At 44.3% G+C, this 121,794-nt stretch overlaps 1 protein-coding gene across 1 annotated transcript; it reads right to left on the reverse strand.

The window, feature by feature from the left end:
- Positions 1 to 60,340: 60,340 nt before the first annotated feature.
- Positions 60,341 to 101,917, reverse strand: LOC115158616 (desmocollin-2). The gene is made up of 16 exons (XM_029707780.1): positions 101,649 to 101,917; positions 98,111 to 98,201; positions 82,063 to 82,256; positions 81,623 to 81,787; positions 81,188 to 81,343; positions 80,883 to 81,027; positions 80,600 to 80,754; positions 80,053 to 80,187; positions 78,673 to 78,858; positions 72,083 to 72,330; positions 71,449 to 71,591; positions 68,460 to 68,687; positions 62,370 to 62,591; positions 62,001 to 62,110; positions 61,482 to 61,835; positions 60,341 to 61,228 (listed from the first exon to the last, which is right to left on the reverse strand). Exons 1-16 carry the CDS (start codon positions 101,685 to 101,687, stop codon positions 61,028 to 61,030), a joined length of 2,772 nt encoding a protein of 923 aa, XP_029563640.1. The 5' UTR covers positions 101,688 to 101,917; the 3' UTR covers positions 60,341 to 61,027.
- Between the last annotated feature and the right edge of the window lie 19,877 nt (positions 101,918 to 121,794).

Here is a 121,794-nt window from a genome sequence, read left to right on the forward strand (position 1 = left end):
TGAAATTCCCCTTTAAAACCTAACCATAAAAATTCGGAGTTAATGCCTAAACTTAACCTTAAACACTTTGAAATTTGACGTGTGAAAAAACATGGATGAAAATCGAATTCTGAAGTGAGACTGTGAGAGCTGGTAGAAATAGCACCATACTCTGTATATAGTGCACTACTTTTTACCAGAGCTTTATGGATCCTGTTCAAAAGTAGTGCACTATCTAAGGAATAGGGTGCCATTTGGGACTCACATACATAGAATGAGAGAATTGTACGCAGCATGTCACCTTTAAAGTGACCCCCCCCACACACACACACACAACCACACACATACACACCTCTCCGCCAAACTAGAGTTGGTGTTCTGACACCCCATTCATCAACCAAGTCTATATATAGTTATTTAATTAGCAGCAGCACACTTAAACCAGAGATAATCAGGCTCCACCCCGAAGACTACACACACGCGCACACAGACACACACGCACACACGCAAAGACACACACACACATACACACACACACTCACACACGCACGCACACACAAACAGCACAGACACAGATATATAGCTGTGTGTATGTGTGTCTCTCTCTGTTTCTCTCTCTCTCTTACTGAGGAGACGGAGACTCTCTGTCTCTGTCTTCCACTCTCTCTCTCTCTCTCTCTCTCGCTTTCTCTCTTTCTCGCGCTCTCTCTCTCTCTGTCTCTCTTTCTAAAACACACATACTCCTTCTCCCTTTTTCTCTCTCTCCCTCTCTCTCACACACACACACACACACACACACACACACACACACACACACACACACACACACCTCGGTCTAATCATATCCCATTCATACAAAACATACATTTGTGTCCCATTCTCCTTTAGATTAAGGATTGCTTCCCATTATAAGGGAAAGATTGTTCCTATTCTCCATCAGCGGCAGCTGAGAATTGGACATGAACGGACTGTGATTATTTCCGCTGTAGAAGCGACAGGGAAACCCACGGATCATGCAGCGGGGCTGCATTTGTGACATCAACTGTCATTGTACTCAGTCTGCGTCATTCTGACAAAAGATTTAACACGGATGCATTCACACACACAAAGTTGGTGTGCATACACATGCACACACACAAAAAAACATGCACAATAGGTTGACTGTCTACTAAGGGGAGAAAAATACTCTCATTATATGTGATATATAATATATTCTGTATTCTGTATCAATTGCTCTGAAGGGTAATTGTATCTTGGTTAAATGTTGTGTGATTGATTAAAATGTTTCCCCTGTCCTCGCTACTCCAGTTCTCATGGCAACCCCCCGCTGGGTCCTCTCTCTGTGGAGGGGAGGTCCCTCTCAGCACCTGATCAAAATTGAGCAAGACAAAATAAATAGAAAAATACATCCCCTGTCAGGGAGAAGTGTGTTTGAGAATGATGTGTGTTTGTGTGTGTGTGTGTGTGTGTGTGTGTGTGTGTGTGTGTGTGTGTGTGTGTGTGTGTGTGTGTGTGTGTGTGTGTGTGTGTGTGTGTGTGTGTGTGTGTGTGTGTGTGTGTGTGTTCGGATTTTTCGTTATTTAGCCCTCCGAAAAGGCTCACCAGGAAGCACACAATGTCATGACTCGTGTTTTGTCCTTAATTTTATTTTAAATCAAATGACCACAGGTCATAAACCTGAAATACAACAAACAAATAATGACAATATATTATTCAGATATATTATATAATATATTATTCAAGTAATATAATAATAATGTAAATAATGAAAATCAAACAGCCTGCATCACCATCAAAGATGTGGCAAATCTGGCTTAAAACAGCACCGACTACATCACCCAGAATGCCCAGCGCCAGAGGAGCATGCGCACAGTGACTCTGCCGTCACAGGTTGTTATGGACGTTGTCACAGGACACAGAACCCATGCCACCACATGCCTCGTCCAAAGGATTTACACACGCACAAACGCAACATAATGCGGCACTACACCATGGATCACCGAACCAAACCACCGCTATCACCACCGCCACCAGAAACCAGCAGAGTGCTCCAAACAATCAGCATAATGCAAATGGCTGATAATAATAGCCTAATGCTATATAGCATCTGGGTCGCTGAGCTACCGCACCCGGCGAGCTACAAGTTACTCCCGGCCAACTAACACGGACACAGTGAGGTAAACGTTCAGTGCACAAACATATAAGTGACTTAAACATCAATGCTAGACTGAGTAGTTCGCAGTTACATACCAACGGGCTGTGTGCTCCTGATGATTGTCTGCGGTGAAGTGATTACCAGGTGCTGTAATTTAAGTCTCTAGTGAAGCTGCGCATGCGCACATAACGTAACATATCTAAGAAACTTGAAGAAATCACTCGTTCCCCATTTAATTGAACACATCAGACCCATTTGCTTCTCTTTTATCTATTTATATATATACATTTTTTTTTTCCTGAGTGAGCTAGAAGTCTCAACACCTCCCACTTGGCCGACTGATCGAAGATCCAAGGAGGGCACAGTCTCTTGAGTCTCTCAGTGAGAATTTCAAACTAAAGTCCAGTCTTTGTAGGCATTTACAAACAAACATGTATTAACTAAGGAGGTAGGCTCCACCACCTTTCCTCCTACTGAGTGTAGGTTTGCCCTCGAAGCACTCAGTTGCCTCCCTGGGTTACCCGCTAGCTAAGCAAAGAACTCAGAGTCACAGTCTTTGGGTACCCATGGCGAGGACTTATCTTACCTCCTCTTGGTCTTCAGCAGGAATCAAGATCACCAACCTGCGCACATCCCTGCGAATTTTTGTGTGCATGGTAGAGTCCTTTCTCCGGGCCCTGGGAACCATGGGAGCAGGAAGACCCATGCAGTTTGTTATGTCCGCATCCCGGACAACCCCCTTCTCGTCTGGATATGTTGTAGCAACCCGGCCGAGCCGGAACTGCCCCCTCAGAGCGTTCTGGTCCGCAATCCAGACTACGTCTCCAACCTTGATACTTCTCTCTGCTCGGTGCCACTTGTGTCGTATGAACAATTTAGGTCCTGCCAGTTCGCTCCATTTCTTCCAGAACCTGTCGACTCCAGCCTGGACAGCCCTCAGCCTGCGCCAAGAGCGGGTTTCCGTGTATGTCACCTCCCTGTCCAGTGCGCCCCAGGATAAGGGAGTTGGGGGTCAAGTACTCCACTGAGTCCTCTTGTTCCTGTGCCCTGGCGTCGATGGGTCACTCATTAGTCAAGTTGGCTGCAGAGTAGAGAAGGGTCTGGAACTCCCCCCAGGTGTAGCAGCCAGTTGTTCCACCAAGACTGTTAAGAGCTCTTTTAAGGAGCTTGACAGCTGCCTCTGCTGCTCCATTCCTGTGTGGCGAGTCTGCAGGATGAAAGTCCCATTGCCACTCTGTGCTATTTATGGCAGCCGTGTCTCCAACGGATGCCTTCTGCAAACAGGCCAGGTGCTTGTGTAGCTCTCTCAGAGCAGGCCTGGCTCCCAAGAAGTTTGTGCCTCTGTCTGACCATAGCTTTTTGGGATGCCCCCTCAGAGCAGTGAACCGGGAGTAGGCTGGAAGAAAGCTCTCAGAAGACTGGTCGTCGATGAGATCAGCATGGACGGCTCTGGAAGTCATGCAGCAATACACGACTCCCCAGACCTTTTTCTTGGTTCTTTTCTTAACCTCTTGACGGTCGCCTAGGATAGGGGGCGCTACAGCAATTTTTGAAAAAAATGTGTGCCCATTTTAAACGGCCTCCTACTCAAACTCAGAAGCTAGGATATGCATATAATATGCATATACTTGTGGATAGAAAACACCCTAAAGTTCTAAAACTGTTTGAATGGTGTTTGTGAGTATAACAGAACTCATATGGCAGTCAAAACCCCGAGACAGATCGTAACAGGATGTGGAATTCTGAATTGCAGACTCAACTTCATCACTTTGCCTATAAATCACACCGTGAGCTATGGTTCATTGAGCACTTCCTATTGCTTCCACTAGATGTCCCCAGTCTTTACAAAGTGGTTTGAGTCTCCTACTGTGAAAACTGACAGAATGAGAGTCTGTGGAAAGTGGTCACATGGAGAGGGCCATCACCATTATGATGCCGGCGTCCCTGGCTACCCTCCCATTTCGAAACGTTTAGAAAGACAATGCAACCGTCCCCTTTGAATATTAATTGAGCTCTGGTTGAAAAAGGCCCTAAAGATTTATGTTATACAACGTTTGACATGTTTGAACGAACTTAACTTCTTGGGGCTATGTGGGACGCTAGCGTGCCACCCGTGGCTCACCCTATCAACAGCAGGTGCATTTCAAGAGCGGCAAATTTGAAACCAAATAAATGTCAAAATTCACATTTCTCAAACATACAACTATCTTACACCCTTTGAAAGATAAACATCTCCTTAATCTAACCACGTTGTCCGATTTCAAAAAGGTTTTACGGCGAAAGCATAAAGTTAGGTTATGTTAGGAGAGTACATTGACAATAGCTGTGTGTAATGTGTTGTCAATTCAAAGACAGGCGTCACCAAAACCATAAAATCAGCAAAAACTATGCACTAACCTTTTACAATCTCCATCAGATGACACTCCTAGGACATTATGTTAGACAATGCATGCATTTTTAGTTCTATCAAGTTCATATTTATATCCAAAAACAGCGTTTTACTATGGCGTTGATGTTCAGGAAATCGTTTCCCTCCAATAACCGGCAGTCAAGTCATCACAACAAAATAATTAATTAATATTAGAAAGCATTGGTAAAATATTATATTGTCATTCAAAGAATTATAGATTTACATCTCTTGAACGCAATCGACTTGCCAGATTTAAAAATAACCTTACTGGGAAATCACACTTTGCAATAATCTGAGCACTGCGCCCAGAAAAATACGCTTTGCGATACAGACTAACCGCCATGTTGGAGAGATCTAAAATCGAAAATACTATGTAAATAATCCATTACCTTTTGATTGTCTTCATCAGATGTCACTTCCAGGAATCCCAGGTCCATAACGAATGTAGTTTTGTTCAAAAAAGCTCATCATTTATGTCCAAAAAGCTCCGTGTTGTTAGCACATGATCTAAGCCAGCCGGACTTCACTTCACTTCACGAACGGAAAAAATATATTTACGTTCGTTCAAACATGTCAAACGTTGTATCGCATAAATCATTAGTGCCTTTTTTAACCAGAACATGAATAAAATTCAAGGCGGACGATTGGGTTCTCTTTTAAAACGTATTGGAACGAGAGTACCCAACATCAACTCGCGCGCCAGGTGTCTAATGGGCCATCACCGTTCCAAGGCTCTTGTTCGGTCAGATCTCACAGTATAAGACTCAAAACACTTTGTAAAGGCTGGTGACATCTAGTGGAAGCAATAGGAAGTGCCAAAACATTCCTCAGCCCCTTTGTTTTTCAATGGCATAGGCTTAAAGTCAATTCAACACATCAGGTATCCACTTCCTGTCAGAATCTGTCTCAGGGTTTTGCCTGCCAAATGAGTTCTGTTATACTCACAGACACCATTCAAACAGTTTTAGAAACTTTAGGGTGTTTTCTATCCATATATAATAAGTATATGCATATTCTAGTTACTGGGTAGGATTAGTAACCAGATTAAATCGGGTACATTTTTTTATCCAGCCGTGAAAATACTGCCCCCTATACCATAACAGGTTAAATAAAATAAAAAACATTTTATTGAGAGAGAAATCCCGCGGCCGACGGTACTTTTGGAGCAGCCTTCAGAACGCGCTAACAACAACAAGCTATTGGGACATAAAGTATTAACTTTTTCGAACAAAAATACATTTGTTGTGGACCTGGGATACCTGGAAGTGCCTTCTGATGAAGATAATCAAAGGTAAGGGATTATTGACAATAGTATACAAGAGTAGATTTGATATGCGATTGTTCCAAGATGGCGCTGACCTGTAACGGTAACCTATTTTTCTGAGTATCGCATCCCCTTTTATCGCAAAGTGTGATTACCCAGTAAAGTTATTTTTAAATCTGGCATTACAGGTGCTTTCAAGAGATGTTAATCTATAAATCTTAGAATGACAATATTACATTTTAAAAATGTTTTCGAATAGTAATTTAATAAATGGTAGCACTATTTCACCGGATGCATTTGAGGGAAAATAGTTAGTCAACGTCACGCGCCGATGTAAAATGCTGTTTTTATATATAAATATGAACTTTATCGAACAAAAGACTGCATGTATTGTGTAACATGATGTTATAGGAGTGTCATCTGATGAAGATTGTCAAAGGTTAGTGCTGCATTTAGCTGTTTTTTGGTTATTTGTGATGCATGTGGTTGGTCGGAAAATGGCTATGTGGCTACTTTTACGACATACTCCTATAACATAATCTAATGTTTTGCTTTTGCTGTAAAGCCTTTTTGAAATCGGACAATGTGGTTCGATTCAGGAGAGGTGTATCTATAAAACGATATACAATAGTCCTATATTTGAAAAAAAATATATATGTAAAATTTTGTAAAGAAAATGGCGATAGGATTTTTCGCTGGATGTTGATCCCGCATATGGGACGGAGCCCGTCCAGAGGTTAACAGTGTCCCTCACTTCAAATGATCCAAAGAGGTCTAGTGTAGCATACTCGAATGGGTTCGCTCTACTGGTACGTTCCTGAGGAAGAGCGCTCATCACTTGCTGGCACAGCCGGGCTCTTTGCTTCTTGCAAGTGATGCACCTGTTGACCACCTTCTTCACTGTCCTCCGACCTTGCACAACCCAGGCCTTTCTTTTAGTGTGCAGCAGTGTGGCAGCCACCCCTTCATGATTCGCTTCGTGAGCTTCCCTCGCAAGCAAGGCCCCCAGCCACGACCGGAACGGGATTAAAGGTACAGCGGTTCCGTCTTCATTCCAAGACTGGACTCTACCACCACAAAGTAAGAGTCCATTGTTGTCATCTTTCATCACAACAGGGCGGTCTTACATCTAGATGTTCCGCTAGCGGAACGTCTGCTCCAATATCCAATGATGGGCGGGGCGCGAAATACAAACTCCTCTAAAATCCGAAAACTTCCACTTTTCAAACATATGACTATTTTACAGCTATTTAAAGACAAGACTCTCCTTTATCTAACCACACTGTCCGATTTCAAAAAGGCTTTACAGCGAAAGCAAAACATTAGATTATGTCAGCAGAGTACCCAGTCAGATATAATCAGACACCCATTTTTCAAGCTAGCATATAATGTCACAAAAAACAAAACCACAGCTAAATACAGCACTAACCTTTTATGATCTTCATCAGATGACACACCTAGGACATTATGTTATACAATACATGCATGTCTGTTCAATCAAGTTCATATTTATATCAAAAACCAGCTTTTTACATTAGCATGTGACGTTCAGAACTAGCATTCCCACCGAACACTTCCGGTGAATTTACTAAATTACTCACGATAAACGTTCACAAAAAGCATAACAATTATTTTAAGAATTATAGATACAGAACTCCTCTATGCACTCGATATGTCCGATTTTAAAATAGCTTTTCGGATGAAGCACATTTTGCAATATTCTAAGTACATAGCCCGGCATCACAGGGCTAGCTATTTAGACACCCAACCAGTTTAGCCTTCACCAAAATCACATTTCCTATAAGAAAAATGGTCTTACCTTTCTTGTTCTTCGTCAGAATGCACTCCCAGGACTTCTACTTCAATAACAAATGTAGGTTTGGTCCCAAATAATCCATCGTTATATTCCATCAACGACGTTTTGTTCTTGCGTTCTAGACACTATCAGAATGCTAAATTACGGTCGTGCGCATGGCGCAGAATGTGACAAAAAATTTATAAATATTCCATTACCGTACTTCGAAGCATGTCAACCGCTGTTTAAAACCAATTTTTATGCAATTTATCTCGTAGAAAAGCGATAATATTCCGACCGGGAATCTGCATGCCTGTAGACTGAGGGAAAAACCGAAAGCCGAGGGCGGGGCGGGTCGCGAGCGTAAGCATTTCCCCACTGAGAGACCACTTAGCTTTTGCTCTCCTTTGTTTCAGCAAGGGCTTTGAATTACGTCATTCCTGTTTTTCCCGGGCTCTGAGACCCCATTAGAGCCTTGGGAAGTGTCACGTAACAGCAGAGATCCTTAGTTTTTGGAAGCGATGTCAAAGAAAGCAAATAAATGGTCAGACAGGGTACTTCCTGAACAGAACCTTCTCAGGTTTTTGCCTGCCATAGGAGTTCTGTTATACTCACAGACACCATTCAAACAGTTTTAGAAACTTTGGAGTGTTTTCTCTCCAAAGCTAATAATTATATGCATATTCTAGTTTCTGGGCAGGACTAATAATCAGATTAAATCGGGTACGTTTTTTATCCAGCCGTGAAAATACTGCCCCCTAGCCATAAGAGGTTTTAAGGTCATATCCTGAAAGTTCACGCCGTCTTGGGCTGCAAGGGCTAGGTCTTGGAAAGCCGCTGTTCTCTCTCCCACAGACAGCCTGGGGCCCCTCACCTCCCAGTTTGCTGAGCTCGAGGCTTGGTAGCTTGTCCTCAGCCAGGATTCTGCCGCTCTTCGAACCCAGGCGATTGTTCCACACAATTTAGACAAGCTACTGAATCGTTCGGGCCCGACAAGGCGCACTAGAGCTACCCCTAGGGCTTCCTCTTTGACCTCTCTACTGCTGGAGTTGGACCTTGGTCTTTCATCTGCGGTCGCGGTGCGGAGTCTTGCAAGTCTGCCCCAACATCAGTATTGCTGGGGCCTGAGAACTTTTCTGCCTGAGACCTGGTGACTACAGCTGAGAACGCTCTTCTCTGCAACCTTTTAACGTCATCAGCCACCCTGGTCACTATCTCACTGGCCGTCTTCACAGGCCAATCAGCCTCAGGCCAACTCAGGAACTCTGGGCCTTGTTGCCACTCTGACCCTTCATCGAGTTCCTCAGGAGTTGCTCCCCTTGTGATGATGTCTGCTATGTTCAGGTTGCCCTCAATCCACCTCCAGTCTTCCACTGGTCCAGCCTTGTGGATCTCTCCGATGCGGTTAGCGAAGAAAGTTTGCTAGCCATAGCTATCCTTGTGAATTGCTCCCAGGATTGTTTGGCTATCCACGAAGTGGACCCAGCGTGCGACTTTGATGCGGCAGTGCTTTACAAGGTATTTTCTCAGGCGGATCGAAAAGGCAGCACCACATACCTCTGCCTTAATCACGTCTCCTTTCTGGTTGAGAGGGGTAAGCTTTGCTTTTGACTCAACCAGCCTCCCTACGACCCCATTCTGCGTCTCCCAACGGAGATAGAGCACCACGCCGTAGGAAGCCTCACTCCCATCTGAAAACGTGACTCCCATTGGATGGCCTATGGCTCCAGTTGATGTGAGGCTTCTTTCGAACCTGATCTGGGCAAGTCTCACATATTCTTCGAGGAGTCTTATGGAAGCCTCCTGTAGTTTTGGTGAGAGTGGGTCATCCCAAGTGTCCTTAACTGGACTGCTTATACTCGCTTCTTGGTAAGCTTCTCTCACAAGCATAACCCCTTTCTGCTTTGCGGGTGTGGCAAGACCAATGGGGTCGTAGAATCCAGCGATCTGGCTTAGCAGCATCCGACGGGTCAATGGGTTTGGAGTTTTACCTCTGACTTCCTCTTCGCGCAAATCGACTCCTGTTCTCATCTTTCCTCTCTTCTTTGAGAAATTTACAGAGGTCATCACACGAAGTTTGTCGGTCTCTGGTTCATAGCCGACTCCAAGTGCTTTGCTCTCTTCGTCCCACATCTGGTTGGGTAACACCAGCGTTTTGGGCACACTCACAGTTGTCTTACTGATACTGGCATCAGTTGTGGTTGCGGACCTCCCACTTTGGCCTGATAAGACCCATGGCTTAAGGGAGAAGCCTCCAGCCTTTAAAATCTTTTCCACTCCTTTGGTGATTTTCTCCAGTATCTGCAAGTCATTGTGGGACGTCAAGATGTCATCCACATAACTATCTTCTACCACAACTCTGCGCTCCTCAACCATGGCTGCAAACTGGGGCAGGTTGGCTGTTTCTCTCATTGCCACCTGGGCGATACAACCAGCAGGTTTATCGCCAATGTTGACCCTGATGACAGCAAAGACTTCGATCACCTCCTCAGGATTGTCTCTCCAGAGGAATCGATGGAGGTGTACTTCTTTGTCTTCTAGCCAGACAGAGTTGTACATTTTTTTCACATCGCCCAGGGCGGCGTACAACCCAGTCCTGAATCTCAGAAGCACGCCCCTTATCTGATTTAGGACATGAGGACCCTTGTACAGTAGGTCATTTAAACTTATTCCCATGAATTCTTGGCTACTGTTTCAGACAATTCTTACAGGGGTAGTGGTTGAGTGAGGATTAGGAGCAACTAAATGACTGATATACCACTTAGGTCCCTTCCAGCTATGCATTTCCTCCTGGGTGACTTAACGGCAGCCCCTCTTGAGACCATATCGTGGATTTGCTCTCTGTACGCAGCCTTCCATTCCGGCTCCCTCTCCAGTCGTTTCTCAGTGTTTAAAAAGGTTGCTTCCACTGCACGTCGATTGTCAGGCAGCGTTGTGGGGTCTCCTTTCCACGGGTAAGCTGCGTCCCAGTGAGGGGATTTGCTGTGCTTGTCAGCTTGCACATAGGTGAGACATTCCTTTATTTTCTCCAAGTCTCTTTCCTCTCCTAGGGTCATTTCCTTGCCTCCAGGGGGGCACCTACCGCATCTGCAGCCACCACACTGAGGATCACAGGCGGCGCCAATACTGTCCCACTTGAACCATTCAAAAACTTCTTTGTTGGTAGTTGCAGTGTTTCGGAGGATTGCGTCTTCTTCCACCGAAACTCCACTGGGTCCTCCCGTCTTCACGAGAATCTCTTTGTACGCCCTTGAAGCTGTTCTCATTGACCTAGCGAAATGTGTTTCAGACCTGTGCACTGCTAGGTCTATCCCTTCAAAGAGGTCAGGATGCGTTCCACCAACAGTCTTCCCAAGGGGACCATCCCAGAGGACGAGGTCTCCAACTACTCTGACTGGCTGTGGGACCAGGCAAATCTCCCTGTGGCTAATCAACAGGTCGATCTTTTCGGGCCGGACCAAGTCCTTGAGTTGAACATTTGGAAAGAACTTCTGCAGTTGCTGTGGCGTGACAGCTTGGTTCACCTTCGCAACATCTTCCAAGCCGTAACAGAGGAGTTTGTGCTCTGCTATTGTACCTCTGGGAGTTTTTACTCTCAGCCTCAGGGTATACTTCATGGTAGTAATGGTTTTCTCCATCCCTCCAACACCTTGGACAATCAACTTAATGTTCTCACCATTTAGCTTGAGACGCTCTGCTGCTTTATTAGAGATATAATTAGTATCTGAAGCGAGATCAATCAACGTACCGACTAGCTGGCCAGAGTTTGTCGTCACGTCCAACAGCATCATTATGACAGGGCACTCTTTTGGCTCACAACCAATGCTAGCACACACTTTTGTCGTGATCTTATTTGAAAAGGCTTCTTTGAACTCTGCTCGCAGCTCTGGAGAAAGTTTGGCAAGGAGCTCCTCCTGTTTGTTGGTTAGTCCAAGCCCCCTTTTCCCCAATTTTGCATCGCTCTGCTCTCCCCTCTTTTCCTCTTTCTTCTTGATCTGTGACTTTGGACAGAGCAAGTAATTGTGGTCTGAAGAGCCCTCTTTCTGACAGTCATCCTTTGAGCATAGATACTTTTGTGTGCAGCCGCCATCGTCATCACCATGAAGGCGCAAGCACTTAAAGCATGCTCCTGCTCTCCTAAGCTGAGCCTTCTTGCCTGTCAGATTGAGCTTCTTGAAGACCTTGCAGGCGAACAGCCTACCTCCGTGCTCGTTGTCTCCACATGTGATGCATGAGCTTGGTTGAGCGCCCTTTAGGGTGTTTCCTGATGTGGCTCTGGTGAATGCCCTCCTTTCTTTCTTCAAGTATTGCAGTAGACAGTCAAAGTGGTTGCGTGGTGAAAACCTGCTTCCAGGGTCATTTTTGTGTGTTAACCATTTTTCTTTCAGGGAGTCAGGAAGCTTACTTTCAATCGACTGCACAACCACTCGGTTCTTCACAGCATCTTCCTCCCCTAAGACTTGTAGGTCACGAAGAGCTCTCTCCACGGCTTGAATCAGTTCGATTGTCTTCCTCGGATGGTTTCCTTTGATGGGGCAAAGTCCTTGCACTTCTTGTGCAATCAGCAGCACTATTTTTGGCTTATTTCCGTACTTGTTGTCCAGGAGCTTGAACACGTCGTTGGCTTATCCACAGCTGGACAATATGAGGTCCCTCTTGACTTTTTCATCTAGGCTTCCCAAGAGATGGAATTTTCTCACATTTTCCAATCCATGAGGGTTTCCCAGACGTTGCAAGTCCTCCCATTCAGCTTTCCAGCGGTAGTAATCCCTCATATTACCAGCAAACATGGGCAAGCGTGCACGTTCTAGGCTGATCTGGGGCCTGTAGTTGTAAGTCCCAACTGGCTCCTCCTGCTCCACAAATTTCACTTTTCCCAGTTTCCCTTCGTCGTCGGATTGAGAACCGCCTTTCCATGCCCACTTATCCCACAGTTTTTCACGCCTTTTCTTCAACTTCCGGATCTGGTCCTTTGACTCAGTTGCCTTGGACCGAGGGATCAAATCTTTCCACTCATCCAATCCTCGTTCGAAGTTGTAGACCTCCCGTTCCAGGTTCCTATGAATCAATTCACATTCGCTCCTGGTCATATGGTGGTGATCGGTGTCCTCGGCCTGGTCCATGGCTGATCCAGCCTCTTCAGTGAGGGTGGTAATTTCTGCCTCAGCGAACCTTGTCCAGAAGCTGATCAGGATGATTTGTTCAGTTTCATCAAACTTACAGTCACATTCTGCTGTTTTTCCGTCAATGTTTTCCGCCTTCTTTTTGGCTTCATCATCGTCCACTTCTCTCAGGGCAGTGGCATACTCAAACCCTGCATCTCTGACTCTGGAGTGATCCACTTTAAAGTTCCTCCACTCACTTCTCATTTCACTTTTCCCCAGTGCACTAGCTCTGGAGGTGAGGTAATTGGCTCTTCTAGTGAACGCAGTCTGGGCTGCTGACCACTTCTGTTTTAGCCTCTCCAGCTCCTCCTCTGATGCCATCTTGCCAACTTTTCTAGCGTTTAACTCAAGCTCAAGTGTTTTCTGCCAACTGTGTTTTATGTAGTCCTTTAACTGTAGACTCTATCCTCTTCTTGGCTTTCACTCATTAATGATTTGCCTAGTAAGTTAACAGATGAGCAGACAGCTTTATGGGTGGACTGTTTGCTTATCAGAAGTTAGTCTCGTGACGAATGTTCTAGGCCTTGCATTATCCATGTAAAGGAGAACCGTGGTTTATGACTGTTCGGATTTTTCGTTATTTAGCCCTCCGAAAAGGCTCACCAGGAAGCACACAATGTCATGACTCGTGTTGTCCTTAATTTTATTTTAAATCAAATGACCACAGGTCATAAACCTGAAATACAACAAACAAATAATGACAATATATTATTCAGATATATTATATAATATATTATTCAAGTAATATAATAATAATGTAAATAATGAAAATCAAACAGCCTGCAACACCATCAAAGATGTGGCAAATCTGGCTTAAAACAGCACCGACCACATCACCCAGCGCCAGAGGAGCATGCTCACAGTGACTCTGCCGTCACAGGTTGTTATGGACGCTGTCACAGGACACAGAACCCATGCCACCACATGCCTCGTCCAAAGGATTTACACACGCACAAACGCAACATAATGCGGCACTCCACCATGGATCACCGAACCAAACCACCGCTATCACCACCGCCACCAGAAACCAGCAGAGTGCTCCGTACAATCAGCACAATGCAAATGGCTGATAATAATAGCCTAATGCTATATAGCATCTGGGTCGCTGAGCTACCGCACCCGGCGAGCTACAAGTTACTCCCGGCCAACTAACACCGACACAGTGAGGTGAACGTTCAGTGCACAAACATATAAGTGACTTAAACATCAATGCTAGACTGAGTAGTTCGCAGTTACATACCAACGGGCTGTGTGCTCCTGATGATTGTCTACGGTGAAGTGATTACCAGGTGCTGTAATTTAAGTCTCTAGTGAAGCTGCGCATGCGCACATAACGTAACATATCTGAGCATCTAAGAAACTTAAAGAAATCACTCGTTCCCCATTTAATTGAACACATCAGACCCATTTGCTTCTCTTTTATCTATTTCTCTCTTTTTTTTCTTTTCCTGAGTGAGCTAGAAGTCTCAACAGTGTGTGTGTGTGTGTGTGTGTGTGCAACATTCAAAGTTGTTCAAAGTGACAAATGTCGAAGTGTTTGGTTACTTCTCTGTTTCATTCCAAGCTTAAGTTTAGGCATTCACTCCGAATTATTATGGTTAGGCATTAACTCCGAATGGATAAGGAAAGTGTTAAGATTTGGGATAAGCTAAAAACAAAAATTTAAAAAACAACTTTCTATCATTTGATTCAAACATGGAGGCAGGTGCTTACGCCCACCCGTCATCCCCGTCCACAATGCCATAGCAAAACCAAATCCCAAGTGGCCGGTTTCCACGTCCTCTCCCAACATCCTCAGACATGGATGGACGTTTAAGTGTGTCAGTCATATTCAGCCTCCTGAGCTCAGAAGGACGATTGGTGTTTCAGAGGTAGAGCCAAGATGAAACAGAGGTTGTTTTGATAACCGCAACAGTTCTGAGGGCGATTTCTAATGGTTATACAGTATTATGGTGAGTTATTCCTTAGTTAGATAGACAGGCAGCGAGCCAAAGAGTTAAATAAAGGCAGAGAGAGAGAGAAAGAGTGTGAATTAGATACAATCCAAGAGACAAAGAGATTAAGATAAGGAGCGTTAAAGCCGAGAGACAGAGAACATTTTCCCTTTTGTACTTAAACTATTTGCACATCGTTACAACACTGTACATAACCATAATATGACATTTGTGTCACGACTTCCGCCGAAGTCGGTTCCTCTCCTTGTTCGGGCGGCGTTCGGCGGTCGACGTCACCGGTCTTCTAGTCTTCGCCGATCCACCTATCATTTTCCATTTGTTTTGTCTTGTTTTCCCACACACCTGGTTTACATTTCCCTCATTACTTGTTGTGTATTTAACCCTCTGTTCCCCCCATGTCTGTGTGTGAAATTGTTTATTGTTGAGGTTGACACACTTCCGGCTGGTTTGCGCCAGGTTTTGTTTTATACCCATGCTCTGTGGCAGCCGGTACTTTGTACTTGGGTTTTTGTACTTTGTGCTGCCTTACTTGTTAGTTGGGCATTTGTTTTGTGACTCGGTTGCGTTCTGTGGCAATGATTGCCTAAGTAAAGTGCTTTCTCCACTCATCTCTCCTCTCCTGTGCTTGACTTCCATGCACCAGCTACACTCACCCTTTGACAGAATTTCACACCCACAATATGGAGTCAGCAGGAGCAGGTGCCCCTGATATAGGGGTCGAGGTGCGCGTCCAGGAGCACGCGGCAATGCTCCACCATCTCGGCGTCGCCATAGACCGCGTTGTCCAAACCATGGACCGCTGGGAGAGACAGGGAGTTCCTCCAGCGCCTCCACTAGCACAACCAGGGTCTCCACTACTCGCCCCCCCTTCACCCGGTCCCAGTGGGATTTTTCTCGCCCTTCCCCGGGAGTACGACGGGATGGCTGCACGCTGCCAGGGTTTCCTGTTGCAGCTGGATCTCTACCTGGCAACCGTCCACCGGGCCGTGAGAAAGTGTCCGCCCTTGTCTAGTACCTCTCGGGGAAAGCCATGGAGTGGACCAACGCCGTGTGGGGAGAAGGAGATGCGGCGCTGGACCATTTCGAGGATTTCACCCGTCGCTTCCGGGCAGTCTTCGACCACCCGCCCGAGGGTAGAGCGGTGGGTGAACGCCTTCTTCATCTGAGGCAGGGGACGAGGAGCACCCAGGAGTTTGCAATGAACTTTCGGACCCGGGCCGCCGGCGCGGGATGGAACGACAGGGCCCTGATCGACCACTATCGCTGCAGTTTGCGCGAGGTTGTCCGTCAAGAGTTGACCTGCAGGGACACCACCCTCACCTTCGACCAGCTGGTGGACCTGTCCATTCAGCTGGATAACCTGCTGGCTACCCGCGGACGTCCAGAGCGGGGTCTGTTGGTTCCATCCCCCAGCACCACCACTCCGATGCCCATGGAGCTGGGAGGTGCTGCGCTCAGGGAGACCGGAGGAGGTTCCATCTCGTGCACCATCTGTGGCCGCAGAGGTCACACTGCCGGTCGGTGCCGGGTTGGTACCTCTGTGGGTCAAGGCAGCAGGCAGGGCACTCTGGCGTCACCCCAGGTGAGAAGGCACCATTCTCAGCCAGAGCCCTCTGTTGCACACATGTTTTTGTTTTTTACTTTTCCTGAGTTTTCCCCGCATTCCCAGCATAAGGCGCTCGTCGATTCAGGCGCGGCTGGGAATTTTATAGACAGATCATTCGCCCATAGTTTAGGGATCCCCATCGTTCCCAGTTCACGCCTTAGACAGTCGACCATTAGGGTCAGGGTTGATTAGGGAGGCCACCGCTCCTCTGGGCATGGTGACACAAGGGGGTCATAAGGAGAGAATCAGTCTCTTCCTTATTGACTCTCCTGCGTTTCCCGTGGTGCTAGGCCTACCCTGGTTAGCTTGTCATGACCCCACTGTTTCATGGCAATGGAGGGCTCTCATGGGGTGGTTGCGAGAGTGCTCGGGGAGGTGTTTAGGGGTTTCCGTTGCTACTACGTGGCGCTACTACGGTGGAAAGTCCAGACCAAGTCTCCACCGTGCGCATTCCCCCCGAATATGCCGATTTGGCTCTCGCCTTCTCCAAAAAGAAGGCGACTCAATTACCAGCCCATCGACGGGGGATTGTGCGATAAATCTCCTTGTAGACGCCACACTTCCCAGGAGTCACGTGTATCCCCTGTCACAGGCGAAGACGGAGGCTATGGAAACATATGTCTCTAAATCCCTGTGGCAGGTGGCAGCATCATGTTGTGGGGGTGCTTTGCTGCAGGAGGGACTGGTGCCCTTCACATAATAGATGGCATCACGAGGAAGGAAAATGATGTGGATATATTTAAGCAACATCACAAGACATCAGTCAGGAAGTTAAAGCTTGGTCGCAAATGGGTCTTCCAAATGGACAATGACCCCAAGCATACTTCCAAAGTTGTGGCAAAATGTCTTAAGGACAACGAAGTCAAGGTATTGGAGTGGCCATCACAAAGCCCTGACCTCAATCCTATAGAAAATGTGTGGGCAGAACTGAAAAAGCGTGTGTCAAGCAAGGATGCCTTACAAATCTGACTCAGTTACACCAGCTCTGTCAGGAGGAACGGGCCAAAATTCGCCCAACTTATTGTGGGAAGCTTGTGGAAGGCTACCCGAACAGTTTGACCCAAGTTAAACAATTTAAAGGCAATGCTACCAAATACTAATTGAGTGTATGTAAAAATCTGACCCACTGGGAATGTGATGAAATAAATAAAAGCGGACATAAATCATTCTCTCTACTATTATTCTGACATTTCACATTCTTAAAATAAAGTGGTGATCCTAACTGACCTAAGACAGGGAGCTTCTGCTATACTTTTACTATATTAAATGTCAGGAATTTAGAAAAACTGAGTTTTAATGTATTTTGCTAAGGTGTATGTAAACTTCCGAATTCAATTGTTTGTTTCCCATGCCAATAAAGCCCTTTGAACTGAGAGAGAGAAAGAGAGAGTGAGAAGGAGTGAGAGAGAGTGAAAGAAATTAGCTGGTGATGTTGGAGATGCCACATACATACGCACCTCTCTCTCATTCAATGCCAATGGGACAAGAGAGAATGAGAGTAAATCATTAACTCGTTAGCTAGCTGAATTGTTCCAAAGATAATTTGCATCCCAAATGGCACCCTTTTCCCTATGTTGTGCACTACTTTTGACCAGGGCCCATAGGGAATAGGGTGCCATTTGGAACACATGGGCTGTTATTCTCCCCCAGAACAGAGGCTGATTTCAGACTCCTTGCCTCTGTAAAGGTTTGGGAAAACAGAATCCCCTTATGGCCTGTAGTATCGTGCACTACTTTTGACCACAACCTCTTAAGTGTTGTGGTCAAAAGCAGTGCACTACCATGGAAATAGGGTGCCATTTGGAACACATTTGAATGCTGACAATGCTTTTTTCGCTCCCTTTGTTGAAGTAGTTTTTGGCGACGTCAAAATTAGGTGTCGATGGGGACTTTGAGTAAGTCATGTTAGACTGATATTGGGGAGGTATTCTCCCGAGTGGCGCAGCGGTCTAAGGCACTGCATCTCAGTGCAAGAGGCGTCCCTGCAGTCCCTGGTTTGGATCCAGGCCGCATCACATCCGGCCGCAATTGGGAGTCCCATAGGGCGGTACACAATTGGAACAGTTTTGTCCGGGTTTGCCCTGGGTAGGCCGTCATTGTAAATAAGAATTTGTTTTTAACGGACTTGCCTAATTAAATAAAGGTTAATTAAATAAAATGTAAAAAATAAAAAGTACTTATCTCCACAGAAACGAATAAAATATAAAGAAAATAAATGGTGTCGAACTTTATTAATTGTGTGTGTGTGTGTGTGTGTGTGTGTGGGGGTGTGTGTGTGTGTGTGTGTGTGTGTGTGTGTGTGTGTGTGTGTGTGTGTATACGTGTGTGTGTGTATACGTGTGTGTGTGTATACGTGTGTGTGTGTGTATTTATACGTGTGTGTGTGTATTTATACGTGTGTGTGTGTATACGTGTGTGTTAAAGATGCAGGGGTTGACCCACAACCTGGCCTCAGAGCATTTCGTATTATTCTCTATATAAATACGAGACACTCCATTTGGTGTGATATGTTACATTTTGTATGTGTCACACCCTGATCTGTTTCACCTGTCCTTGTGCTTATCTCCACCCCCCTCCAGTTGTCACCCATCTTCCCCATTATCCCCTGTGTATTTATACCTGTGTTCTCTGTGTGTCTATTGCCAGTTTGTTTTGTTTCGTGAAACCTACCAGCGTCTGTTCTTGCTCCTGTTTTCTAGTCCTTCCCGGTTTTGTCCGTTCTGCCTGCCCTGACCCTGCCTGCCATTCTATACCTTGCCCCACCCTGACCCTGAGACTGCCCACCGTTCTGGACCTTTTGCACCCTCTCTGGATTACTGACATCTGCCTGCCTTTGACCTGTCGTTTGCCTGCCCCTGTACTAGAAATACAAACCTGATAGTATGGATGTATTAATTTGTGGATTTCCATCACCCATTTCACACGATATGTTACGAATTTGAAAACGTACAATATGTTACGAATTTACAAAACATATGATATGTTATGAATTCTAGCTAGGTAGCTAATGTTAGCTAGCTGGCTAACGTTAGCTCGGCTAAGGGTTAGGGTTAAGTTCGGGAGTTAGGTAAAAGGGTTAAGGTTAGGGTTAGCTAAAAGGGTTAAGGTTGGGGTTAAGGGAAGGGTTAGCTAACATGCTACATAATTGCAAAGTAGCTAAACAGTTGTAAGTAGTTGAAAGGTTGCTCTTTAGCTAAATTGCTAAAGTTGTCCATGATGAGTCTTAAGTGTCCCGGATTTACCTTTACTATGTTACATCTAGTTTATGAGACCAAGTGGTTATATCTGCAGGGCAGCCAGGTTTAGGGTCATTAAATATTGTGTGGATGAAGCAGGTTGAATAAAGAGAAAAACAATACATAAAATGCACAATACATAAATCCCTAAACCTATCATTTTTGTGCAATTTATGTCAATAGGCTACATTAATGTTTTTCTTTCATTATTTTAGGCTATCTGGCATTAGTGCATAAGCCTAAGCTTTAGGGCCTAACTTTACACTGCAAAATAGCCTACACCCAAGTGCCAAATGCTTTTCTGAACTGTCTGAAAAAGTTTATGTCGATCCACTGATTTTAATTCATTAAGAGAAAAGCTGCGAAATGGAGAGTTGAAAATAAATAGAAGGTAATGTTTGAGAAAGATTTGGTGAAGTGATAAAAGAGGATGACAGCAGTGCCTGTGTAATGTGCGATGCTTGTGGCCCACTGGGCACACACTGGTTAAATCAATGTTGTTTCCACGTAATTTCAATTAAGTTGCATTGAACCAATGTGGAATAGGCGTTGAATTGATGTCTGTGCTCAGTGGGGAGGCGCTATATAAATTTGACAGTCACAATATGGGGACTTCAAATAGGCCTATGGCAACTCAAGAGAACTGTAGCCTACTGTTCAGATGGGTTCATTGGAAACTGAAATCTGGACACTGACTGTAGGTCTGTAACCTCTCACATAGCCCTAATATTATGCTACACCAATAAAATGATAGGCTACACCAAATGTAGGCTACATTTTGACTCAGGAACAGGAGTGGAGAAATAGGATTTCTTTATTTCGGCATCTTGAGAGAATGTGAATGCGCCATCTGTAGGTGCTATCTTTATCAGCATCCGAAAATCTGATAGTATTTCAACCACATAAAGTATGCTTCCAAGCTGAACTGAAATCTTATCAGAAACATATTGGGTCGTTTTCACAACTTTATTATTTCCTTACAACCGGTCAAACTGAAGTCAATTGGAAATGTTGCAAAAGAAAATCTTTCCCTTTTTTTGTTTTTGTGATTGCATTTTCTCCCGGTCCCTAAAGGTATTTGCTCTACGAAAGAAGCATAGATGACAGAGAACGAGATTGAAGCATTCATTCTATCATTTATGACATTATTCTGGTGAATAAGGGTTTTATTTTGTATTCTAGTGCAACATAATGTATAATGACAAAAGAGAAGCTGCGTGTTTCTAATTACAGATAAGTTCACTAACAAAATGTCAGAAATAATAAGCAGAAACAAAAAATCCAGCACCCCCTGTCAACAACAAAAAAATCGGCCTTCTCTGACTGTACCCTACAGCGCATTTTCTATACTTGCGGGTTAGGGTTGGATGAGGGCCTCAGATTTTCACTTTATCACATATAGTGGGGCGGTTGCAGATGGGTTATTAGCGATTGCGGGCGGGTGCGGTTGAACAAACATCTAAGCGGCGCACCACTAGTGCGTGTGGTGATGCAAAAATCGATGGTGTACATTATCTTGGTACCAGTCTGGGCTGAATGTCTCTTGCTCAGCTCTGTCTGAAGAAAAACATGCTGACAGGAATAAAAAGGAGAGGGACGAAATGAAACAGTAACAGAGACTCTAAACTCAGTGTGTGTGTGCACCTGTGTGTGTGTGCGCACATGCATGTGTGCGTGTGTGCATTATACGGTAGGTGAATAAGTAGGAAACACTCATCTCAGTCAGAGATCAAAAGGTCTCTCTTCCTCTTTCTATCTGTATCGTTATTGATCTCTGCTGTATTCTCCTGGGGCTCCATTAATGGGGGATGAGTGGTTGTTCCCTGCTCCTACTGCTGTTGCTGCTGTTAGATCTCCTCTACCTAGCTCAGTGTTAGTGTGTGTGTGGGGGGGGATTGTTTGTTTTTTGTTTAGATCAGCTCAGGGGTGGATTGGCCATCTGGCAATTTTGGCAAATGTCAGATGGGCTGGACAATTTTGGGCTGGGTGAGCTGCAGGCGCCTCAGTCAAAGGCTCACAGGATTTGTTGTTTGTTTTAATTGCACAATTTCTCTCACAATTTATAATTGTAACACCCTGGCCATAGAGATGGGGGTTTTTGTTCTTTATTTTGGTTAGACCAGGGTGTTACATTGGGTGGGCGTTCTATGTTATTTTTTCTATGTTTTTGTATTTCTTTGTTTTGGGCCGTGTGTGGCTCCCAATCAGGCACAGCTGAAGCTCGTTGTTGCTGATTGGGAGTCACACATAAGGAGCATGTTTTTCCTTTGGGTTTTGTGGGTAATTGTTTCTGTTCAGTGTGTTCGCTGTCAGTACTGGTTGGCTGTCGGTTTTTCTTGTTTTGTTTGTATAGTGTTCTTTCTTAATTAAATATTCATGATGAACACTAACTCCGCTGCACCTTGGTCTACTCTCTCTTCAGACAGCCGTTACAATAATGAGCCTTTGACTGATCAGTGGGCAACAGTCCACCCCCCCTACCAAAAAGGGCCGGCCCGGTTTCCTGGCTGAGCTGAGGTCACACAAGCTCACATTCAAAGTCAAATTGCGGAATCAGCAAAGAGACCTGCTTCGACTCTGTCATCAGTTCGATATCCAAAATCATGGATCGTAAAAAAAGAGCACATTCTACATTGTCACCTCCCTCAAAACATCCTATTTTTTGGGACGGCTAAAACCATGATTTGGTCAAACAGTACAGTGCATTAGCATCATGATTCCTGTAATGAAAGTGCCTGCTCTGCCCCTGTACCTGGCATCCTAAATGTGGCAGCGGATATGCTCTCGAAGAAGGGCTCGCCACCTTGGGACTGGAGCCTACATCCCCAGGTGGTGCAGCACCTGTGGGACAAGTTCGGGAGGGTGTGTCGTGGAAATATTCAGTCAATAATATTTCTCAAATACCGGAGCCTGTGAGTTGAAATAGACTTTTATTACAATATAATAACATCCGAGCTGGTTCATAAAAACAACTACCTTTCCAGTCTTGGCACACACACTCTTTATACAGGTTTCATCCTTACGTCACACACATAGTAACTCCTCTTTATGATTCATCCCTTCTGGCATTTAGCTACCGTTATCTTTTTGCCTTGCACTAATTTTTGTTTGGTTTCATATTCGGGCATAGAAACTTTAGAGCCACAGCAATAGTTCCTAAGACAGGGTTATATATATAGGTCATAGACATAACCATAGCAACAGTAAATATTAGGCCATACCACTGTTACAGAAATAAACAGTCATGTCCACTCCCCAGACAGGTGCATGTCTAATGGTGTCTAATGACCCAGACGCACATACTGGCCCAAAGGCGGACTCAACTAGGGGCACGTCAGCTGACATTTCCATTGTTGTCACAAGAGGGGCAGTAAGTGGAAAAAAGTTGGCATATGTTTCTGAGACGCGGAGAAGGTCCATGTCAGGCATGTATCCATTGAGTGCTTTGTGGAGAGAACTTCTGCAAAACATTTTAAAACCTTAACATCAGGTTGGAGAGATTACTATGATAGACTCATGTAACTTTTCCAGAAACAGCACAAGCCAGAAAGTTCAAATAAAATGGATTAAGATATACAGATTATATATTTCCCCCCAGTCTTTGTCCCAAACATTTGTCATTACATCGTAAAGACGCCACTGTTTAGGCTTATCATCTGGACACACAAAAAAAATCACAAGAAAATGTTTTCTAAAATGTTTCCATTCTAGGAACCTCCAACTTACCTTATTCCATCAGCACACGAGTTAGTAGGTTTACGGAACTCTATCCCATCAACCAGACCTGGCTTCACACCCTAATTAACAAGGATTTAATGTTACATTGGCTGAATACTTTTCAGGTGCATTTTTTAATGGATATTGATGGACTCACAAGTGTTCTTGGCTTGTGCCAATTCTGTTCTGTGTCTGTGCAGCTGTGAACTGGTGGTGCAGCAGGAATGTTTAGTTGAGAGTAGTGCGCTGTCTGGTAAAGAAGGGCCACCAGATAATTGCACATAGCACTTCCTGCAACACAGGAGCAGTGGCTTTGAACCACTATCAATGGTACGGAGTGCTTTAACACCATCTGTGAAGATACGTGTGATGAAAGACTGAAATGAGAAACAAGAATGATGCGGCCCACAAATAACAATAAACATAGTAGTGTCTAGTCTTCTTAACTAGGGGATCATTTAACTATACAGGAATACATTGTGTCTCAGTAACACAATTACCAAACACTGCATCAACAGATCTTTACCAAATAACCTGTTAAGTGGGCAATGAATAACATGAATAACAATTATTTTTAGCTAGCAAATATAGCTAGCAAGCATAACTTAACCAAGCTAACGAAAATACACACATTCTCCGGTAGATTCTGTCAACGTTACATCATTTTACGAAGTAACTAGCTAGCTACAGTTAATAGTTAAATTAGCTAGCTAATATGATTGTAGCTAGCTAACGTTATATCTGTCACTGACTTGGTACTCACCTTCATAGTTGTCTATGTAGCTTCCTATATACATCTTGAACCCCTTTTCATTCTTGCTAGCTGGAGTCTCAGAGGATGATTTAACAATTCGATGTACATCATTAATATTCATTTGAGGGAAGTCCTGAAGATACCTTGTTAAAAAACTGCGACATAGTGGTAGTAACGTTATATCGTCGATAACAACTAGACTGACTTCCGTTCTATAGTAGGTGCCACCGGAAATTGCCACGCCGGGAGGGAGTGTGTTCAGAATGTTTGATCATGGAATGTGCTTAAGGGCTATTGTGATTAGGTCTGGACTTTGACTAGGCCATTTCAAAACTTCAATAGTTTAGCTTTTTAGCCATTTTCATGTAGACTTGATTGTGTGTTTTTGGGCATTGTCTTGTTCCATGACCCAGCTGCGCTTCAGCTCACAGATGGATGCCCTGACATTCTCCTGTAGAATTCTCTGATTCAGAGCAGAATTCATGCTTCCTTCTATTAAGGCAAGTTATCCAGGTCCTGAGGTAGGAAAGCATCCCCAAACCATCACACTACCACCAACATGATTGACCGTTGTTATGAGGTTCTTAATGTGAAATGCAGTGTTTGGTTTTCGCTCCAACTGACTCCGACAGTTGAACTTGAGGTGAGGAAGAATGTTTTAGGCCTACCAGAGTTACTCCTATACTCTAATACAGAATCCTTGAAGGGACATGTGAAAATAAAGAAGATCATTATTTTGCAATCCTTGGCAAAACAAAGTTGGGTTCCCTCGCAAAATGTTGAGCGTTCTCTTGCAAAATGTTTTGCGTTCCCTTGCAAAAAGTTAGCTAGCTAGTAACGTCATCCCCAGAATATTGTGCACAGCGCGTTTGGGCAGAAGTCTCTTGTGGAAGGCTACCCGAAACATTTGACCCAAGTTAAACAATTTAAAGGCAATGCTACCAAATACTAATTGAGTGTATGTAAACTTCTGACCCACTGGGAATGTGATGAAAGAAATAAAAGCTGAAATAAATCATTTTCTCTACTATTATTCTGACATTTCACATTGTTAAAATAAAGTGGTGATCCTGACTGACCTAAGACAGGGGATTTTTATTAGAATTAAATGTCAGGAGTTGTGAAAAACTGAGTTTAAATGTATTTAGCTAAGGTGTATGTAAACTTACGACTTCAACTGTATCTTTAAAAGTATTGACTCAAGCAACAACTTTATTGTTCAAGTAAATATGATGTAACCAGTACTGGAGGGGCAGAGCAAGCAGGTGGACTTCCTCCATATTTGGGGATCTTTTTAATTTTACCTTTATTTAACTAGGCAAGTCAGTTAAGAACAAATTCTTATTTACAATGACAGCCTACCCCAGTCAAACACTAACCCGGATTACACTGGGCCAATTGTGCACCACCCTATGGGACTCCCAATCATGGCCAGTTGTGATACAGCATGGAATCGAACCAGGGTCTGTAGTGACACCTCTAGCACTGAGATGCAGTGCCTTAGACCTCTGCGCCACTCGGGAACCAAAGACGCACTGAGGGTGGAGTTTCAGAGTCCCCGGCTGGGCCAGGGTGATGGTGGATAAATGAATATAGTTCATTCACAACATTTACCATTGTATACTTAAGGGGGTGGCTCTCCCATAGACACCAATGTGATAGCAGCTGGGTCTGGTCTACTTAGTTCATTGACTTTAAATTAAAGAAAAAAAATGATGGAGAGGAATGTTTCACTTCCTCTGCCGTCTCTGGTGAAGCTCTTGATTCACCTGGCTAGAAGTTATGTGGTGGGGTACAGCTGACCAAGAAGTTATGCAATGGGGTCCAGTTGAGGCTACTATGAAGGAGATGGAAGATTACCTGGCACCTAGGGTGGAAATGAGGGGTGGGAAAACAAGAGGGGTGTATATGTGAGTATAGTCAATATAAGGTCAAGTCAAATGTGTGTGTGTGTGTGTGTGTGTGTGTGTGTGTGTGTGTGTGTGTGTGTGTGTCTCTGCCGGCCTGCCTGACTGTCAGTTAGTTGCTACTCAAAGCATAGTCTACCTCGGTCAGTAGAGCGTTGCATGGCAATGAACTTGGCTCCTACTTCGACTGGCAGACTTTTCCTGGCCTCAGCTATGGTCAGCAGACTGCACTGAGGGGTGAAGGACAGTAGGGGGAACTGATAGGTACTCACCTCTCCTGCAATAGAATTGTTGAATGCAGAATAAAGCATCTTTAATGGTGATTGAATGTGAGATAAATCCTTGCCAATAGTTGAGAAGAGCTTCTGTTGCTAGGCTAATCCCAGATCTGTATGTCCACTCACCCTCATCTACTAGAAAGGATGAGGAAGATTTAGGATCAGATTTAGGATCAGATTTAGGATCAGGTCCACTCTGTCCATTTAATAGTATTCATGATGATCTTACCTTTTGTTTTTTTTCCTCATCAATCTACACACAATACTCCATAATGACAAAGCAAAAAGTGGTTTTCAGACAATTTAGCATATTTCCAAAAAATAAAAAAATTAAATATCACATTTACATATGTATTCATACCCTTTACTCGCTGCGCAGCTATTTTCAGGTCTCTACAGAGATGTTTGATTGGTTTCAAGTCCGGGCTCTGGCTGGGCCACTCAAGGACATTCAGAGACTTGTTCCAAAGCCACTCCTGCGTTGTCTTGGCTGTGTACTTACGGTCGTTGTCCTGTTGGAAGGTGAAGCTTCGCCCCATTCTGAGGTCCTGAGAGCTCTGGAGCAGGTTTCCATCAAGGATCTCTCTGTACTTTACTCCGTTCATCTTTCCCTCGATCCTGACTAGTCTCCCAGTCCCTGCTGCTGAGGAGTGGTTTCCGTCTGGCCCCTCTACCATAAAGGCCTGATTGGTGGAGTGTTGCAGAGATTGTTGTCCTTCTGGAAGGTTCAACTATCTCCACAGAGGAACTCCGTAGCTCTGACAGAGTGACCATCGGGTTCTTGGTCACCTCCCTGACCAAGGCCCTTCTCCCCCGATTGCTCAGTTTGGCCGGGCGGCCAGCTAGAGGAAGAGTTTTGGTGGTTCCAAACTTCTTCCATTTAAGAATGATGGAGGCCACTGTGTTCTTGGGGACCTTCAATGCTGCAGAATTTTTTGGGTAACCTTCCCCAGCTCTATACCTTGGCACAATCCTGTCTCGGAGCTCTACGGACAATTCCTTCGACCTCGTGGCTTGGTTTTTGCTATGACAAGCACTGTCAACTGTAGGACCTTATATAGACAGGTGTGTGCCTTTCCAAATCATGTCCAATCAATTGAATTTACCATAGATAGACTCCAATCAAGTTGTAGAAAAATCTCATGGATGATCAATGAAAACAGGTTGTACCGGAGCTAAATTTCGAGTCTTATAGCAAAGGGTCTGAATACTTATGTAAATAAGGCATTTCTGTTTTATTAGTTTATACATTTGCAAAACATTCTATCAACCTGTTTTCACTTTGTCATTATGGGGTATTGTGTATAGATTGATGAGGAAATGTAATCAATTTTAGAATAAGGCTGTAATGTAACAAAATGTGGGAAGAGGGAAGGGGTCTGAATACTTTCCGAATGCACTGTATTTCCTCTGATTCATATGATATTGTACAAGTCCTATTTCACTGATAATGTAACCTAACATAATATATCATACTAAATGGAGGGAACAAATGTACATATCATTTCCTACGAATTGCCCTGAGAACATGTTGGGGTGTTTGGTAAGCTGGAAGGTCTAGGTTAAGTATGTTACAGGTATCAAATAAATTTTTATTTGTCACATGTGGCGAATACGACAGGTGTAGACTTGACCGTGAAATGCTCACTTTACAAGCCCTTATGGTATCTTATGGGTAGGAATGTCTTTACAGAAATTTTTGGTGTATATATGTCTTGGTGTAGCTCTTTTGGTATTGTTGTGTAAACTTTGACTGTTTTGGTATTGGGGATTTGATGCAACTGTCTTGCCATTATTAAAACCTGTTATGACACCAATCCCGTTAGCGGGATTGAGTTTGACAATAGCCAGTGAAAAATCAGAGCGCCATATTCAAAACCACAAATCGAATAATTTCTATTTCTCAAACATAGGACTATTTTACACCATTTTATAGATACACTTCTCCTGAATCGAACCACGATTCCGATTTCAAAAAGGCTTTACAGCGAAAGCAAAACATTAGATTATGTTAGGAGAGTACATGGACACAAATAACCACACAGCCATTTTCAAAGCAACTACATGCATCACATATACCCAAAACACAGCTAAATGAAGCACTAACCTTAGACGATCTTCATCAGATGACACTTCTAGGACATAATGTTACACAATACATGCATTTTTTGTTCGATAAAGTTAATATTTATATATAAAAACAGCATTTTGCATTGGCGCGTGACGTGAATCACTGCCGGTGAATCAGCACCACAATTTACAAAAATACTTGTCATAAACGTTGATAAAATATTAAACTGTCATTCAAAGAATTATTGATGAACATCTCCTTTATGCTAACGCTGTGAAAGATTTCAAAAAAGCTTCACGAGGAAAGCACTCTTTGCAATAATCTGAGTACTGAGCTCAGAAAAATACACTAGACAATACAGATAGCCGCCATTTTGGGGTCATCTAAAATCATAAATTGCATTAGAAATATTCCCTTACCTTTGATGATCTTCATCAGAAGGCACTTCCAGGAATCCTAGGTCCGCAACAAATGTTGTTTTGTTCGATAAACTCCATAATTTATGTCCAAATAAGTCCTTGTTGTTCGCACGTTCAGTTCACCTACTCCAAACGTAGGAAGCGTGTGGAAAATGTGACGACGAAAAGTTTTAAAAAATCTATTTACGTTCGTTCAAACATGTCAAACATTGTAAAACATCAATTTTTAGGGCCTTTAGAATGTGAAGATTCAGTAATATTCCAACCGGACCATTCCAGTGTCTTGAAAAACGTTTTGGAACAGAGCTACCTCTCGCGTGAAGCGCACCAATGAAGTGATGTCCTTCCCTGGGTTACCAAATTCCCAGCCTTCTTGTTCGGTCTCTGTTCATCGTAGACGCCTCAAACAACTTTCTAAAGACTGTTGACATCTAGTGGAAGCCTTAGGAAGTGCACAATGATTACCACGTTACTGTGTGTTCAATAGGCAATGACTTGAAGAGAGCGCACGCATCCAGATTTCCACTTCCTGGTAGGATTTCTCTCAGGTTTTTGCTTGCCATATGAGTTATGTTATACTCACAGACATCATTCAAACAGTTTTAGAAACGTCAGAGTTTTTCCTATCCAAATCTACTAATAATATGCATATCCTAGCTTCTGAGTTTGAGTAGGAGGCAGTTTAATATGGGCACATGTTTTTTTTTTAAATTGACAATACTGCCCCCTATCCCTAAAGGGCTGTAAAACCTACCTGTTCCTCCAAGGTCCAATAGAGTTATACTGTACCGTAGTGTAGGCTTCCCTACCGTCTATGGCCTGCTCTCTACATAACGGGGCCATGACTCATATTCACATAAATCCTGCAACAATCGATGGCTGTCACATTTGTCTTAATGTGCGTCGCTTTTCCCCTGTGGAATGCTTACCGGAATATTAAACTGCATTATTTATTTATGACGTATTTGGTGGGCCCTTCATCATGGTGACTTATGTTACAGAATATTTCACTTTAATTCTAATGCTGTGTTTATGGTTACAGAGTTGGACACTGGCATATTGACTGAAGTAATCAGGTTTAGGGTCCCAAGAACAGAGACCCATGGATTACACCCCAAATGGCACCCAATTTCCTATATATTTCACTACTTTTGACCAGGGACAATAGCCCCATAGCATATACCTATGGGGTGTTGGACCAGGGGGACAGGAAGACAGTATGAACTCAGATAACAAAGTGTCTGCATCCCAAATGGCACCATATTCCCTACATAGTGCATTACTTTTGACCAGAGGGTTCTGGTCAAAAGTAGTGCGTTATGTGGATAATAGGGTGCCATTTGGGACACTACCAAGGTAACTCAGCAGGGTCTTTACTGTCATGCAGGGGAAGAGATTTGAATCGTGTGTTCCTCATCCTGATGTTGACACCAGAGCTTCTTTGTGATCTATAACACTAGTTCCTCCTTTGCTGTAATTTTTGTTTATACTGAAAGTATTGCTTTTATTTAAAGTTTTCTATGTGTGTGTGCTTTTCTGTAGACACAGGGCTTTATGCAGAACTGCGTTTCAGTTTGATGTGTTTTGTCAGACAAGGTTTTAAGGACACTGGAGCCATTGAACTTCCTCTTTGGAAACAGAGAAACTTGAATCAATTATTGCTGTTTCCTGAACTGAGAAGAGAAGGATGTTGGCAGACTAGAGAGAGAGAGAAAATGTTAAGACTAAAGTAGAAAAACAGGTGGGGGGAAGAGAAAGGGGATAGACACACAGCTACGCAGCGAGAGACAGACCAATATTGCAAAATAAAATATCTAGTAAGCTCACACATACATGTGTTATATGAACTGAACACTGTCCTGGTTACTTATGGTTACTTATGTATGTTCATGTTGCATTTTACCAAAGGAAACACATAAAACTGGTACATAACTGTAACAAAACGTAATCACAGGTTACCGCAGGAAACCCATTTGTAAAGTCTATACTTTACCCCAGGATACCCATTACAGGCGGTAACTATAGAAACAAGGTAGCTTTATTCATCTCCGCGGGGAATTTAGTGAAACAAGGTTGCCATGTTCACGTCAGGGGAATTTAGCTAATAATGTCAGCCTATTTGCAAAACACCTTGTTATTGCATTTCCATTTTTGTTTGTGTGTGTTGCACACAGTAGCATATATGAATCACATGATTATGAAAGCATAAATGTTTGAAAGTGTGTATTCTTTTTTTAAATGTTTGTAGTTCTGTCCTCGTGATGTACTTGTCTAGTAATGTTATGTTTCATGTTTTGTGTGGACCCCAGGAAGAGTAGCTGCTGCTTTAGCACTAGCTAATGGGGATCCTAATAAAATACTAAATACACACACACAGTCCATTCAGACTCTATTTCTTTGTGTCTGGTCAGTGCTTCAGGCTCACATCCTAGTCCTTCTTTGGGTGCCAAAATATAGAAAGAGAGGGTGATGAAAGAATAAAGGGGCGGAGAAGAACAACAAAAGACTGAGCCCTAAAGAAAGAAATGAGTCTGGGTGTCAGTGCCACAATGTGTCCCACTGTTTGATTCTCAGATTAAACAGAACAGAAAGAATACTATGACCAGCCATCCGTTCTTTCTGTGTTTGTATGTGTTTGACAGATGAAACATGTTGAACTAAAGCAGGACAGTCCGGCTCTATGGCTGATTCAGTTGACTGACACTCAGACTGAGCCAGTTTGTTAATGCAGACAGAGGTCTGGCCAAAGACCATAGCGCTACAGAGCCTCTCTCTGTCAGCTCTCAGCTCTGATCAGATGGGTTAGAACCCCGAAGAACAAGGTTTGACTGGACAAATCCAGACCTCTTCTCTCCCTCTGCTCCTATAGGTCAGAACTGTGGCGGCAGTATGATTGGACCAATCCAGAGCCCTTCTCTTCCCACCCTCTCCTCCTATAGGTCAGAACCCCTGAAGCAGAATCTGACTGGACCAATCCAGACCTCCTCTCACTCTGTCTAGATAGTTTGTTTGTACTTTGGCTTCTTGGCTTAGAGCTTGGAGTACCTTACAGTAGGCTACTCTCAGTTCCGCAGTGCAGTACTTTCTACAGTTTAATTTAATTTCCATTTCACTCCTTTATCTGTAATATTTTTCTAATGCTGACAAGGTTTTATCATCGCTCTCTCTCTGTCTCTGTCTCTCTTTCTCTTGTTCACCTTCTCTCTCTTGCTCACGTTATTGCTCTCTCTCTCTCTCTCTCTCTCTCTCTCTCTCTCTCTAATATTACAAATGTTTATTCTCTCTTCCATTGGAGAAATAGGTTTTTGCACCACATGTCCCTGTCACCTCTGTCGCTAAGCAGTGACTCATCCCCTCGGCCATTGTTAACATGGTTTCCACAGGTATTTTTCCTGGGAGAAGACAGGGCCCTGGATCTCTTAGCTGTGGGCAGCTTGACCCTGTGACCTGGCATGCAAATCAACTGGCGTGGAGTGTTCTATAACACTGGTGGTGTGTGGGTGGAACTGATGCCCTCAGAGCTCTGAGGCTGAACTCCTTAACCTCTCTAGGGTAGGTGGCACCAAACCGTCCCACCTACGTAACAGCCAGTGGAATCCTGTGGCGCGTTATTCAAATACCTTAGAAATGCTATTACTTCAATTTCTCAAACATATGACTATTTTACAGCATTTTAAAGACAAGACTCTCGTTAATCTAACCACACTGTCCGATTTCAAAAAGGCTTTACAACGAAAGCAAAACATTAGATTATGTCAGCAGAGTACCCAGCCAGAAATAATCAGACACCCATTTTTCAAGCTAGCATATAATGTCACAAAAACCCAGAAGACAGCTAAATGCAGCACTAACCTTTGATGATCTTCATCAGATGACACACCTAGGACATGATGTTATACAATACATGCATATTTTGTTCAATCAAGTTCATATTTATATCAAAAACCAGCTTTTTACATTAGCATGTGACGTTTAGAACTAGCATACCCCCCGCAAACTTCCGGCGAATTTACTAACAATTTACTAAATTACTCACGATAAACGTTCACAAAAAGCATAACAATTATTTTAAAGAATTATAGATACAGAACTCCTCTATGCACTCGATATGTCCGGTTCGGTGAAAGCACATTTTGCAATATTCTAAGTAGATAGCCCGGCATCACAGGGCTAGCTATTTATACACCCAGCAAGTTTAGCCTTCACCAAACTCCGATTTACTATTAGAAAAGTTTGATTACCTTTGGTGTTCTTCGTCAGAATGCACTCCCAGGACTTCTACTTCAATAACAAATGTTGGTTTGGTCCCAAATAATCCATAGTTATGTTCAAACAGCGGCGTTTTGTTCATGCGTTCAAGACACTATCCGAATGGTAAATAAGGGTTACGAGCACGGCGCATTTCGTGACAAAAAAATTCTAAATATTCCATTACCGTACTTCGAAGCATGTCAACCGCTGTTTAAAATCAATTTTTATGCCATTTTTCTCATAAAAAAGCGATAATATTCCGACCGGGAATCTGCGTTTAGGTAAATAGACGAAAGAAAATAAAGCACAGGATCGACTCGTGCACGCGCCTAAGCCCATTATCCTCTTATCGGCCACTTGCCAAAAGCGCAAATGTGTTTCAGCCTGGGGCTGGAATGACATCATTGAGCTTTTTCCCGGGCTCTGAGAGCCTATGGGAGCCATAGGAAGTGTCACGTTACAGCAAAGATCCTCAGTCTTCAATAAACAGAGACAAAAAGAACAAGATCTTGTCAGAGAGGGCACTTCCTTTAAGGAATCTTCTCAGGTTTTTGCCTGCCATATGAGTTCTGTTATACTCACAGACACCATTCAAACAATTTTAGAAACTTTAGGGTGTTTTCTATCCAAAGCCAATAATTATTTGCATATTCTCGTTACTGGGTAGGAGTAGTAACCAGATTAAATCGGGTACGTTTTTTATCCGGCCGTGTAAATACTGCCCCCTAGCCCTAACAGGTTAACTTCTTATGGATCCCTTCGTGCGCCAATCCCGTTAACCTCTCTAGGGTAGGTGGGACGAAATCGTCCCGCACTATTCAACAGCCAGTGACACATCAGAGCGCCAAATGTAAAACCACAAAATCTCATAATTCTAAGTTCTCAAACATAGGACTATTTTACACCATTTGAAAGACAAGACTCTCGATAATCTAACCACATTGTCCGATTTCAAAAAGGCTTTACAACGAAAGCAAAACATTAGATTATGTTAGGAGAGTACATAGCCAGAAATAACCACACAGCCATTTTTCAAGCAAGCATATATGTCACAAAAACCAAAAACACAGCTAAATGCAGCACTACCCTTTGATGATCTTCATCAGATGACACTCCTAGGACATTATGTTATACAATACATGCATGTTTTGTTCAATCAAGTTCATATTTATATCAAAAGACAGCTTTTTACATTAGCATGTGATGTTCAGAATTAGCAACTAGCATACACACCGCAAGCTTCCGGTGAATTTACTTAATTACTTAGCATAAAACGTTCACAAAATACATAACAATTATTTTAAGAATTATAGATACAGAACACCTTTATGCAATCGCGGTGTCAGATTTTAAAATAGCTTTTCGTCGAAAGCACATTTTGCAATATTCTGAGTAGATAGCCCGGCCATCACGGCTAGCTAATTTGACACCCACCAAGTTTGGCCCTCACCAAACTCAGATTTACTATAAGAAAAATTGGATTACCTTTGCTGTTCTTCGTCAGAATGCACTCCCAGGACTTCTACAACAAATGTTGTTTTGGTTCGAAATAATCCATAGTTATATTGAAATAGCTCCATTTTGTTCGTGCGTTCAGGTCACAATCTGAAGGGTGATGCGCGGGCACATTTCGTGACAAAAAAATTCAAAATATTCCATTACCGTACTTCGAAGCATGTCAAATGCTGTTTAAAATCAATTTTTATGCGATTTTTCTCATAAAATAGAGATAATATTCCAACCGTGCGACGTTGTATTCATTCAAAGACTGAAAGAACAAAATGGAGAATTCACATGAACGCAGGTTAACATACATCACAGTCTTCTCAACTCTCAGCTGACGAAAACAACTCGGCTCCCATCCAGCATTGTCTCTCTCATCAATTGAGAAACTCAACTCTCAACAGACACAAACCAGCTGTTAACAAACATTTCACCAACAAACATCAACTGGTCTAAACATAGGCTACACTATTAGGCTACAACATAGGCTACAACATTCCTAAACCTACAGTATATCTGGGAATGTCTCCAATAGTACTCACAGTACTCTAACTTTCTCTGATGATAAACAACACTGATGAAGTTAGTGATCCTCTCTGATTCTGACCTTATGTTTCATCTCTGTTTGTCTACTTATTTGAAGAAAACCGATATGTTGCATCTGTTTAGCAGACAGACTTATAGCAAACATTTTGAGCTGATATGACTAATAATGGCCCCGTTTGGTCTTTAGTTGAGTTGAAGCTATTTTCCTGGAAACAGATTGTGAGTAAGTTTGCTCAGACAAACGGGCTCCTGAGTGGCACAGCGGTCTAAGGCACTGCATCTCAGTGCTAGAGGCATCACTACAGACACCCTGGTTTGAATCAAGGCTGTATCACAACCAGCTGTATTTTGGAGTCCCATAGGGTGGCACACAATTGGCCCAGCGTCGTCTGGGTTTGGCCGGTGTAGGCCGTAATTGTAAATAAGAATTTGTTCTTAACTGACTTTCCAAGTTAAATAAAATTGAAAAAATAAAAAGACAAGTATCAATCGGATGGATTTCAGTTTGCCCAGGATCATGACTCATAAATCGTTAGTCAGTTCATGAGTATGAGTTGATTTCCAGAGAACTCCCTGTATGATGGGGAATCAATGAGTTGATTATTAGATGCTTCCCTGTATTAAAGAGGAATCAATGAGTTGTTTTCCATATGATTCCCTGTAAAATGGGGAATCTGTGAGTTGATTCCCAGATTTATTTTTTGATGACTCCCTGTATAATAGTGTAAGCTCTGGTGGAGCCTGCAATGCCTCACAGAGGCCTGTACCAGGGGGTCTGTTACGGGAGCACCATATTTCTATTATCCCCCAGTCATAATGCAATCATCTCTGCTGTAATGGGGAATATTGCCTTGCATAACTCACTCATAACTCATTTGCAGAATGAATTGCAATATTAGGCACTACGCGTCCCCAGCGGCGAGTGCAGCTCTTGCGATAACCGATTTCATTAAGTTCACTTGTTTACAACCCATTCCATCTGAGACACCATTGTTATGCAAGAGAAGGAGGCAGCCACAAAGACAGGCATGCAGAGTCTTTCACAGTACAGGGCTCGGTTCAGGAACTCTACAAACATGGGCGAGAAAGATATCTGTATAGAATATGGCCTTAGTCACTAAAATAAAGTTGATTATCCTTATGTTTGTCCTAGAGTCATCGCTCAGGAACTGTACAGGTCTGGGTGAAAGAGAGATATACAGTGCCCCTCGGAAAGTATTCAGTCACGTTGACTTTTTCCACATTTTGTTACAATACAGCCTTATTCTAAAATGGATTCAATAAAAATAACAAACAGCAATCTACACACACTAACCCATAATGAGAAAGTGAAAATAGTTTTTTAGAAATGTTGGCAAACATATTAAAAATAAAAAACAGAAATACTTAATTTACATAAGTAGTCAGACCCTTTGGTATGAGACTTGAAAATGAGCTCAGGTGCATCCTGTTTCCATTGATCATCCTTGAGATGTTTCTACAACTTGAGTCCACCTGTGGTAAATTCAGTTGATTGGACATTATTTGGAAAGGCACACACCTGTCTATATAAGGTTCCACAGCCGACAATGCATGTCAGAGCAAAACCCAAGCCATGAGGTTGAAGGAATTGTCCGTAGAGCTCAGAGACAGGATTGTGTCGAGGTACAGATCTGGGGAAGGGTACCAAAAAATGTCTGCATCATTGAATGTACCCAAGAACACAGTGGCCTCTATCATTCTTACATGGAAGAAGTTTGGAACCACCAAGACTTTTCCTAGAGCTGGCCGCCCTACCAAACTGAGCAAAAAAGCGGAGGAGGAGGGCCTTGGTCAAGGAGGTGACTCAGGGAGGTCACTCTGACAGAGCTCTAGAGTTCCTCTGTGGAGATGGGAGAAATTTCCAGAAGGACAACCATCTCTGCAGCACTCCACCAATTTAAGCCTTTATGGTAGATTGGCTAGACGGAAGCCACTCTTCAGTAAAAGGGACATGACAGCCCACTTGCAGTTTGCCAAAAGGCACCTCAAGACTCTCAGACCACGAGAAACAATATTCTCTGGTCTGATGAAACCAAGATGGAAATCTTTGCCCTGTATGCCAAGCATCACATCTGGAGGAAACCTGTCACCATCCCTTCGGTGAAGCATGGTGGTGGCAGCATCATGCTGTGGGAATGTTTTTCAGCGGAAGGGACTGGGAGACTAGTCAGGATCGAGGCAAAGAGGAACAGATCAAAGTACACAGAGATTCTTGATGAAAACCTACTCCAGAGTGCTCAGGACCTCAGACTGGGGCGAAGGTTCACCTTCTAACAGGACAACGACCCTAAACACACAGCCAAGACAACGCAAGAGTGGCTTTGGGACAAGTCTCTGAATGTCCTTGAGTGGACCAGCAAGAGTCCAGACTTAAACCCGACCGAACATCTACCTGACAGAACTTGAGAGGATCTGGTAAGAAAAATGGGAGAAACTCCCCAAATGCATGTATGCCAAGCTTGTAGCGTCATACCCAAGAAGAGTAAATGCTGTAACCACTGCCAAAGGTGCTTCACCAAAGTACTGTGTAAATGGTCTGAATATTTATGTAAATCTGATATTCAGTATTTTTATTTGTAATACATTTGCAAAAATGTGGGGAAAAAACAGTTTTTGTTTTGTTATTAGGGGGTATTGTGTGTAGATTGATGAGGGAAAAAACCTATTTATAACATTTTAGGCTGTAATGTTACAACATGTGGAAAAAGGCATCTATATATATATATATATATATACTGCTCAAAAAAATAAAGGGAACACTTAAACAACACAATGTAACTCCAAGTCAATCACACTGCTGTGAAATCAAACTGTCCACTTAGGAAGCAACACTGATTGACAATAAAATTCACATGCTGTTGTGCAAATGGAATAGACAACAGGTGGAAATTATAGGCAATTAGCAAGACACCCCCAATAAAGGAGTGGTTCTGCAGGTGGTGACCACAGACCACTTCTCAGTTCCAATGCTTCCTGGCTGATGTTTTGGTCACTTTTGAATGCTTGCGGTGCTTTCACTCTAGTGGTAGCATGAGACGGAGTCTACAACCCACACAAGTGGCTCAGGTAGTGCAGCTCATCCAGGATGGCACATCAATGCGAGCTGTGGCAAGAAGGTTTGCTGTGTCTGTCAGCGTAGTGTCCAGAGCATGTAGGCGCTACCAGGAGACAGGCCAGTACATCAGGAGACGTGGAGGAGGCCGTAGGAGGGCAACAACCCAGCAGCAGGACCGCTACCTGCGCCTTTGTGCAAGGAGGAGCAGGAGGAGCACTGCCAGAGCCTTGCAAAATGACCTCCAGCAGGCCACAAATGTGCATGTGTCTGCTCAAACGGTCAGAAACAGACTCCATGAGGGTGGTAGGAGGGCCCAACGTCCACAGGTGGGGGTTGTGCTTACAGCCCAACACCGTGCAGGACATTTGGCATTTGCCAGAGAACACCAAGATTGACAAATTCGCCACTGGCGCCCTGTGCTCTTCACAGATGAAAGCAGGTTCACACTGAGCACATGTGACAGACGTGACAGTCTGGAGATGCCGTGGAGAACGTTCTGCTGCCTGCAACATCCTCCAGCATGACCGGTTTGGCGGTGGGTCAGTCATGGTGTGGGGTGGCATTTCTTTGGGGGGCCTCCATGTGCTCGCCAGAGGTAGCCTGACTGCCATTAGGTACCGAGATGAGATCCTCAGACCCAGGAAACGGGTACAAAATTATCTATATCCACAGTAAAACGAGTCCTATATTGACATAACCTGAAAGGCCACCCAGCAAGGAAGAAGCCACTGCTCCAAAACCGCCATAAAAATGCCAGACTACGGTTTGCAACTGCACATGGGGACAAAGATCGTACTTTTGGAGAAATGTCCTCTGGTCTAATGAAACAAAAATAGAATTGTTTGGCCATAATGACCATCGTTATGTTTGGAGGAGAAAGGGGGAGGCTTGCAAGCTGAAGAACACCATCCCAATCATGAAGCACGGGGGTGGCAGCATCATGTTGTGGGGGTGCTTTGCTGCAGGGGGGACTGGTGTACTTCACAAAATAGATGGCATCATGAGGGAGGAAAATGATGTGGATATATTGAAGCAACATCTCAAGACATCAGTCAGGAAGTTAAAGCTTGGTCGGAAATGGGTCTTCAAAATGGACATTGACCCCAAGCATATTTCCAAAGTTGTGGCAAAATGTCTTAAGGACAGCAAGTCAAGGTATTGGAGTGGCCATCACAAAGCCCTGACCTCAATCCTATAGAAAATGTGTGGCCAGAACTGAAAAAGTGTATGTGAGCAAGGAGGCATTGAAACCTGACTCAGTTACACCAGCTCTGTCAAGAGGAATGGGCCAAAATTCACCCAACTTATTGTGGGAAGCTTGTGGAAGGCTATGAGAAATATTTGACCCAAGTTAAACAATTTAAAGGCAATGCTACCAAATACTAATTGAGTGTATGTAAACTTCTGACCCACTGGGAATGTGATGATAGAAATAAAAGCTGAAATAAATAATGCTCTCTACTATTCTTCTGAAATTTCACAATTTTAAAATAAAGTGGTGATCCTAATTGACCTAAGACAGGGAATGTTTTGGCTAAGGTGTATGTAAACTTCCGACTTCAACTGTGTATATATATACATAAACTCAGCAACACAAAAAAAGTTATCTTTGTCAACTGCATTTATTTTCATCAAACTTAACATGTGTAAATATTTGTATGAACATAACAAGATTCAACAACTGAGACATAAACTGAAGTTCCTCAGCCATGTGACTAACAGAAATTGAATAATGTGTCTCTGAACAAAGGGGGGGGGGGTCAACAGTCAGTATCTGGTGTAGCCACCAGCTTCATTAAGTACTGCAGTGCATCTCCTCCTCATGGACTGCACAAGATTTTCCAGTTCTTGCTGTGAGATGTTACTCCACTCTTCCACCAAGGCACCTGCAAGTTCCCGGACATTTCTGGTGGGAATGGCCCTAGCCCTCACCCTCCGATCAAACAGGTCCCAGACGTGCTCAATGGGATTGACATTCGGGCTTTTCGCTGGCCGTGGCAGAACACTGACATTCCTGTCTTGCAGGAAATCACGCACAGAACGAGCAGTATGGCTGGTGGCATTATCATGCTGGAGGGTCATATCAGGATGAGCCTTCAGGAAGGGTACCACATGAGGGAGGATGATGTCTTCCCTGTAACGCACAGCGTTGAGATTGCCTGCAATGAAAACAAGCTCAGTCCGATGATGCTGTGACACACCGCCCCAGACCATGACGGACCCTCCACCTCCAAATCAATCCCGCTCCAGAGTACAGGCCTCGGTGTAATGCTCATTCCCTCGACGATAAACGCGAATTCGACCATCACCTGTGGTGAGACAAAACCGCGACTCGTCAGTGAAGAGCACTTTTTGCCAGTCCTGTCTGGTCCAGCGACGGTGGGTTTGTGCCCATAGGCAACGTTGTTGCCGGTGATGTCTGGTGAGGACCTGCCTTTACAACAGGCCTACAAGCCCTCAGTCCTGCCTCTCTCAGCTTATTGCGGACAGTCTGAGCACTGATGGAGGGATTGTGCAGTTGTTGTTGCCATCCTGTACCTGTCCCTCAGGTGTGATTTTCGGATGTACCGATCCTGTGCAGATGTTGTTACACGTGGTCTGCCACTGCGAGGACGATCAGTTGTCTGTCCTGTCTCCCTGTTGCGCTGTCTTAGGCCTCTCACAGTTTGGACATTGCAATTTATTGCCCTGGCCACATCTGCAGTCCTCATGCCTCTTTGCAGCATGTCTAAGGCACATTCACACAGATGAGCAGGGACCCTGGGCGTCTTTCTTTTGGTGTTTTTCAGTCAGTAGAAAGGCCTCTTTAGTGTCCAAAGTTTTCATAACTGTGACCTTAATTGCCTACCATCTGTAAGCTGTTAGTGTCTTAACGACCGTTCCACAGGTGCATGTTCATTAATTGTTTATGGTTCATTGGTTCATTGGTTTATAGTTCATCTTCAGTGTTTAAACCCTTTACAATGAAGATCTGTGAAGGTATTTGGATTTTTATGAATTATCTTTGAAAGACAGGGTCCTGAATAGGGACGTTTCTTTTTTTGCTGAGTTTATATATATATATATATATACTGCTCAAAAAAATAAAGGGAACACTTAAATAACACATTCTAGATCTCAATGAAAGAAATAATCTTATTAAATACTTTTTTCTTTACATAGTTGAATGTGCTGACAACAAAATCACACAAAAATAATCAATGGAAATCCAATTTATCAACCCATGGAGGTCTGGATTTGGAGTCACACTCAAAATTAAAGTGCAAAACCACACTACAGGCTGATCCAACTTTGATGTAATGACCTTAAAACAAGTCAAAATGAGGCCCAGTAGTGTGTGTGGCCTCCATGTGCCTGTATGACCTCCCTACAACGCCTGGGCATGCTCCTGATGAGGTGGCGGATGGTCTCCTGAGGGATCATTGGATTCAGGTCTGGGGAACGGGCGGGCCAGTCCATAGCATCAATGCCTTCCTCTTGCAGGAACTGCTGACACACTCCAGCCACATGAGGTCTAGCATTGTCTTGCATTAGGAGGAACCCAGGGCCAACCGCACCAGCATATGGTCTCACAAGGGGTCTGAGGATCTCATCTCGGTACCTAATGGCAGTCAGGCTACCTCTGGCGAGCACATGTAGGGCTGTGCTGGCCCCAAAGAAATGCCACCCCACACCATGACTGACCCACCGCCAAACCGGTCATGCTGGAGGATGTTGCAGGCAGCAGAACGTTCTCCACGGCGTCTCCAGACTCTGTCACGTGCTCAGTGTGAACCTGCTTTTATCTGTGAAGAGCACAGGGCGCCAGTGGCGAATTTGCCAATCTTGGTGTTCTCTGGCAAATGCCAAACGTCCTGCACGGTGTTGGGCTGTAAGCACAAGCCCCACCTGTGGACGTCGGGCCCTCATACCACCCTCATGGAGTCTGTTTCTGACCATTTGAGCAGACACATGCACATTTGTGGCCTGCTGGAGGTCCTTTTGCAGGGCTCTGGCAGTGCTTCTCCTGCTCCTCCTTGCACAAAGGCGGAGGTAGCAGTCCTGCTGCTGGGTTGTTGCCCTCCTACGGCCTCCTCCACGTCTCCTGATGTACTGGCCTGTCTCCTGGTAGCGCCTACATGCTCTGGACACTACGCTGACAGACACAGCAAACCTTCTTGCCACAGCTCGCATTGATGTGCCATCCTGGATGAGCTACACTACCTGAGCCACTTGTGTGGGTTGTAGACTCCGTCTCATGCTACCACTAGAGTGAAAGCACCACCAGCTTTCAAAAGTGACCAAGACATCAGCCAGGAAGCATAGGAACTGAGAAGTGGTCTGTGGTCCCCACCTGCAGAATCACTCCTTTATTGGGGGTGTCTTGCTAATTGCCTATAATTTTCACCTGTTGTCTTTTCCATTTGCACAACAACATGTGAAATGTATTGTCAATCAGTGTTGCTTCCTAAGTGGACAGTTTGATTTCACAGAAGTGTGATTGACTTGGAGTTACATTGTGTTGTTTAAGTGTTCCCTTTATTTTTTTGAGCAGTGTATATATATATATATATATATATATATATATAAACTCAGCAAAAAAACAAACGTGTGTGTGTATATATATATATATATATATATATATATATATATATATATATATATATATATATATATATACACACATACAGTATGTTTATACGATGCTTACAGTAAGATACCTTTGATTATCCTTTTTCTTTTTGTGTTAGTAAGGAAATAGATCAGAAACCCTACAAAGTAGGCTGTACTTGCGTTATACAGTGTCTTTGAGGACAGGGTTTTCTAATGGATTTTAATGTAAACAAACACACACACACACACACAGAGAAAATACACCTTGCATTTTATGACAAAGTCTCCTGAGAATGATAATGTCACACACTGCCAAACACGTTCTAATACTTTCATAATGATTCTAAAACCTGTAATATCTTTATTCTCCCATCCCTGCAACCCATGTGAAACCAAACAGCCCATTCCAGGTTTTGAAAAGACAAATGCCCTTTACTTTGATAGGAAAGCCTGTCTCCATTTTGAAACGGGACCCTTGACAACTGGTCCAAATGGTAGCTGATGTACCCTGGAGTAAAGTCCCACCAGTTGTTGACTTTAGTGAGAAACCCCCTTTGCCTCACAACTCTCCTCTGACAACCAGGCCTGGAACACATACAGTTAACTTTCCCATTCACTGATGGAGGATAAGGACAGTGAGACGCTTTAGAGAAGTTGGTCCGATAGAGCTCATCTCAGTCATGGAGAGATGGTTCATGTGTGTTGCTTGTTCCAATTGAACACTGTCAGAAAGAACTCCAGAGCAGACTGAGAGGTACAGAAAAGAAAAAGAGTGAAATGTTTCGCTGTTGAGTCTGTTGTGGAGGTCTCTCTCTTTCTCTCACTCTCGCGCTCCCTTTTTGTCTCTCGCACTCATGCACTCTCTCACTCTTGATCAACAGTGACACAGAGTCAGAGATGCTGTGCAGAGCGCACTGCAAGGTACCAGTCTACAATGCTATCAGTGACACAGTGTCAGAGATATGAAAAGTGTCTGGTACTGCAAGGTATAGTTCCTTTATGCCATATGACTGCATCTATGGCCTCAAATGAGTCAAACACGTGGGGGGTTATACACTAAGGAAGTTAGGAATTAAATGGTGGCACAATATGTCTCATGTACTGTAGTTCCATACAGCATGTGGCACATCAGGGTCCTTATTAGGATTATTGTCTTCTTATGTGTACTGATGCAGTGTATGCACTACGTACCTCATGTAAACCCACGCCCACATAAACATATTTTCCCTCTGTCCGATCTTCCTAAAGCTGCGTCCTCTTGGAAGAGTTCCATCTCTACGGAGGTATTTCATTCTGTCTGATCTGAAAGTAGTCAGAAGAGGACACAGTGCCATCTAGTGGTGATACTGGGTCCTACACTCATGAGAGAAAAAAAAGAAAAAACATTTTATTTGTCACATGCTTAGTAAAAAACAGGTGTAGGCTAACAGTGAAATGCTTACTTTGGGCCCTTCCCAACAACTCAGAGAGAAGAAAAAAAAGAAATAGTATAAACTGTTGAAAGATAATAACACAAGGAATAAATAGAAAAATAATAACATAAGGAATAAATAGAAAAATAATAACACAAGGAATAAATACACAATGAGTAATGATAACTTGACTATATACACTGTTTACCAGCACCAAGTCGATGTGCGGGGGTAAAAGGAAATTGAGGTAGATACTGTATGTACATATAAGTAGGGATAAAGTGACTAGGCAACGGGATAGATGGTAAACAGTAGCAGTAGCGTATGTGATGAGTCAAAAGAAATTAGTACGAGTGGTGGAAAAAGTACCCAATTGTCATACTTGAGTAAAAGTTAAGATAACTTAATAGGAAATGTCTTAAGTAAAAGTGAAAGTCACCCAGTAAAATACAACTTGAGTAAAAGTCTAAAAGTATTTGGTTTTACATATACTTATTTGGTTTCAAATTCCTTATATTTTTCTTTATCCCCCCCCCCACACCCCCACTCCAACTCACTGACATCATTTACAAATGAAGCATGTGTGTATGACCAGGGATGTTCTCTTGATAAGTGTGTGAATTGGACCCTTTTCCTGTCCTGCTAAGCATTGAAAATGGAACGAAATGTACTGTATGGAGTAAAAAGTACATTATTTTCTTTAGGAATGTAGTGAAGTAAAAGTCTAAGTTGTCAAAAATATAAATATAAAAGTAAAGTACAGATACCCCAAAAAAACTACTTAAGTAGTACTTCAAAGTATTTTTACTTAAGTACTTTACACCACTGATTGGTGCGAAAAGGGTCAATGCAGACATTCTGGGTAGCTATTCGTTAACTATTTAACTAACTATTTAGCAGTCTTATAGCTTGGGGGTAGAAGCTGAGCGGGGAAGATACCTGCATTCTCCACCAGTTGCAAATGCGCAGCACAACGAGATGTAACCCTTTCTTGTAGTCAAATGACCTAGTGGCCTCATGGGTGGAATGCTATTAATATTTTTCATAATTTCATAATTAATCAACACAACAACAACAAAAATGTACGCAGAAAATCCACTTTAGTTGTATTTCAGTCTTCTGTGATGTGGTGGATAAAGTGTTATATTGGGATGCAAACTCTAAATGTAATACATTTCAACATGGTACAGGTGTCTTCTTTTTTTAAGCCTATAACCCTGTGTGTGAGGTGCATACTTTTGTTTCAAAGTAGCTTTGTTGGGGGAATTGGAACCGATTTCTGTTCACACCACAATCCCACCATCTAAAAATCCAAATTAAATCCTGAGTACCTAATAAATGTGTCTGTGACCATCTCTAGTAATGCTGTTAGAAGTGCAGAAGTAAATAATATCAGTGATCTTACATTTTGTACAAACACATGTTCAGTAGTGTTGATTCAACAAAGCAGCACACATTAGAACAGCCCACAGGCATATTTTCCACATGTACATGTGAAATGAATAAATAATGGAGGCCTATGGAGAAATAAGATGAGAAGTAGAGCCTAGTCCCCCAACAAATCAGGCTCCACACGACAACGGAGAGCATCACAAGTTTTGATAACTTTATGATTAATGATTATTCCCCCCTCCCCCCCTTCTAGGCATTTAAAGACACATTTCTTTGATGAGCCTACACAACACAAACACACAGTCTGCTTTGCTAGTGCGCCGAGTCCCTTAATCCAACTCATTACTTAATGGTAATGATAATGGTGATTGAATTAAGATTGTGCTGTATTGTATTAAGCGGAAAGCACAAAATACAATTGCTGCATTTCAGTCAATCTTATCTGCTATGCACAACACAGACAGCTACATAGTTATCTCCTCCCTGTACACAGACAACACACACACATACAGTCACACACACATACAGTCACACACACACACACAGCCGCATGGCGTGATTATCTCCTCCCAGTACATAGTCAGGGGAGGCGCTGTGTTGTGGCGTCTGTGAGGCGCCTCTTCTCTTCGAGAGAGAGAGAACAGAGAGGGAGAGATGGGGAGAGGGAGAGAGGGAGAGAGAGAGCGAGAGAAAGAGAGGCAGCGACTGTAGAGAGAGCTCTGACTCACTCTGATAAGAACTGGAGCCATGGCGGGGGAGGGAGGAATATAGGGAGTTAGGGGGGATGAAAATTAAATTCATGATCACCATGGTTCACTTAGGGTTACGATAGCATCCTGCTGAGGATGGCAGTTAGCTAACTGCCTGCATACTGAACAAACCACCTCTCCACCCTCAGCAAAACAAACACACACACACACACACTGCATCTACCCCAGCCTATTCATCTTGTCAATTTAAAGCCTGTGTGTAACCGTTTAACAACATTCAACTTGTGACAGGTGGACTATAACTTTACAGTTATGTATGGATCTAACATACAGTATACAGGTGGACTATAACTTTACAGTTATGTATGGATCTAACATACAGTATACAGGTGGACTATAACTTTACAGTGATGGTATGGATCTAATATACAGGTGGACTATAACTCTACAGTGATGGTATGGATCTAACATACAGTATACAGGTGGACTATAACTCCACAGTGATGTATGGATCTAATATACAGGTGGACTATAACTCTACAGTGATGTATGGATCTAATATACAGGTGGACTATAACTCTACAGTGATGGTATGGATCTAATATACAGTATACAGGTGGACTATAACTCTACAGTGATGGTATGGATCTAACATACAGTATACAGGTGGACTATAACTCTACAGTGATGGTATGGATCTAACATACAGTATACAGGTGGACTATAACTCTACAGTGATGTATGGATCTAATATACAGGTGGACTATAACTCTACAGTGATGGTATGGATCTAATATACAGGTGGACTATAACTCTACAGTGATGGTATGAATCTAATATACAGTATACAGGTGGACTATAACTCTACAGTGATGTATGGATCTAATATACAGGTGGACTATAACTCTACAGTGATGGTATGGATCTAATATATAGGTGGACTATAACTCTACAGTGATGGTATGGATCTAATATACAGGTGGACTATAACTCTACAGTGATGTATGGATCTAATATACAGGTGGACTATAACTCTACAGTGATGGTATGGATCTAATATACAGGTGGACTATAACTCTACAGTGATGGTATGGATCTAACATACAGTATACAGGTGGACTATAACTCTACAGTGATGTATGGATCTAATATACAGGTGGACTATAACTCTACAGTGATGTATGGATCTAATATACAGGTGGACTATAACTCTACAGTGATGTATGGATCTAATATACAGGTGGACTATAACTCTACAGTGATGGTATGGATCTAATATACAGGTGGACTATAACTCTACAGTGATGTATGGATCTAATATACAGTATACAGGTGGACTATAACTCTACAGTGATGGTATGGATCTAATATACAGGTGGACTATAACTCTACAGTAATGTATGGATCTAATATACAGTATACAGGTGGACTATAACTCTACAGTGATGTATGGATCTAATATACAGTATACAGGTGGACTAACTCTACAGTGATGGTATGGATCTAACATACAGTATACAGGTGGACTATAACTCCACAGTGATGGTATGGATCTAATATACAGGTGGACTATAACTCTACAGTGATGTATGGATCTAATATACAGTATACAGGTGGACTATAACTCTACAGTGATGGTATGGATCTAATATACAGGTGGACTATAACTCTACAGTGATGTATGGATCTAATATACAGTATACAGGTGGACTATAACTCTACAGTGATGTATGGATCTAATATACATTATACAGGTGGACTATAACTCTACAGTGGTGTATGGATCTAATATACAGTATACAGGTGGACTATAACTCTACAGTGATGTATGGATCTAATATACAGTATACAGGTGGACTATAACTCTACAGTGATGGTATGGATCTAATATACAGGTGGACTATAACTCTACAGTAATGTATGGATCTAACATACAGTATACAGGTGGACTATAACTCTATAGTGATGGTATGGATCTATAGCTTGTGCGTACAGCAGGTCAGCCACCAGGGGGAGACTCGTCGAGGCCTGGTGACAGACAGAGTATACATCATGAGGCGATGGCTCTTTCTACTGGATGTGCCAGGTCTCAACGGGCTCCCCGGCCAGGACTAATTGGGGCTGATTGGGTGTTGGTGAGTAATCAAGGGCTGATTGCTCACCAGCTGTACAAGTCCCATGAAGCTGCCAGAAGGGCAGCACACAGGGGAGAGAGTGGGGGAAGAAAAGACTCCCGTATTGTTGGGGACGGTTGCAGAGGTAACAGAAGTGAGTTCAGTTTTTGATCCCCACAGGATACAGCAAGACCCAGAGCCAAGAAGACAGTATCCTGGAGAGGGTCTCATGGGGGAGACCTATTCTTTTCTTTTGAACTATTATTTTAATAAACACCTTTTGAAACTGAGCTAATCCTACTCTGCCCGTGTCTGATCTGTGTAAACATTTTGACCCAACCCCCTGGTCTGCCACAAGCTCTACAGTGATGTATGGATCTAATATACAGGTGGACTATAACTCTACAGTGATGGTATGGATCTAATATACAGGTGGACTATAACTCTACAGTGATGGTATGGATCTAATATACAGTATACAGGTGGACTATAACTCTACAGTGATGGTATGGATCTAATATACAGGTGGACTATAACTCTACAGTAATGTATGGATCTAACATACAGTATACAGGTGGACTATAACTCTACAGTGATGGTATGGATCTAATATACAGTATACAGGTGGACTATAACTCTATAAGTGATGATATGGATCTATAGCTTGTGGCGTACAGCAGGTCAGCCAACAGGGGGAGACTCGTCGAGGCCTGGTGACAGACGGAGTAGACATCACAAGGCGATGGCTCTATCTGCTGGACGTGCCAGGTCTCAACAGGCTCTCTGGCCAGGACTAATTGGGTCTGATTGGGAGTTTGTGAGTAATCAAGGGCTGAATGCTCACCAGCTGTACAAGTCCCATAAAGCTGCCAGAAGGGCAGCACACAGGGGAGAGAGTGGGGGAAGAAAGGACTCCCGTATAGTTGGGGACGGTTGCAGAGGTAACAGGAGTGAGTTCAGTTTTTGATCCATCATTAGAGAAGCGGAGGCTACCGTCCGGCTTGGGCACCAACACGATGGGGCTGCACCATGTACTGTGGGACTCTTCAATGACCCCCATCCTCAGCATAGCCCCCACTTCCTTTTTCACGGCCTTCCTTCCGGCCTCCGGAATCCAATATGGCCTCTTTCGTACCGTTTCCCCAGGCCGGGTACGGATGTGGTGTTCAATGAGGGTCGTGCGGCCCGGCTTCTCGGAGAACACCGCCCTGTTCCGATCGACGAACTCCTTGAGCTCTTGCTTCTGGGCCGGGTCAAGGTCCTCATTGCTTGGGACCACCACTGGTACAGTTGGCGTCCTGGGTCCCGACCATAACACGGCCAAGGCTGTCCTCTCATGCCACTTCTTCAACAGGCTCACGTGGTAAATCTGTTGGGGTTTCCATCTCCCCGGTTGGCGTACGCGTTAATTGACAGGTCCCAGCTTCTCGATCATCTCGTATGGCCCGTGCCATGTTGCCAGGAACTTACTTTTGGCCGTGGGGAATAAGACCAACACCCTGTCTCCCACCTGGAATTCTCGGGGCTGGGCTCCCCGATTCTAGACCTGGGCTTCGGCGCGTTGGGCCTTCTCCATATGTTCCCTCACGACTGGCCATATGGCTGTCATCCGCTCCCTCATCGTCTCCACATGCTCTACCACGCTGCATAAGGGGGTCGGTTGGGCTTCCCACACCTCCTTAGCGAGGTCCAGTAGGCCGCGTGGCCTCCTCCCGTAGAGGAGTTAGAAAGGGGAAAACCCAGTGGAGGACTGGGGTACTTCTCACATTGAGAACATTAGGTGGGGTAGTAGCTGGTCCCAGTTCTTCCCGTCCTGCTTGATGACCTTCCACAGCATTTGTTTCAGCGTTTTATTGAAGCGTTCGACGAGCCCATCCGTCTGCGGGTGAAAGACAGAGGTACGGATCTGCTTGATCTGCAGGAGAGCAGACAACTCTTTCATTTGGCAGGACATAAACTCAGTACCTTGGTCTGTCAGGATCTCGTTCGGGATGCCCACCCGGCTAAAGAGGTGGAACAGCTCCCGGGCGATTCCCTTGGATACCACTGGCCGTAGGGGAATGACCTCTGATTACCGGGTGGCTTAATCTACTATCATCAGGATGTACCGGTGTCCTCGCGCTGTTTTTACCAGGGGTCCCACTATATCCATGGCGATGCGTTCAAAGGGCACCTCGATGATTGGTAGGGGGACCAGTGGGTTTTGGAAGCTGTGGGCTGTGAGTTGACACTCCGGGCAGCTGCGACTGTAGTCTTCCATGGCCCTCCTCATCCCGGGCCAGTAGAGCTGGGCGGCGATCCATTCCCGTGGTTCCCACGTACCGTCGGGGCAGCAACAATACCCCTCGAAGTTCCCCCTGTTGGCGCGACACCTGATACAAAAGGTTATTCTTGATTGGAAATGGGGGTATCGCCAGTCACACCCCCGGAAGTAGCTGTCCATCCACCGCTATCACTTGGGCTGCGGTGGCTTTCAAGTTCGGATCCTCCCACTGGGCTGTCTCGAATTATCCCCTCAGTTGGCCCCCAGCGAGTGTCTCGACTGGCCCCTCGAAATCGAGGAGGGGAAGGCCGGGCTCCTCCTCCAGTGGTTCCCCTGGGGGGGGGGGTCAGGTTCCGGCGCCCCCTCTGACTCCGACTCCGGACCCGTAAATACAGGTTGGTCAACCAGTTGCTTCCGGGCTGCACAGGCGATGGGTCGTCCCCGCTCTCTTCTTCCGCTGGCTGATAGCTTTTTTTTCAGGTCGTGACCCCATGGGGCCGCGAACAGCAGACAATCCCATCCCACTAGGAGAGGTACCAGCAACTCTGGTACTGCACCCACCATTATCTGGCAGCTCCCTTGTGGTGTCACAATGTTGGTCCATACTTTTGGATACCGCTTTGTGTCACCGTGAACACAGGAAATGGACATCTCCCTACCACGTTCGGTCTCCTGGTTCAGCAGGCTTGTGGTTACGAGCGTAACCATACTTCCAGAGTCTAACAGAGCTTCCGTGTCGTATCCGTCAACCTTCACCAGGACCATGGGTGCAGTTGATTTGTGATGCGCCGAACAGGAGGTGACATAGTTCACGGCGCAACCCACCTCGCCTCCGGGGCTTGCTGATGGCATTGACTCCTCTCGAGCCAGGACATTCCAGGCAATGTGCCCCCGGACGCCACACTCAAAACACCTCCTTTGGTCTCCATCTACCTGGGGTCGTCGGTGGCGGTCGGTCCTACCCCAGCCGTCTCTACATGGGTTTGCTGTCCTTTGGCCCTGCCGACTGTCGGTTTGGAGTACACAGCGGTGGGGCTGTCCTTCCGTCCCCTCAAACAGGTCGCCGACTCGGCCCGGCTCCCACTCAGCAGGGCCTGAGTGTTCTGATGCATCTCCACTGCTTCCAGGAGGCGCTTCAAGGTCTGGGGCACACATAGACTCGCTGCCCTCTTCATGTCGTGGGGTAGCGCCCGTAAAAAGCGATCCAGGATCACTTTGTTGAGGGTGGATACGTTGGTTAGGAGCCATGCACTGGTGAAGTGCAGTTGGACGCTCATCTGGGCTCGGGGGGATGCATCGGGTACGAACCTCGTTGAACAGTTGAGCCCGATGGGCCAGGCTGTACCTGTAGCGGCTGAGTATCTCCAGTTTGAGTCCGTCGTAGTTAGCCGCCTGTTTGTTGTTCAGGTCCCAATACACCTTTTGGGCATTCCCAGAGAGGAACGGGGCCAGCAGATTTGCCCACTTCGGCCTTGGCCATCCTTCCCGTAGCGCTGTCCGTTCAAACGTATAGAGGTATGTTTCGATGTCATCGTTTTCCTTTAGCTTGATTAATAACTGGTTGGGATGTGATTCAGGAGACGGTCCTCCTTGCAGCTTCCTGATGTCCTCAACGAGGCGGATGTTTTGTAGTCGCTGTTCCTCCAGCATTTGTTCCTGAACCGCCTGTTGTGCTTGTTGGGCCCGGACGAACTGAGCAATCAACTCTTCCATGCTGATGCTGTGTAAACGTCAACCCTGATCTGACCACGTTATCAGACTGCCCGCATTCTCCACCACTTGTGGCAGACCAGGGGGTTGGGTCAAAACGTTTACACAGATCAGACACGGACAGAGTAAGATTAATTCAGTTTCAAAGGTGTTTATTAAAATAATAGTTCAAAAGAAAAGAATAGATCTCCCCCATGAGACCCTCTCCAGGATACTGTCTTCTTAGCTCGACATAAGCTTATTCGACGCATACCCCATGCAAGGGTGGACGAGCTCATCAACCGACTGGGAAAGGCCGGTACATCAGCACTCTTGACCTGACCAAGGGATATTGGCAGATACCGTTGGCAGCCTTCTCCCGGGAGAAGATGGCGTTCTCGACATCAGGCGGTTTGTATCAGTGCCGGGTGCTCCCGTTCGGTCTCCACGGAGCCGCGCCCACATTCCAGCGACTGATGAACAGAGTGCTTCGACCCCACCAGCAGTACGCAGCGGCCTATCTGGATGATATCATCATCCACAGCCAAGGTTGGGAAGAGCACCTGACGTGCCTCCAGGCGGTGCTGGATGCGCTCAGACAAGCCAGGTTGACCGCGAACCCCAAGAAATTTGATCGGACGGGGGAACGTCAAGCCCCAGGAGAGGAAGGTTCACGAGGTACGTGACTGGCCCATTCCACGCACCAAGACACCGGTCAAGTCCTTCCTGGGACTGGCAGGATACTGTAGCCAGTTTATCCCCAACTTTGCAGCTATAGCTTCCCCCCTCACCGATCTAACCAGGGCCCGCCTCCCGAAAACAGTGAAATGGACGGACGAGACAGAAGCGGCGTTCAGCCATCTGAAGGAAGCGCTGTGCTCCCATCCGATTCTCGTAACGCCCGATTTCCAGGTGCCGATGGTGGTCCAGACGGATGCATGTGAAACGGGACTAGGGGCCGTTCTGTCCCAGATACACGATGGGGAGGAGCACCCCATCATGTACATCAGCTGAAAACAAGTACTCTATTGTTGAGAAAGAGTGTCTAGCGGTGAAGTGGGCGCTAGACACTCTCAAGTATTACCTGTTAGGTACCCACTTCACCCTGATCACGGACCATGCTCCCCTGGTCTGGATGGCCAGGGGAAAGGACACAAACGATCAAGTCACCAGGTGGTTCTTGTCCCTTCAACGCTTCTCTTTTGCTGTTGTGCACAGGTCGAGCGAAGCATGGAAATGCGGATGCCCTATCGAGAAGGGAGACATACGTCGCACTGATGCCCTCCCCGACAGAGCTAGGGAGGAGGGGGGCGTACAGCAGGTCAGCCAACAGGGGGAGACTCGTCGAGGCCTGGTGACAGAGTATACATCATGAGGCGATGGCTCTATCTGCTGGACGTGCCAGGTCTCAACGGGCACTCCAGCCAGGACTAATTGGGGCTGATTGGGAGTTTGTGAGTAATCAAGGGCTGATTGCTCACCAGCTGTACAAGTCCCATAAAGCTGCCAGAAGGGCAGCACACAGGGGAGAGAGTGGGGGAAGAAAGGACTCCCGTATAGTTGGGGACGGTTGCAGAGGTAACAGGAGTGAGTTCATTTTTTGATCCCCACAGGATACAGGATATGTTTTGACCCAACCCCCTGATCTGCCACAAGCTCTACAGGGATGTATGGATCTAATATACAGGTGGACTATAACTCTACAGTATGTGTGGATGTAACATACAGTATACAAGTGAACTAATACTCTACAGTGATGTATGGATCTAATATACAAGTGGACTAATACTCTACAGTGATGTATGGATCTAATATACAGGTGGACTATAACTCTACAGTGATGGTGTGGATCTCATATACAGGTGGACCATAACTCTACAGTGATGTATGGATCTAATATACAGGTGGACTATAACTCTACAGTGATGTATGGATCTAATATACAGGTGGACTATAACTCTACAGTGATGGTATGGATCTAATATACAGGTGGACTATAACTCTACAGTGATGTATGGATCTAATATACAGGTGGACTATAACTCTACAGTGATGGTATGGATCTAATATACAGGTGGACTATAACTCTACAGTGATGGTATGGATCTAATATACAGTATACAGGTGGACTATAACTCTACAGTGATGTATGAATCTAATATACAGTATACAGGTGGACTATAACTCTACAGTGATGGTATGGATCTAATATACAGTATACAGGTGGACTATAACTCTACAGTGATGTATGGATCTAATATACAGTATACAGGTGGACTATAACTCTACAGTGATGTATGGATCTAATATACAGTATACAGGTGGTCTATAACTCTACAGTGATGTATGAATCTAATATACAGTATACAGGTGGACTATAACTCTACAGTGATGTATGAATCTAATATACAGTATACAGGTGGACTATAACTCTACAGTGATGGTATGGATCTAATATACAGTATACAGGTGGACTATAACTCTACAGTGATGGTATGGATCTAATATACAGTATACAGGTGGACTATAACTCTACAGTGATGGTATGGATCTAACATACAGTATACAGGTGGACTATAACTCTACAGTGATGGTATGGATCTAATAATATACAAACTGTATCATGTCACTCTGTTATCCTGTCATACTGAGTCAGTCAACCCCATCCACAGACACACACACACATGCACACACACACACAACCGCATGCACGCACACACAAAATCACACACACGGACACATACCGCCCTGAACCTTACCCACCATAACCCCCAACATAGCCCTCCTCTGACACCTCATCAGCATATGGAATAATTGCACCTGGAAGCAGAATCTCCCTGCCCCCCAAGTCTTCAGCGGTGTCTCAAATGTCTGCCTATTCCATTTATAGTGCACTACTTTTGACCACAGGGCTTTGGTCAAAAGTAGTGCGCCATGTATGGAATATAGTGCCATTTGGGACACACCTGTCTTCTCAAGGCCCTGAGATAATTCATACAGCCTGTGTGTGACGTTCTACAACAGCAGGAGGGAGTAGCATGGAGGAGACAGGTGATGACTATTCTATGACTGGGTTATAAACGAGCCAACACCCAATAACAACCCCAGTAAAACTGACAGTAAGGAGAGCAACACCAGGCCAAGTCACCCCTATATCAAATCCAACACCCTCAACTCAGCCCAACTGCCCTGTTCCACTAGATCTTTCCACTAGACCTGAATTCCACTAGATCTTTCCACGAGACCTGAATTCCACTAGATCTGAATCCTGTTGTTAGGCAGCCCAGATAGGCTCAGTCCAGTCCAGCCTAACCCAGCCCAAACCAGTCCAGTGCAGCCCAACCAAACCTAATCCAGCCCAGAAGGCTGACACTCCAAGGCTTATTATAGATCAGTGGTGCCGGAAGAGAGCAAAACTGTCTGATTAGTGATGCAACAATAACCACTGGACAGAAGCCCCTTGCCCAGCCCCTATACCCTGGCCAACCATCCTCTCTCCTCTGTACTGATGTAGACCCAGCCCTGGCCTTGCCAACCACACACAGACACACACACACCAAAGAACATCCACAACGTGTTATATTTTACAGCAAAGGCTGCCGCATAAGCGAACTCCTTTTTCGCCGATTTGTGTGTCTGTGATAGGCTTTGGAACGACGGCTGGCTGGTGGCTCCGTGAGGAAACTCGTTTAAACCTGTCTGAAGGCTCTCATACCTTCCACAAAAAGTTTTACTCAACAAAAATACACGTAACTCACACACACACACACACACACACACACACACACACACACACACACACACACACACACACACACACACACACACACTCCCCCTCTGCACTATAGAGGAGCCGTCCAGCGCCTGTATCCCGCCCCTGGCCACTGCCTACTTGAAACCCAAAATGAGTGCTCAGGGCCAGTGTTACAGTCTCAGGCAAGATGCTCCAGTGAATTTAGAGAGGCGTTTGAGCTCTTCAAAACTTCCTAATTGCACCCGCTGGGAATGATCTGAAATAATCCTTGAAGGCTTTCTTGTTTCATGACTTTGCAGTGAGTGAAGAACAGTTTGTGAGCAGTTTACGTTCATTTTCCTACATAATACATAATGGCTAATGGTGGAAGTGTCTTTAAATGCATATTTTTAACATTAAAGAAACGCATTTCTGTATGGCTATACTATGTCTGTGTTCCTTATTGTGCCTTGTGTTTGTATACATATCACATTCTGAGTATTGTAATAGCTTTCTTCCTCCACTCGGTTCCCCAGTGGCAGAGCAGCTGAATGAATAACGGGTGGCTATGAAGGAATGACTCCCTAATCCTGCTGACTCACATCAGCTGGTACCTGATGAACAACTCTCTTGAGTCAACATCTCTTTGTTTCTATTTCTCTCTTTCTCTCGCCCTCTCTATCGCTGCATCTCACTGTATGTGGGTCTCTCTCTCACGCACACACACACACACACACACATTCCCCCCTCTACACTATAGAGGAGACGTCCACTGCCTGTATCCCGCCCCTGGCCACTGCCTACTCGGACCCAAAATGAGTGCTCAGGGCCAGTGTTAGCCAAGAAGCTCTGGTGAATTTAGAGAGGTGTTTGAGCTCTTAAAAACGTCCTAATTGCACCCACTGGGAATGACCTGAAATAATCCTTCAAGGCTTTCTTCTTTCATAATTTTGCAGCGTGCTATCTCCATCTTGAGTCAACATCTCTTTCGCACACACACACACACACACACACACAAGTTCAAAATGAGAGATAAAGCATGAGCAGAATAACATCAACATGCCTATGAGAGCTATCATGCTCTTGGGTGGTTTATTAAGCCTAACGACAGAGTATATTTTAAGTGTGCATTTGGTTTGATTGTGGTAAGAAATATCTATCCCCTCTACTGTCATTAACATATTTTCAAAGGCAGCATTTGCATAACGGTAGTGATCTTTCCCACTGGGCACAGACATCTATTCCACGTTGGTTCAACATCATTTCATTGAAATGACATGGAAACAACGTTGATTCAATCAGTGTGTGCCCAGTGGGTTAGGTCATTAACATTTAAGCATGTCTTAGTGTGATAGTCGAACATGACAGTACTGAGTTTCAGTCTGATAGGAACAGTCACATTTGCTCTGAGATGTCGGTGCCTGTCTGCCTCCATCTCCTCTGCTATCTAATAGTAATGAATGTTTATCTGGTAAGTGAAACACTTAGAACACAAATTAACATTTCAACAACTCTCCTGACACCATTACCACAGTGTTTACTGCAAAACTAAATAATCACCCACAAAAAGCACAACTTATGCAGTATATATATAAAAAATATATATTTTAAACAAGATCTTTTATATGTTGTCAAAATTGGCTTGCTTCCAATTACTGGTAGCTGAATTCATCAACACAATATTTTCTATGGAAAAATCTAATCTAAAAATGTTCAACATTATCCATGAGATGGGAGTTTATATCTCCAAAATATCCCAAGTACTCCATCCCAGAGGAACTAAGACACAGACACACACACCAGTGTTTCGCTTACATTCATTTGTTGCCGCCACTCCCAAAAATATGATTGAATGACTTTTCAACAACAACAAAAAATCAGGTTGGTAAAACGTTTTCAGTGTAAACTTAACTGACTAAAACTAGATATGAAGTATGTAGAAAAGATAATGGAGCTATAAACAGTACCAGTCAAAAGTTTGGACACACCTACTCATTCAAGGGTTTTTCTTTATTTTTACTATGTTCTACATTGTAGAATAATAGTGAAGACATCAAAACTATGAATAACACATATGGAATCATGTAGTAACCAATAAAGTATATTTTAGATTTTAGATTCTTCAAAGTAGACACCCTTTGCCTTGATGACAGCTTTGCACACTCTTGGCATGCTCTCAACCAGCTTCATGAGGATTGCTTTCCCAACATATGCTGAGCACTTGTTGGCTGCTTTTCCTTCACTCTGCGGTCCAACTCATGCCAAACCATCTCAATTGGGTTGAGGTCGGGTGATTGTGGAGGCCAGGTCATCTAATGCAGCATTCCATCACTCTCCTTGGTCAAATAGCCCTTACACAGCCTGGAGGTGTGTTTTGGGTCATTGTCCTGTTGAAAAACAAATGATAGTGGGACTATGCGCAAACCAGATGGGATGGCGTATTGCTGCAGAATGCTGTGGTAGCTATGCTGGTTAAGTGTGCCTTGAATTCTAAATAACTCACTGACAGTGTCACCAGCAAATCACCCCCATACCGTCACACCTGCTTCTCCATGCTTCACGGTGGGAACCACACATGCAGAGATCATCTGTTCACCTACTCTGCGTCTCACAAAGACACGGCGGTTGGAACCAATAATCTTAAATTTGGACCAATGGACAGACCAATGGACAGATTTCCACCGGTCTAATGTCCATCGCTCATGTTTCTTGGCCAAAGCAAGTCACTTCTTCTTATTGGTGTCCTTTAGTTGTGGTTTCTTTGCAGCAATTCGACCATAAAGGCCTGATTCACGCTGTTTCCTATGAACAGTTGATGTTGATATGTGTCTGTTACTTGAACTCTGTGAAGCATTAATTTGGGATGCAATTTCTGAGGCTGGTAACTCTAATGAACTTATCCTCTGCAGCAGAGGTAAATCTGGGTCTTCCTTCCCTGGTCCTTATGAGAGCCAGTTTCATCAGCGCTTGATGGTTTTTGCGACTGCACTTTTTGCGACTGTTCTTGAAATGTTCCGCATTGACTGACCTTCATGTCTTAAAGTAATGATTGACTGCCATTTCTCTTTCCTTATATTAGCTGTTCTTGACATAGCCCTATTTGGTAAAAGACCAAGTCCATACTATCTTCTGTATACCACCCCTACCTTGTCACAACACAACTGATTGGCTCAAATGGATTAAAAAGGAAAGAAATTCCACAAATTAACTTAACAAGGCACATCTGTTAATTGAAATGCATTCCAGGTGACTACCTCATGAAGCTGGTTGAGAGAATGCCAAGAGTGTGCAAAGCTGTCATCAAGGCAAAGGGTGGCTACTTTGAAGAATTTCAAATATAAAAAGTACAATTTGTATAACACTTTTTTGGTTAACACATGATTCCATGTGTTATTTCATAGCTTTGTCTTCACTATTATTCTACAATGTAAAACATAGTTAAAAATAAAGAAAAACCCTTGAATGAGTAGGTGTGTCCACACTTTTGACTGGTACTTTACTTTTAAATAAGATCTTTGAGAACTAAAAATCACCAAAATAAAAACTAGACATTCAGGGAACATCTAAAATTACAAAGATGTCATGGCATGGGCCCCCCATAATTTTTTAAATAATGTTTGAGTCACTCAGATAGCAGAAGAGTACGGCATAAACCATGGCAAAATGTGTAGAATTGCAAGAAATTAGCTTTAAAACAGCAAGATGTTCTCTCTGCACCCAACAGGAGGGCCTTTAAAAATCTTGGCTGGAGACTGCGCCATTTTACACGCCCACTACCCCGCCTGTTGGTTCCAGTCTATGTCTTGGGTCTTGAGTCTTTTACCATTTTTAGGGCTGTCCTCCGACACCTGGATGGCAAGGAGCTCGGCCCCTGTGATGTACTGGACCATACGCACTACCCTCTGTAGCGTCTTGCGGTCAGATGCCAAGGAGGTGCCATACTAAGCGGTGATGCAGCCAGTCAAGATGCTCTCAATCGTGCAGCTGTAAACTTTTTCAGGATCTCAGCCCATACCGAATCTTTTCAGCCTCCTAAGGGGGAAGAGGTGTTGTCGTGCCTTCTTCACGACTGTGTTGGTGTGTGTGGGCCATGATCATTTCTTAATGATGTGGACACGGAGGAACTAGAAGCTCTCAACCCACTTCACTACAGCCCCACAGAAACACTGCATGCACACGCATGAAGACGGCGTCTGACAACCTCATTACAAGTCCATACGGTGTTAGAAAGAACAATCATCGTTCTTTACCGTTTGATTTTCTCGATTTCCTCAGCTGGCAGAACACTTCTCCCCCTCTATTACCTCTTTCAAAATACCTTTGGGTTTAATTTAAGAGAAACAAACATTCAAGAAGCAGACCGTTTTAATGTATACAGTACAATAGAAAAATACTCTGCATTAACATCTTCAAGCACAAATGTACAAAACAAAGCTCTTCTCTTTCTGCTTAAATTTGCTATTTATTTTCTCATTAGAAAAAGACAAGATAGTGTGAGCCCTTGACAAACGGCAGCAATTATGAAGCCTTATCTCGTCTCCTACAGAAACCAATTGACTCAGAGATTATGTTACACATTCAGCAATGACAACTCCAGCAATATGATCTCTATCACACACATAGACACACACAAACACACTGATCCTGGCAAGTGTTGTATTACAGTAAAAACAGGGACATACGCCCCCTGGTGTCAAAGCAGAGCATAACAGAAACCAGATCAGAGCACTAAGAGTCAGTAGCATGTGTACCTCAGAGTGAGAATAGTCTGGGTGATGTCTCGCTTCTTCATTCTTCTACAGGCAATGTAGAAGGCTGAGGAGAGAGAGAATACCTGCCATATCTTTGTCTCCCATCCAAAACAACAGCTCTATCATCAGTCTCACTCACTGACAGTCTCACATACTGACGACACGCACTTGGCATTCACCTTCCATTGACTTTAGTGATTGTCGTTCCCTCAAAGGTTCTGATCTTATTAGTTGCTTTGTGTTCCCGTTAGTTGTGTTCTTTATTCGTGTTCTCATCTCCGTCTCAGATCTCCTCCATGCAGATGTTGGCCAGTGTTTTGAACTTTGACCCCAGTGAGTCCAGGAAGTCCAGGTTATCCTGGTCACCAAAGTCACTGCAGCAACCGACCGACCCAGCCGGTGACCCTTCACCCTCGTACCCGTACGCTCGGGCCACGTCGTCCGCATAACGCTCCTCTGACTCATCTGCAAAATACACCAGCTTCTGCAGGACAGAGAAAAGAGGTGTCAACACAGGTTACAGAACGGCTTAGGAATACAACCAGGTCCCGACTGTTGTCACACAACCCAGATATTTATTGCAAAAACACTTGACAGGAATGACAAATTGAGTGCTGAAATTGCATTCTTTTGAAACAGCCCATATTGACTAAATCTACAAATGCAATACACTAATCTGAATACCATCACAAAAACCACAACAACAAAAAACACATGTTGCTTTGGCTATGGTTTACCTTGCCCAGGTAGAGTCCGTTGGTCTTCCAGGTGTGCAAGGCGGAGAGAGTGGAGGAAGCCTGGGACTGTTTGAGGAAGGTAGTGTCTGTGTAGAAGTTACCGCCCCCGTACTGTCCAGTGGAGTACAAGCTACTCTGTCCCTGAGCTGTCAGGAAGTCCCGCCTGCTGCTCGTCTGATACATGCTCTCCCGATTCAGATTGATCGTCTTCTGACCAATCAGAGGAGGACCTGGAGCCGGACACCCCGCCCCATTCTGATCGAGAAGCCCCACCAGCCCTGCCCCCTTCACGGAGCCATCCACTGTGTCCACGGCAACACCGGTGGAAGGTACAATCAGCAGGGCCGCAGATTTCTGACCAGAGATAAGAGACAATGAAAGTCCCATTTACACACACGCACACACACACACATAAACATGCATGCACACACACACGCAAACACACAGGCAAACAGTACACACACAACACACACACTCATCAATGATAGAGGAGCTAGTCCAGAGGAAAGCTGATCTCACCACTTCATCTCCAGGAGCCTCTGTGTTAGACTTCAGCAGCATGCCACCACTACAGTCTTCCATATAGATCTTCTCTCCCTTAGTGGTGCAGTAAAACACAAATAATAGACCTGCATATGAGAGAGCAAATATGTTAGTTACATAAATCCATATAAATGGAAAATTGACTGAAATGATAGATGTGAAGTATAATGTAGGATATGTCATATTCATGACTGAGAAAATGGTATGTGTACTCTGAGTGGTATTTGATTTAATACAGGAATAAACTGACAAAGAATCCGATGTGACTAAGTGATGCAGGATAAGATATGTGATGAATGTACAAGTGTGGGCATGTGCTAGTGTGTATCCATCATTCCTACTCACAGAGCAGTAGGAGCAGCAGGAAAGCGAGCAGCATGGCTAGGACGCCCCAGATCCCCACAGAGACAGAACTCCTCTTGGCCACACACTCTCCCCCTAGGCACTGACACACCCTTACAGACAACACCTGGACCCCGCCCTTATTCTGGAGGTCAGTCACATGCACAGGGACTGTATACACACCCCGGGCCATCTCCACCATCTGCTCCAGCACAGCTGACCCATCTACAGAGGGGGCGGGGTGTAAGAAGGAAGGGAGTTAGGAGGTGATTGACAATATGAGGGATAGGAGAATAGAGGAGGGGGATTTAGAGAGTTAGGTAGAGAGAGAGAAAAAGAGAAAGGGGGAGAGAAAAAAAAAGAAAAAAGAGACAGCGCGAGCTAGAGATAGATTACTTTGGTAGCCAGGGTATAAATGCATCGTGAGGAGATAACCTTTGGAATGTTCAGTGTTCAGAGAGTTTCCCTCCATATTTGGTAGTCTCCTGTGGTGGCTGTGTGCCCCTCACAGTGTGTGTGTGTGTGTGTGTGTGTGTGCGCGTGTGCGCCCATTCGGAAAGTATTCAGACCCCTTGACATTTTCCACATTTTGTTACAGCCCTATTCTAAAATTGATTTAATCGTTTTTTTCCCTCATCAATCTACACACAATACCCCATTACGAGAAATCAAAAACGGAAATATGACATTTACATAAGTATTCAGACCCTTTACTCAGTACTTTGTTGAAGCACCATTGGCAGCGATTAAAGCCTTGAGTCTTCTTGGGTATGATGCTACAAGCTTGGCACACCTCTGCAGATCCTCTCAAACTCTTTCAGGTTGGATCAGGAGCGTCACTGCACAGCTATTTTCAGGTCTCTCCAGAGATGTTAGATCGGGATCAAGTCCGGTCTCTGGCTGGTCCGCTCAAGGACATTCATAGACTTATCCCTAAGCCACTCCTGTGTTGTCTTGGCTGTGTGCTTAGGGTTGTTGTCCTGTTGGAAGGTGAACCTTCATCCCAGTCTGAGGTCCTGAGCGCTCAGGTTTTCCTCAAGGATCTCTCTGTACTTTGCTCTGTTAATCTTTCCCTCAATCCTGACTAGTCTCCCAGTCCCTGCTGATGAAAAACATCCCCACAGCATGATGCTGCCACCACCATGTTTCACCGTAGGGATGGTGCCTGGTTTCCTCCAGACGTGACGCTGGACATTCAGGCCAAAGAGTTCAATCTTGGTCTCATCTGACCCTTTAGGTTCCTTTTAGCAAACTCCAAGCGGGCTGTCATGTGCCTTTTACTGAGGAGTGGCTTCCGTCTGGCCACTCTACCGTAAAGGCCTTATTTGTGGAGTGCTGCAGAGATGGTTGTCCTTCTGGAAGGCTCTCCCATCTCCACAGAGGAACTCTGGAGCTCTGTCAGAGTGAACATTGGTTTCTTGGTCACCTCCCACCTCTCCTGATTGCTCAGTTTGGCCAGGCAGCCAACTCTAGGAAAAATCTTGGTGGTTCCAAACTTCTTCTATTTAAGAATGATGGAGGCCACTTTGTTCTTGGGGACCTTCAATGCTGCAGAAATGTTTTGGTACCCTTCCCCAGATCTGTGCCTCAACACAATCCTGTCTCAGAGCTCTACGGACAATTCCTTCGACCTCATGGCTTGGTTTTTGCTCTGATATGCACGGTCAACTGTGGGACCTTTCCAAATAATGTCCAATCAATTTATTTTACCACAGGTGGACTCCAATCAAGTTGTAGAAACATCAAGGATGATCAATGGAAACAGGATGCAGCTAAGCTACATTTCGAGTCTAATAGCAAAGGGTCTGAATAGGTATTTTGGTTTTTAATTTTTATTAATTTAGCAAACAATTCTAATCAGTTTCTGCATTGTTATTATGGGGTATTGTGCGTAGACTGATTACGACTTTTTTATTTATTTAATCAATTTTGGAATAAGGCTGTAACAAAATGTGGAAAAAATTCAAGAGGTCTGAATACTTCCGAATGCACTGTATGTGCTTTGCAGCGTGTGGCTGTGCGCCCTGGGGTCATGTGAGTGTCCTGCAGCGTGAGGGTCCTGTAGCACGAGAGTCCCCTGGAGTGTAACGTGTGTATTTATCTCAATCCCTATCCCCTCCAGCATCTCACTCTATGGTCACTGTTTGTGCGTGTGCGTGTGGTGTGTGCGTGCCTGCATGCACGTGTGTCTATGTGCCCACTGTGTGCTGGGCCTATGGCAGCCAGTGATGGTTGTTTTGGAACTTATCCACAGATGCATTAACTCTGCCACTAAATAGAGGATGACAGACACACACACACACACATATACATACACACACTAAATGGAGGGTGACATTTCCTCTGTGCTGCCTGGCATTTAGTTTGACATTTCTCCCCTGTGAGGCTGCAGAGGTCTGGCTAGGGCTGATACACACACACACACACACACACACACACACACACACACACACACACACACACACACACACACACAATACTACACCCCCCACCCCCCACATACAGAGGTCTGGCTCTGTCTAATATACACATAGCTGCATCTCAAATTGTACCCTATTTCCTATATAGTGAACTACTTTTGACCAGGTCACACATGGTAGTGGGGTGCCATTTAGGACGCAGCACACACAGGCCTCTGAACAATCACTGCCTTCTGTCTGTTCCACTGGGCTTAAAAGGGGCAATCTGGGATCTAGTAATATGTTCTATGGTCAGTTAAATTCTAGATATAGTCTTCAAATCAAATGTTACTTGTCAACCGCGCTGTGACCTTACCGAAATACTTACAAGCCCATAACCAACAACGCAGTTAAGAAAAATAAGAGTTAGCAGCATAAAAAAAGGGGAGAGGGTCAATGCAAATAGTCCAGGAAGCCATTTGATTAGCTGCTCAGCAGTCTTATGGCTTGGGGGTAGAAGCTGTTTAGAAGCCTTTTGGACCTAGACTCGGTGCTCCGGTATGGTTTCCATGGGGTAGCAGAGAGAACAGTCTATGACTAGGGTGGCTGGAGTCTGACAATTTTTTGGGTCTTCCTCTGACACCGCCTGGTATAGAGGTCCTGGATGGCAGGAAGCTTGGCCCCAGTGATGTACATACTGGGCCGTACGCATTACCTTCTGTAGCGCCTTGCGGTCGGAGGCCGAACAGTTGCCATATCAGACGGTGATGCAACCAGTCAGGATGCTATTGATGGTGCAGTTGTAGAACTTTTTGAGGATCTAAAGACCCATGCCAAATCTTTTCAGTCACCTGAGGTAGAACAGGCATTGTCGTGCCCTCTTCACGACTGTCTTGATGTGTTTGGACCATGATAGTTTGTTGGCGATGTGGACACCAAGGAACTTGAGGCTCTCAACCTGCTCCACTACAGCCCTGTCATAGTCCATGATAATCTCCTTTGTCTTGCTTACATTGAGGGAGAGTTTGTTGTCCTGGCACCACACTGCCAGGTTTCTGACCTCCTCCCCATAGGCTGTCTCATCGTTGTCCGTGATCAGACCTATCACCCTTGTGTCGTCGGCAAACTTAATGATGGTGTTGGAGTCATGCTTGGCCACGCATTCGTGGGTGAACAGGGAGTACAGGAGGGTACTACACACACCCTTGAGGGGCCCCTGTGTTGAGGATCAGCCTGGCAGATGTGTTGTTACCCAACCTTACCACCTGGGGGAGGCCCATCAGGAAATTCAAGATCCAGTTGCAGAGGGAGGTGTTTAGTCCCACTGTCCATAGCTTAGTGATGAGTTTGAGGGCACTATGGTGTTGAATGCTGAGCTGTAGTCAATGAATAGCATTCTCACATAGGTGTTCCTTTTGTCCAGGTGGGAAAGGGCAGTGTGGAGTGCAATAGAGATTGCATCATCTGTGGAGCTGTTGGGGCGGTATGCAAATTGGAGTGGGTATAGGGTTTCTGGGATGATGGTGTTGATGTGAGCCATGACCAGCCTTTCAAAGCACTTCATGGCTACAAATGTGAGTGCTACGGGTCGGTAGTCATTTAGGCAGGTTACCTAGGTCTTCTTGGGCACAGGGACTATGGTGGTCTGCTTGAAACGTAGGTATTACAGAATCAGTCAGGGACAGGTTGAAAATGTCAGTGAAGACACTTTCCAGTTGGTCAGTGCATGCTTTGAGTACAAGTCCTGGTAATGCGTCTGTCCCTGCGGCCTTGTGAATGTTGACCAGTTTAAAGGTCTTACTCACATCGGCTACAGAGAGCATGACCAGAACAGTCGTCCAGAACAGTCGTCCGGAACAGCTGTTGCTCTCACGCATGCCTCAGTGTTGCTTGCCTTGAAGCGCACATAGAAGTAATTTATCTAGTCTGGTAGGCTCGTGTTACTGGGCAGCTCGCTCCGTAATCGTTTGCAAGCCCTGACACATCCGAAGAGCCTCAGAGCCGGTGTAGTAGGATTTAATCTTAGTCCTGTATTCAAGCTTTGCCTGTTTGATGGTTTGACGGAGGGCATTTCTTATAAGCTATCGGGTTAGAGTCCCGCTTGAAAGGTGCAGCTCTACTCTTTAGCTCAGTACAGATGTTGCTTGTAATCCATTGTTCTGGTTAGGGTATGTATGTATGGTCACTGTGGGGACGACGTCATCGATGCACTTATTGATGAAGCCGGTGACTGATGTAGTATTCTCCTCAATGCCAGCGGATGAATCCCAGAACATATGCCAGTCTGTGCTAGCAAAATAGTCCTGTAGCTTAGCATCTGCGTCATCTGACCACTTCCGTATTGAGCGAATCACTTCAACTTCGTGCTTTAGGTTTTACTTGTAGGCAGGAATCATGAGGATAGAATTATGGTAAGATTTGCCAAATGGAGGGCAACGGAGCGCTTTGTATGCATCTCTGTGTGTGGAGTAAAGGTAGTCTAGAGTTTTTTTCCCTCTGGTTGCAAATGTGACATCCTGGTAAAAATTTGGTCAAATGGATTTAAGTTTTCCTGCATTAAAGTTCCCGACCACTAGGAGCGCTACATCTGGATGAGCATTTTCTTCTTTGCTTATGGACTTATGCAGCTCATTATGAGTGCTGGCTTAGTGCCAGCATCGGTTGGTGGTGGTAAATAGATTTTTTTCTCATCTTAAATAGACTGCTACAAAAAATGTGGATGTAAACTCTCTTGGTAAATAGTGTGGTCTTCAGCTTATCATGAGATACTCTACATCAGGCGAGCAAAACCTTGAGACTTCTTTAATATTAGATTTAGCGCACCAGCTGTTATTGACAAATAGACAGACCACAACCCCTTGGCATAAAAATACAAAAATATTGAAACTTGCTGACTGTATACTGTACTGCATAATTGTAGCGGGTTTACTAATGTGTTAGTTCTATTAGCTATGTTGACTATGACATTAGATAATATGGTGACAACAATGTAGGTAGGCTGTGTGTAGCGGTTATGATAGGAAGGTTTGGCTTGGAAAGTTTTTTTTGCCTGGTCACAGACAGTGGATATGTTGGATACTGAAGTCCACATGTGAAGGGAAAAGGTGAAAGAGGAGGAGAGTGCGTAGATGCGAGAAGGAATTTCAACAAAGTGATCATGCTGTTTGTATGTGGCTGTTATGAAAGTGAACTGTGTTTGCGATCAGGGGTGTATTCATTCCGCTAATTATGTTGAAAAAATGTTTCTTAAAACAGAAGCAAATGGAACAAAACAGGGCTAAACATACCTAAACTCTTGTTTTCAACTGTTGGACTAACGATTACACCCTAGATCAGCTAGATGCAGGCAAGAGTGTGCAAGGCGGTACTGTCACTCTCTGTCACTGATTACTAAAAATGATGTTGACCTGTGCACCTACGTTGTAAACTTTTTAATTCATTGGTTAGATTGTAGCAACCTCATGATGGGTATAGGGAAAATAGCCTAAACCCATCGATGTTACATTGAGCTAGGTGAATAGAATATGAATGACAGTCATCCAATATGCTGTAATAGAAATAAGGCCAAGCTCATTCAAAAATATATCTCCCTCCCTCATCTTAAACGTCACCGACTGCCACTGCTCTGGATGTAGACATACTATACCCACAATTCAACCACAACCATATTTCAACCCCAACCCACTCTACTCACTTTGAATGTCTCTCAGCCTCCATTTCCCATCATGCCCCTCTGGCAGCATGAAGTTGAAGGGTCTGGCATAAGGTGATAAGTCAGCATCCTCTGCTTCTATGGTTACAGAGCCCATCTGCCCGTCCTCCCCCTCACACAGCGTCAGGTATGTCCCCGGGACGATCATTGGGACGTTATCATTGACGTCCTCGATCAGCAGCGTTATATTGCCATTGCCAGACTTCTTACCTAAGAGACAGAAAGAAGGGGGAGGGGTCAGGTGAACAAGGTCAAGCTCTGAGCTGCAGTCCCGATTGGGTAACTTTTCAGGTTTCACTCATTCAAAACTGAACTTATTCATCCGTTCGTTCATTCAAACCTGGAATCTCTCATCCATTAATTCAAACATGATGTCATCTGTAACCTGAATGAATTTGTCTATTCATTCAGTAATCCAATCAACTATTTTGTTACATCTAAAATCCATTGTATTATACAATAGTGCCACATAACAAAAGTACAATACTTTGTGTGGAATATGTAATAACAGTTGAAGTGCTGTACACAAACATGCACAGTTATGTTAAGGTCAAATGTAGCCGTTTTTATCTAAATATGAAATAATTTATGGGTAACAATTAAGTAAGTACCTTACTGTGATTGATTTCAATTAAAATGGTCAAACAAAAATAGCATCTATTTCTCAAGCAATAATTTTGCTAGGACTGCCTGGGAGTGGCCTGAGTGAGGGGCCTAATGGGAGGGATATGTAACCTGAAAACTAGCAGTTATGGGCAGAGAGGTTTGAAACTCTGTTAATGGTCTATTAACTTACACTGCCAGGTGGTGTCGCCAGGCAAGCCAAAACTCCACCCATGGAAAAAAAAGAGTTGGAATTGCAGGCGGTCTTTTCAAACAGCTCTTATACTAAAAAGGTATTAGCATAATTTTCAAAATTTCACAGTATTATTCCAACCTCATATTTTCAAATATATATATTTTAAAAAACACAGGTAAATCACGTTTTTGACTGCACTGCTCCTTCAATAAGAAAAACAGCTTGTGAGTGTTCTGTTGTGTAGATTTCCTTTGGGGGTTTAGAACAGTTCAGCCCTAATGAAGATAAAACAGTTCAAGTTCTTGCATGAATCTCCTCCTGCCACATTCTATGTGACTCTGTACTTAAAGCAAGACGAGATAGAGACAAATAGCAGCCAACGGCTTTGATCTTATTTACACTATGGTGTTGCGCGACCCTTTCACACATATCACTCTCAGGAATGGTAGAGACATTCAGATAATACAGATTAGCTTAACCCTTTCAATTCAATAGGCTTTAATGGCATGGGAAACATACACTACATTACCAAAAGTATGTGGACACCTACTCGTCGAACATCTCATTCCAAAATCATGGGCATTAATATGGAGTTGGTCCCCCATTTGCTGCTATAACAGCCTCCACCTCCACTTCTGGGAAGGCTTTCCACTAGATGTTGGAACATTTCTGTGGGGACTTAGCCCTGGCTCGCAGTCGGCGTTCCAATTAATTCAAAAGGTGTTCGATGGGGTTGAGGTCAGGGCTCTGTGCAGGCCAGTCAAGTTCTTCCACACCGATCTCAACAAACCATTTCTCTATGGACCTCACTTTGTGCACGGGGGCATTGTCATGCTGAAACAGGAAAGGGCCTTCCCCAAATTGTTGCCACAAAGCTGGAAGCACAGAATCGTCTAGAATGTCATTGTATGCTGTAGAGTTATGACTTCCATTCACTGGAACTAAGGGGCCTAGCCCAAACCATGTAAAACAGCCCCAGACCATTATTCCTCCTCCACCAAACTTTACAGTTGGCACTATGCATTGGGGCAGGTAGCGTTCTCCTGGCATCTGTCCGTCGGACTGCCAGATAGTGAAGAGAACGCGTTTCTACTGCTCCAGTTTCCAATGGCAGCGAGCTTAAACAACCCTCCAGCCGACGCTTGGCATCGTGCAGTGATCTTAGGCTTGTGTGCGGCTGCTCGGCCATGGAAACCCATTTCATGAAGCTCCCAACAAACAGTTATTGTGCTGACATTGCTTCCAGAGGCAGTTTGGAAGTCGGTAGTGAGTGTGAGAGGACATGCGATTTTTACGCGCTTCAGCACTAGGCGGTCCCGTTCTGTGAGCTTGTGTGGCCTACTACTTCGCGGCTGAGCCGTTGCTCCTCCTAAACGTTTCCACTTCACAATAACAGCACTTACAGTTAACCGGGGCAGAAATTTGACGAACTGACTTGTTGGAAAGGTGGCATCCTATGACGGTGCCACGTTGAAAGTCACTGAGCTCTTCAGTATGGTCATTCTACTGCCAATGTTTCTCTATTGAGATTGCATGGTTGTGTGCTTGATTTTATACACCTATCAGCAACGGGTGTGGCTGAAATAACCGAATTGACACATTTTAAGGGGTGTCCACATACTTTTGTGTATATATATATACATATATAGTGTATGTTTACATTGCCAAATCAAGTGAAAGAGAATAACCCAAAGTGAAATAAACAATACAAAATTAAGAGTAAACCTTACTCACAAAAGTTCCAAACAGAGACATTTCAAATGTTATATTACGGCTATATACAGTGTTGTAACAATGTGCAAATAGTTAAAGTACACTGAGCACAAAGGAGAGTTTCCGCCTACCACACCCTGATTGACAACCCAACAACACTGATCAGCCACACCCCAGTTCAGTTACTCCAGGTGTTCTCACCAACGCCTCACAACAGCATAGCAAGTCTGTTACTGTAAGGACGTGGTCCTTTATGAACACCAATAAAGTCATGTTTCACTGTATCACTGCATGTTCACCTACACTATGAGGAAAGCTGTAAACCTCACAGGGAAATGTTATTAAACCCCAAAAGGCAGATGTGTCATTTCATACTAATACATGTATGAAGTATCCTTCATACACTCTCCAGTGCGGTTGCCCATGTGTAATAACAGTTTGGGTGAAAACCCCACTCACTCTCGTCCACAGCTTTGATAGTGATGGTGTAGGCTCCGTTGGTAACTAGAGGAGACTCAAGGTCGATGGTGTTAGCTACCCTCAGCTCTCCCGTGGTCTCTCCCACAGCTATCCATGAGCCAGGGTCAAATTTTGTGTAGTACCTACAACACACAAATCAACATTTGTATTGGTCACATACACATTTTGAGCAGATGTTATTGTGGATGTAGCGCGGGGGAAAATACTGCAAAGTTGCTTAGGAGCTAGAAGCAGACCTGCCATGTCTGTCAGCACCATCTTACACACACACAGAACAGGTTTAACAGATAGCATAGAGCTATTGATGCATTCCAAACTAGAGGTGACAAGTGCAACACGATATGCATGTAGAAACATGAATAGAAGAATGTATGAAAGACACTAGAAAACATCTCATAACATCTAATTTCATCTAAAGGAAAATATAATTTACTCCCAATCCACTCTAATATAACCAGCTTTAGGGTAGTCATTAGTCTATATTCTTCCTTTACTCTACTGTTACTGGATGTGTAGGGACAGTGGGTCGTTAGTGTGCACTAGGGACAGTGGGTCGTTAGTGTGCACTAGGGACAGTGGGTCGTTAGTGTGCACTAGGGACAGTGGTCCGTACTTGATCCCCTTGCTACTCTTGGTCTCTGGGTCCAATGCGGTGTAGGTGGAAAGGAGGGTCCCGTTGGGAGTGTTCTCTTTAACCCTGATCACCATATTAGGAGGGGTAAACAATGGCCCCTCGTCCTCATCACCCACACTGACATCCACAGGGATGGACAGCCAGGTCCCTGCCATGCCCACCAGGGGAGCCTCGTTCTGGGCAGAGATCATCAGCTTCACTGTCTTTTCCTTCTCATAATCAAGAGGCTGGAGGAGGGGTGGGAGAGGAGAGAAGAGGGGGAAAAAAACAGGTTAGGCTCATGACGAACTCAGACTAGCCTGGCTGTCATTCTGTCAGCATTAGCCTGAGCTCTGTGGCTGCATCCCCAATGGCTCCCTATTCCCTACCAAGTGCACAACCTTTTACCAGAGCCCAATGAGCCCTATGGCCCCTGGTCAAAAGTAGCACACTAGATAGGGAATAGGGTCCCATTTGGGACACAAACTGTGCAAAATGTTCCTGTTACGACTCAGGTCAAGCTGAAGTCTCCATCCTCTGACACATTTAACACCCACCTACCAGAGAGCAGAGACGCACTGTGACCTGCTAATAATAACAACCACGCTCACTTCTTATCACTGCTACAACTTAGACACACATACACATACCCCCACACACACACACAAGTCTGATGAGACTAATCCAAAATCAGCTCTCCAGGGAGCTATTAACTTATACCGCCTGGTGAGGTCACCAGGCAGGCCAAAAGTCCACCCATCCAACCTCATATTGTGGAAACATATATAAAACACAGGAAAATCATGTTTTTGACTGCGCTGTCCCTTTACTAAGAAAACAGCTTGTGAGTGTCTCTGTGTGTGACACACACAGAGAGAGACAAGTCTGCCAAGACAAATTCCACGCTCAACTCTCCAGAGAGCTGCCTCTGAATTATAACAGTGTGAGCAGATTAATATCATCATTCATCTTTTAGTCAGTATGTCAGTCTCTGTCTTTGTCAGTATGTCAGTCTCTGTCTTTGTCAGTATGTCAGTCTCTGTCTTTGTCAGTATGTCAGTCTCTGTCAGTCTTTGTCAGTATGTCAGTCTCTGTCAGTATGTCAGTCTCTGTCAGTATGTCAGTCTCTGTCAGTATGTCAGTCTCTGTCAGTATGTCAGTCTCTGTCTTTGTCAGTATGTCAGTCTCTGTCAGTCTTTGTCAGTATGTCAGTCTCTGTCTTTGTCAGTATGTCAGTCTCTGTCTTTGTCAGTCTCTGTCTTTGTCAGTCTCTGTCTTTGTCAGTATGTCAGTCTCTGTCAGTCTCTGTCTTTGTCAGTATGTCAGTCTCTGTCAGTCTCTGTCTTTGTCAGTCTTTGTCAGTATGTCAGTCTCTGTCAGTCTCTGTCTTTGTCAGTATGTCAGTCTCTGTCAGTCTCTGTCTTTGTCAGTCTCTGTCTTTGTCAGTATGTCAGTCTCTGTCAGTCTTTGTCAGTATGTCAGTCTCTGTCTTTGTCAGTATGTCAGTCTCTGTCAGTCTCTGTCAGTCTCTGTCTTTGTCAGTATGTCAGTCTCTGTCTTTGTCAGTATGTCAGTCTCTGTCTTTGTTAGTCTCTGTCTTTGTCAGTATGTCAGTCTCTGTCAGTCTCTGTCTTTGTCAGTCTCTGTCTTTGTCAGTATGTCAGTCTCTGTCAGTCTTTGTCAGTATGTCAGTCTCTGTCAGTCTTTGTCAGTATGTCAGTCTCTGTCAGTCTTTGTCAGTATGTCAGTCTCTGTCAGTCTCTGTCTTTGTCAGTATGTCAGTCTCTGTCAGTCTTTGTCAGTATGTCAGTCTCTGTCAGTCTCTGTCTTTGTCAGTATGTCAGTCTCTCTCTCTGTCTGTCAGTCTCAGACACTGACAAAGACAGACAAAGTCTCTCTCTCTCTGTCTGTCTGTCTGTCTGTCTGTCTGTCTGTCTGTCTGTCTGTCTGTCTGTCTGTCTGTCTGTCTGTCTGTCTGTCTGTCTGTCTGTCTGTCTGTCTGTCTGTCTGTCTGTCTGTCTGTCTGTCTGTCTGTCTGTCTGTGTGCATGCTGGGAATTTTTGGGAGTTTGAGTGTTTGGTGAGGAGGACTCTGTCCTAACTAACTTTCTAGACTCTTGTCTTGATCTTTTCCTTACATTTTATTTTCTATGGTATACGGTTAATGCAATATTTGTTTTAGCGGTATCCACAGTTTTTTTCAGAGTTAGGGTGGAAGAGGACAGAGTAAGTTTTCTGGGGTTTGCAAGGCGTGGTATGCGCGATGGCTTCTCAGCCTAGCGCGGAGGAGATGCTGTCGATACGGCATGGATTCAGGTGTGTTCCTGAGAATGGAGTTAAGGTGGAGGAGGTTCTGCTCGCGGTCGGCGAACAGGTAGGAGCTGAATTTATACATTCTGCTTCTAGAATGAACAAAGCTGTGGTTGTGTTCATGAAAAGAGAAAATTTGGTTGGTAGGCTAATTGCTAGCGGAATATTTGTAAGGGATGTGTTGGTGCCAGTTTTACCTCTTTCTACCCCTTCGACAAGAGTAGTCGTTGCAAATTTACCTCCGTTTATTACGGACGATCAGATCAGGAAAGAGCTGAGTCGTTTTGGTAAGTTTGCTAGCGGGTTTCGTGTACTGTCGGCAGGCTTTCAGGCAGCTGCTGTTAAGCACGTTGTTTCGTTCCGGAGGCAAGTGTTTATGTTTCTGAACAACAATGAGCAACAGCTAAATGTGCATTTTAAAGTGAGGCATGGGGAGGGGCTCTATGCAGGGTTTGCCAGCACAGACAGTCTACGGTGTTTTGAGTGTGGGGATTTGGGGCATAAGAGCTTTGCATGCCCACATAAAGGCCGTAGACAAAGTGAGGGTACAAGCGCTGGTGGGGGAAATCGAGATCAAAGTGCAGGGGGTAATGAGATGCAGACAGCAGAGGCTGGGCCTAGTCATACCAGGGATGGTGGGGTAGCTGAGGCTGGGTCTAGTCAGACTAGAGATGGTGGGGTAGTGGAGGCTGGGTCTAGTCAGACTAGAGATGGTGGTGTAGCGGAGGCTGGGCCTAGTCAGGCTAGAGATGGTGGGGTAGTGGAGGCTGGGTCTAGTCAGGCTAGAGATGGTGGGGTAGTGGAGGCTGGGCCTAGTCAGGCTAGAGATGGTGGGGTAGTGGAGGCTGGGTCTAGTCAGGCTAGAGATGGTGGGGTAGTGGAGGCTGGGTCTAGTCAGGCTAGAGATGGTGGGGTAGTGGAGGCTGAGCCTTGTCAGGCTAGAGATGGTAGGGTAGCTGAGGCTGGGCTTAGCTATGATATGGAGGGTGGTGTAGAGGATGCTAAGTCTAGTCAGGTTATGACAGTGGATGAAGAGAGTACAGTGGGGAAGTGTAAGAGACTAGGGGGGGAGGAGGAGGGTGCCAAGCGGAAAAGGAAAAAGGGTGTGGTTAAAGGCACAATGGAAACTTTGCCTGTTGCTGTGGGAGATGCCCTGACCAGAGAGGAAGGGCAGGTGGTCAGGGTGGGAGATAGAGATGAGGAGGAAAGTGAGTCTGAGGAAGAGGATGAGGAGTTATTTTTTTCAGACTCCTCTTCAATAGGCCCGGAGCTGACAGCCAGTCAAGCAGAGGGGTCTAAGTACACGGTGAGGGAACTGACAAGGTTCCTGAATGAGACCAAGGGGAAAAAAGTCAATCTTGAGGCTTTTTTCCCTGATTCAAGAAAGTTTGTACGATCAGTACAACATGCTGTGAGAAATGAGGGGCATGGTGTCCTCTCACCCAGGAAACGGTTTAGGTTGAGGAAGTGGGTCACGACAGTGCGTAAGGGTCTACCTTCGGACACTGTTTAGATGTATACTTTCTTTCTGACACTGGGGTTTTTGAGCTTTGCTATTGGTCTCTTTCTCTGCTGGCTTTTCTCCCACTTCTTATGGAGACTCTACGGGTAGGCTCGCTCAATATAAATGGCGCCAGAAATGCGGGAAAGAGGAGTGTGTTGGGTGAATATGTAAAACAAAAAAAAGTACAGGTGTTGTTTCTGCAGGAGACACATAGTGATGTATTGAATGAAGTCGATTGGGGGCTCTGGTGGAAAGGGGCAAGTGTGTTGAGCCATGGGACAAATCTTAGTGCAGGAGTGGCAGTCCTTTTTGCACCGGGTCTGTCTGTAAAAATTTGCTCCTCAAAGGAGGTGTGTAGGGGTAGGCTCCTTGTTGTTAAAGCAGAAATTAACAATATGGGGTTTGTCTTTATAAATGTGTATGCGCCTAACACAGGGAGAGAAAGAGGGGTTCTATTTGGGAGTCTTAGACAGGAACTCTCACAGGTAGCGCCTGAGGAGACACTGGTGGTTGGAGGGGACTGGAACTGCACAATAGATTTTACAAAAGACAGAAATGGGGAAGAGCCTCATTCAGTGTCAGTGGGAGTGTTAAGGGATATTATTAATCAGTTTGACCTAGTGGATGTTTGGAGAACTAAACATCCGAACACAAGACAGTATACATGGGTGAAGGTTTTTGGGGCTAGGGTGAGTGCAGCCCGACTTGATCGGTTTTATATGTCTAGGAATCGGAGCAATAGGCTGTTGGGCGCTACCATTCTCCCGGTGGGGTTTTCCGATCATCATATAACCATGGCTCGGCTGTCTATTTCACCAGGGCCCCGGCAGGCATCCTATTGGAAATTCAATGTAAAGCTCTTACAAGATGCCACTTTTTGCGCAGGTTTCCAGACCTTCTGGGAAAGGTGGAGGCAGCGAATAGAGGATTATGAGTCTCTGAGCCAATGGTGGGATGTGGGGAAAGTCCAAATTCGGCTTTTCTGTCAACAGTACACATCTCTCTCATCCTCAGAGGCTAGGAGAGTTTTGGGGGAACTAGAGCGGTGTATTAGTGAGATGGAGGTACAGATGGTGGGGCAAGGCAATGTAGGCCTCCAGGCTAATTTAGCTGAATTACGCAGGGACCTGGGCAGTTTTTTCCAGGTTAAAGCAAAGGGAGCACTTGTAAGAGCTAGATTCTCCATGCTCAAGGAGATGGATGCTCCCAGCTCCTTCTTCTTTGGTTTGGAAAGACAGAGCAGTGAAGCCAAGGGTATGCATTGTCTACGGCTGTCTGATGGGCGGGTGACCTCTGTGGTGGGTGAGATGCGGGAGCGGACTGTGGAGTTTTATACTGAATTGTATAGGGCAGAAGAGTGTGATCCTGTGTGTGCTCAGGTCTTGTTCACAGGACTCCCTAAACTCTCTCTGGCACAGAGGGATGATTTGGACGTTCCTCTGTTGTCCCATGAACTGGCAGAGGCCGTAACCCAGATGTCCACCGGTCGTGCACCGGGGGTTGATGGACTCCCAGTGGAGTTTTATAAAAAATTCTGGGGAATAGTTGGACGGGACTTCTTTTGCGTGTTGCGTGAATGCGTCGGGGTAGGGGAGTTGCCGATGAGCTGCCGTCGGGCGGCTCTGACTCTCCTGCCCAAAAAAGGGGACTTGTGTGAACTTAAGAACTGGAGGCCTGTGGCATTGCTCTGTGCGGACTACAAGATATTTGCCAAGGTCCTCTCTAACAGACTGAAGTCCCACTTGGACTCGATAGTACATAAGGACCAAACATATTGTGTACCGGGACGCTCAATCACGGACAACTTGTTCTTAATTAGGGACATGTTGGACTTGTCGAGAGGGTCTAATGTGAACTTCGGACTGGTCTCTTTAGATCAAGAGAAGGCTTTTGATAGAGTGGACCATGAGTATCTGTTTAATGTGATGTCTGTGTTTGGGTTTGGGAGGAGTTTTTTGACCTGTGTGAAGCTGTTGTATGCTGGGGCGTCATGCATGGTCAAGGTGGGAGGGGGGCTCAGTAGGCCAGTCTGGGTGAGACGGGGCATTAGACAAGGATGCCCTCTATCTGGGCAGTTATACACACTAGCCATTGAGCCTTTTTTAGGACTGCTACGCAGGAGACTGCAGGGAGTGTGCTGGACAGGCATGGATGTGTTGACAGGAATAGCAGTGTCAGCATATGCAGATGATGTTTCTGTGATGGTCAGGGATGGCCAAGATATGCAGGCACTGGAGACCAGTCTGAAGGTGTACGAGGGAGCTTCTTCAGCTAAGGTAAACTGGGGCAAGAGCAAAGCTCTGTTATAAAATGATAAAAAGTGTGGAGATGTTTCAGGAGATATGGTGTGTTGGGGGGGCTGTCTGTATAGCTGGGGAAGATGTTTTGGATATACGGTTATAGGAGTGGGTATTGTTTTGAGTATTGTGATGTTGGTTTGTATCATGTGGTACATGTATGAATCACAGGATGTATTTTTGGTTTTATTTTTAAGGGGGGGGTTGGGTGGTGAGTTTTAAATGAAATGAGAATGGTTCAATAAAGAAAGACAAAAAGTCAAAGTCTCTCTCTCTCTCTCTCTCTCTCTCTCTCTCTCTCTCAAGTAAAAAGCAAGAGTTGACACACCCAAACGAGATGGACATGTGCTGACTAATGGAATAGTAAAGTTATGAAATCATAGTAGTATACCCATAAAAGTATTTGGAACATATTTCAAGTATGTAACTATCTTTGTTTGTGTCAGTGCTTTCGTCTGTGGTTGTTGCTATCTCTGTCACCTTGATGACATAGAGCAGGCCCTCGTTGGTTTCAGGGTCCGTGTCGATCCGGAAATTCCCATTCTCGTTGCCCTGGGTGATGACAAACCTTGCGTTCCAGTTTGGAGTCTTCTCCTCATCCTTGTCATCCACAGGAATCCTCAGGACCAGCACGTCTACTTGGTTCTCCTTTACAGTGGCCTTGTACTGTCAGGCAGAAACAAACTAAATCATTTTGTAAAATAAGTGGAGCCCTCTTGTTTTTTAAGTCGTTGTTGTTTTTGCCCTTGCCCGGTTATATTTCACCAAATGTTTTATGTATAATGTTTCCTTTTAAGTGTAAATAAATACATTAAATAAATAGCAACTCCTGAGTATATCTGACTATTTAAGTAGAGTGTCAATAATGACCACTTAGCACCTACCGAAAATACCGTGAGGTGATTTGTTGACTGCATTATTAACACCACATACCTGTTTTGTTTAGACACATATTGACTTGAATGGACAGGTACGAAGGGTCAAAGGGGTAAAAGAGGGCAGTAGTCTTTTTAAACCAAGATATCAGACACTTCTGTGAAGGATTGCACAACTCCGTTAACTTTCCCCAAATTCCCAGGTTTATTGCTTACTCCCTTTTGATTCCGGGAATCTTTCATCCAGGATTTCTAGAAAATCTGGTAATTTAGGAAAAATGTCCGGAATTGTACAACCTTACTATGTGTTATTCTCTTTACATTAAAACACATTTTGCAGGTCTGCTTCCAATCAAAATACTGTGTTAACTAATACACTCTAAATGGCCTGTCACGCAGAGATTAGCCAGCAGTGTTATTTTCCGACAGCCAATAAAATGTAAATCATTTCCTTTATAGTGCATGACTTTTGACCAGGGCCCACAGGGCACTATGCAGGGAATAGGGTGCTATTTGGAACACAGCAACAGTGCTGTCTCATGGCAGAAGGGTTGAGAGGTTAGAATAGGACCTCAGGTTAAAGAACTGGTAACCTGTCCAGGCAATCACTCTCTACATCTCTGATGTTACCTGAATATCTCAGCAAGTTTGAGAAAAGTGAAAATCTATTTACCATTTTCAAATGCTGTAGGCTAATGCATTGTGGCGGGGGGTTGGGATAAAGGACAAAAAAAATACATTTCTGGCTGAAGTGATATCAAAATGTAACGTTTTCCACATATTCACTCTATTGCTATTATTTGTGTGCAATATCGTTGAGTTTGCATCAAAGATGAGTGATTTATTGTCTGCATTCCAAATGGCACCCTATTCCCTATATTCCGACGGACTCTGTTCAAAAGTAGTGCACTATATAGGGAATAGGGTGCCATTTGGGATGCAACCATAGTCGTCATCTTAAACACAAGTGGGAGGAGTGACGTACGGTGGTCTCCCTGAAGGTGGGAGGGTTGTCGTTGATGTCCAGTAGCGTAATGGTGGCCGTAGCAGTGTTAAACAGGCCGTTCTTAGCTCCGTCCATGTCCCGGATCTCCACGGTAACAGCATTGACAACCTGCGTCTGGAAAGACCCAAACACACAGAGAGACATTTCTACTACATTTTAGTCATTTAGCAGACGCTCTTATCGAGAGTGCATACATTTTTTCGTACTGGTCTGCCACAACCCTGGCATTGAAAGCTCAATACTCTATCAATTGAGCCACACGAGACCTACAACATTTCCACCACAGAAAACCTCAGTGAAGTATCATCATTCAAGAGTACTCAAGTCTGCTCTGGTTTATACTGCTTTATACCTCAAATTCAGTACACCATTCAGTTAGCTAGAATGTCAGAGACTAACAATCACTTGTTACACAATATCAACATAGCCCAACAATACAATAGGCTAACTATCTTACAGTGATGCTAGTGTATTTAGAGGGAAACAGGTGGGTGTTGAATAAGGAAGGAAGCCCTGCCTATGGTACCTCTCTGTCAAGAGTGCTGGTCTTGGCTGTGATCAGCCCACTGTGAGACCCGATGGTGAAGAACTGACCACCAGTCAGAAGGGTGTATCTGATCTTAGTGTGGGGAGTGTCTGCTTCATCCTTATCAGTGGATTTCACTTCTCCTACCTCAGTACCTGGAGAGAGGGAGGGAGGGAAGAGAGAAAGAAAGAACAATATTGTATTTAAACTATCATACACACACACACACACACACACACACACACACACACACACACACACACACACACACACACACACTCACCAGGTTTGCACTGCTCTAACACAGAGAAGGCGAGTGGTCCAGAGAAGGTCGGTGCGTTGTCATTGATATCTTCCACCAGAACAGTGATGTCCAGAGGCCGATCTGTCTCCTTCCCTGACCGCCTGTCAAACACCTGGGCTGTGAACTACACACCACTCATTAAGAACACACATACTGAACACTTTTGGTCTGAGGTACAGACAGCAGACAGACAAGATGACTCCACTGCTATTATCTTGCCTATAATCATTGTGCATTCATTTTGACCAACTTTATGGCCTGTACTGAAGGCCTGTCACACTTACCACAAACTTGGGGTACTGTTCCCGGTCAACAGGGTAGTGCACACGCACCATGCCTGTGTCACGATCCACAGAGAAAAGCTTCTCCGGGGGCATGGTCACCCCTGAACCACTGATTATATAGTACACTGTGAAATTCACTGATGAATCTGACCCCACCTACAGAGAGGGAGGGGGAGAGGGAGACAGACAGACAAACTTACAGAAATAGCCTAAAATTACACCAGTACAGTTCTAACACACTGACACATAAAACAAGAGCCAAGGAGAGAGGTGAATAATGATAACAAAAGGGGGGAGTTCTAGATTGGAGGAAGGTGATTGAGATGAGGAGGGGGGGATTACAGAAGAGGGATAGGAGAGTAAGACTGATGGAATACATGAGGAAACAAAAGGGAGGATGTGAGGACAGTGATAATGATGAATGCATGTCCTTACCAGTTCTACATCTTTGGGGAAAGGAGGGATGTCCTGCTCTATAATGCTGAACGGGAGAGGACTCCATCTCCTTTTAGAGCGCCTCAGGACCTCAGAAGGACCCCTCTGGACCCCTTTATGCGCAGGCACATTGAAGGGCACCCTCATGGGTACTTGAATATGCTTCTACAAGGACAGTGTCACAGTGATAAGTAAAGATACAAGCAGCCTACTTTCTAAACCTTACTGGAAGAATCACATATCTATTGTAACTCTGTTATTGCTTTTCTGTTGTAGAGGGCCGTTTGAGTAGAAGGGTTGGTGGGGAGAACTGGGTGTGTCTTCTGTTTGTGATTCAATACTGTATGTTGCATGTATGATTCATTGCATGATTCAGTAATGTTACAGTAAAGTAATTCAAAAGTATGTCTCTCTCTCCCTCCCTCCCTGGCATTACTCACCTGTTCAGGGTCTGGGGACAGATGGACCTCCATCCTCCAGTGCCGTCCTCCCCCATCCCTCCCCCTCACCCAGAAGGACCTGCCCTCCGCTGTAACCGTGGTGACGTCCACCGTGACTATGGAGCCGTCGCTGCGCATGGCGAAGTGGGGGTCACTGGAGGTCAGCCACTGTCCCTGTATGTGACACCCTGTCACTGGACAACAGAGAGCACAGACACAGACACACACAGAGAGAACACACACTGTTATGTCGATTGAACCATCATTAAAAGTGAAGACATTTTATCAAATCAATTTTCTAGGTGTAATAATTACGCGATTTAACTAATCATGTAAACTTTAACTAGGAAGTCGGGGCACCACAGATTTTTTTTTATAGAGTTTCTATTTCCCGAATCGACTCTTCAGATATTTTCATATCTTATTGAATACAGTCTTCTATTAATGATTATTAATATTTACCTTCCGTTAGTCTCATTCCAAACATTGTAAAATTCTTGGTTATCTGCACGAACCCTAGCATAAATTATGAATCAGCGATATACAAATTGGTTTAATTATTTATTTACTAAATAACTAATCAAGTCACAGAAATACATGAAAATACACAATTAGTTCATACATGGGGTATTACATGATACAAAAAAAATGTCCCTGGTGGACGAAACCAATAGCTGATAACTACACTCATAGAAATTGCTAATACCTTACATGAACGACCTTTAATTCGAAAGGAAATTGCAATTTACATATTTACGAATGTATGTCTTGTTGTCTCTCTCTATGGTCGCCGGTCCATCTGCTGGAGAGAGTCAACAGAAAGCCTCTGGTTTGTCCACCAGAGATCAAAGTCGTAGGTTGGTAGAATGGATACTACAGAGTATCATTCAGAAATGTTCTTAGAAAAGATGTTTCGGCAGTTGTCGGTATTCTCGTTCTACACTTAAGTAATTTCTAGCTGCAGACTAGTAATTATACGTATAAGATTTGCTCTTATTTTGTAGTGATCAATGGTCTCAGAGTTTAGCCTCTTGACGGTCGCCTAGGATACAGCGATTTTTGAAAGAAATTCATGCCCATTTTAAACGGCCTCCTACTCAAACTCAGAATCTAGGATATGCATATAATTAATACTTGTGGATAGGAAACACCCTAAAGTTTCTAAAACTGTTTGAATGGTGTCTGTGAGTATAACAGAACTCATATGGCAGTCAAAACCCCGAGACAGATCGTAACAGGAAGTGGAATTCTGAATTGCGGACTCAACTTCATCACTTTGCCTATAAATCACACCGTGAGCAATGGTTCATTGAGCACTTCCTATTGCTTCCACTAGATGTCCCCAGTCTTTACAAAGTGATTTGAGCCTTCTACTGTGAAAACTGACAGAATGAGAGTCTGTGGAACGTGGTCACATGAGGAGGGCCATCACCATTATGACGCCGGCGCCCCTGGCTACCCTCCCCTTTCGAAACGTTTTGAAAGACAATGCAATCGTCCCCCTTGAATGTTATTGGAGCTCTGGTTGAAAAAGGCCCTAAAGATTTATGTTATATAACGTTTGAACAAACTTCAATTTAAAAAAATGCATTTTGTTGAGAGAGAAGTCCCGCGGCCGACGGTACTTTGGTGCAGCCTTCAGAACGCGCTAACAACAACAAGCTATTGGGACATAAAGGATTAACTTTTTCGAACGAAAATACATTTGTTGTGGACCTGGGATTCCTGGAAGTGCTTTCTGATAAAGATAATCAAAGGTAAGGGATTATTGACAATAGTATACAAGACTAGATTTGATATGCAATTGTTCCAAGATGGCGCTGACCTGTATTGCTAGCCTATTTTTTCTGAGTATTGCATACCCTTTTATCGCAAAGTGTGATTACCCAGTAAAGTTATTTTTAAATCTTGCATTGCAGGTGCTTTCAAGAGATGCTAATCTATAAATCTTAGAATGACAATATTACATTTTAAAAACATTTTCGAATAGTAATTTAGTAAATTGTAGCGCTGTTTCACCGGACGCATTTGAGGGAAAATAGTTACTCCTCTAACATAATCTAATGTTTTGCTTTTGCTGTAAAGCCTTTTTGAAATCGGACAACGTGGTTCGATTCAGGAGAGGTGTATCTATAAAACGATATAACATAGTCCTATATTTGAAAAAATATATATATTACATTTTGTTATGCTAATGGCGATAGGATTTTTCACTGGATGTCCGTCCCGAGCCCGCCCAGAGGTTAACCATTTCCAGTCGTGTAGCCAATGTTCCATGTGGTATGGTCTTGTCCTTTGGTAGAGTTGTAGTGCCAACTATTTCAACATGTCGCGTCAGCTGCATGTTTTCTAGTCTCATGTAAATTTCGTTAGGTAGTATTGTAGTTCAACCATTTGCAACCTCAGCTTACACTGTGGTTTGCGTGATCTGGTGTGAATTGCGTCACGAGTGGGTTTTATACACTTCAGAGAAAAGGGTGGTCCATGACGCCGACTTAATGTCTATGCTCACGTAGGCTTAACTTTATTTGAAAAACCCATACTCTCATTTAGAAGGTTAGTAGTTTCATGTTTAATCACATACATTAGATGTAAACATGATAGCTGGGAGATGTAGACTTTAAGAGATACAGTTATGTGTGTTTCCTGTCCTTCATGAGATCACCAAATGAAACACACTTGTCATAACTGTCCACGGACCATTCCCACATTCTCAAAAGTAGAAATATTGTTTAATTCTCCCATTTGGGGATTAGGAGTTTGGCCAAGAGAGGTTCTTTGTTCTCTTAGACTCTCTCAATACTGCATGGCAGTTTCTACCAGGTATTTATGACCTGTCGTAAAGTCATACAACTGTGGAGAGAGAGAGAAGAGAGAGAGGACATCGTTAAAACACTGTATATATACATAATATGACATTTGTAATGTCTTTTTTCTTTTGGAACTTCTGTGAGTGTAATGTTCATTGTTCATTTTTATTGCTTATTTCACTTTTGTATATTATCTACTTCTCTTTCTTTGGCAATGTTAACATATGTTTCCCATGCCAATAAAGCCCCTTGAATTGAGAGGAGAGGTCATGAGCAGATGAGCTTCTGCATTTTTCAGCATGTTCTTAAAAGAATATGGATTTAGAGTTAGAAAAAAATATATATTTGTCAGGGACAGAGTGCTAAGAACCTTGGCGTGACCCTGGACAACACCCTGTCGTGACCCTGGACAACACCCTGTCGTTCTCCACTAACATCAAGGCGGTGGCCCGATCCTGTAGGTTCATGCTCTACAACATTCGCAGAGTACGACCCTGCCTCACACAGGAAGCGGCGCAGGTCCTAATCCAGGCACTTGTCATCTCCCGTCTGGATTACTGCAACTCGCTGTTGGCTGGGCACCCTGCCTGTGCCATTAAACCCCTACAACTCATCCAGAACGCCGCAGCCCGTCTGGTGTTCAACCTTCCCAAGTTCTCTCACGTCACCCCGCTCCTCCGCTCTCTCCACTGGCTTCCAGTTGAAGCTCGCATCCTCTACAAGACCATGGTGCTTGCCTACGGAGCTGTGAGGGGAACGGCACCTCCATACCTACAGGCTCTGATCAGGCCCTACACCCAAACAAGGGCTCTGCGTTCATCCACCTCTGGCCTGCTGGCCTCCCTACCTCTGAGGAAGCACAGTTCCCGCTCAGCCCAGTCAAAACTGTTCGCTGCTCTGGCACCCCTATGGTGGAACAAGCTCCCTCACGACGCCAGGACAGCGGAGTCAATCACCACCTTCCGGAGACACCTGAAACCCCACCTCTTTAAGGAATACCTAGGATAGGATAAAGTAATCCTTCTAACCCCCCCCCCCCCCAAAAAAAGATATAGATGTGCTATTGTAAAGTGGTTGTTCCACTGGATATCATAAGGTGAATGCACCAATTTGTAAGTCGCTCTGGATAAGAGCGTCTGCTAAATGACTTAAATGTAAATGTAATGTAAATGGATGCTACCCTCTACAACATAACCTTCACTCCAAATCAAAACCTACAACCTGATTTTGGACGGAATTACGGAATCACCTGGAAGGTTTACAACTACCAAAGATTATTATTCCAAAGCTATACAGCAAATGCTCTGGATAACAACAGACACCTGAAAACACCATCCAACCTGGAACTGAGTGAATAATGTTTAGTCTGAAGCTATATTTTATTTCTAAAAGCCTTACTTTATAAGGACTGAATGCTAAATTAAGGCTGCTAAGCTTGATACAACTTAAATTAGCACTGCCGTGTCAAGTGAGAGGTGTCAAAGCCCTTTCGCCCAACAATGGCAGGAGAGTCGCATAGTCTACTCCAACCAAATGGAGAGGCCTTAGGTAATTAAAATACAGTACCCTGTGTATGTGTCACGATCGCTGTCTTCAAACTCCCTATCGTAAATAAACCAAGGCGCAACGTGCATGGAATTCCACATCCTTTAATCGAAGTGAAACAATACAGAAAGGAAACGGAACATGACGTTCTGGGCTGCTCGCAGGCAGCTACACAAAAAAAGATCCCACAATCACAGGTGGAAAAAGGGCTGCCTAAGTATGATCTCCAATCAGAGAAGACGATAGCCTCTGATTGGGGACCATACCCGGCCAAACAAAGAAATAAGAAAACTAGATTGCCCACCCAAATCACACCCTGACCTGACCAAATAGAGAAATAGAAAGGCTCTCTATGGTCAGGATGTGACAGTATGTAAAGAATGATAAGACACAAAAAGAGCACAAAATTAAGCTCCTTATGGAAAATCAAGAGACACTTTTTGCTGACTATTATAAAAATGGGAACATCAACAACCTCATCTTCCACACAGACCATCCCCTGGCATTAGCACACTACCCCTCAGTTAAGAGGGGGGGTGTTACCGAGGGGTGGAAACTCAGGATACTAGACAATGAGGACTCTGAGTCAGCTAATAATAATCTCTGTAAGTCTGGAAGAGTAGAGGTAAAGGGTCACCCCAAACAGGTTGAGCTGGACTTTCACCTAATAAAATAATTAGCTCAGCAGGAGAAGCTTTCCCTTGAGAAAGATACCCCCACCCCGAGCGGGTCAGACCTCTTCATTATATAACACCACAGACGAGCAACCCCACATGGAAAGTCAACCTCCCAGCACAGAGCACTACTCCCTCATTGAAATGAAGGATAAATTCACCTAGGTGGAGGTAAGGCAGGTGGAGCTGGAATAGCAGGTGATTACACTCCAGTCAGCACAAACCCAGACAACAGTCCAGCACAACAACGCCCCCTTAACCAGACCCGGAGAGCTGTAGGTGGAGAGAGACATATCTGCACTCTGGACTGTGGTGAGACAACTTCAACAGGAGAAAAAGCAGGAGCAGGAGAAGAACAGAGCACCAGAGGAGAGGATCAGACTGCTGGAGGAGAGGTTGAGGGGGATGGCTTGTGACAGAACAACCCACTAGAGAGGTGGCCACCCCCCGCAGAGAAGCCAGCAGAACAGCCTACCTCAGCTCCCGGCAAAAGTCTTGACACCACAGCAGAACAGTCCACCCCAGACCACGTCTACATCACAGCGGGACAGACAAATGAAGAACCCCAAGCCCAGGGGATCTCACCCCCTCTGAGCAACCCCCCTGTCAGCCACCCTGATAACCCTCCTGACAACCCCCCCACACATTTTACATTTACATTTTAGTCATTTAGCAGACGCTCTTATCCAGAGCGACTTACAGTAGTGAATACATACATTTCATTAAAAAAAAATGTATTTCTTTTTTTTTGTAGTCGCCCCCTGTGGGAATCGAACCCACAAACCTGGCGTTGCACACACCATGCTGGCGTTGCAAACACCATGCAAACACCATGCTCTACCAACTGAGCCACACCCACTGAGGACATACACAAGACACAGATTGTACTCCTTATGGACTCAAAAGATAAAACACTTTTTCCCAAACACAGTGTGTCTAAACTCTGGTGTACAAACACCCAGCGCACCCTAAATCGTCTGTCTGAGGGCCAACTAGGTTCACCTAGCCACATAATAATACACACAGGCACAAACGACCTGAGAACACAGCAGGAAAGGGTGGCCACAGCACTCAAGGGAGTGATTGAAAAAGCTTCTTCTACTTTCCCCAATGCACAAGTGGTTATATCCACCCTGATACCATGAAAAGACTTCCATACAGCGGGTAAACGCAAGTATTTCCCATGACTGTGCCTCAAAACCAAATGTTTACCTGGCCCACCACTCCTCCCTGGACTTGAACAGCCTTTATGACCAGGTCCACCAATACAAGGCAGCAGTGCCCACCTTCGCCCGGACACTAAAGGACATCGCTCTCAAACACAGCCCCAAAACTTCACACAGGAGCAACAGATCAATAGACACACCGCTCAGACCAGCGAGACACCCTCCCAGACCTGCGGGACCCCACCCCCCAGACCTACACATAGAGGACTCACGCCGAGAGGACCTATATCCAGACAACACCACCACCAACCACATCCACACTAATTAACACCCCCCCCCCCCCAAGTCAACCATACCCACACCCCATTTAGGCCCCCTCAGATCAGACCTATGCCCCTCCTGCCCACCCCATGCACCCCACCCCCACAAAGAGGGCCTCAACGTGGAAGGCACACATACGCCCAGGCCGTGAGCAGGAAAACAGGCCCAACCCCCACTCTTACACTAACCCAGTCCTTCTCAACTAGTGGGGGGGGCTCGGAGCGATGCCAGGGGGGGCGCATGTGACCCCAGGGAACATGCTTTTTTTTGCAGCAGGGAGTAGGGTTTTTTGCACCGAACAAGAGCACACAGCACAGAGCAGGAGATATGAAGTGCAGATAACAAACCCTTAAGAGACACCATGGAAAAATATTTAACAGGGATGAAAAGGCGGAGAGAGACGGAGATAATGAGACAAACGTAAGTCTCCCGAAAGCTAAGGCGAGGAAATATGGCGAAGCGTATGTAGCGCTTGGCTTTACTGTGACTACGGTGGGAGACGAGGAAAGACCGGTATGTTTACTGTGTCAAAAAATGTTGGCAGCGGACAGCATGAAGCCAAATAAATTAAGGCGTCACTTAAAGACATTACACCCCAATCACGCTGATAAGCCGCTTGAGTTTTTTCAGCAAAAACGTGCCGAATATTGCCAACAATCGTCCCGCTTTGTGAATGCTACTTCAGTAAACCAGCGAGCACTGTTAGCATCATATAAGGTGGCGTACCAAATTGCTCAGTGCAAAAAAAAACACTCCATAGCAGAGGAGCTGATAATGCCTGCAGCATTAGACATGGTCTCTGTCATGCTGGATGACGCAAGTGCTGCAAAAATAAAAACTATCCCTCTGTCCAATGACACTGTCGCCAGACGTATAAATGACATTGCTAACGATCTTAAAGAACAGCTGGTAGATAAACTCAAAGACAAACTCAAAGACAGTTGCTTCGATGAAGCAACTGACAGCAACAAAGACTGTTTGTTTATCGCTTATGTACGTTTTGACATGACAAACTCCCTGTGTGAGGATCTACTTTTTTGTAAATATGTCAGAGACAGAGCCACAGCTGAAGAGCTATTCAAAATGCTGGACTGCTTCCTGACTGAGAATGGGCTAAAGTGGGAGAACTGCATCGGTGTTTGCAGTGATGGTGCACAGACCATGGCAGGGATGAGAAACGGACTTTGGGCACTCATCAAGAAGGCCTCACCTAATGCTGAGTGGACACACTGTGTTATACACAGAGAAGCACTGGCATCAAGGCACCTTTCCTCTGAATTAAGTGAGGTTATGACTGACATTGTAGGTGTAGTCAATTTTATAAAGACCAGACCACTAAAAACAAGAGTCTTCTCTGCTATCTGTGAGGAGATGGGAGCTGAACATCAAGCTGTGCTGTTTCACAGTGAAGCAAGGTGGCTGTCACGAAGAAAAATCTTGTCCCGAGTTTTTGAGCTCAGAGAGCAGATAAGAATGTTTTCGGAGCAGGAGCACAAGTATGACCTCGCAGAAAAATTTAGCGATGAGAACTTCCTGGCAAAACTGGCCTACCTGAGTGACATTTTTGGAAAGCTAAATGAACTAAATCTACAGCTTCAAGGGAAAGCTAAACACCTCCCTCAGGTCACAGACAAGATCAGCTCTTTCACTCGAAAGCTTGCAATGTGGGGCAGTCGACTTGATGAAGGAAATACTGATTCATTCGAGAACCTGCATGAATTTGTTGACACTACTGACTATGATGCCACCTCAGTGATTACATATATTAAGGAGCATATTGTATCACTGATGGAATTCTTTAAAAAGTACTTCCCTGAAAACAGTTCCCAATATGACTGGGTGAGAGATCCTTTCAATGCACCAGCTCCAACTGGTTTCAGCTCTGCAGAGGAGGACCAGTTCATTGATATGAAGTCTGATTCCACATTGAGACTGAGGTTCACATCACAGACACTGAGTGAATTCTGGCTGAGTGAAAGAGGCAGTATCCACTCTTAGGGCAGAGGGCCATGGGCATTCTTCTTCCTTTTGCAATATCTTATCTTTGTGAGACTGGCTTCTCTGCTGTTGCTGTACTGAAGACCAAGTACAGGTCCCAGCTAAACATTGAGCAGGAGCTGAGAGTTGCAGTATCATGCTTCAAACCCCGCTTCGAAAAGCTGTGCTCTGCAAAACGTGCTCATTGAAGCCATTAATCCTGACTTCCTCATTTTGATTAAAACCTGTTGGGGCTAGGGGGCAGTATTTGCACGGCCGGATAAAAAACGTACCCGATTTAAACTGGTTGAATGGTGTCTGTGAGTATAACAGAACTCCTATGGCAGGCCAAAACCTGAGAAGATTCCATACAGGAAGTGCCCTGTCTGACAATTTGTTCTCCTTCTGTGGCATCTCTATCGAAAATACAGCATCTCTGATGTAATGTGACATTTTCTAAGACTTCCATTGGCTCTCAGAAGGCGCCAGAAAGTGGAATGACGTCTCTCCTGTCTCTGGGCGAAAAACAGCAGGAGATTTTGTGAGGGGTCAGGCTGAGAACAGTGACACTGGAGATGCTCGTTCATGCGAATTCTCCATTTTTTTCTTTCAGCCTTTGAATGAATACAACGTCGCCCGGTTGGAATATTATCGCTATTTTACGAGAAAAATAGCATAAAAATTTATTTTAAAACAGCGTGTCATGCTTCGAAGTACAGTAATTGAAATGTTTTGTCACGAAATGCGCTCGCGCGTTACCCTTCAGATACTGACCTGAACGCACGAACAAAACGGAGCTATTTGAATATAACTATGGATTATTTGGAACCAAAAAAACATTTGTTGTTGAAGTAGAAGTCCTAGGAGTGCATTCTGACGAAGAACAGCAAAGGTAATCCAATTGTTCTTATAGTAAATCTGAGTTTGGTGAGGGCCAAACTTGGTGGGTGTCAAATTAGCTAGCCATGATGGCCGGGCTATGTACTCAGAATATTGCAAAATGTGCTTTCGCCGAAAATCTATTTTAAAATCTGACACCACGATTGCATAAAGGAGTTCTGTATCTATTATTCTTAATATAATTGTTATGTATTTTGTGAACGTTAATCGTGAGTAATTTAATAAATTCACCGGAAGTTTGCGGTGGGTATGCTAGTTCTGAACATCACATGCTAATGTAAAAAGCTGTTTTTTGATATAAATATGAACTTGATTGAACAAAACATGCATGTATTGTATAACATTATGTCCTAGGAGTGTCATCTGATGCAAACGTCCCACCTTGCCCAGGGAGGTTAAAAAAAAAAAAATCTGCACAAATTGTTTTATTCATTTTAGTTTTATAGGTCAAAGTGTTTCATATATTGTGCTCCTGAGTTAATGTTGCTGATCAATTTGAATTGATTATTATTTATTGATTATATTTCATTTTATTTTTCAGTATCAAATGGTCAAAAAATGTTTACAGTTTAAATAAGGGTTGAATTTTTTATTTTTATTTTTCTGGTAAATTGATGCTCTTTAAGTCTTTTCTGTTACAGACTAAAAAACAATGTTAATAAAGTTATTCTTTGTTGTAAGTTGATCTATATTTCTTTCTTTTTTCTTTTTTGTTTTCTTTAATGTTAATAAGGATACAATGTTATGCAGAGGTGTACTTATAACAATTTTATAGACAAATGATACTATTTACAGTCGCGGCGGAGAGTTGGGGGCGCTAAATGTATACTTCTTCCTAGTAAACATTGACAGAAATGTTTACTAGTAACAGAAAGTAATTGAGAAGCACTGCACTAACCCAAGCCAATGGCATGTACCAGATGCTCAGCAGGATCCCCTCACACTTACTGGCCTGAGGCCAAACCACACGACCAACAACATTGGAAACGTTATGCAACACAAAGCCTTCACTATCTCATCCTGGAATATTCAAAGCCTGAGGTCATCTGCCTTTGGCGAAAAGAGCAGGAACCTGGACTTCATCAAAGAAATACAGACATTGTCATCCTACAGAAAACATGGTAGAGGAGACGGACCCACTGGTTGCCCTCTAGGTTACAGAGAGCTGGTAGTCCCATCCACCAAACTACCAGGTGTAAAACAGGGAAGGGACTCAGGAGATATGCTAATTTCGTATAGAGCAGACTTAACTCACTCCATTAAATTAATCAAAACAGGAACATTTTACATTTGGCTAGAAATTCAAAAGGAAATTAATCTTAACAGAGAAAAATGTCCTCCTATGTACTACCTATGTCCCCCCACTAGAATCCCCATACTTTAATGAAGACAGCTTCTCTATCCTGGAGGGGGAAAATCAATAATTTCCAGGTCCAGGGACATGCACTAGTCTGTGGCGACCTAAATGCCAGAACCGGACAAGAACCTGACACCCTCAGCACACAGGGGGACAAACACCTGCCAGGAGGTGACAGCATTCCCTCCCCCATATGCCCCCTAGACACAACTATGACAACATAACCAACAAAAACAGGGCACAACTCCTGCAGCTCTGTCGCACGCTGGGTATGTATGTAGTCAATGGTAGGCGTCGAGGGGACTCCTATGGTAGGTACACCTGTAGCTCATCTCTTGGCAGTAGTACTGTAGACTACTTTATCACTGACCTCAACCTAGAGTCTCTCAGAGCGTTCATAGTCAGCCCACTGACACCCCTATCAGACCACAGCCAATCACAGTCTACTTCAACAGAGCAATACTCAATCTTGAGGCATCAAAGCCAAAGCAACTGAGTAATATTAAGAAATGCTATAGATGGAAGGAATGTAGTTTGGAAACCTAACAAAAAACAATTAGGCAACAACAAATTAAATCCCTTTTAGACAACTTCCTGGACAAAACGGTCTACTGTAATAGTGAAGGTGTAAACTTGGCAGTAGAAACTTTTAACAGTATATTTGACCTTCCCTATCAATCTAAAAATCTAAAATAGAAAAACGAAGAAAATGAACAACAATGACAAATGGTTTGATGAAGAATGCAAAAATCTAAGAAAGAAATTAAAAAACCTGTCCAACCAAAAACATACAGAACCGGAAAACCTGAGTCTACGCCTTCACTCTGGTGAACCACTAAAACAATACAGAAATGCACTACAGAAAAAGAAGAAACAGCACGTCAAAAATCAGCTCAAAGTAATTGAAGAATCCATAGACTCTAACCACTTCTGGGAAAATTGGAAAACACTAAACAAACAACACAAAGAATTATCTATCCAAAATGGAGATGTATGGGTAAACCACTTCTCCAATCTTTTTGGCTCTATAAGAAAGAACAAATAGCAAAAACATTTCATAATCAAATACAAATCTTAGAATCAACTATTAAAGACTACCAGAACCCACTTGATTCTCCAATTACCTTGAATGAACTCTCCAACCCAAAAAGGCATGTGTTGTTATAGGTATCATCAATGAAATGATAAATTATACCATCAACAAATTCCAATTGGCTATACTAAAACTCTTTAACATTATCCTTAGCTCTGGCATCTTCCCCAAAATTTGGAACCATGGACTGATCACCCAAATCCACAAAGGTGGAGACAAATTTGACCCCAATATTGACCGTGGGATATGCAGACTCATACATTTCCTCAGTGAAAACAATGTACTGAACAAATGTCAACTTGGCTTTTTACAAATTATCGTACGACAGACCACGTATTCACCCTGCACACCCTAACTGACAAAAAAAACAAAAAAACAAAAAAACAAAGGCAAAGTCTTCTCATGCTTTGTTGATTTCAAAAAAGCCTTTGACTCAATTTGGCATGAGGGTCTACTATACAAATTGATGGAAAGTGGTGTTGGTGGAAAAAACATACGACATTATAAAATCCATGCACACAAACAAGTGTGCGGTTAAAATAGGCAAAGAAACACACACAATTCTTCCCACAGGGCCGTGGGGTGAGACAGGGATGCAGCTTAAGCCCCACCCTCTTCAACATATATATCAAAGAATTGGCGAGGGCACTTGAACAACCTGCAGCCTCACCTTACAAGAATCTGAAGTCAAATGTCTACTGTTTGCTGATGATCTGGTGCTTCTGTCACCAACCAAGGAGGGCCTACAGCAGCACCTAGAATTTCTGCACAGATTCTGTCAGACCTGGGCCCTGACAGTAAATCTCAGTAAGACAAAAATAATGGTGTTCCAAAAAAGGTCCAGTCGCCAGGACCACAAATACAAATTCCATCTAGACACCGTTGCCCTAGAGCTCACAAAAAACGATACATACCTTGGCCTAAACATCAGCGCCACAGGTAACTTCCACAAAGCTGTTACTGATCTGAGAGACAAGGCAAGAAGGGCATTCTATGCCATCAAAAGGAACATCAAATTCGACAAACCAATTAGGATCTGGCTAAGAAATACTTGAATCAGCTATAGAACCCATTGCCCTTTGTGGTTGTGAGGTCTGGGGTCCGCTCACCAACCAAGAATTCACTAAAATGGGACAAACACCAAATTGAGACTCTGCATGCAGAATTCTGCAAAAATATCCTCAGTGTACAATGTAAAACACCAAATAATGCATGCAGAGCAGGATTAGGCTGATATCTGTTAATGATCAAAATCCAGAAAAGAGCCGTTAAATTTTACAACCACCTAAAAACGAAGCAATTCCAAAACCTTCCATAACAAAGCCATCACCTACAGAGAGATGAACCTGGAGAAGAGTCCCCTAAGCAAGCTGGTCCTGGGGCTCGGTTCACAAACAGACTCCACAGAGCCTCAGGACAGCAACACAATTAGATCCAACCAAATCAGGAGAAAACAAAAAAAATCATTCTTTCCAATGTGTCAAGTAATTAACAAAAAAAACAGAGCAAACTATAATGCTATTTGGCCCTAAACAGAGAGTACACAGTGGCAGAATACCTGACCACTGTAACTGACCCAAATTTAAGGAAAGCTTTGACTATGTACAGACTCGGTGAGCATAGCCTTGCCATTGAGAAAGGCAGCCGTAGGCAGACCTGGCTCTCAAGAGAAGACAGGCTATGTGCACACTGCCCACAAAATGAGGTGGAAACTGAGCTGCACTTCCTAACCTCCTGCCAAATGAATGACCATATTAGAGACACATATTTCCCTCAGATTACACAGATCCACAAAGAATTTGAAAACAAACCCGATTTTGATAAACTCCCATATCTATTGGGTGAAATACCACAGTGTACAATCACAGCAGCAAGATGTGTGACCTGTTGCCACAAGAAAAGGGCCACCAGTGAAGAACAAACACCATTGTAAATACAAGCCATATATGTTTATTTATTTTCCCTTTTGTACTTTAACCATTTGCACATTGTTACAACACTGTATATATATATATATATACAAATAAATAAAATGACATTTGTAATGTCTTTATTCTTGTGAAACTTCTATGAGTGTCATGATTACTGTTCATTTTTATTATTTATTTCACTTTTATATATGATCTACTTCACTTGCTTTGGAAATGTTAACATATGTTTCCCATGCAAATAAAGCCCCTTGAATTGAATTGAGAGAGAGAGGGGGGCGCTATGATACTCCCCCCAGGGCACATCATGACAGTTACTACACTGGGCAACACACACACACAACAGTCAGAACAAAACACAGAACTTTGGACAGAACACTCAAGCTCATATTCACAAATAGTTTCAGAGTAGAAGTGCTGATCCAGGATCAGGTCTTCTCTATCCATATAAACTTATTCAGTATGATCTAAAAGGGAAATCTGATCCTATATCCTACTCTGAAACTCTTTGTGAATATGGGCCACGGTAACTACAGGCAGTGAGGTAGACATAACTCACACACACATAAAACACTGTCACTAACTAAACTCAGCAAAAAAAAGAAACGTTCCTTTTTCAGGACCCTGTCTTTCAAAGATAATTCGTAAAAATCCAAATAACTTCACAGATCTTCATTGTAAAGGGTTTAAACACTGTTTCCCATGCTTGTTCAATGAACCATAAACAATTAATGAACATGCACCTGTGGAACGGTCGTTAAGACACTAACAGCTTACAGACGGTAGGCAATTAAGGTCACAGTTATGAAAACTTTGGACACTAAAGAGGCCTTTCTACTGACTCTGAAAAACACCAAAAGAAAGATGCCCAGGGTCCTTGCTCATCTGCGTGAACGTGCCTTAGGCATGCTGCAAGGAGGCATGAGGACTGCAGATGTGGCCAGGGCAATAAATTGCAATGTCCGTACTGTGAGACGCCTAAGACAGCGCTACAGGGAGACAGGACGGACAACTGATAGTCCTCGCAGTGGCAGACCTCGTGTAACAACACCTGCACTGGATCGGTACATCTGAACATCACACTTGCAGAACAGGTACAGGATGGCAACAACAACTGCCTGAGTTACACAAAGGAAGGCACAATCCCTCCTTCAGTGCTCAGACTGTCCGCAATAGGTTGAGAGAGGGGTGGCAGGTAGCCCAGTGGTTAGAGCGTTGGACTAATAACCAAAAGGTTGCAAGCTTTAATCCCCAAGCCGACAAGGTAAAAATCTGTCATTCTGCCCCTGAACCAGGCAGTTAACCCACTGTTCCTAGGCTGTCATTGAAAGTAAGAATTTGTTCTTAACTGACTTGCCTAGTTAAATAAAAAAATTAAATAAGAGACCAGGCAACAATGCCCCCTATGGGCACAAACCCATCGTCGCTGGACCAGACAGGACTGGCAAAAAGTGCTCTTCACTGACGAGTTGTGGTTTTGTCTCACCAGGGGGGATGGTCAGATTCGCATTTATCATCAAAGGAATGAGCATTACACCGAGGGCCTGTACTCTGGAGCGGGATCGATTTGGAGGTGGAGTGTCCGTCCGTCATGGTACGTCATCATCAGACTGAGCTTGTTGTCAGATACTGACTGTTCTTTTGATTCCCCCCCCCCCTTTGTTCAGAGACACATTATTCCATTTCTGTTAGTCACATGTCTGTGGAACTTTTTCAGTTTATGTCTCAGTTTGTAAGGGCTGTCTTCGTCGTCAGATGAAACAGAGAAGTCATCGTCGGAAAAGGTGGACCAATACGCAGCGGAGGATGTGTTCATCATTAGTGTTTTAATGAAAAAAGAGAACACTACAAAAATAAACAAAAGACGACAGCAAACAGTTCTGTTAGGAAAACACACTAACAAAATACAATTACCCACAAAACCCAAAGGAAAAACATGCTCCTTGTGTGACTCCCAATCAACAACAACGAACTTCAGCTGTGCCTGATTGGGAGCCACACACACGGCCCAAAACACAGAAATACAAAAACCTAGAAAAAGAACATAGAACGCCCACCCAATGTAACACCCTGGCCTAACCAAAATAAAGAACAAAAAAACCCTCTCTATGGCCAGGGCGTTACACAGTTGTTGAATCTTGTTATGTTCATACAAATATTTACACATGTTAATACGTTTGCTGAAAATCAACACAGTTGACAGTGAGAGGACATTTCTTTTTTGCTGAGTTTACATTGACTAGGCTTCACACAGATAGGCAGGTGTTATAGGCCTACCTTGAGAGATGACATAGCCAGGCCTGACCTCCACTGGGACCTGGGCTTGGATGGAATGAGGAACACAGCACTCAACAGACTGAGCTATGATCTGAGAGAGAACAGAGAGAACAGGGTTTACATGTGTCTTTCATCCTGTCTTTGTCACTCTCCTTCTCCTACCATGCATATTTTCAATTCTTTATTGGCAGTGATGCATTAACCCCCAAATCTGTTTCTGCTATCTGCCAACTCCTTGTCAAGAGAGCAGACAGACTGGCTACAGATGCATGTCTTCTAACCCTAACCTTAAAGCTATAATCCTTCATTAAAACAGTAACAAAGCAGGCACCCTGCCTCTGTTTTACTAAAAAGTTTAGGGATTGGCCTGGAGAAATGTAACCACTCAAATTCAAACAGATCTCTGGATGCATGGACTGACCATACAATTATAGTTTTAACCATGTATCAGGGCTGGGAATTGCCAGGGCACTCACGATACGATATTATCACAATACGCAGGTGCCGATACGATATGTATTGCTCACTGTACACAGTGTACAAAACAGTAGGAACACCTGCTCTTTCCATGACATAGACTGACCATATGAATCCAGGTGAAAGCTATGATCCCTTATTGATGTCACTCATGGCAGATGAAAGGGAAAAGACAGATTAAAGAAGGATTTTTAAGCCTTGAGATATTGATTGTGTATGTGTGCCATTCAGAGGTTGAATGGGCAAGACAAAAGATTTAAGTGTGTAAAGAACTGCAATGCTGCTGAGTTTTTCATGCTCAACAGTTTCCCGTGTTTATTAACAATGGTCCACCACCCAAAAGACATCCAGTCAAATTGACACACCTGTGGGAAGCATTGGCGTCAACATGGGCCAGCCACCTGTGGAATGCTTTTGACACCTTGTAGAGTCCATGCCCTGATGAATTGAGGCTGTTCCAAGAGCAAAAGGGGGTGCAACTCAATATTAGGTGTTTGTAATGTTTTGTACACTCAGATATAGCCGACTAGCGCTTGCTAACGCTACCAAGCCAAAACATAATAATCTACAAATCTGTACTTGGTCATCAATATAATATCGTCCCAAATAATATTTTGATATGAACTGTATCAATTTCTTCCCCGATCACTACTTTTGAGGCTGTACGGTGTTTGTTCACATTTTGTTGTTTACAAACTTTGAAATTAAACAAGCTTATATTTTGGATTCTGATGGGGTATGACAGTTGAACTTAGCTCATGAGGCATTTATAAGTTATATTCTTCAAGAATCAAAGGGTATATTTCCCTCAAATGCAACTCTGGACCTCGAAACCAGTTCCACTGCATTTATTGTTCCCCTCTAATCGGGGACTGATTTATAACTGGGACAACAGGTGGGTGCCATTAATTATAAGGTAGAACAGAAAACCAGCAGACTCAGGACCTCGTAGGGTAAGAGTTGAATACCCCTGTTACAGTGGGGGGGGAAAAGTATTTGATCCCCTGCTGATTTTGTACGTTTGCCCACTTACAAAGAAATTATCAGTCTATAATTTTAATAGGTTTATTTGAACAGTGAGAGACATAATAACAACAAAAAAATCCAGAAAGACGCATGTCAAAAATTTTATAAAAGAGCTCTTTGGTCTTGGCCATGGTGGAGAGTTTGGAATCTGATTGATTGATTGCTTCTGTGGACAGGTGTCTTTTATACAGGTAACAAACTGAGATTAGGAGCACTCCCTTTAAGAGTGTGCTCCTAATCTCAGCTCGTTACCTGTATAAAAGACACCTGGGAGCCAGAAATCTTTCTGATTGAGAGGGGGTCAAATACTTATTTCCCTCATTGAAATGCAAATCAATTTATAACATTTTTGACATGCGTTTTTCTGGATTTTTTTGTTGTTATTCTGTCTCTCACTGTTCAAATAAACCTACCATTAAAATTATTGACTGATCCTTTCTTTGTCAGTGGGCAAATGTACAAAATCAGCAGGGGATCCAATACTTTTTTCCCCCACTGTATTTATTTATAAGTCCAAAAATGGATGTAGAAACTAGGGATTCTAGCTTCACTGAAAATACCTAACCTTTAGGGTGGCAGGTAGCCTAGTGGTTAGAGCTCTGGGCCAGTTACCACAAGGTTGCAAGATCAAATCCCAGAGCTGACAAGGTAAAGATCTGTCATTCTGAACAAGGCAGTTAACCCATTGTTCCTAGGCTGTTATTGTAAATAAGAATTTGTTCTTAACTGACATGTTTTATTTTTTATTAACCAATCAAATGTATTTATAAAGCCCTTTTCACATCAGCAGCTATAAAGAAACCCAGCCTAAAACCCCAAACAGCAAGCAATGCAGATGTAGAAGCACGGTGGCTAGGAAAAAGACACTCCTCTTGTTGGACAGATCAGTTTTCCAATCACACTCTGTTCACATCATTGAAATGTGTTTGAACTAATAAGCCTATAGTAATACTACTGCTGAAGAGTGCCTGACTAATTCTAGCAAGTGTGAGGAAACCAGTAGACGTGTGAATAACATACAATGATAAATGTAGCCATGGTCAAAGGCAATACTACGTATTCAAGTTTAATCTTCAATGTGAGATTGGTACATCCTTTTTTTTCTCACTTCAACTGTTTATCAAAACAAGTGGTGAGGTGACTGCTTTGTTTTTTAAATCCAAGATTGGGGATATGGGTTATTTTAAGCAATATTTCTAATATTTGTCTCTGAAACAGTATAGGATGTTTTGGTGGGTCATTGTTGAGCAATGAGTAAGTAGGCCTAATGCTGTTTGTATGAGGCCCCCAAATGACCTTGTTATTTTCCTATATGGAGTAGCCTGGTCATAATGGCTCAAAACAATATGTCAACATGGGCCGCCACAGACTTATATATGTGAAAGTATTTGAGCTTTACAGGAGTTTATCAAAAAGTCTTATCTGGATTCTCCTTTCCCAGGTCTTCGTTTCTTTTATAACCTGAAGTGCCTTCGATAATCATTAACCCCATTCGCAGCGAGAGTGCTGTATCCGTGAAATGTATAACTAATGAATGCATTTGCAAAAGATCTAGACAGGCCTACTCAGTTTGAAAAATAAGTAGCCTATAGCCTTAACACACGTCAGAGAAAGAGACCAGGACAGGAGACTAGAGAACACGGATCATGCTCATTTTATACAAAGTTTCAGCTCAACAACATACGTCTGTCATTTCTGTGCTACATTCCACACCGATTTGCTCACGAAACTTCTGCATGAGATACGCGCAGTGGTCAGACACTGAGGACTGGACTGCCCACCTACTTTTAAAGCTGAACTGAAGTCCCTCAACACTTTTATTCAGGGCAATACCGAAAACAAAGGATCCCAAAGGATCCCACTGGGCACAGACGTCAATTCAACGTCTATTCCGTTGAAATGACGTGGAAACAAAACGGATTCAACCAGTGTGTGCCTTGTGTGTTAAATAGTGTAGTGTACATCAGAGCTATTCTCCAAGACAGCTATTGTAACTTTCAAGACAAAAGTATTGTTTGCGGATTCCGTCACTTACCACAGTGAGCAGGCTGACGCAAAAGACGCCCGGGGCCATGGCGCGGCGGGATGAATAAACAGAAGTCTGGACAATCGCGCCCTACCTAAAATGACTGAAGTCGTTCGGTGAAGTCCCGGGTGCAGCGCCGCGCGAGGGATGGGTGGAGGTTTTGGCTCTAGAGCCTTTGTAATTATTTTAGCTCACACATTAATTCTAAGGGTGTGTCGGGAAGAATTGAGACAGAGACAGGCTGTGAGGGGGTACGGAGTCCGCTCTGGGGCTGGCGGTAACGATCACCACCTACAGGTTTACCGGGAAAGGCTGTCCCGCCTCCTGTCCTGTCTTATCTCGGGTCTGGACTCCACCCAATCCAAACCTTCCCAACTGTGTGTGTTTTACTCTCTATGTTGACTATAAGTGTTTATCTAAGTTATTATCCAACATTTCAAAATATACTATTGTAACAAAAGTGTCACCCTGTATATTAGGCCTATGTTTTTAATGGATTCATAGTGAGTCATTGACCAAACCAACCAGAAAGGAAACAGAGGCTTCAGTGTAGAACAGAGGTGTGATTTTATCTCTTTGCAGGTAAGAAGTCTGACAGTTATGTATAGTATCGTTCCCTTGTTAGGTGTGTGTGTTGGTTATTCTATCCTTGTGGGGACCTAAAATCCCCCAAAGTCCCCACAAAGATAGGAAAACAAGGAAAATTCTCCCTCGTGGGGACATTTCCCACACCCTATGAGGACAAAGGCTATTTTAATTTTAGGGGTTAGGTTTAGGGTTACAATTAGGGTTAGAATAAAGGTTAGGGTAAGGGTAAAGGCCTCAGCATGCTTCAGTTCAGCAGGCGCCTAGCCAACCTCGGCTAGCCGACCTGCACTTTAAAATTTTGAAAAAAGCGCAATAGTGCTGTTTTTCCATTTTGAGACGCCGTAGCCAGTATACAGTTCCTCAAAAGTCCCAATTAATCTAAGATAACTCAAGAAATCGGGCATTAATTTTGATGTTTTTGCCAAAGAGATCGTAATCGTGCAATTTTACGTCTAACTAAAAAGATTGAAGTATTTTTCAATAAAAAAAATTGCATGAAAATGAGTTGCCACTCATTGAATGACAACGAAGAATTTATTGAATAATTCGTACTGTTGACCAATCACAGACGAAGGGCATAGACTTCCGCTCCGAACTTCGGCTGGACTCCAGAAAAAATGTGTGTGCCCAAACAACCGAAAAAACCCTCACCAAAGTCCAAAACAAACAAAAAGTAATCATATGAACTCTACCAATATGTTTCGGCTGGCAAGCATGCGGACACCTTAAGTTTATTTGTTTAACCTTTAGGCAAGTCAGTTAAGAACAAATTTGTATTTACAATGACAGCCTACCCCGGCCAAACACAGACAGCGCTGGGCACCACCCTATGGGACTCCCAATCACAGCCAGATGTGATACAGCCTGGATTTGAACCAGGGACTGTAGTGACACTTCTTGCACTGAGATGCAGTGCCTTAGACCGCTGCGCCACTCGGGACGGTTAAGGTTAGGGTTATGGTAAAGGTTAGGGGTTAGGGAAACTAGGATTTGAATTAATTTTAGGTCCCCACGAGGATAAAATAACATAACGTCTGTGTGTGTGCGTTCGTGCGGTATGCGTGTGTGAGAAAGAGAGAGTGGAGTCATCAGTCATAATAAAACCTTTATCTCCAGACATAAACAGGTTGACCTTCACTTAATTCATTCATACAGGTGTATCAGACAGAACAATAACACATGCGTCACAGTCTAGTCTACACCTTGACATACAGACATACAGAAGCATTCTGAGGGAGAGTACAAATGTGATGTGTGGTGATGTGTGCTGAGCGTCCTGGCACAAATGGTTGCCATGAATCACCCAAGTGGGTGCCACACATTGGTGGTGGATGACGTGAGTTTCCCCCTTACTATGTAAAGCGCTTTGAGCACCTAGGTGGAAAAGTTTTCCAATCAATTATTATAATTCATTATTATGTGTCATTACAGTGTAACCGATGTGAAATAGCTAGTTAGTGGGGTGCGCGCTAATAGCGTTTCAATCGGTGACGTCACTCGCTCTGAGACCTTGAAGTAGTTGTTCCCCTTGCTCTGCAAGGGCCTTTGTTTTGTGGAGCGATGGGTAATGATGATTCGTGGGAGGCAGTTGTTGATGTGTGCAGAGGGTTCCTGGTTCGAGCCCAGGTAGGGGTGAGGAGAGGGATGGAAGCTATATTGTTACATTGATGCTGTTGACCCGGATCACTGGTTGCTGCGGAAAAGGAGGAGGTCAATAGGGGGGTGAGTGTAACCGATGTGAAATGGCTAGCTAGTTAGTGGGGTGCGCGCTAATAGCGTTTCAATCGGTGACGTCACTTGCTCTGAGACATTGAAGTAGTTGTTACCATGATGCTTCGTGGGAGGCAGTTGTTTATGTGTGCAGAGGGTCCCTGGTTCGAGGCGAGGATAGGGACGGAAGCTATACTGTTACAACAGTAAAACATGTTAATCTTTGTTTGTGGTTGTGCATTAAGGTGTTTATACAAAGACTACTGCTCTAGCCTCTTATTCATGTACCGTACACTTTTCCACAGATAAAATAAACCACCTAGCCCACTTAGACCTCATAGCCCAGACTCCAGGAATGCACATCCACCACTCCAGGCCCTTGAGGAGTGTGTGTGAGGAATATGTGTGCGTATCTACATTCATATCTGTGTGTGTGATGTGTGTGTGTGTTTGTATGTGTGTTTGTGTGTCAATGTGTGTGGTAGGTTAAGTGAGGGGCACAGACGGGAGTTGAGAGGGAGTGAGAAAGCAGAATGGTGACCTCACTCCCACCTCTTTATGAAGAGCTGATCAGAGTGCATGACACTGGAGGGAGCAGAGAGAGAGAGAGCAAACGAATATTCCTTTCAAACAGAGACAAAAACCTGCCAACTTTAACATTCCACCAACTTTTCTTTATATCTGAAAGGTATTGCCCGCCACTAAGCCTGTACTTCTATTTCCACCATCTGACCTAGTCATGATTGCAGTAATGTATAAATGTCAACTTTCATATTACCGTCGTTAGCACGAATTCAATTATTAAAGGGGAACTGCACCCGCTGATATGGCCTCGTTTTGGGGCTTTTGGCTAGTTGGGTGTATTAGTCGGACTCATACATGAGTTAGCTGCCACCATAGCTGCATCTATTATTTTGTTTTGCCCTAGACAATACAGAATACACTTTATGAGCAACGAACTACCATGTAGACTACTGACTAGTCTGCCTCGCTAGCATTATCAAATGATAACGTTACATAACCAGCAGTATCTAGACAATACACAATAAACTTGTATGAGCTACGACCTATCTATGTTGTAATGAGGTAGCTAGGTAGCTAACGTTAACTAAAACATTAGCTAGCCTGCCTCGCTAGCTAACGTTAGCTAGCCTGCCTGCTTTATCAAAAGATAGCTACCTACATAACCAGCAATAACATTATCTAACGTCGTTACCTAAGTTATACCAGAGAGGTCATTATATTCCAGTATCTCTGATTATACTCACCACCAGCGGTCATTGCACACAAAGCTACCGTTACTGGGGAACACTTGGGGGCTGACGAACTCCAACCACCTATTCTGCATACTAGTGTCCTTCGGCATGGCATGCAAAAAATAGAACTTTGGCTGTGCCATCCTTTGAATGTGTTGGGGGCCATGAAACAACGGAGCCCCATTAAATGAAGGGAAGCAAAGTGGGCGGAGGGGCGATTTGAACGTGAAGCTTAGCAAAAGGGGGCATGATTTGTTGACATCCTTTTAATCCAAACCCAACCTTCATTTACTCTTGTGACGAACTGAGGTTCCAAACTTTGTTTCAGACGAGGCTGAACTTATGACCAAAATTATCCTATTTACACTTTGTAGTCAAAATGTTTCTGACTCATATAGATGCCACATAAGCCGTTTTCAAAAGGATTTGTTGCTTTTTGGGGCAGTCGCTCTTTAACATTCTATTGTTGTTGTCCGGCAAAAAAGTTGTCCTTGTCATTATGAAAAAGTATAAACACAAAAACAGCAATCTGCATGACAATCATAACTGTCTGGAACATATTATCTAACCAGATGATTGTTTGCGAAAATTATAACTGAGAGATTGACGGGTTTTCAGTTGAGGTCGAGGAGATGGTGTGTGTGTGTGAATCCTGGCACTGCGCCTGCAAATCCAATTTGTTTCCCAACAACACTTTATTCCAGTCATTCTGAAGCATATATCATCACACCACTGAAGAGAACACACACACATACACAATAAATGTGACAGTAAACACACACACACAGAGATTTGCCAGGACAGAGCCGCAGGATTCACAGGGTGCGGCCCCAGCAGAGCCTGGAATGTAGCACTACTCTGATATTTGGGGAGTGTCTCCCTCCTCCCTCCTCTCCCTTCTCTCTCCCCCTTCCTTCCCTCAGGTCCAACTCCACCCTTAGCTTCCCACCCCCGGGCCTCCACCCTTCTGACTTGTAGCTTGTAACCAGGGGTGACAAGAGGACAACCTCCCACAGTGGTGTCCAATTACATTAGCAGAAAGAAGGAGGAAACTGAAAGAAAACCTCAACTACTCGTCTGTCCCAAATGGCACTATGTTCCATTTATAGTGTAGGGAAAAGGGTTCCATTTGAAACGCACCCGCTGATCTGCTGAAAGGGAAAGTCCACTTTATCCAGCAGATCAGAGAATCTTTGTCTGCTTCCCAAATTACAGACTATTTCTTATAGGGCTGTGGTCAAAAGTAGTGCACTATGTAGGGAATAGGGTGCTATTTGGGACCACGAAACTAGGCTAGGCATCAACAGACCAGCTATCATCCCCGTATGACCAGTGGCGATTTTAGCATGTACATCTTGGTGGGGGAAAAAATAAACTATATGGGATGCATGCCTGCAAAGCCACTACACAACACAACCCTAAACAATACATTAATTACATAAAGCTGTCCCAACAGCAGAGTCCCAACAGCAGTCCCAACACCTTACCACTGCTACACCTTGTTGTGCTGTGCTCACTTGAAAAGGAAGGTGGCGCCGCGGCCCTTCTTGGGCAAATGTTGTCATCAAACTTTGTCATCAAAGTCTGGCATTCTCTGGATTTTTGGTGCTTTCAAGACAACTGGGAAATCTGAAGAAAGAAAAGTTGAATCATGATGACGTCAGTGATCTTCATGTCATAGCTCTATAAAGAGGCTTGAGGTCCAGATTTACAATTCCGAGTTGGATGAAAGTTCAAAATGTATTTTCCCAGTCGTAGCTAATTTTTCCTGAGTTTCCAGTTGTCTTGAACTCACTAAAGTCAGATTTTGCAGTTCCGAGTTAAGTTGTTTTGAGCGCGGCACAAATAATGCTTCATTGACTGCATGGCCAATGTTGAATGTTTATAATTTTAAACTAGGAAAAGAGACCCTTAATCTTAGACTTGGGACCACACAGCCACTCCACTGAATAGCAGGCTAATGATTGCTTTGCAATGCTTCCACTTAGCCACTGATTCCTTCCAATCCACTCATTGTTGAATTTGCAATTTCCAACTTGTTGTGTAATGTTTATGTCCAATGGCCGATAAGCACCAATACGTTATCTATAATTTCTCTTCATCATTTCTCTTCATATAACAAGGATTAAAAAGGATTTGCCAGTAGATTGTCGACTTGATTCATGATGATGACTGCTAGCTAAGATCAATCCAATCAAAGCTACTGTAGATATAACGTGATTTGTCGTCATTTTATCTGTGGCCAATGACCTTGAGCTTTCTTGGATGGGTACTTCTAATGTAACTCTATGGCAGCACCCAAGGGGCTTGAATTTTTTAGCTCTACCCTTAGACTTGGCGGCGACGTGTCCCGATGAGTGACAGAACATTGAGCCAATTACGGTGCAACGCTCCATATTTTCTGCTGGCTTGCTCCACCACCACAGAAAGCACTGAACTAGGCTGAAACACCTGCATTTTGGAGCTGCCTTACTCAAGAAAACAAAAAAGAGACCATGTTTGCATGCGGCTTTATTAACTCAATGATATACACTACCATTCAAAATTTTGGGTTCACTTAGAAAAGTCCTTGTTTTTGAAAGAAAAGCAAAACACCAGTCTTGTCACGTCCTGACCATAGAGTGCTCATATTTTCTATGGTAGAGTAGGTCAGGGCGTGACTGTTTTTTTTTGTATGATTCCCAATTAGAGGCAGCTGGTCATCGTTGTCTCTAATTGGGGATCATATTTAAGTAGTTGTTTTTCCCACCTGTGTTTGTGGGAGATTATTTTGAGTTAGTGCATGTTGCACCTCTGTCGTTACGGTTTGTTGTTTTGTTTATAGTTTATTGTATGTCTTGCATAGTTTCACATAGTAATAAAGATGTGGAACGATACTCACGCTGCGCCTTGGTCCGTTTCTACAAACGATCGTGACAGAATCTCCCACCCCCAGAGGACCAAGCAGCGTGGCCAGGAGGAGTGGACATGGGAGGAGATCCTGGACGGCAAGGGGCCCTGGACGCAGATTGGGGAGTATCGCCGTCCAAGAGAGGAGATAGAGGCAGCAAGAGAGGAACGGCGACGATACGAGGAATTAACACGGCAACGACGGAAGCCCGAGAGGCATCTCCCCCCAAAAATTGGGGGGGGCACACAGGGAGCTTGGTGAGTCAGGATTTAGACCTGAGCCAACTCCCCGTGCTTACCGTGGGGTGTGTGTGACCAGTCAGGCACCGTGTTATGCGGTGATGCACACCGTATCTCCAGTGTGCATTCACAGCCCGGTGCACTCGTTGCCGGCTCCCCGCATTTGCCAGGCTAAAGTGAGCATTCAGCCAGGACGGGTTGTGCCGGCTCAGCGCTCCTGGTCTCCGGTGCGTCTCCTCGGTCCAGGATATCATGCACCGACTCTAAGCACTGTGTCGCCAGTGCGCCTTCACAGCCCAGTGCGTCCTGTGCCAGCGCCCCGCACTTGCCGGGCTAAAGTGAGCATTCAGCCAGGACGGGTTGTACCAGCTCTACGCTCCAGACCTCCAGTGCGCCTCCACGGTCCAGTATATCCTGCACCGGTTCTATGCACCAGGTCTCCAGTGCGCCTCCACAGCCCAGTACATCCTGTGCCTCCTCCTCGCACTCTCCCTGAAGTGTGTGTCCTCAGTCAGGTACGTCCTGTGCCTCCTCCTCGCACTCTCCCTGGAGTGCGTGTCCTCAGTCAGGTACATCCTGTGCCTCCTCCTCGCACTCTCCCTGAAGTGTGTGTCCTCAGTCAGGTAGGTCCTGTGCCTCCTCCTCGCACTCTCCCTGAAGTGCGTGTCCTCAGTCAGATACGTCCGGTGCCTGCTCTCCGCACTCACCCTGAGGTGCATGATACCAGTCTGGCGCCACCTGTGCTGGCCCCACGTATCAGGCCTCCAGTGCGCCTTCCCGTTCCAGTGCTTCCGGCGACAGTTCCCAGTCCGGAGCTTCCGGCGACAGTTCCCAGTCCGGAGCTTCCGGCAACAGTTCCCAGTCCGGAGCTTCCGGCAACGTTTCACAGTCCGGAACCTCTGATGACGGTCCACGGTCCGGAACCTCCTACGACGGTCCACGGTCCAGAACCTCCAACGACGGTCCGCGGTCCAGAACCTTCAACGAAGGTCCACGGCCCGGAACCTCCTGAGACGGTCCAGAGCCCAGAGCCTCCAGCGACGGTCCGCGGCCCAGAGCCTCCAGCGACGGTCCGCGGCCCAGAGCCTCCAGCGACGGTCCGCGGCTCAGAGCCTCCAGCGACGGTCCGCGGCCCAGAGCCTCCAGCGACGGTCGGCGGCCCAGAGCCTCCACCGATGCTGGCGGATTCGCAGGATGAGAGGGTTCTTCATCCTGCACCAGAGCCGCCTCCAATGTTGGCTGATCCGCAGGATGAGAGGGTTCTTCGTCCTGCACCAGAGCCGCCTCCAATACTGGCGGATGCGCAGGATGAGAAGGTTCTTCGTCCTGCACCAGAGCCGCCACCAACACTAGACACCCCCCCAACCCTCCCTTTTGGTTTCAGGTTTTGCGGCCAGAGTCCGCACCTTTGGGGGGGTACTGTCACGTCCTGACCATAGAGTGCTCTTATTTTCTATGGTAGAGTAGGTCAGGGCGTGACTGGGGGTTTTCTCTAGTTTTATCTATTTTTTCTATGTTGTGTTCTAGTTTCTTTTTTCTATGTTGGGGTTTTTGTATGATTCCCAATTAGAGGCAGCTGGTCATCGTTGTCTCTAATTGGGGATCATATTTATGTAGTTGTTTTTCCCACCTGTGTTTGTGGGAGATTATTTTGAGTTAGTGCATGTGGCACCTCTGTCGTTACGGTTTGTTGTTTTGTTTATAGTATGTCTTGCATAGTTTCACATAGTAATAAAGATGTGGAACGATACTCACGCTGCGCCTTGGTCCGTTTCTACAAACGATCGTGACAAGTCTCAATATCAACAGTGAAGAGGTGACTCCGGGATGCTTGCCTTCTAGGCAGAATCCCTCTGTCCAGTGTCTGTGTTCTTTTGCCCATCTTAATCTTTTCTTTCATTGGCCAGTCTGAGATATGGCTTTTTCTTTGCAACTCTGCCTAGAAGGCCAGCATCCCGGAGTCGCTTCTTCACTGTTGACGTTGAGACTATTGTTTTGCCGGTACTATTTAATGAAGCTGCCAGTTGAGGACTTGTGAGGTGTCTGTTTCTCAAACTAGACAATCTAATGTACTTGTCCTCTTGCTCAGGTGTGCACCGGGACCTCCCACTCCTCTTTATATTCTGGTTAGAGACAGTTTGCGCTGTTCTGTAAAGGGAGTAGTACACAGCGTTGTACGAGATCTTCAGTTTCTTGGCAATTTCTCGCATGGGATAGCCTTCATTTCTCAGAACAAGAATAGACTGAAGAGTTTCAGATGAAAGTTCATTGTTTCTGGCCATTTTGAGCCTGTAATCGAAGCAACAAATGCTGATTCTCCAGATACTCAAATAGTCTAAAGAAGGACAGTTTTATTGCTTCTTTTATCAGAACAACAGTTTTCAGCTGTACTAACATAATTGAAAAAGGGTTTTCTAATGATCAATTAGCCTTTTAAAATGATAAACTTGGATTAGCTAACACAATGTGCCATTGGAACACAGGAGTGATGGTTGCTGATAATGGGGCTCTGTACGCCTATGTAGATATTCCATTAAATATCAGACATTTCCAGCTACATTTACAACATTAACAATGTCTACACTGTATTTCTGATCAATTTTATGTTATTTTAATGGACAAAAAATGTGCTTTTCTTTCAAAAACAAGGACATTTCTTAGTGACCCCAAACTTTTGAATGGTAGAGTATATATATTTTTTACATTATTTGCAAACTGATATGTGACACGTATTGATGCCAAAATAACATGCAAAACAGGCAAGCTGCCCCAGAACAGGAGGGGCAATAATTTGGGATTGAAAACGTATAGGCAGCCTAGCCAACCTAATTTTGAATATAAACCAAATTTGATCACATTCACATTTTCTCCTGACACCCAAATGGACTATAAGTACATAACGTTACCAATTAGTTACCCTTAGCAAATGGACAGCGCACATAGGCTGTATGCATATGCTCTTATTCGTAGTCTACAGTTGATCAGACTGAAAAATTGTCTCGTTTTCATCCCATACAGCAAGTCAAATCTTGAATGTTTAGGTGTAGCCTAGGCTGCTGCAACATTTATTTAATTAGTTTTTGCTTGTGTCTGTCTGGAGTGATTATGCGTTATCATCTTTGCTAAATAAATACCAGAGGAAAGTGGAAAGCCTACTTGAGCGCGCGTAAAAAAAATGTGCTGCGTCAACCTCTAACTTTTAATGGATGATGCGATGGAAGCTATCAAATCATTCTGAATGATCACAAAAAAGACAGTAGAAAGTTCTATATGTTCAGCAAGTAAAGCATCGTTACGTGCAATTACCGCTACAAAATCCTTGTGGTTGACCGAGGTAAAGATGAATATTCGCCTGTAGTTTTCCTTAAATCCACCAACAGCAGTTAGGGACCGTCAACACATTTTTCAAATTTCAATAGCTCTTTAACCATTACTCCTAAAACGTTCAAAACTAGTTCTAGCTAACCCGATGGCATAGACACACATTGCACACACTTTTTTTGTTGGTTTACATCTCACACTATTTTAAATCATTTATTTTAATTTAAAAAATTCAATAGTGCCTTGGTCTTGTGACCCATATCAAATCAAATCAAATCAAATGTATTTATATAGCCCTTCTTACATCAGCTGATATCTCAAAGTGCTGTACAGAAACCCAGCCTAAAACCCCAAACAGCAAGCAATGCAGGTGTAGAAGCACGGTGGCTAGGAAAAACTCTCTAGAAAGGCCAGAACCTAGGAAGAAACCTAGAGAGGAACCAGGCTATGAGGGGTGGCCAGTCCTCTTCTGGCTGTGCCGGGTGGAGATTATAACAGCACATGGCCTAGATGTTCAAATGTTCATAAATGACCAGCATTGTCAAATAATTATAATCATAGTAGTTGTCGAGGGTGCAACAAGTCAGTAACACAAGAGTAAGTGTCAGTTGGCTTTTTCATAGCCGATCTTTGAGAGTATCTCTACCGCTCCTGCTGTCTCTAGAGAGTTGAAAACAGCAGGTCTGGGACAGGTAGCACGTCCGGTGAATAGGTCAGGGTTCCAGCAGGTCTGGGACAACAGGTCTGGGACAGGTAGCACGTCCGGTGAACAGGTCAGGGTTCCATAGCTGCAGGCAGAACAGTTGGAACTGGAGCAGCAGCACGGCCAGGTGTACTGGGGACAGCAAGGAGTCATCAAGCCAGGTAGTCCTGAGGCATGGTCCTAGGGCTCAGGTCCTCTGAGAGAGAGAAAGAAAGAAAGAAAGAGAAAGAGAGAATTAGAGAGAGCATATTTAAATTCACACAGGACACCGGAAAAGACAAGAGAAATACTCCAGATGTGACAGACTGACCCTAGCCCCCCGACACATAAACTACTGCAGCATAAATACTGGAGGCTGAGACAGGAGGGGTCAGGAGACACTGTGGCCCCATCCGATGAAACCCCCGGACAGGGCCAAACAGGTAGGATATAACCCCACCCACTTTGCCAAAGCACAGCCTCCACACCACTGGAGGGATATCTCCAACCACCAACATACCATCCCGGGACAAGGCCGAGTATAGTCCACAAAGATCTCCGCCACGGCACAACCCAAGGGGGGGCGCCAACCCAGACAGGAAGACCACGTCAGTGACTCAACCCACTCAAGTGACGCACCCCTCCTAGGGACGGCATGGAAGAACACCAGTAAGCCAGTGACTCAGCCCCCGTAATAGGGGTAGAGGCAGAGAATCCCAGTGGAAAGAGGGGAAACCGGCCAGGCAGAGACAGAGACAGCAAGGGCGGTTCGTTGCTCCAGCCTTTCCGTTCACCTTCACACCCCTGGGCCAGACTATACTTAATCATAGGACCTACTGAAGAGATGTGTCTTCAGTAAAGACTTAAAGGTTGAGACTGAGTCTGCGTCTCTCACATGGGTAGGCAGACTATTCCATAAAAATTGAGCTCTATCGGAGAAAGCCCTGCCTCCAGCTGTTTGCTTAGAAATTCTAGGACCCATACACCTCAAACAATGTTCCGAATGTACACTCAGTGGGCCTACACATTGCACACCCTTTTGTTTATTCATTTGCATCTTATGAGATTTTATGATCATTTTTAAAATATTCAAATGTCAATAGCTTTGCTATGACCTATAACCCTCAAAACTACTTTCAGGATATCCACTGAGTAGCCTTATAAAGAGCACACCATTGTTTTTGTCCATTTTCATCTCACACGATTTTACATTAATTTTCAATGTTTTTCAATGTTGCTCATTTCAATATCTCCTTGGTCATGTGACCTACAACCATCAAACTACTTTCAGAACATCCAGTCACTAGCCTTATAAATTGCACACCCTTGAATTCCTCCATTTTCAACTTCAACAAGGTGATTTTACATACATTTTTCTATGTTTGTTATTGTTTTGAATTTCAATACCTCTGGTCATGTGACCTACAACCCTCAAACTGCTGTCAGAATATCCACTGACAAGCCTTATATATTGCACACCCTTTTGTCCATCTTCATCTCAAACGATTTTACATTTTTCAAACATTCAAATTTCAATAGCTCCTTGGTCATGTGACCTACAACCCTCAAACCTCTGTCAGAATATCCACTGACAAGCCTTATATATAGCTGGACTCAAACAAGGTTCAGAATGTCCAATGACTACCCTTCCATATTGCACAACCTTTAGTTTGTCCATTCTCATCTCACACGATTTTACATTAATTTTTCAAACGTTCTCATTTCAATAGCTCCTTGGTCATGTGACCAACTAGACTCAATCAAGGTTCAGAATGTACACTCAGTGCACCTACACATTGCACACAGTTTAGTTTGTACATTTCCATCTCAGTCGATTTTACATGAATTTTTTACTGTTAAAATAGCTCCTCAATAGCTCCTTGGTCATGTGACCTACTGTTAAATAATTTAAATGTTAAATTTCAATAGCTCCTTGGTCATGTGACCTACTGACCTCAACCAAGGATGTTTGTCCCTTTTCATCTCAGGTGATTTTACATACATTTTTCAAAGTTGTACATTTCAATAGCTCCTTGGTTATGTGACCTACTGACCTCAAACTAGGTTCCGAAAGTACACTCAGTGGGTCTACACATTTCACACCCTTTAGTTTGTCCATTTTCATCTCACTCAATTTTACATGCATTTTTCACAATTCAAATTTCAATAGCTCCTTGGTCATGTGACCAACTGACCTCAATCAAGGTTCAAAACGTACTTTCTGTTGGCCTTCACATTGCACACCATTTAGTTTGTCCATTTTCATCTCACACGTTTTTAGATGAATTTTGTAAACTTTAGAATTTTAATAGCTCTTTGGTCATGTCATGACTACCCTCCTATAATACACAACCTTTAGTTTGTCCATTTTCATCTCACACGGTTTTACATTCATTTTTAAAACATTTTTTTATTCCAACTGTTCCCTGGTCATGTGACCTACATCCTTCAAACTACTTTCAGAATATCCACTGACTAGCCTTATACATGGCACACCCTTTTGTTTGTCCATTTTACTCTCACACGATTTTACATTAATTGCCTGTTCTGCTCCCCTGAAGGACAGTGTCACTCACACACCTAATCACTTGGGCCTTCTCCCTGGGGCCTCCCTGACCTCCAGGCAGGCCCCCATTGACCTGGTGACCTCTGACTCCAGGCCTCTAGGCCTACACTACCTGCCCGCTTGCTTGCCCTCTCCCTGGGCCTGAGAGTGTATAGCTTACTCCCTGGAGCTACAGGCCTTCAGGCGTCCACACCCACTCTCCCTACCTGGTCAACACCCCTCTCACTGGGCATCACCCATCATCGCATCTCGGCCGGGGCTCAGCCATCTCCATAACCTTGCCCACCAGGCGAACCGGGGCACCCACACTTAAGCACCCCTCCCCGGACACGTCTATATTTCCGCTGTCAGGAACCACGCCCACCTGGTAACCCGAAACAGGCTCTGTGTGCCTGGTAACCCAAAACAGTCTCTGTGCACCTGGTGATCTGCCTGCTTTTTTCCACTCAGAGACTAAGTCCCCTCTCCAACCTCCATGGCCCCCGAGTTCGGCCACCCCTGCTCGGACTCTGAGTGCACTCGTGCACCTGGTGACCCTTTGACTTCCACAGCGAGTCCCAACCTGACTCACAGTCCCACCAGAGGACGACCCCGGGTGGATGGACGACCACCACCTAGCCCCCTACCTATCCAGAGCCCCATGTCAATGACTTACACCTTCTACCTGCCTGCCTGGGCTCTCTCACACTGTGTCCAGCCTCTGGTCCCTAGCCCTTCTGCGTGAACCTGGTAACCTGTAAGTAAAGGAGGATGGTGGAGGAAAACGCCTTCTGTCCCGACAAAAGCTTGGATATTGGGCTGACTTTCAATAGATCACAGCGAGTGAGTTGCTCTGTTACGTATGAAACCCTGACCCAGAATCAGGTAGTCTACGAGTGATTTAGCACCAGGTTCCCCACAAAATGCGGTGCACATCAGGAGAGGGGCGGAAACTCATCCGGCCGCACCCCAACCCCGTCACGAACGGCTCTACTCACCTGCCAAAAGAGGCAGACTATCCTGGGCCAACCAAATATCCATGGTGCTACGGTATCGTTACGTTTAGGTGGGATTCTGATTTAGAGGCGTTCAGTAATAATCCCACAGATGGTAGCGTCGCACCATTAGCATACACCAAATGTGCTTGGGTGATTTGAGTGCGACCGCGACAGGTGGGTACGGTCCTTTGAATTTCATCATGTTGACATTCAGTGATCCATGCCCAGTGGGAACCTAGGCTTCTTCCGTCCGTTTTATGGGTCCGCAGCAAATCAATGGGAGTGGGTGGTACTACCCACATCAGATGTAGGCCTCCCTCCCTAGACAATCTGGAGATACCTCTCCCCACTTCGTAGGGCATGATCCAGTACCATGCATTGCCCTATCACTGCGGAGCCAATTGGTTTAGTCTCCCACTCGAGTTTAGTGAGCGTAGAGGAGACCTCCCCACCTACAATGTGTGGTGTCCCGCACTTAGCCAGCATTCAATTCAAACCTTCGCGGTTTAGAGTTAGCTAAGTATACGGGGGACGCATGTTTCAAAGTTTCACCACAACCGCTCTGTGATCAGACTGATGCCAGTAGTACACTTTCATCAGCCGTCTCCCAGGACTTAACTCCCCCCTCCCAGCCAAAGCCAGGGATGCGTTCGAGCCATCATTCTCTGATTGGCTTCCTGTCAAGGTCAGGATTCGTTTAAAAGAGCCCTCAGCAAATCATTGAGTCTGATGGAACTGCCCTTACATTTTCATGCTTGACCTAAAGCCCCATATTCCAGGACCGACTGCCGCCTTTCCGGTAACGATCAACAGCCGTCACCATCTGCAGGACTCTCTTTGCATACGGACTAGTACCGAGGTAACTCCCGTTTGGTTTGCATTGTTAGCGACACCTGAAAATAGGTGACATACAGGGAGGGTTTGGAAGAGCCCTGCTAGAGGGTTACCTCGTTATCTCCCTTACTAAGGCTAAGGACTCTTTAAGAGAGTCATTGTTACTCCTGCCGTTGAGCCATGCTTTATTGAATTTCTTCACTTTGACATTCAGAGCAACGGGCAGAAATCACATCACGTCAACACCCACCTCAGGCCTTCGTGATGCTTTGTTTTAATTAAACAGTCGGATTCCCCTGGTCCACACCAGTTATAAGTCAGCTGCTAAGCGCCGGCCGATGCGACCCGCTGGAGACCCAGCATGAACAGGGCCGGCGAGCGCCATAGCTGGGGACATCCGCGTGAAGGATCTCCCCAACACTCCAACGGTCTGCCTTCGGCAAGCCGACGGACACCACCCTGACGAACACCCGCACACAGCCACTTGCAAGACCACGTACGAGAGACCGCGAGATGAATCGCACAATGAACTTCCAAAGGTGGCGAGAGGAGGGAGACAGAGCGACTGCTCCCCCAGCCGCGGCTTGAGCCCCGCTTCGCACCCCAGCCCGACCGACCCAGCCCTTAGAGCCAATCCTTATCCCGAAGTTAAGGATCTTACTTGCCAACTTCCTTAACCTACATTGTTCTAACATGCCAGAGGCTGTTCACCTTGGAGACCTGCTGCGGATATGGGTACTGCCTGGCATGAGATTTACACCCTGTCCCCCGGATTTTCAAGGGCCAGCAAGAGCTCACTGGATGCCGCCGGAATTGTGACGCTTTCCAGGGCTTGGGCCCCTCTCAAATCAAATCAAATCAAAAAACATGTTGGTATTACAGACTCGGACAGGGAGAGGTTGAAAATGTCAGTGAAGACACTTGCCAGAGGGTCAGTGCATGCTCGCAATACACGTCGTGGTAATCCGTCTGGCCCTGCGGCCTTGTGAATGTTGACCTGTTTAAAGGTCTTACTCACCGGCTGTGGAGAGCATGATCACACAGTCTTCCGGAACAGCTGGTGATCTCATGCATGTTTCAGTGTTATTTGCCTCGAAGAGAGCATAGAAGTAGTTTAGCTCATCTGGTAGGCTCGTGTCACTGGACAGCTCTTGGCTGAGCTTCCCTTTGTAGTCAGTAATGGTTTGCAAGCCCTGCCACATCCGACGAGTGTCAGAGCCGGTGTAGTCCGATTCGATCTCAGGCCTGTATTGACGCTTTGCCTGTTTGATGGTTCGTCGGAGGGCAATAGCGGGATTTCTTATAAGCTTCACGGGTTAGAGCTCCGCTCCTTGAAAGCGGCAGTTCTAGCCTTTAGCTCAGTGCGGATGTTTCCTGTAATCCATTGCTTCTGGTTGGGGTATGTACAGTCACTGTGGGGACGACATCATCGATGCACTTATTGATGAACCCAATGACTGATGTGGTGTACTCCTCAATGCCATCGGAGGAATCCCGGAACATTTTCCAGTCTGTGCTAGCAAAACACTCCTGTAGCTTAACATCTGCTTCATCTGACCACTTTTTTATTGATCTAGTCACTGGTGCTTCCTGCTTTAATTATTGCTTGTAAGCAGGAATCAGGAGAATAGAATTATGGTCAGATTTGCCAAATGGAGGGTGAGGGAGAGCTTTGTATGCATCTCTGTGTGTGGAGTAAAGGTGGTCCAGAGTTTTTTTCCCCCTCTGGTTGCACATTTAACATGCTGATAGAAATTTGGTAAAACAGATTTCAATTTCCCCGGCTTCTAGGAGCACCGCCTCTGGGTGAGCTTTTTCTTGTTTGTTATGGCGAAATACAGCTCATTCAATGCTGTCTTAGTGCCAGCCTCAGTCTGTGGTGGTTTGTAAACAGCTACAAAAAATACAGATGAAAACTCTCTAGGTAGATAGTGTGGTCTACAGCTTATCATGAGATACTCTACCTCAGGCGAGCAATAGCTCGAGACTTCCTTAGATATCGTGCACCAGCTGTTATTTACAAAAATACATAGTCTGCCGCCCCTTGTCTAACCAGATGCCGCTGTTCTATCCTGCCGGTACAGAGTATAACCAGCTAGCTGTATGTTGAAAGTGTCGTCGTTCAGCCACGACTCCGTGAAGCATAAGATATTACAGTTTTGAATGTCCCGTTGGTAGATGAATCTTCCGCGTAGGTCATCAATTTTATTCCCCAAAGATTGAGCGTTTGCTAGCAGAATGGAAGGAAGTGCCTACGAATTCTCAGAAGGCAGCCCGCCCTCTGACCCCTTTTCTCCGCCTCCTCTTCACGCAAATCACAGGGATCTGGGCCTGTTCCCGAGAAAGCAGTATATCATTCGCGTCGGGCTTGTCAGACTCGTTAAAGGAAAAAAAGGATTCTGCCTGGCCGTGGTGAGTAATAGCAGTCCTGATGTCCAGAAGTTATTTTCGGTCATAAGAGATGGTAGCGGCAACATTATGTACAAAATAAGTTCAAAAATATGTTACGAACAACGCAAATAAACAAACAAAAAACACAGTCAGTTGGGGACACGTAAAACGTCAGCCTTCTTCTCCAGCGCCATTGTCATGCTTCCTCTTGGGGCGAACCCATTCCAGGGCGCCATGCACTTCACAAAGAAAAAATAACTCTCCCCGGGGCTCCCGTCAGCTTCTCCGGGATCGGTCGCATTACCGCACTGGACGTCTCGCGGCACCCATCTCCACTAGTCCGTGGATATTCTGAAAGTAGTTTGAGGTCAGTAGGTCACAAATTAGAAAGTTGAAAAATGTATGTAAAATCTTGTGAGATAAAAATGGACAAACTAAAAGGTGTATAATGTGTAGGCCCCTGAGCGTACTTTCTGAACCTTGTTTTAGGTCAGTAGGTCACATGACCAAGGACCTATTGAAATTCAAAAGTTTACCAAATTAATGTGAAAACGTGTGAGATGATAATGGACAAACTAAAGGGTGTGCAATATAGAAGGGTAGTCAGTTGACGTTCTGAACCTTGTTTGAGTTCAGTAGGTCACATGACCAAGGAGCTATTAAAATGAGAAAGTTTGAAAAATGAATGTAAAAACGTGTGAGATGAAAATGGACAAACCAAAGGGTGTGCAATATAGAAGGGTGGACATTCTGAACCTTGGTTGAGGTCAGAAGGTCACATGACCAAGGACCTATTGAAATTCGAATGTAAAAAATGTTTGTACTTTGTTTACGCTCCCTAACTAATTCAACTTGGAATACAAAATGCCGCCCACATTTCCACATGTTTATTGCCTTTGGAAAGCGGATGAATGTCCAAATCGTGAAAATAACACCTGTGCAATGTTGTGCGCAATGTTTCCAACATCATGACACTTATTTGGAGTCTGTGGCTCAAGTGGCTTGAAAGCTATTGAGGTTTGAAAGCGTGAATATCCATTGAATATCCAACTTGAAACTGTCTTTACCTTGGTTTGTGACCGCACTTGTTAGTTTCCAGAACATTCCCTCTCGTTGTGTCCTCTAAAAGCCAATTATTGCATGTTCAACAACACAGTGATATTGATAAGCGGCTTGAGAACATCCCTGTTTCTTCTTACTTTCTCGTTGTGTTGCGCATTTTGAATATGCAGACCTTCGTCATGATCGATGCGGCTTTTTCCCAGAAGGTTGAATCTTATATGCTCCCTGCTTTTGTTTTGCTGTTTAACTGAACGATCAATGATCTTCAGGTCACTGTACCCTCTTTCGCCCAAGGCTCACTTTCCAAAAAGCAGGCAAGGCCAGCAAGATAAGCGGATTCATGAAAATTTCCCCGTTAACCAGCTATACTTTTGATACCAATTGGTATTGAACGCCCTCACCTTTTCATCTTTCCTCATAAAACAGATCTCAGGCAGAGGTCGACCCTCGGTTTCAATTCACACCTTTTCCGTGTATCCCAGAGGATGAAAGGGGTTCAACAAAAACTAAACACAATTTGCGGTAGCATTGGTGGCGAAAGGTGCACACTTGAGCTGGTAACTAGCTAGTTAGCTTTTGCTAACAGTACTTGCTACTGAAGTTAGCAGGGCAAATTGAAATAAATTGCACTAACTGGACACAGAAATAAAGTTATAAAACCAAGAAAACAATGTATAATCTACCTCCTCCGTCTCCTGTAACTTGAAGAAACAAATTTGAATTGAATAATATAAAAAAAATACTAAACTATCACTTTTCAATCTCTATCCAATAATGTCACCAACTCAAGCTTCCAAGCTTCTCAACACATAGAACTCCTTATAATCCTCTGCGGCACAACCCCAATACAACGCACTAAGTTCATTTTCTGATCCTAATCGTATGATTGGATGGACAACATGTCAGTTCATACTGAAAAAGCTTTGATTGGTTGGAGGACGTCCTCCAGAAGTGGTCATAATTACCATGTAGGTCTATGGAAGGGGGTGAGGCCTACAAGCCTCCTAGATTTTATATTGAAGTCAGTGGATCCAGAGGAGGACAGAAGCTAGCTGTCCTCTGACTACACCATGGTGCTGACCCAGAGAGTGCTGTTGAAATTACTATAGATCTTCCTTACAAAATAGTGTGTTTTAATCAATTATTTGGTGACATATGAATATATTTAGTATAGTTTTATCTAAAAAGGAAAACTTTTTTAGTGTATCACTGTTTTTATTTGTATTAAATTTCACTGAGGAGGATGGTCCTCCCCTTCCTCCTCTGAGGAGCCTCCACTCGTTGTTACCTCACAATAACTAGTGTTAGACAGGGTGCTAGGCAGCACAGGTAGATCCTGCTTTTGGGTGTGTCTACCTGGCAGGACACCCTGCCATGCCCCACCTGGTCATGCCTACCTGGTGACGGCCTTGCCACGCCCACGTTGTCATGACTGAGTGTCTCAGTCATGACAACGCCTGTCTGAGGGGGGTGCATAATGATACCCAGAACGATACTGTTTCTGTCTCACTGAGAGGAGTGGACTGTGGATTTCATATATTCACTCTGTCTCCCAAGTTACATCTAGTCTATGAGACCAGGCTGGTCTCCCTCTAGCGAGAAATAACCAAACTACTGTAACTGATGTTATAACGATTAT

The sequence above is a fragment of the Salmo trutta genome, chromosome 22 (assembly GCF_901001165.1).
Source record: "Salmo trutta chromosome 22, fSalTru1.1, whole genome shotgun sequence".
Lineage (NCBI taxonomy): Eukaryota > Metazoa > Chordata > Actinopteri > Salmoniformes > Salmonidae > Salmo > Salmo trutta.

What these genes read in the sequence shown, in the direction of transcription:
- LOC115158616 (XM_029707780.1), bottom strand. Translation starts at nt 101,687, where the DNA reads ATGGCCCCGGGCGTCTTTTGCGTCAGCCTGCTCACTGTG. An exon ending in CCACCTTCAGGGAGACCACC is followed by an intron (nt 78,859 to 80,052) that starts GTACGTCACTCC and finishes TCTGCCTGACAG; the next exon opens with TACAAGGCCACTGTAAAGGA. An exon ending in AGGCTCCTGGAGATGAAGTG is followed by an intron (nt 61,836 to 62,000) that starts GTGAGATCAGCT and finishes ATCTCTGGTCAG; the next exon opens with AAATCTGCGGCCCTGCTGAT.